At 52.5% G+C, this 100,980-nt stretch overlaps 4 protein-coding genes across 16 annotated transcripts; 3 read left to right on the top strand and 1 right to left on the bottom strand.

The window, feature by feature from the left end:
* Positions 1–4,985: 4,985 nt before the first annotated feature.
* On the top strand, positions 4,986–20,876 carry SH2D3A (SH2 domain containing 3A). Of its 3 annotated transcripts, XM_004059860.4 has the most exons (10): positions 4,986–5,099; positions 8,701–8,837; positions 11,502–11,851; positions 12,821–12,897; positions 17,197–17,681; positions 17,781–17,896; positions 18,087–18,261; positions 18,349–18,460; positions 18,871–19,056; positions 19,759–20,876. In XM_004059860.4, exons 2-10 carry the CDS (start codon positions 8,769–8,771, stop codon positions 19,917–19,919), a joined length of 1,731 nt encoding a protein of 576 aa, XP_004059908.3. In that variant the 5' UTR covers positions 4,986–5,099; positions 8,701–8,768; the 3' UTR covers positions 19,920–20,876. The 3 variants fall into 3 exon arrangements, with proteins under 3 accessions (XP_004059908.3, XP_055227417.1, XP_055227415.1); XM_055371442.2 differs by lacking the exon at positions 11,502–11,851; XM_055371440.2 differs by lacking the exon at positions 11,502–11,851 and having other exon boundaries at positions 18,087–18,460.
* Positions 20,877–20,961: 85 nt separating this feature from the next.
* TRIP10 (thyroid hormone receptor interactor 10) lies at positions 20,962–32,840 on the bottom strand. Of its 5 annotated transcripts, none has more exons than XM_031004610.3 (15): positions 32,728–32,840; positions 31,388–31,503; positions 31,232–31,288; positions 29,401–29,548; positions 29,260–29,322; positions 28,917–29,021; positions 28,696–28,824; positions 27,831–27,977; positions 27,538–27,732; positions 26,336–26,503; positions 25,971–26,080; positions 22,443–22,575; positions 22,079–22,218; positions 21,877–21,998; positions 21,002–21,447 (listed from the first exon to the last, which is right to left on the bottom strand). In XM_031004610.3, exons 1-15 carry the CDS (start codon positions 32,749–32,751, stop codon positions 21,299–21,301), a joined length of 1,806 nt encoding a protein of 601 aa, XP_030860470.1. In that variant the 5' UTR covers positions 32,752–32,840; the 3' UTR covers positions 21,002–21,298. The 5 variants fall into 5 exon arrangements, with proteins under 5 accessions (XP_030860471.2, XP_030860470.1, XP_063558109.1 ...); XM_063702039.1 differs by lacking the exon at positions 32,728–32,840 and adding an exon at positions 31,988–32,052; XM_031004611.3 differs by lacking the exon at positions 26,336–26,503 and having other exon boundaries at positions 20,962–21,476; positions 32,728–32,825.
* A 1,993-nt stretch (positions 32,841–34,833) lies between these two features.
* On the top strand, positions 34,834–42,628 carry GPR108 (G protein-coupled receptor 108). 7 transcript variants are annotated; one of them, XM_004059857.5, is made up of 18 exons: positions 34,834–35,063; positions 35,809–35,928; positions 36,564–36,614; positions 36,814–36,896; positions 38,189–38,313; positions 38,438–38,487; positions 38,579–38,647; positions 38,868–38,972; positions 39,241–39,374; positions 39,480–39,555; positions 39,992–40,065; positions 40,161–40,278; positions 40,386–40,516; positions 40,607–40,650; positions 41,020–41,069; positions 41,260–41,343; positions 41,431–41,555; positions 42,158–42,487. In XM_004059857.5, exons 1-18 carry the CDS (start codon positions 34,944–34,946, stop codon positions 42,228–42,230), a joined length of 1,632 nt encoding a protein of 543 aa, XP_004059905.2. In that variant the 5' UTR covers positions 34,834–34,943; the 3' UTR covers positions 42,231–42,487. The 7 variants fall into 7 exon arrangements, with proteins under 7 accessions (XP_004059905.2, XP_018871080.2, XP_063558113.1 ...); XM_019015535.4 differs by having other exon boundaries at positions 34,904–35,063; positions 41,228–41,343; positions 41,431–41,553; XM_063702043.1 differs by having other exon boundaries at positions 34,904–35,063; positions 42,300–42,468.
* A 9,215-nt stretch (positions 42,629–51,843) lies between these two features.
* C3 (complement C3) lies at positions 51,844–95,561 on the top strand. Its single transcript, XM_019015534.3, has 41 exons — positions 51,844–52,072; positions 53,185–53,377; positions 54,130–54,295; positions 54,378–54,448; positions 58,045–58,139; positions 58,243–58,325; positions 58,409–58,499; positions 59,175–59,277; positions 59,369–59,495; positions 60,142–60,257; positions 60,359–60,508; positions 61,508–61,717; positions 61,859–62,065; positions 62,958–63,116; positions 64,881–65,010; positions 65,273–65,344; positions 65,535–65,732; positions 71,186–71,294; positions 71,553–71,638; positions 75,737–75,879; positions 75,975–76,187; positions 76,863–76,929; positions 77,057–77,143; positions 78,887–79,090; positions 79,821–79,896; positions 80,225–80,384; positions 82,589–82,687; positions 86,504–86,660; positions 87,119–87,282; positions 88,260–88,418; positions 88,572–88,631; positions 88,756–88,846; positions 88,967–89,018; positions 91,171–91,258; positions 91,370–91,459; positions 93,144–93,249; positions 93,911–94,000; positions 94,199–94,282; positions 94,955–95,038; positions 95,123–95,258; positions 95,373–95,561. Exons 1-41 carry the CDS (start codon positions 51,999–52,001, stop codon positions 95,512–95,514), a joined length of 4,992 nt encoding a protein of 1,663 aa, XP_018871079.1. The 5' UTR covers positions 51,844–51,998; the 3' UTR covers positions 95,515–95,561.
* Positions 95,562–100,980: the final 5,419 nt, after the last annotated feature.

Here is a 100,980-nt window from a genome sequence, read left to right as displayed (position 1 = left end):
AGCTTCCTCCATATGCAGACAGCGGCAGTGACACTCTGAAATATACCCAGAATTCACCCACTTCTCACCCCCTCCTCTGTCTGGTCCAGCCCCATCATCACTCAGCTGGTCTTCTGACTCCAGCCCCCGTCCCCCACAGTCTGTCCTCCCTGCAGCCACCACCAGAGGTTGCCTGTGAGCATCTGAGTCAGGGCACACCCTTCTTCTGCCCACAACTCTCTATGGCTCCCACTTTCCTCCAGGGACAAGCCCAAGTCCTCTCCAAAGCCCACAAAACCCTGCTTGAATTGCCCAGTTCCCTCCCTGCCCTCCCCACTCCCTCTCTCCCCCTCTTCACTGTGCTCCAGCCACACGAGCCTCTTCACTCTTCCTCCAACATGCCAGGAACATACAGCCCTGCCCCAGGGCCTTTGCACGGGCTGTGTCCTCCACCTTAAGCAACTTCATGGCTAGCTCCCTCACCCCTACAGTTCTTTGCTCAAATGCTACCTTCTCATGAGGTCTTCCTAAATCCCCTGATTTCAAATCACAGCCTTTCCCGCATTCCATTAGCTCTACCCACCTCCCTAGGTTAAGCCCTGATCTTTGTCCAACAAATCTGATTTTTTATAGTTATTTTTTTCCTTCCTTCCTTTCTCTCCCTCCTTCCCTCCCTTCCTTCCTTCCTTTCTGTCTCTCTTTCTTTCCTTTCTTTCTCTCTTTGTTTCTTTCTTTCTTCTTTTTTTTTTTTTCTGAGACGGAGTCTCACCCTGTCGCCCAGGCTGGAGTGCAGTGGCGCAATCTCAGCTCACTGCAAGCTCCGCTTCCCGGGTTCACGCCATTCTCCTGCCTCAGCCTCCTGAGTAGCTGGGACTACAGGCGCCCGCCACCGCGTCTGGCTAATTTTTTGTATTTTTAGTAGAGACGGGGTTTCATCGTGGTCTCGATCTCCTGATCTCATGATCCGCCCGCCTCAGCCTCCCAAAGTGCTGGGATTACAGGCGTGAGCCACCATGCCCGGCTTCTTTCTTCTTCTTTTTTTTTCTTTTGAGACGGAGTTTCACTCTCGTTGCCCAGGCTAGAGTGCAGTGGTGTGATCAGCTCACCACAACCTCTGCCTCCTGGGTTCAAGCGATTCTCCTGTCTCAGCTTCCCAAGTAGCTGAGATTACGGGCATGCATCACCACGCCCAGCTAATTTTGTATTTTTAGTAGAGTCGGGGTTTCTCCATGTTGGTCAGGCTGGTCTCGAACTCCTGACTTCAGGTGATCTACCTGCCTCAGCGTCCCAAAGTGCTGGGATTACAGGCGTGAGCCACCACGCCAGGCTTTTTGTTTGTTTGTTTCTTTGTTTTGACAGGGTCTCATTCTGTCACCCAGGCTGGAGTGCAGTGGCATGATCTCAGCTCACTGCAAGCTCTGCCTCCCAGGTTTTCCCTGACCTCAGCCTCCCAGGCAGCTGGGATTACTGGCACCTGCCACCATGCCCAGGTAATTTTTGTATTTTCACAGAGACAGGGTTTCAGCATGTTGGCCAGGCTGGTCTCAAACTCCTGACCTCAAGTGATCTGCCCGCCTTGGTCTTCCAAAGTGCTGGGATTACAGGCTTGAGTCACTGTGCCCAGGCTCTTTCTTCTGTCATCCAGGCTGGAGTTCAGTGGCATGATCATAGCTCACTGCAGCCTCAAACTCCTGGGCTCAAGTGATCCTCCCGCCTCAGCCTCCCAAGTAGCTGGAACTACAGGCTTGTGCCACTGTGCCTGGCTAATTTTAAATTTTTTTGCAGAGAGGGGCTCTTACTATGTTGCCCAGGCTGGTCTTGAACGCCTGGCCTCAAGCAATCCTCCCACCTCGGCTTCCCAAAGCACTGGGATTACAGCCGTGGGCCATGGCACCTGCTCATCATTGTTTCTTTATCGTCTGTTCAAGAATTTATGTTTCTTTGGTTCACTACTGACCCCTCTCTTATGCAGCACCTGACACATAAGCATGCCCCTGAAATACCTGTTGAATGAATAAATAATTGAAAGCTCTATTGACTGCACCTGACATTTATCCCAAATCCATCCCTTTATCACCATGTCCATGGTCACCACCCAAATCCAAGCCACCATCATCCCTCTCCTTATAGACTACAATAGTGCCTTTTTTTTTTTTTTTTTTTTGTCTTGCTCTATGGATCAGACTGGAGTGTAGTGGCGCAATCTCGGCTCATTGCAACCTCCATCTCCCAGATTCAAGCGATTCTCCTGCCTCAGCCTCCCGAGTAGCTGGGATTATAGGTGTCACCATGCGCGGCTAAATTTTTGTATTTTCAGTAGAGACAGGGTTTCGCCATGTGGCCCAGGCTGGTCTCAAACTCCTGGCCTCAAGTGATCCACCTGCCTCAGCCTCCCAAAGTGCTGGGATTACAGGCACGAGCCACTGTGCCAGGCTCAATAGTGTCTTTCATTAACTCATTCAACAAACATTTACTGGTTTCCCAGCCGTTACCTTATCATTAGCTGAAATCATCTTCATGAGATTAGGTCTCTCTGCCCCCATCCCTAGCTTCCACCCCAGTAGAGTGTAAGTAGGCCCTCCCCCCTCCACCTAACACGTGGCCCTCATCATGGAGTTTTTTTAAATTATCGTTATTATTATTCTTAGGAGAAAGTTTCACTCTGGTTGTCCAGGCTAGAGTGCAATGGTGCAATCTCTGCCCACAGCAACCTCTGCCTCCCAGGTTCAAGTGATTCTCCTTCCTCAGCCTCCCTATAGCTGGGATTACAGGTGCATGCCACCACACCCAGCTAATCTGCTCACAGCAACCTCCGCCTCCCAGGTTCAAGAGATTCTCCTTCCTCAGCCTCCCCAGTAGCTGGGATTACAGGTGCATTCCACTACACCCAGCTAATTTTGTATTTAGTAGAGACAGGGTTTCACCATGTTGGTCAGGTTGGTCTGGAACTCCTGACCTCAGGTGATCTGCCCACCTCGGCCTCCCAAAGTGCTGGGCCCTCTTTTTAAATTACTATAACCACGAGGAGGCGCTAGACCCCTTCCCTGGGCAGGCCCCTACCCTCTGACTGTACCAACACCAGACCGGTGGGGGATAAGGAAGAAACTTTCTTCCCCTCTTGAGCCTGGAGTCTCTTCCATATTTGCCAGGGCCAGTGGGGGGAGCCCAGTCTGGAAATTTGCAACCTACAGGTTGCTTTGCAACCTACAGGCATCAAAACTTTTCATCCCCAAGCATCGTTGGCCCTCTAGGCCTCAATTTCCTATCTGTAAAATGGTGGGTGAGTAGCTTTCACCGCAAAGCAGCATCGTGGAGAAAGTGGGCATGCGAAGACTGAAAAGGAGGCAGACAGGATAAAGCTCCAGAGCTCCGGGTTTGAATTTCGCCTCTACCACTTACAAGCCAGGTTAACTTGGGCAAATGGTTTAGTTGCCCTGTGCCTCAGTTTCTCCATCTGGAAAATGGAAGTGATGAAAATACTACCTACCACCCTTACAGGGTGGTCTGTTTGAAAATTAAAATAGAGGCCTCATGCCTGTAACCCCAGCACTTTGGGAGGCCGAGGCAGGTGGATCACATGAGGTCAGGAGTTTGAGACCAGTCTGGCCGAAACCCCATCTCTACTAAAAATACAAAAATTAGCCTGTAATCCCAGCTACTCGGGAGTCTACAGCCGGAGAATCGCTTGAACCGGGGAGGTGGAGGTTGCAGTGAGCTGAGACTGCTGCCACTGCACTCCAGTCTGGGCAACGAGAGTGAAACTCCATCTCAAAAAATAAAATAAAATAAAATAAAATAAAGGCAAGTTGACAGAACAGCCCTTGTGTACAGTAAGTGCTCAATAAATGTTAGCTGCTGCTACTGCTTTTAAGACTGTGGTTACTGGGGCCAAGCACAGTGGTTCATGCTTGCTTGTAATCTCAGCGCTCTGGGAGGCCAAGGCAGGAAGTTCGCATGAGCCCAGGAGTTCCAGAGCCTGGGCAGCATAGTAAGACCCCATCTCTACAAAAAATAAAATAAAATCAGCTGGGTGTGGTGGTGTGCACGTTTAGTCTCAGCTGCTTGGAAGGCTGAAGCGGGAGGATAGCTTGAGCCCAGGAGGTTGAGGCTACAGTGAGCTATGATCATCACTGCACTCTGGCCTGGGCAATATAGCAAGACCCTGTCTCTACAAGACAAGACTGATGTTAATATGAGGAACTCATCAATAAACGTGGCCAAAGCGTCCTCTCTCTTGCACTAGGTCCCTGTCACCTTTTCTCTTGTTAGTCTCCAGGCATCACGATGGAAGTCCCCCCCACCCTTCTTCCCACCTGGGAAACCACCTGAATGATTTGCCTTCCACCTCCACCAAAGTCCCGCCCCGCTCCAGCGTACTGTCACTGAAGGAAGCAGTCGCGTTTTCCCGGACGTCTCTCCACAAAACCCGCCACCTAAATGGGGCTTCTTTCCGGAAAATCCGGGAGGGCGGTCTGGAGGAAGCGCACCCCTCCTTACGCCACAGCTGCCGCAGCTACCCCAGCCTGGCGTAAGAGCCCGAGGGAGTTGCCCTGCCCTGACCCGGAGCCTTGGCGGGGAGGGGAGAGAGACACCCCACTCCACCCCGCCCTGGTCCCAAAGGGCCATGGGTGCCTGGAGCCGCCTGGGTGGAAGGGAAGGGCAGGGTTCTAAGGGGCGGGAATGTTGGGATGAAATTTCTTCTATTGCCCTAAGGGGCGGGGCTGAGAAGGAGGTGGTTGCGGGTGGGCGTAGTCATTCGGCGGTGGTCGTGGCTATGTACAAGGGGAGGGGCCATTGGCAGGAAAGGATGCGTGGTGCTCCCCTAGTGGGCAGGGTCTATGGAGAAAGCGGTGCGATGCAAAAGGAGGCGTGGCTAGTAGCAAAAAATGGTTTTAAGGGGGCGGAGCAAGGGCCTGGGAAGTTAGTTTGAGGCGGGGCCCGCAGGGGGCGGGGTCTGCAGGAGGTGTGGTCAGGTAACTGGGCTGGGTTCCCACTAGGTGTGGTCTGGGAAGGCCGGGGCGGTGGCAAGGTGGAGGGCGGGGGTGACAGCAGCCCGGAGCCGCAGAGCCTCAGCTTCCGCCTGGACCCAGCCTCGTGGGAGCCCCGCGGGTCCTGCCCAGGTGAGTGGAGCCCCAGGGCAGATCCAGAACCAGGATTATTGGGATGGGGAGTCCTCTCTTTCCAGGTGGGGCCACCGGCTCGCAGGGAGGATCTGGGGTAGAAGAGGTCGCCTCGCGAATGAGTGGGTCGCTGTGCGTTACGCGTGTCGGTGTGCCCGGGCTCACCTGGGCGTGCCTCTCTAAGTGTATTTCCTGTGCAGCACAGAAAGCCATTGTTTCCATTTTTGCCTGAGTGATCCTTTTAAACGGCGAATCAGATCGGGCCCCTCCTTCACTTAAAACCCTTGGGTCACAGAGATTAAAATTCAAAGTCCACTAGTTTTTGCCTGGTCTCTCCTCCTGATCTCTCCAACCTCGTTGCCCTCCTATCTACTCCTTGCTCATCGTATTCTGGCTACACCAGCCGCCTTGATGATGTAAAATGTAAAAAGCAAGTCCATCTCAGCTCCAGGCCTTTGCCCTTACCGTACCCCTCACCCAGGCGACTCCTCCAAATCTTTGCCTAACTGCCTCCTTCTGTCCTGAGGTCTCAGTTCCAATGTCACTTTATAGGAGAGGCTGTCCTGTCCAGCCTCCTCTATCACATCTCCCTGGCTTATCACTTTCATTGATAACTCTTAGAAATGGTCTGTCTTCTCCATTCATCTTGTGCTCGTTTGCAGTCTGTCTTGCGCAGCCGACTGCAAGCTCTGGAGGGCAGGGCGGTGCCGGGCTTTAATCTCCTTAGTCACTGTATCTCTAGGTCCTAGAACAGAGCCTGGCGCACAGCAAGTGCTCCAGCAATGGTCGTCCAACATCAAAAGCGAGTCCTGCCTACATCTGTGTTTGTGTTGCCTGTGCTGGTGGTTCCCACCCTCCACGTCCTCCCCACACGTGGACACATGTTTATGATCCAACTGGAACATGAATAATCCCCTCTCTCCTCTCTCTATGCTTGGTCTGATTCCTGATTCTGCCCGTTTCTTCTCTTCCGTGCCCGAATAAATGATCCCAAAGGACTCAGACGCAGGAGGATGGCTTAGTTGGCCTTCGGCTGGCCTATGGCCACCCTGTGTCCCCAAACTAACCAGAACCTTGCCATTGACTCAACCTCACTCTCACTAAGGGAGACACAAGACAGGAACTTGGGGTTGGGAAACTGCGACCGAGGCTAGCCCTGGTCCAGGTGACAAACAGGAAGTGCACAGGCATTGCAAAGACACACCTGGCTTCAGGTATGCGGCACTGGCAGCTGGCTCCCTGCCCAGCGCTCCTCCCCTAAAGCCACCTAGGGCTGGTCTGGGAACTTTCTGCTGACTCAGGAGGCAGGAATTTCTCTGCAGACCCTACCAGAAGACTTTGCAGGGCTGCAGGGAGAGCTTGCAGGAGAGTAAGAAGCAGATTATCTTCTTCTGGACCATCCAGAGAAATCTCCCCCACCAGATACCTGAGACACACTGGCCATGAGGCCTGTGAGATTATCAGGAAACTACCAAAATGTCTGAGATCCAAATTCGATCATCATGATAACCACATGTATGGGCTCCGAAATGGAAGGATCTGCAAAGGCAACATTGCTGTTTGCTGACATTGCTATAAAATGTGACCTTTAAAAAATCGTAACCCTGGGGTTACAGTCTTTTTTTTTTTTTTTTTTTTTTTTTTGAGACGGAGTCTTGCTCTGTGGCCCAGGCTGGAGTGCAGTGGTGTGATCTCGGCTCACTGCAGGGTCTGCCTCCTGGATTCAAGCGATTCTCTCTCCTCAGCCTCCTGAGTAGCTGGGACTACAGGCACACGCCACCATGCCTGGCTAATTTTTGTATTTTTAGTAGAGACGGGGTTTCACTGTGTTGACCAGGCTGGTCTCAAACTCCTGACCTCAGATGATCCACCCGCCTCTGCCTCCCAAAGTGCTAGGATTACAAGAGTGAGCCACCGCGCCTGGCCCCCAGCGTTGCATTCTAAAGCAAAGAATAGGGGTTAGATCTGCACCTATCCTGAGAACCTCTGAGTGTGCGCATAGGTTGCCGAGAAGCCATGGATGTTTGTAAGTTAAATTCCCCCTGACTGGGATGTTTTTTCACCCAGAGTCACCTGGCACACTCCCCAGAATTCCTTCCAGACTTTACTCAATGAGACCTTCCCTGGCCACATGATCAAAAATGTTCACCCAGCCTGGGCAACGTGGCAAGACCCAATCTCTACATATATATTTAAAAATTAGCCAGGCACAGCCAGACGCAGTGGCTCATGCTGGTAATCCCAGTGCTTTGGGAGGCTGAGGCGGGTGGATCACCTGAGGTCAGGAGTTCGAGACCAGCCTGGCCAACATGGAGAAACCCCATCTCTATTAAAAATATTTTAAAAATTAGCCAGGCATGGTGGCACACACCTGTAGTCCCAGCTACTGAGGAGGCTGATGCACGAGAATTGCTTGAAACCAGCAGGCGGAAGTTGCAATGAACTGAGATCATGCCACTGCATTCCAGCCTGGGCAACAGAGTGAGACTCGATCTCAAAAAAAAAAAAAAAAAAAAAAATTAGCGAGGTACAGTGGCCCACGCTCATAGTCCCAGCTATTCAGAAGGATGAGGTGGGAGGATCACTTGAGCCCAGGAGGGCAAGGCTGCAATGAGCTGTGATTGCACCAGTCCAGCCTGGGCAATTGAGCAGTCCAGCCTGGGCAATAAAGCAAGACTCTGTCTCAAAAAAAAAAAAAAAAAAGAGTGTTCACCCTAGCACCTGTACTTTCATTATATCCCATCCATGGTTTAGTTTTTATGTCTAGCACTCACTCATGTACGCCATCATCTAGTTCTTTTCTGAGGTGCTGCTCCCCAGTAGAATGTCAGCTCCCAAGGACAGAGATTTCCATCTGTTTTGTTCAATGCTATGTCTCTAGGGCCTAGAACAGAGCCTGGGGCCCCATAAGGTGCTGAATAAATAGGGGTTCAGTGAATTCATTAATTACATTTCTGCAAGATGGGGTGGCATGTTGTCATCTTCAGTCATTTTTTTTTTCTTCAATTGCATTATACTTGGAACAGGCACGATGGTGACATCTGTAATCCCAACTACTTGGGAGGCTGAGGCTAGAGGATTCCTTGAGCCCAGGAATTGAAGGCTAAAGTGTGCTATGATCACACCTGTGAATAGCACTGCACTCCAGCCTGGGCAACACATAAGACCTCTCTCTTTAAATGTAAAAAAAAAAGTCTGCGTGCAGTGGCTTATGCCTGTAATCCCAGCACTTTGGGAGGCTGAGGCGGGTGGATCACCTGAGGTCAGGAGTTCAAGACCAGCCTGGCGAACACAGTGAAACCCTGTCTCTACTACAAATACAAAAAAATAAAAAAAAAATAGCTGGGTGTGGTGGTGCATGCCTGTAATCCCAGCTACTTGGGAGGCTGAGGCAGGAGAATCGCTTGAACCTGGGAGGCAGAGGTTGCAGTGAGCCAAGATCGCACCATTGCACTCCAGCCTGGGTGACAGAATGAGACTCTGTCTCAAAAAAAAAAAAAAAAAAAAAAAAAGATTTGATTGAGCTGTCTCCAAAATTAAGAAGAGGATGAAAGGAGCTGACCCAGACACTCAAGCAGGGCTAATTATTCCCCTTTTACAGATGTGGAAGACTGAGGCCTGTTGAAAGTGCAGAGCTCAGCCCTGGCACCCTCTGTTCCCAAGAGCTCCATGCAGGTGCCACAGGATGGAGAAGACCTTGCTGGCCAACCCTGGTACCACGGCCTCCTGTCCCGCCAGGTACCACCCACAGCAGGGCCTCAGTACCATCTGGTGGGGAGCCTCTCTCACCCTTGCTGAGGATTCCTGGGTCCCTGGATGAGGGACTTAGTGCCAAGGTCTATTGGGACAGGTGGCAGAGGGCTGGGGACTGTCTTGAAGGTTGGCTGGCTGGGGACTGTCACTATATTTAAATTATCACTTTCTTTGGGATGATGAGATTGGTGATGGAGCTTAAGGAGAGTCCTAATGTCCCCAAACTACTCTTGGCTCTGGCCGTCTCTCCCTCTGAACTCCATCTACCTCCTGGTATTTCCCTCTAAATGTGAGGCTCCCAACCCAGGCATGGTGGCTCACACCTGTAATCCCAACACTTTGAAAGGCCGAGGTGGGCGGATCACTTGAAGTCAGGAGTTCAAGACCAGCCTGGCCAACATTGTGAAACCCCATCTCTACTAAAAATACAAAAATTAGCCAGACATGGTGGTATGTGCCTGTAGTCTCAGCTACTTGGGAGGCTGAGGCAGGAGAATCTCTTGAACCCAGGAGGCAGAGGTTGTAGTGAGCCACAATTGTGCCACTGCACTCCAGACTGGGTAACAGAGCGAGACTCTGTCAAAAACATAAATAAATAAACAAACAAATAAATCTGAGGCTCCCACCTCCATCTGAAACTCAGTTGTCACCCCCAAAGATTCTGGGACCCTGGGCATCTCATGAAATCATGAGAGGCAGTAGAACTTAATAGTTAAAATCCCATAATCGAGACCCAGACACCCTAGGTTCAAATCCAAACCCTACAATTTATATTGTATGTGACCTTGGGCAGGACATTTGACCTCTCTGGGCCTCAGTCTCCCGATCTTTAACATAGGGATAGCAGGCCAGGCATGTTGGCTCATGCCTGTAATCCCAGCACTTTGGGAGGCTGAGGCAGGAGGATCACTTGAGGCCAGGAGTTCCAAACCAGTCTGGGCAACATAGCAGAACTCTGTCTCTACAAAAAAAAAAAAAAAAAAAAATGCAAAAATTAGCCAGGCGTGGGTGGCATGTACCTGTTGTCCCAACTACTCAGGAGGCTGAGATGGGAGGATTGCTTAAGCCCAGGAGGTCAAGGCTGTGAGTGAGCCATGATTGCTCCACTGCACTCAGCCTGGGCAATTGAGAGAGATCTTGACTCAAAAAAAAAAAAAAAAAGGCCGGAAGAAAAAAATGGGCCGGGCACGGTGACTCATGCCTGTAATCCTAGCACTTTGGGAGGCCGAGGTGGGTAGATCACCTGAAGTCAGGAGTTCGAGACCAGCCTGACCTATATGATGAAACCCCCTCTCTACTAAAAATACAAAAAAGTAGCCGGGCATGGTGGCATGCACCTGTAATCCCAGCTACTCGGGAGGCTGAGACAGGAGAATCGCTTGAACCCGGGAGGCAGAGGTTGCAGTGAGCCGAGATTGTGCCATTGCACTCCAGCCTGAGCAACAAGAGTGAAACTCCGTCCCAAAGAACAACAAAAAAAGGTATAATAATACCTACCACCCTTGTTACAGGAATTACAAGAGTTAACACCCTTTACATTTAAAGCAGTGCTTGACATATAGTAAGGGCTACACACGTGTGTCTGCTACATCTATTATTTAGTCCCCAGACCCCACGTTCAGCTCTACTTTGCCTCTCTCTGGGGTCCTGGCCCTTCTACCTGCCTCCCCAAGCCTTTTTTTTTGTTTTGTTTTGTTTTTTTTTTTGAGACATGATCTCACTCTGTCACCCATGCTGGAGTGCAATGGCTCCATCTCGGCTCACTGCAACCTCTGCCTCCTGGGTTCAAGCGATTCTCCCACCTCAGCCTCCTGAGTAGCTGGAATGACAGGTGCACACCACCACGCTCAGCTAATTTTTATATTTTTTGGTAGAGACAGGGTTTTGCCATGTTGCCCAGGCTGGTCTCAAACTCCTGATCTCAAGTGATCTGCCTACCTCAGCCTCCCAAAGTGCTGGGATTACAGGTGTGAGCCACTGTGCCCCACCCTTCCTACCCTATTTTGACACCAGCCACCACAGCTGGCATAAGACTGCTTGCAAATGTTTATAAAAGAGGGGGCCCCAATCTGGATGCATCCAGCTAATGGCTTCTCTTGAAGCCACATTTGCATAAGAAGCCCAGTGCATTTACCAAATTAGATGTTGCATTGGTCAGCATCAGCTAGTGGCTGTAACAAACATTCCCAAGATATCACCAGCTAAACACAGTCAACATGTTAATGTCATAGTCCAAGGTGGTTGAGAAGCAGAGATGCAAAGCTCCATAAATCAGTCAGGAGCCAAGTGCATCTTGTAGCTCTGTCATCCCTCTGGGCTTTGGGGGATATCAGCTGACAGACAGGGGACACAACAGGGTTTTATGGGCCAGGTCTGGATATTTCCCATAGCCCTTCTACCCCACATCCCATTGGCCAGTTCTCATCACATGACAACCCTAGCTGCAAGGGAACCTGGGAAATGTAGTCTACGTAGGTGCCAGGAGAAAGGGGGACAGAACTTAGTGTGAAAGTTCCCAGTCTTTGCCTGCCACAGAAGTTTCACTGGGGTAGCTTTTCTTGGGTGGTGGGGGTGATGGTGGGGGGAGCCACCATTAACCACTGCCCTGGACTCATTCCTAATTCCCCTGCCCCCGACCTCCATCCACAGAAGGCTGAAGCTCTTCTTCAGCAAGATGGCGACTTCCTGGTTCGCGCCTCTGGGTCCCGTGGGGGCAACCCCGTGATCTCCTGCCGCTGGCGGGGCTCAGCCCTCCATTTTGAGGTGTTCCGTGTGGCCCTGCGTCCCCGGCCAGGCCGACCCACAGCCCTCTTTCAACTGGAGGATGAGCAATTCCCCAGCATACCGGCTCTGGTTCACAGTTATATGACAGGCAGGCGCCCACTGTCCCAGGCCACAGGGGCTGTGGTCTCCAGGCCTGTGACTTGGCAGGGGCCTCTGCGACGCAGCTTTAGCGAGGACACCCTGATGGATGGCCCAGCTCGGATAGAGCCTCTCAGGTACTCACAGTCTCCCTGCCTCCTTGAGAACACCCAACACTCCCAGGGTTTTCCAACTCAGTGGTTGACTTTTTTTTTTTTTTTGACTGAGTCTCACTCTGTTGCCCAGGCTGGAGTGCAGTGGCATGATCTCAGCTCACTGCAACCTCCACCTCTCAGGTTCAAGCGATTCTCCTGCCTCAGCCTCCAGAGTAGCTGGTATTACAGGAGTGCACCACCACGCCCAGCTAATTTTTTTACTTTTTTATTTTTTATTTTTCTCTGGAGTTGAAGTCTCACCCTGTCGCCCAGGCTGGAGTGCAATGGCACGATCTCAGCTCACTGCAACCTCCGCCTCCCGGGTTCAAGCAATTCTCCTGTCTCAGCTTCCCGAGTAGCTGGGATTACAGGTGTGCACCACCATGCCTGGCTAATTTTTTGTATTTTTAGTAGAGACGGGGTTTCACCATGTTGGCCAGGCTGGTCTCAAACTCCTGACCTCAAGTGATCCACCTGCCTTGGCCTCCCAAAGTGCTGCGATTACAGGCATGAGCCGCCACGCCTGGCTAATTTTTTGTATTTTTAGTAGAGACAGGGTTTCACCATGTTGGCCTGGCTGGTCTTGAACTCTTGACCTCACGTGACCGCCTGCCTCAGCCTCCCATAGTGCTGGGATTACCGGTGTGAGCCACCGCACCCAGCCTTGGTTGACTTTTGAGGCCCGAACATTCTTAGTTGTGGGGGAGGAGGTGGAGATGTCCTGTGCGTCATAGGGTGCTGAGCAGCATTCCTGAGCTCCATCCAACTAGATGCTACTCGTCGTGACAACTAAAGATGTCTCCACACGTTGCTAAGAGTCCCCTGGACGTAGGTCACCTTGGTTGGTTGAGACTCACTGGTACAGAGTAACTGGACACAGGGTTTTGCAGATATTGGTGGGGGACACTGCTTAGGTGGGGACTACAGGTTTCTCCCACTTCTGTCCCCCAGGGCAAGGAAGTGGAGCAACAGTCAGCCTGCAGATTTGGCACATATGGGGCGGTCAAGAGAAGACCCCACTGGGATGCGTAAGTGTCTGCTAGAATGGCCTGTGGCTCAGGGATTGGCTCTGCCACTCACCACCTAAGAGATCTTGGTCAGGTGCAGGAACCTCTTCGAGCCTCAATTTCTTGCTTTAGAAAATGATGACAATCACGATGACTTAAAACATGCAGGGACTTTGTGGGTGCTTAAAATGTGTGTTTACAAGGCTGAGCGCAGTGGCTCACACCTGTAATCCCAGCACTTTGGGAGGCCGAGGCCGGTGGATCACTTGAGGTCAGGAATTCGAGACCAGCCTGACCAACATGGTGAAACCCCATCTCCACTAAAAACACAAAATTAGCCAAGCGTGGTGGCACACACCTGTAATCCCAGCTACTCTGGAGGCTGCGGCAGGAGAATCGCTTGAACCCGGGAGGCGGAGGTTGCAGTGAGCCGAGATGGCGCCACTGCACTCCAGACTCAGTGACAGAACAAAACTCCATCTCAAAAAAAAAAAAAAGTGTTTACAATTATTCCAAGGAGCTGTACCTGTTCTGACCACAGCTTACCTTGCTAACAACTTCTGCTACATACCCTCCTCATGCTGGTCACACAGCCCTCCTTGCAGTTGTTTGAACCCTCAGGCTTTTATTCCCGCCTCGGGGCCTTTGCATTTTACATTTCCACCAGTGACGGGAACATTCGCATTTCCCTAATTTTTTCCTGAGTGGCTCGTCTCCATCCAGGGTAAGTTCCTCAAAGCAGTTGAGTCTGACGGTCTTACCTAAAGGAGGACTCACCTGAATGCCCCCTCATGCCCCTTTTTTCCCATCCTTCTCCCAACCCCATTCAACATGAGCCCTCCCTGCATCCCAGGCCCTGCACAGAGTGCTAGGATACATCAACGAACCAGAAAGAGACAAAGATCCCTGCCCGATGGGAGCCAACAGTCCATGAGAGGACAACAAACCATGAACCACAAAAATAAGGCAATTTTGTTTGCTTCAAGATGAAAATTAAAACACAGGAAGGGAAGGCCAGGCACAGTGGCTCAGGCCTGTAATCCCAGCACTTTGGAAGGCCGAGGCAGGTGGATCACCTAAAGTCAGGAGTTCAAGACCAGCCTGGCCAACATGGTGAAACCCCGTCTCTACTAAAACTACAAAAATTAGCCGGGCGTGGTGGTGCACACCTGTAATCCCAGCTACTCGGGAGACTCGGGAGGCTGAGGCACGAGAATTGCTTGAACCCAGGAGGCAGAGGTTGCCGTGAGCCAAGATTGCACCACTGCACTCCAGCCTGGACAACAGAGTGAGACTGTCTCAAAAAACAAACAAACAAAGAAACAAAAAACAGTAAGGGAAGGGTGAGGTGGCTCAGGTCTGTAATCCTAGCACTTTGGGAGGCCAAGGTGGGCGGATCACTTGAGGTCAGGAGTTCGAGACCAGCCTGGCCAACATGGTGAAAACCCATCTCTACTAAAAAAAAATAAAAAAAAATAAAATAAAATACAAAAATTAGCCAGGCGTAGTGGCATATGCCTGTAATCCCAGCTACTTGGGACAGAGTGAGACTGTCTCAAAAAAACCAAAAAAACAAAAACAAAACAAAACCAAAAAAACAGAGTAAGGGAGATAGAGACTATAAAGATGGAGATGTATATTGCAATTTTATTTTATTTCTATTTATTTATTTATTTTTAAGACAGAGTTTTGCTCTTGTTGCCCAGGATGGAGTGCAATGGTATGATACAAGCTCACTGCAACCTCCACCTCCTGGGTTCAAGCAATTCTCCTGCCTCAGCCTCCCGAGTAGCTGGGATTACAGGCATGTGCACCATGCCCTGCTAATTTTGTATTTTTAGTGGAGATGGGGTTTCCCCATGTTGGTCAGGCGGGTCTCGAACTCCTGACCTCAGGTGATCCACCCACCTTGACCTCCCAAAGTGCTGGGATTACAGGCATGAGCCATTGTACCCAAGCAAGCAATTTTAAATGGTAGTCAGGAAAGGCCCCATTGCAGAAAAAAAAATAAAATAAAATTGAAGGAAATGAGGGAGGGAACAGGTGGATAACTGGGGGATATAGCAGGCAGGAGGAAGAGGCAGTGCAAAGGCTCTTGGGTCAGAACAAGAATTTAAGCTGTTCATTCAACCAAAAAATGAGTGGGTAGCTGGGTGTGGTGTTGCACGCCTGTGGTCCTAGCCACTTGGGAGGTTGAAGCAGGAGGACTCCTTGAACCCAGGAAGTCAAGGCTGCAGTGAGCCGTGATCCCACCATTGCACTCCAGCCTGGGCCACAGTGAGACCTTGTCTCAAATTAAAAAAAAAAAAAAAGAAGAAGAAGAAGAAAAGAAAGGGCTGGGTGCAATGGCTCAATTTCTTCTTAAAAAAAAAAAAAAAAAGATACACGTGCAGAATGTGCAGGTTGAGCCTATTCAAAGTCATGGTAAATACAGTCTCCCAAAAGTCTTAGTACAGTTTTAAGTACTAATAGTCAAGAAATTACAAGCCTGTAATCCCAGCACTTTGGGAGGCCAAAGCGGGCGGATCACGAGGTCAAGAGATCAAGACCATCCTGGCCAACATGGTGAAACCCCGTGTCTACTAAAAATACAAAAATTAGCTGGGTGTGGTGGTGCCTGTGGTCCCAGCTACTCGGGAGGCTGAAGCAGGAGAATCACTTGAACCTGGGAGGCAGAGGTTGCAATAAGCCAAGATGGCGCCACTGCACTCTAGCCTGGTGACAGAGTGAGACTCCATCAAGAAAGAAAAGAAAGGAAGGAAGGAAGGAAGGAAGGGAGGGAGGGAGGGAAGGAGGGACAGACGAGTGTAGCTGAAGCAGAGGGAATGAGGCGAGAGTCAGAGAGAGAGACCCTGGGGCTCAGATTGTGAGGATTTTTCAGCTACTGTGAGCACTTTGGACCTTAACTCAGAGTGAGCCAGGCACTGTTGGATGATTTCAAGTTCCTAGAAAAGAGCCTATTCAAAGGCATGGTAAATACAGTCTCCCAAAAGTCTTAGAACAGTTTTAAGTACTAATAGTCCAGGAGATCAACATGCCACCAACTTACAAAGGACATCATTTGAAAGTTTACGATGAGGGGAGGGAACTTAGAGGAGGGGTCAGTAGGTGCAGCAAACCACCATGGCACACGGATACTCAACCTGAACATTCTGCACGTGTATCTTTTTTTTTTTTAAGAAGAAATAAAAAAAAGAAAAGAAAGTTTAATAAGCTTGGTTTCTTTGACACTTATCTGAGTGTCATACCATATGCAGCTTTGTGAATTTTTTATACTTTGTCTCTCTACAGATATCTATATCAATTATATATATTTTATATAGATATGTCTATGGAGAGATATATATTATCACAAAAAAAGTAAAATATCTATCATATATAAATGTAATTATATATAGTATATAGGGCAACATTATACATTTAATAATGTTAGTTTTATTTAACATATACTTAATTTAAATATATATTATATATTTATAGAATATATATCTATCTCTATAGATATGATATAGAGAGATATATCTATACTTAATTGTAGATAGATAGATATCTTTTTTTTTTTTTTTTTGAGACAGGGTCTTACTCTGTCATCCAAGCTGGAGTGCAGTGGTGCAGTCATACCTCACTGCAGCCTCTGGCTCAAGTGATCCTCCCACCTCTGCCTCCCAAGTAGCTGGGACCACAGGTGCATGCCACCATGCCCAGCTAATTTTCTAACTTTTTGTAGAAACAAGATCTTGTTATGTTGCCCAGGCTGGTCTGGAATCCCTAGCCTCAAGCAATCCTCTCACCTTGGCCTCCCAAAATCCTGAGATTACAGGCGTCGGCCACCACGCTCATCCTTTTTTAAAAAAAATTTTTAATTTCGTTGTGTCACTGCTTACCGTCTTTCAGTCAGAGGGGCAAAAACAAAGAATTCAAATTTAAAATGTAGTATTCAGAATTCATAGGGTCAGGCAAGGTGGCTCATGCCTGTGATCCCAGCACTTTGGGAGGCCGAGGAGGGAGGATTGCTTGAGACTAGGAATTCCAGACCAGCCTGGGCAACACAGTGAGATCCCATCTCTATAAAATAAAATAAAATTTTAAAAAAATAATTTACAGAACTATAGAGATGCTAAAGTTTTCTAACCGTGTGTAAGCATGTAGCATTTCTACTGTCGAGGTGGTTGAAATTCAAAACTGCACCCGGATAGGTTATACCCCATTATTGGAATGAGTGGATGGATCAGGTGGGTGGTAGCCGATGAAGCTCTCACCCCCGCCCATTCAGCAATCTTCTCTGTGTATTCCCATTGACCCCTCTTGTATGACCTCTAGGAGCCTCCACCATGCCCATATCTGCCTTGCCCCGAACGAGCAGTGACCCGGTGTTGCTGAAGGCCCCTGCTCCCCTGGGAACTGTTGCCAACAGTCTCAGGGCCTCCGATGGGCAGCTTCAAGCCAAGGCACCAACGAAGCCCCCCCGGACACCCTCCTTCGAACTGCCTGATGCCTCTGAACGTCCCCCAACGTACTGCGAGCTGGTGCCCCGAGTGCCCAGTGTCCAGGGAACATCCCCGAGCCAAAGCTGCCCAGAGCCAGAGGCCCCATGGTGGGAAGCCGAGGAGGATGAGGAGGAAGAGAATAGATGTTTTACGAGACCACAGGCTGAGATCTCTTTCTGCCCCCATGATGCCCCCTCCTGCCTGCTGGGCCCCCAGAATCGGCCCCTGGAACCCCAAGTCCTGCATACCCTCCGTGGCCTGTTCCTGGAGCACCATCCTGGGAGCACCGCCCTTCACCTGCTATTGGTAGACTGCCAGGTGGGTCACCTCCTGGGATGCTCCTCCCCAGGCCCAGGGCAAGACCCAACCATACCTACATAATCACTCTTCACCTGACTTCCCCATTCCCTTCTGCAGGCCACAGGCCTCCTGGGAGTGACCAGGGATCAGCGGGGCAACATGGGAGTCTCATCTGGCCTGGAGCTGCTCACTCTTCCCCATGGACACCACTTGAGGTTGGAACTGCTGGAGAGGTGAGCCAGCAGCTTGTAATCTTGGTTGGGGGAGGCCAATTCCCCCCACTTCCCAAGGTCTCCAAACAGCTCCCCACTCATGGCTCCCCAGGGAAGAAGGGAGATGGGGCAATGCCACCTCCTGTCCCCCCTCACCCCTGCGTTACAAACCTCCCCACTTCCCCCAGACCCTTGCCCTCCGCCTCTGCAGGCATCAGACACTGGCGCTGGCCGGGGCGCTGGCGGTGCTGGGCTGCTCGGGGCCGCTGGAGGAGCGCGCAGCCGCACTGAGAGGCCTGGTAGAGCTGGCGCTGGCGCTGCGGCCAGGGGCGGCGGGGGACCTGCCCGGGCTGGCTGCGGTCATGGGCGCCCTGCTCATGCCCCAGGTTCGTGGGGAGCAGGGACTGGAGGAAGCTGGAGTGCGGGTGACTGGGAAGACTGGAGAGGAGGCATGCGCAGGTCTCTTCTCCCAGGTGTCCCGGTTGGAGCACACGTGGCGCCAGCTCCGAAGGAGCCACACGGAGGCTGCGCTGGCCTTTGAGCAGGAGCTGAAGCCGCTGATGCGGGCTCTGGATGAGGGCGCTGGTAAGTGAAGGTCTGGGGCTTAGCATCCCCTGGGGGCCCAGACCAAATTTAACATGACTCAATCTAGTCCTATGCCCAGTCCCTGCATCTGTTCTAGGCCCGGTCCCTTCACCATAGGCCCCGCCCTCCACATGAGGGTTGGTCCTGGCCCTTTCCCTAGGCCCCGCCCTCCACACGAGACTTGTTCCTAGGCCACGCCCCCACCAGCCTTGGTCCCAGCCCCTTTCCCTAGGCCACGCCCCTTCGCCATAGGCCCCGCCCTCCATAAGGGGCGTGTGGTCCTGGCCCCTCTCCACAGACCCCGCTGTCGCTCAGTCCTAAGCCCCGCCCCTGCATTTGTCCTAGGTTCCACCTCCGCCCTATGCCCCATCTACAGCCCCAAACCCTGATCAGACCCTCCCCCTCCGCAGGACCCTGCGACCCCGGCGAGGTGGCGCTGCCGCACGTGGCACCCATGGTTCGCCTACTGGAGGGCGAGGAAGTCGCGGGGCCGCTGGACGAGAGCTGTGAGCGGCTGTTGCGCACCCTGCACGGGGCGCGTCACATGGTCCGGGACGCACCCAAATTCCGCAAGGTGGCAGCCCAGCGCCTGCGAGGTGAGCGTTCCCTCTGCGCTGGACTGCAGACTTCAGAGCACCCTGCAGGTTCTAACCGGATCCCCCAAACCCAGCCTGTCCCAGGAGGCGAGCCTCTCGCCACGCCTCCCGGAGCCCCACCCAAACTGGGACGGCTCCACTCCAGGAAGGTTCTCACCCCAAGCAAACGCTGCATCCAGCGGTATTGATAGGAACAGGGCCGTCCACCTCAAAACGGGCTGTCCTGCCCCCAGAGCCACCTCCGTGGGTCCCCACTCCCCCTTCCCACCTAAGACGATCCCGTCCCCCAGGGATCTCGATCCCCAAGAACGCCCTGCTCCCTCCAAAACGACTCCTCCCTCCTATCCTAGGGCAGCCCACCCGGCAAGATCCCCCCACCTTCCCCGACAACCTGGGATCCCGTCCTCGGGGCAGACCCACGTCCAGGCACAGCCCCTAAGGCGGGACCTCCAGGATCTGGCACCTGGAACAGGCCACCCCATTGCACTGCGGTAGAGCCCCTCAGGCACCCCACCCCCATTCCTGCAGAGAGCTGGAAGCCCCCTCCCCTCTGACCCCGCCTAGTCATCCCGCAGGTGGGGCAGGTCCCTCCCGGGCCCCTGTTGGGTCAAAGTCCTCTGGGGAAAGGAAGGTGCCGGGAGGTTGGGAGGGGCGAGGCGGGCGCCTGGGCCCCGCCCCCAGCCCACCTGACCTTGCTTCCAGGATTCCGGCCTAACCCGGAGCTGAGGGAGGCCCTGACCACCGGCTTCGTGCGGAGGCTGCTCTGGGGTAGCCGGGGCGCGGGAGCTCCGCGCGCTGAACGCTTTGAGAAGTTCCAGCGCGTCCTCGGCGTCCTGTCGCAGCGCCTGGAGCCTGACCGCTGAGAGCGCAGACACCCTTCTTCACACCCGGGACCCCCAGGTTTTTGCGAACCCCAGAAGAGACCAAAGGAGTCGTCCCAGGCTCCTCACGCCTCAGGTGGAATCCTGCCCTGTGCCTCACAGAAGAGGTGGGGACCGCAGTCAGGGTCACCTGGGTCATGGTGAACATGTGACCTGCAGATCTGGCATCAGAGGCCAGAGTTCAAATGTGACTCCACCTCTTAAAAGCCGTGATTTCTAGCAGATGACTTCACCTCTGTGTCTGCCTTTAACAAAATCATAGCCGTACAGCAGCTCAGGCCTGTAATCTCAGCACTTTGGGAGGCCGAGGCGGAAGGAAGGCTTGAGGCCAGGAGTTCAAGACCAGCCAGGGCAACATGGTGAGACCTCATCTCTACAAAAACTGAAAAATAAAAAACTTTTAAAAAATGTAAAAGTTGAGGCTGTGTACTTTCTAAGAATTGTGGCCGGGAATGAGACCGCAGGTGGAGAATGCCTGGCACACAGGAGGTCTTCAATAAGTGCTACCCATTCTCAGAAGCTGCAGTGCATTCAGAAGGGATGAAACTTGGTGTCCTGGCCAGGTGCAGTGGCTCACGCCATAATCCCAGCACTTTAGGAGGCCGAGGCACATGGATCACTTGAGGTCAGGAGTTCAAGACCAGCCTGGCCAACATGGCAAAACCCTGTCTCTACAAAAAATACAAAAATTAGCTGGGCATGATGGTGTGTGCCTGTAATCCCAGCTACTTGGGAGGCTGAGGCAGAATTGCTTGAACTCGGGAGATGGAGTCTGCAGTGAGCTGAGATCACGTACGCCACTGCACTCCAGCCTGGGCAACTGCGTGAGACTGTCTCAAAAAGAAAAAAAAAAGAAACTTGGTATCCTTCTCCCTACCTGAGTCACAAGCAGACACCCACTGACAATGACATAGGCCAACTTCCAGAAAGGGGCAGGGTTGACCCAAGGTGTGCCCAAGATCACCTCCCCTTCCTCATTCCCTGTGTGGCCTGTAAGAAACGTGGTGTTAGATACTTCCAGTCCCAGTATTTAAATCCTCTAATAAGACACCGACTCTAGGAACTTTATATAATTTCTTTTTTTTTTTCCATTTTTGTATAAAACAAAATGGCTGGAGCCGAGCGGCAGAACGAAAAGATGTAAAACATGAGTATGTACATCAATGGTGGAACGATGGTAGAAGGCACAGCGGGTCCGTCCGGTGTGACAGGTAGGATTGGGTTGGGGGTGGAGGGGGCAGCAGGTTAACACAGGTCTCAGCCGAAGCCACGGGGTCAGAAATAAAGTGCATAGGTCCTGGGGCCCCCCGTGGCCCAGAAGCAGCAGCCGACAGCCCCCCTCTTCCCGTCTCTGGCAGGGTTCAATTGAGCGTGACTCGGAGGTAGGAGGTGGGCACGTAGCCCTCGCCTCCCTCTTTCCGCCTGACCCGGGTCCAGCCGTCCCCTTTGTCTTCTTCCATAAGACTGAGGTCTTCACCCTCGGCCATAGAGATAGTGCCCTCGCTGGACCCTGTGATGGGGGTGGGGGTGGGCCCAGATCTGCTTTAGGCAAATTTATTATTTTTATTTTTTATTTTTGAGACAGAGCCTCGCTCTCGCCCAGGCTGGAGTGCAGCAGCGCGGATCTTGGCTCCCTGCAACCTCCACCTCCCAGGTTCAAGGGATTCTCCTGCCTCAGCCTCCCGAGTAGCTGGGATCACAGGCATGTGCCACCACACCTGGCTAATTTTTGTATTTTCAGTAGAGATGGGGTTTCACCGTGTTCGCCAGGCTGGTATGGAATTCTTGACCTCAAGTGATCTGCCTGCCTCAGCCTCCCAAAGTGCTGGGATTACAAGCCTGAGCCACCCGCCCAGCCCTGCTTTAGGCGAATTTAAACTGAGCCTAGCCAGAGACACTGCCTCCCATACCCCGCCAAGCCCACTCTGGCCGTTCTCACCTTCAAAGTGGTAGATGGCCACACAGTGACCTATGGGGGATGTGGGTTCCTCCTCGAAATCCTCATCAAACTCCGTGTAAATGGGGGTGTCCTGGCTCTCTTCTGAGGGAGGCTCTTCAGAGCTGTTTGGGGATAATTCGGCAGATAAAGACAGGCCCTCCTGGGACCCTGGGAACAGACCCACTCTGACGTCACCCCTCACCTCTCCTTGGTGTCCTGTGATGCGCTGTTGCTGCTGCTGTCTGGCGGGGCGCTAGCGGGGGGGTCGGGAGGCCGGGCGTGCCGGCTCAGGCTGTCTCCCCGGTTGCTAAGGACTCGACTTTCAGCTTCTGCCAGCCACGCCTGGGAGGAGGGGACAGGAAAATCGTTCCAGGGCAGAGCTCCGGGGTCAGCCCACTTTGGACCCAGAGGTTCCCTGAGATCACCCACGCACAGCCAAGGCTGTGATGGAAAACAGCTGGAGACCCCCCGCTCCGAACACCTCCCCTGTCCCCGACCCCCACCCCACCCAGCAGTGACTCAGCCAGGCCCGCTGGCTCCCGCCCCTCCCCAGGGTCTTTCCTGACCTCATACTTCTGCACTTCCAATTTCAGCCGTTCAATGTTGCTCAGGGTTTCAGCGATCTGGGGCTCCAAGCTGGCGGGGTCCCCCATCTGAGGTGTCTTCTCATAGACATCCTTCATTTTCTTTAGGGCTTCCCTATGACAAGGGAGATAGGATAGACAGGAAAACATAGTTCCGTGTGAGTTTTTTTGTTGCTGTTGTTTTGTTTTGTTTGAGTCAGGGTCTCGCTCTGACTCTTTCCCCAGGCTGGTGTGCAGTGGTGCAATCATGGCTCACTGCAACCTTAACCTCCTGGGCTCAAGTGATACTCCTGCCTCAGCCTCCTGAGTAACTGGGACTATAGACCTGCATCACCACACTCGCCTGATTTTTCAAAAATTTTTAGTAGAGATGGGGTCTGGCTATGTTGCCCAGGCTGAGTTCAAGGGATCCTCCAGGCTCAGCCTCCCAAAGTGCTGGGATTACAGGCATGAGCCACAGCACCGGGCTCCATGTGATTTAACAAGCAAAAAACAGGGGTTTTGCATCAAGGAGCAAATAGCAAGGCAGGACAATGGTTAAGGATGCAAATACTAGTGCCCGACTGCCTGGGTTCGAATCTCAGTTTGAATATTTCCTAGCTGTGTGAGCTTGGCTTAAATCATTGAACCCCCACTGCTGTTTGCTTATTTTGGAAATGGAGATAATGATCCTAATATCTCATGTGGGTCACTGTGAGGATTAATACAATGCCTGATACCTAGTAAGTCCTCACTATTACTCATACACATATTGAGTACCTACTGCATACAGGTCCTATTCCAAGCATCAGAAATATAACACTGGGCTGGCCGTGGTGGCTCACATCTATAATCCCAGCATTATTTTGGGAGGCTGAGGTGGAAGGATCACTTGAGGCCAGGAGTTCAAGACCAGCCTGGGCAATGGTGTGAGACTTTTTCTCTAGTAAAAAATCAAAATAATTTTTAAAAAATAAAAAAAAGAAGGGGGAGCAGGGGAAAAAATAAATAAAGATAAATATAACACTAAACAAGACAGATCTTAAGTCTGCATACAATCTCTCAGGAAACTTGAAAATTCGAATAAATCCATGTACACTGTTTCGAATAGTGCCTAGAATGCAGTAAGTGACTAATAAATACTGTTATCATTATCATCAGTTTCTCATCCCTGTCTCCTCCATGTCTATATATACAGGTAGTCACGACTATAATGGACCTTTGGAAAAGACCAGATCTGAGCTCAACTTCCTTCCAGTTATTTTTTATCTTTTTTTGAGACACAGTCTCACTCTGTCGCCCAGGCTGGAATGCAGTGGCGCAATCTCGGCTCACAGCAACCTGTGCCTCCCGGGATCAAGTGATTCTCGTGCCTCAGCCTCTGGAGTAGCTGGGACTACAGGCACACGCCACCACGCCTGGCTAATTTTTATATTTTTAGTAGAGACAGGATTTCCATATGTTGGCCAAGCTGGTCTCAAACTCCTGGCCTCAAGCCATCTGCCTGCCTCGGCCTCCCAAAGTGCTTGGATTATAGGCGTAAACCACTGCACCCTGCCAACTTCATTCCAGTTCTAATACCTGATCCACTTTACAGATGAAGAAACTGAGGAATTAAAAGGTGAAACAAGCTGCCCAAGTCCTGAGATGAAGCTGGAAATCAAGTCCAGTTTGTCGTGACTCTAGAACATGCACCCTTAATCCTTCCACCATAGAAACTCAGGAACTAGAGAGTTCTGAATGGAACTTTACACCAATAAAAGCCATTCTGTCCAAAAGGTTACATGCAAATGGCAAAATATAATTTGGCTGCCTGTTTGCAAGTGGCAAACATCATTCCTATTATGTAACAGAACTGGGAAGAGGATTTTGTTGCTTGGAAAGAGTGAGTAAAGATTTTTTTTTTAATCTGCCAGATTTTTTTATTGTCAATATTTTAAGTGTTTGAGCTATTAAATAGATAACCATATGCTGCTTTTCTTTTAGCCAATTAATGTGGTGAACTAGATGGATACATTTTTTGATATTGAACTATCTTTGCATTATTGGGATAAAACCCAACCAATAGTGGATTTTTTTTTTTTTTAGTTTTTAAAAAAATTTACTTGGGTTTTTTTCTTCTTCTTCTTTTAAGAGATGGGGTTTTACTACGTTGCCCAGGCTGGCCTTGAACTCCTAGGCTCAAGTGAGTGATCCTTCTACCCAGCCTCCCAAAGTGCTGGGCTTATAGGCATAAGCCACTGCGCTCGGCTAATGTATTATTATTATTATTATTATTATTATTATTATTATTATTATTTGAGGTAGAGACTCGCTGTGTTACCCAGGCTGGAGTGCAGTGGTGCAATCTTGACTCACTGCAACCTCCGCCTCCCAGGTTCAAGTGATTCTCCCGCCTCAGCCTCCCGAGTAGCTGGAATTACAGGCGCGTGCCACAATGCCCATCTAGTTTTTGTATTTTTAGTAGAGACGGGGTTTCACCATGTTGGTCAGGCTGGTCTCGAACTCCTGACCTCACGTGATCTGCCCTCCTTGGCCTCCCAAAGTGATGTATTATTTTTTAAACACTGGATTTGCTTGGCTAGGATTTTGCCTCTATGATCATAAATAAGGTAAAATGAGCCCTTAATTTTATCTTATTGAATTCTTAGCCACTGATTTTGGAATCAGGATTCTTCAGCCTAAAGAGGTTGACAGCTTTCACACTTTTTCTGTTTACTGGAATGACTTGTATAAGACGAGAAGTAACTGTTTCTTTTTTTCTTTTTGAGACAGGGTCTCACTCTGACACCCAGGCTGAAGTGCAAGTGGTGCAGTCACAGCTCACTGTAGTCTCAATTTCCCAGGCTTAAGCCATCCTCCCACCTCAGCCTCCCAAGTGGCTGGGACTACAGAAACAAACCACCACACCCAGCTAATTTTTTTATTTTTGCTAGAAATGGGGTCTCACTCTGTTGCCCAGGCAGGTCTCAAACTCCTAGGCTCAGATGATCCTCCTGCCTCAACCTCCCAAAATGCTGGGATTGCAGGCATGGGCCACTGCACCTGGCCAAGAAGTAACTAAGTGTGGTAGGAATCACCTGTAAAACCGTCGGGGCCTTGGGATTATTGGGGAGATCTTTGAGTACCATTTAAATGTCATTCATTTACAGACCAGGGCAGTGGCTCGTGCCTATAATCCCAGCACTATGGGAGGCTGAGGCAGGCAGATCAACTGAGGCCAGGAGTTCAAGACAGCTTGGCTAATATGGGGAAACCCCGCCTCTACTAAAAATATAAAAATTAGCTGGTGCATGTCTGTGGTCCTAGCTAATTGGCAGGCTGAGGCACAAGAATTGCTTGAACCTGGGATGTGGCGATTGCAGTGAGCTAAGATCACAGCACTGCACGCCAGCCTGGGCGACAGACTAAGACCCTGTCACAAAATAAAATATAATAAAATAAATAAAATAAAATAATAAACAAATAAATGAAGTTCATTTACTATTTTATCATGTTCCTTGCCTGTCCTTCCCTACCCCACCACCTTACCTCTGGTCAACCTCCTTCTGAAGTTCACGACTGCGTTCTTCCAACTGCTGTTGAAGCCGTTTTCGCTGCTGCTCTGGGGGCAAGTGGCTAAAATCCTCGGTCACCACTGTCTGCAAGGTGGGTAGAGGGCTGAATTTGGGATCAAGGAGTCTAGGCTGCCAGACTCTGCACCCTTCTGAGATATTTCACTCCCTTCCCCAGCCATGGTTCTTGGCAGCGAGGCCATGCACAGAGCAAAGCAGGTCTGGGTTGGGCAACCAGGGAAGAGGGGCCCAGCCAGCGGCAGGAAGCGAGCCCAGGGTCCCGCCACCCGCCACTGGGCAGGCTAGGGCCACCACCTCCTCCTGCCCCGAGGCCTCACTTACCCCACGGCTGCCTCGAAGGCTGCGGAAGGATGCTAGCCTCGGTTTGACCGACTTACTGATCTCGCTCAGTATGGCCAAGGGGTCACGGCCGGAGCGGGGGGACGGGGGTCCGTTAGGCAATGCCGAGGGTACGGGGCCCCCCAGGGGGGAGAGGGGTGGGGGGCGAGGCTACCGGCGGGGGCCGGGGAGGGGGATAGGTTGAAGGGGTGGGGGGGCATAGGAGGATGTAGAGAGTGAGGACGAATGGACGGAGGGATGGACGCACGGATGGACGGATGGACGCAAAAAAAGGAAAAAGGAAAAACAAAATGGAGAAAGAAAAAAACGGTAAGAAAACCACAACTCAAGATGCACAACCACACAGAGAAAACGCATGCAGGAGCGACACAAAAAAATCTGGAAGGTGGCGGGGAGGATGTTGAACTGTAAGCCCGAAAGCCAGAACTCTCACTCCCCCGGTATCTCCTAGGTCTCTGGAATGTTATGTCCGGGAGCAAGCATGGGTCCAGGAGGCAGGGAGGCCCATGTCTCTCTGTCCACTTAGCTTTCTGGGCTGACAGTCTAGAAGACGCATGCAGGAATGAAGGTCTCAGACAGGTATGAGGCCACAGAGGACAAAAATAAATAAACAAAAATAAAACCACAAGCTGAGAGGGAGTGGAAGGCAGGAAAATGAGAGGAGTTAGGGGCATCAGAAGTTTAAGCTCAGGGATCACAGGTGTTAAGTCAAGGAGAGGTATGAGAGTGTAAGTGAAGAGGGACCCAAAGTATGAATCAAAGGTATAAACCAAGGGTGCTAAGGTATATTAAAATCCAAAAACCCAAGAAAGCAGGACAGGCAGGACGGCTCCCAGAGTCCCATCAGCAGGATGGAGAGAGAAACTCGGGGAGTCCCCAGGGATGGTGTCACCAGCCCTCAGGCCAGCCCTGAATTCCACCAGCAGGTTTTCTCCCAGCATCCCGAGAAGCAGCAGACAAACGCCAGGGACGGACCTCCCCACCCTGCCCCCGCCTTCGCCTCGGGGGACTCCCAGGCCAATCGGCCCGCCCGCCTTCCTTCCCTCCAGTCCGGGATGGCAGCCAAGAGGAAAATTCCTGCCCGGGACTCGGCGTTCAGGCGGCTGGGGCTGACTCAATAGGGGCCCCACTGTCCCCACTTCACTGTCCTTCTCCCCCACCATCCCAAGGGTCCCGGCCCCCACCTTGTTCTTCTTGCCAAAAGGCCAGCGCTTGGTGCGGCTGCGGCCCGGGCCTCGGAGTTCAGGCCGTCCATCCGAGGGGGTGCCCAGACTGCTGTCAGAGGGTGCCCGGTTCATGGGCTGGCTGAAGTCCTCGAATTCCACATCGCCCGGGCGGGCAAAACCTGACTTGTGCAGCTCTATAAGGACGTGGGAGTCCTGGGGGAGGGGACAGTGGATGGGTAGTCAAGTGCCTAGCCTATGGGGACCTCCCTCTGCCCTTCCCGTAGCCCAGTGGACCCAGACCAGGCACCCACGTTCTTGGGATCCACAGCATTTGCAGCCACCTTCATGCCCTCCAAGCACTTGGCTATGATGGGCACCACCTCCAGCTCGGCCTCCGACAGGAGCCCATACCCGGCACCCAGGCGGGTGGCCCTGCGTTCATCCATGTCTTGGAGCTTCTGTAAGGACAGGGACAAGGGTGGCTCAGGGGTGCTAACAGAGGGACTAGAAGCACAGTGATTCACTCTGCAAATATGATCGCGCTCCACGCTGGCCCCCGCCCCAAGCCAGTCTGGAGGGGAAGACAGAGTCGGGAAGAGAGACTCCAGCCCACTGTGGTTGGGGAAGAGACACAGGGCCTGGGGGATCTCAGAGGGGGACGCCTGCCTAGGGGGTCAGCAAAGGCTTCTCAAAGGAGGAGACAAGGGAACAGGGATTTGAAGAAAAAGCAGAACCAGCCCTGATACTCCCAGGGCCACGGATGGAGTGGAGAGTGGAGCGCTAGATTGAAACAGGAGAGGGGAAATTCGAGACCTTTCAGAGGGGTTGTTAGAGGTGGAGCTTAGAAGAATAAGTAGGAATTTCAAAAGGAAAGAAAGGTCGCTTGAGCACAGGGGTTCCAGGCTGCAGTGAGCTGTGATTACACCACGGCACTCCTGCCCCGGGTGACAGAGCCAGGCCCCATCTCTCTATAGAAGTAAATAAACAAACAAGTAAAAGGCATACCCAGCAGGAAGAACAGCTGACTAAAAGCACAGCTCACTGTTACTATAGGTTTCTGATTCCCTTTCAATCTAGGGACTGGGACATTGCAGCTGGGGTTTTGATGAATGCGTAGGAGTTGGCTAACATTTGGAGGCTTTCGGGAAGGTAGGTCTGAGAACTGGGAGCACTCACATCGAATATCTGGGGCATCTGTGAAAAATAGAAGTGGGCTTGGTCTCGGTTGAAGCGCTGCAGTTGAGCCGCATATTCGTTTTTGCTTTCTTCGGCCATATGACTCCGAAGGTGGGCTTGCTGCTTGGCCTGAAGAATGCAGAGGTGGAAGGTACTGCCAGGTTCCGGTCACGTCCCACTCGGACTCCCCAAGCTTGTCCCAGACCCCGCCCCACACACACCTTCTCCACATCAGCCTTGGTGGCGTTGATATCCTGGTCTAGCCGTTCAGCAGTCTGGGCTGCCTTCTCTGCCTCCCGACAGTCCCGCTCAAATTTACGCTTACTCTGTGTAGGGGACAGAACCGGAGTGAGGGAGCCACCATCCCAAAGACAGCAGGGTGGGAAACCAAGGTTTCAGGGATTATTGGGATGTCATCCAGTAAGTAGGGGACAAGGGCGTACTGGAAGCCTATGGGGGAGGGAAGGTCCAGGTCTGACAAAGAGGGCAGCTCCCTGACTCTGGGATCCGCAACCCTGCCCCCGTGCCTCCGGGCCACAGTCACTGCTACCTCTGCAAACTCACATTCTCCAGCTGTTTGAAGCCATTTTCCAGCTGCTGCTGGGCCCGCCGCCCTTCTTGGAAGTGCTACAGAAAGAAGAGTGATAAGGCTCGCCAGGGTTCCGCAGAAGCCCTTTGTAAAACCTGAATCGGGGGGCTCCTCACCATCTTCCTCTCCTGTTTCATCTCTTGTGAGTACTTGGTCAGCTCAAGACATACACGGACACTGAGGTTCTCAGCCACCAGCTCCCGCTGGCCTGCAAAGTCATTCACCTCCTGGAGAATCTGTACGAAGGACTGTTGCTGGCTGAATCTGGGGTTGGATGAGAATCAGGGAACAGGGAGTCAGGCTCCTCCGCCCGAGCAGGCTGATGCCCCAGGACGCACCTCCAGGTGGAAAAGGGTTAAGCCCCAAGAATGTAATCCTTGAAGCGATGACAAATTCTGGTCCATATTCCTTAACCCCAACCATTGAGTAGAATTTTTTTTTTTTTTTTTTTTGAGACAGGGTCTTGCTGTCACCCAGGCTGCAGTGCAGCGGCATGATCGCGTCTCACTGCAGCCTCAAACTCCTGGGCTCAAGTGATCCTCCCACCTCAGGCTCCCAAATAGCTGGGACCACAGGCACACGCCACCACACCTGGCTAATTTTTTTTTTTTTTCCAGATGAGGTCTCAAACTCCAATCCCCCCGAACTCCGCATCTTCCCGCCTCGCCCTCCCAAAGTGCTGGGAGTACAGGTGTGAGCCACCGCACTGGACCTCGAATGTATATTGGAACACAGAATTTTCCAGTTTTTAAAGATGGTGTACAAAGCTTATATCATCTTTTATGCATTATCTTAGTGGGGCTGGGGACATCATTTTGTAATCAAACACCGTATCTATTTTTTTTGGAGACAGAGTCTCACTCTGTCGCCCAGGCTGGAGTGCAGTGGTGCGATCTTGGCTCACTGCAACCTCCGCCTCCCGGGTTCAAGCGATTCTCATGCCTCAGCCTCCTGAGTAGCTGGGATTACAGGCGCGCACCACAACGCCTGGCTAATTTTTGTATTTTTAGAAGAGACAAGGTTTCACCGTGTTGACCAGGCTGCCCTCGAACTCCTGACCTCAAGTGATCCACCTGCGCACCCTCCCAATGTGCTGGGATTACAGGTGTGAGCCACTGCGCCCAACCCTATTTTTTTTTTTTAATTTTACAGTGAGAGGTGTTAACATTCACACTAAGTGGGATAAAAGTCAAAACTACAATTACCAGCCTGGCCAACATGGTGAAACCCCGTCTCTACTAAAAATATAAAAATTAGCTGGGCATGGTGGCAGGTGACTGTAATCCCAGCTACTAGGGAGGCTGAGGCAGGAGAATCGCTTGAACCTGGGAGGCGGAAGTTGCAGTGAGCTGAGATGGCGCCACTGCACTCCAGCCTGGGGGACAGAGTGAAACTCTGTCAAAAAAAAAAAAACTACAATTAACAAAAAGTTCAGGTCAGAGATTGCTGCCAAACAGGTGACCAAAACAACTTGATTTCCAGGGCTTTTTTGGATTTTGGAATTGGGGACTCAAAGTCAAATGCTCCTTAACGGCGTTTGATATGGACTGCACACTGTTTTAACACATTCACTCAGCTCGTGTTCATGAAAGCCCTACAAAGCTGGAGGAATCGTCATCATTCCATTTCACAGATGAGGAAAACAGAGGCGCAAAACTTTAAGTCATCTGCCCAAAGTTGCTGGTTTTGTAACTGCTGGGGCCTCTGTATTTAACAGTTAAGGAAAATAGTGGCAGAAAACCTGAGTCACAAGCCCAAGTCAATTCCTCTACATAGTAGTGGACTCAGGATTCCAAGCCAGATAATCCCGCATCTTGCATCCATGCTCTCACCTCTAGAAGGGGAAGTGAGAGGAGCGGTGGGGTGTCCCAGCTGAGGGAGGGGAAGTGAGACCCATGCACCGCCTTCCCCCACAAATCTAGCCCTGCAGCCCCTCTCCAACCTTACTTGGACTCAGGATCATCCTTGGCAGGTCTCTTGGGCAGATATTTTTTCACCAGGCTCCTAAGGGGAGACAGAGGTAGGAGGGCTGAGCCCGCAGCCCTCCCACCGCTCCCCGTCGCCCCAGGCGCGTCCTCCGTAGCGTCCACCCCAGGGTCTCACCGCAGTTGTTTGGCGTAAGCCTGTTCCACTTCGGTGCGTTCTTTCACGAACTTTACATATCTGTCCAACAGGTCCAGCCCCCACTGCGTGTGGCGCTCGAGCACCTCGAACTGATCCTGACATGGGACATGGTGGGGGAGGAGGGGAGAGGGGCCGGGGTCACGATTTTGGGACCCCACAGCCCGCCGACCAGACTCCCAGGGAGGGCCAAGGCTCTGCGCTCCTAGAAGGAGTGGCTTCCCGGCGCCGCCCCGGCGTGGCGCGGGGGGAGGCAGGAAACTGGCGGGAACCCCCTCCCCTTCCCGGGAAGGGCCGGAGAACTGCGCCCAGGCCCCAGCCACCCCGGCCGGGAGATGGAGGTCTCCGACATAGGACCGCCAAGAGGGGCGTGGAACGGGACAGGGCCACTCCCCCAGCTCGGGCTCCCCTAATCCCCCCGGATTCCGGAAAATCCGGCCGGCCCGGCGTGAGTCAAGGCCAGAGGGGCAGGGTTCCTGGCAAATTGGGGGCCCCTGAGTGGCCAGGGGGCAGGCACCAGGTTCCCTGAATCTCCCTGCTTCCAGGGATCCCCCGATGGGTGACTCAATTTACCCCACTGACCCCACTACACATCCAAAAGAAATCGCAGAATTGGAGGAGGGGGTGGCAGTCTGGTTACCCCCGCTGCACTAAGAACTCAGGGATTCCACCGCCCCCAGGAAGGGGAGGGGTCAGAGGTCCGGCTAGGATAGGGGGAAATTTCTGGGGCTTCCAGGGCTGAGGTTATAGGCGACCAGGGGGCGGTCCCGCCCTGGGCCTGGGGTGAGCAGGGGGAAGCCAGGGAGGGGGATCAGGCCGAGCTTAGCATCCCCCTTCCCCTCCATGAGCGTCCCCAGCCCCTAGGTGTTGATTAAAGGCGAGGGAAAGGGCGGTCAGGACTTCCAGGTCCCACGTGGGTGGGGATGAGGGTGACCAGAGGGTCCCCTCCCCCCTCCTAGCCGGACAGGCGGACGACGGGCAGGGACCCAGGGGCCGTAAGATAAGCCGCCTGCCCGGCCAGGGCGCCCAAAATAGGTGACCTCTCTCAGCCGCCCCGGCCTGGCCCCAGGATTCCTTCTGCCCGCCTCATTCGCAACCCTGTGCCTCAGTTTCCCCACTCCGGTCCGGCAAAGTCGCCCTTCGCCCCTGAGCGTGCTGAGACTCCCAGATAAACTTCGAGAGAGAGCGGAGGGTGGAGGGCGGGGACCCAGGGGTCGGTGGAAGGGAAAGGCGCGGAGCCCCCTCTAAGATACATTGGGGACAAAAGGGGGGTGCCTGGACCCCAGCAAAGGGGAACTTAGAGGCGGGCCGATTGGACTTACCCACAGCTCAGTGCCCCAATCCATGCTGCTCCCGCCGCCGCCGCCGCAGCCACCACCGCACCCGGTCCCCGCCGCCCGCCGCCCGCCGCCCTCCGCCCTCCCCGGGGAGACTCAGCCGAGGGTGGTGCGCCTGGCCCCTCCCCGCCCCGCCCGGCCCCGCCCACCCCAGACTCTTCCACGCCCCCTGCACGCTCTGCCACGCCCCCACCCGCGCGGAGCCCAAGCCGGCGATTCGGGGGCGGGGCCCAACGGACGCTCCGCCCCCTTTTAAAGCAACGTTGCCACTCGACGCCGCTGGACCGACCCCTTAAAGAACCCCCACCCATTTTTTCCAAATCCCCGGGGTCCCTCTCGTCCTCTCATCTTCCTTCCCCGCTCCAAACGGTTCTTCCTATCTCCTTTTCCCCTTTCCCCGCAATTATTCCTTAAAGGGCCAAGACACTAAAACCCCAAACTCAAGAAGTCCTTCCTCAACCCCATTGCAGGGGCAACCTGAGGTCAGCCCGTTCTTGCGAGCCGGCCCGGCTCCAGGCGTCTAGGTTCGTCCCACTAATGGTCTGGTCCCTCCGGCCACAGGGCGGATGAGAGGGCTTCGATCCAACCCAGGACGCGCCTTCGCCAAGGCCGGGTCCATTAACTCCCGCACCGCATCCTGTCTTCTCTCCCCCAGAGTCTCCGCTGGGAAACTGAGGACAGGCCGTCCTTGGGGCACCAGGCCCAGGCCCTTCCCCAGCTGCCTTCCAGTTCGCGCCTGCATCTGCCCATTTTCCAGTTTAACCTGGTTTCATTCTCAGTACTGCCCCTGAGATTCCGACTCCGCCCCTCCCCCAGACATCTGGGCCATCTGGGCCCTGGAGAAGGGAAGTCTGTCACCTCTCCCATAAAAGTCTGTTCACACCTTGTAAATCCCTTTGAGGTGCTGGGATGAAAGAGGAGAGGAGGCACTGGGGATTCCCACTGCCATTCTCTCCGGGCTTTGGCGCTTTCTCTGCAGCCTCAGACAAGGCTGGGCGTCTTGCAGGGGGGCCCTTGGGTATACGTTCCCCTTACACAGAGCACCCAGACTCCCAGAACAGAGAGATACGGCTCAGCCCAGGAGGAGAGCCTTGGGAGCCCACACTGGGACTGATGTCTCTGCTGAGACCTGGCCCCACCTGCTGGTGGCTTCTGAGCTAGAAAATGTCTGATTGCAGTTGGGCAATTGAACCCAGTGAGTTCAGTGGCTAGTCTCAAATGGGGGCTCAGCCTAGCAAAGTTCTGAGTTCACCTCTGCTCAGAGACTCAAACTGGAATTGGGGTTCAGTCCAGGTCAGCACCACGGTGGGGATAGGGGATAGAGGCCAGACGCTTAACCAGAAGGATTAGCAACCCGGTAAGGGGTCAGGTCCAATCTGGAGTCAGGGCTAGTCCAGATCGGTGGCCTAAACCAGAGATTAAGCCTCAGTGTGTGCTGTGGGGGACGAGGGGGTGTCAGAGTTTCAGGCTGAAGTTAGGACTCAACTTGCAGAGAGGGAGTTCACCTGGGGTCAGAGTTCAGCCCGGAGTCCGGTCTAGCCTGGAATCTGGGGGTGGGGCTCCAATTGCCTCACTCTGGAATAAAAGGCTTAGCCTAAGGCTGGGGTCTCAGCCTGGGGTCATAGGTCATCCTAGGGTCAAACTTTAACCTGAGGCCAGCTTTAGGCCTCTCTGTGGACCAGGAAGATTAGGAAAACAGGTCAGGCCTGAACAGATGCGTGTGTTTACCAAAAGCCTCAGCTCTGGCTGGGAGCCACATCCCTGGGGCAAGAAGAGGAAGTCCGTCCTTGGGGATACTGGGAAATGTAGTTTATTTAATGCTTTGTGGCCCTTGTCTGCTCCCGCTGCATTCTGGGTAATGTAGTCCCGGACCGTTAAGAGTGGGTGGAGAAATTCCGCTTCAAGGGCCGGATATCAGATCCATGACAATTGGTTAGATAAACTGCTCATTAAATCGCATCCGGACAATCTTTATAGCGATTGGTGAGAGTGAGCTGGAGGGCTAAGCGTTATCGGCTCTCCCATTCGGAACCGATGCTGTCCGTCGGGTGACGCAAGCAGGCGGGCCTGCGGAGAGGCAATTGCTGATTGGTTAGCGGACTGGAAACTCCGAAAGGCCGGGCCCCGCCGTGCGGCGATTGGCTCATCGGTGGGCGGGCTTGGGCGCCAGAGGCGGAGTCGGGGAGGAGGTGGCTCCAGAGATGGCAGTGAGCGAGAGGAGGGGGCTCGGCGGCGGGAGCCCCGCGGAGTGGGGGCAGCGGCTACTTCTGGTGCTGCTGTTGGGTGGCTGCTCCGGGCGCATCCACTGGCTGGCGCTGACGGTGAGGCCCGCCGCGCGAGGGTCTGGGGTGGGGGGCGCAACTTTGTCTCGGAGAAGCCCCCTGGCTTGGAGTGGTCTCGTCCGCCCTCCCCCGTCCCCGAGGCGGTGGAGTGGTCCGGCGCCCCCCGTTTCCGGGCCCGGAGTGGTCTCGTCCCGGGATCCCCTTCGGTCCTCCGGATGGAGTTGCCGGGCCCGCCTCGCTGGGGTCGGCCCCCTCCCTTCGGGGGCGGGGCTCCATCTCTTGGGGACTACACCACCCTTCCCCCCATCTGGGTCTTAGTCCTTTAAATTCTTGGAATCACTTTTGGGGCGCTAGAGACCCTGGAGCCGCACAGCGGGGTCCTGGGGGGCTATAGAGTGGGGTCCTCTGGGCACTTAATGGGATTTGGGGGGTTCCGTTGAAATGTTGCTGGGAGCTCAACTGGAATGTAAAAGTTCTTCGGGGAGGTGAAGGCCAGGCACGCCGAGGTGAATAACTGTTCTCCGGGTGGTGCTCACCCCAGTGGGGAGACTTCCAGGTGCCGCAGGATCTCTGTTCCTGGGCTCTCAGAACAGAGGTCGGAGAACGCAGGACCACCCTTCCCCTGCAGGGAGGAAGTCCCTCTCAACTTTCTCTTGTCATCCTCTGGGCCTGTCCTAAATAGAGGGGTACCAGGAGGCCCTTCTGGAGGTCCTCGGGCCAGACCCCTGGGGCTGGGCAGGCGGAAAGAGGTCTGAACTGCCTCTGCCTCCTTGGTCTCCGGCAGGGGGAGAAGCGAGCGGACATCCAGCTGAACAGCTTCGGTTTCTACACCAATGGCTCTCTGGAGGTGGAGTTGAGCCTCCTGCGGCTGGGCCTCCGGGAGGCAGAAGAGAAGTCCCTGCTGGTGAGGGACCTTGAGGAGTTTGCTGGAGGAGAGCACGGTGCAATCCCCCGGTTCTGGGTTCCCAGCTCTGCCGCTACCCATGTGATCTTGTACAAGTCCCGTCATCTCTCTGAGCCTGTTTCGTCATCTGTAACTGGGAGTAATGATGTCTTACACAGGATGTGCTAGGCACTTTTCTTAAGACTTGGGGGACAGGCGGGGCGCGGTGGCTCAGGCTTTGTAGTCCTAGCACTTTGGGAGGCCAAGGTGGGAGGATTGCCTGAGGCCAGGAGTTCAAGACCAGCCTGGGCAACATAGTGAGAACCCCCGTCTCTACAAAAAATTTTTAAAATTAGCCGGGCCTGGTGAGGTGTGCGTGTAGTCCCAGCCAGTCGGGAGGCCGAGGTGAGAGGATCGTTTGAACCTGGGAGTTCGAGGCTGTAGTGAGCTATGATCCTGCCACTGTATTCCAGCTTGAGAAACAGAATGAGGTCCACCCACCACCCCAACTCTAAAAAAGAAAAAGAGCGTGTGGGATCTAGCACATGTTAGGTGTTCAGTAAATGTGAGGTTAGGTTTCTATTGCTACTGAAAGGGATAGCTGGGAGGTCTCTACTGTCCCTCACACCCTCCCCGTTTTTTTTTCCACCCACCAGGTGGGGTTCAGTCTCAGCCGGGTTCGGTCTGGCAGAGTTCGCTCCTATTCAGTGAGTGGAGGGCATGGGGAAGACGGGAGAAGGGGCTGGAGGGAGGGGGTAGGGTCTGTCCTCTGCATCTGTAACCCAAGGGCCCCTGTTCTTTGTCAGAGGCAGGAGCAGGAAGATCCCGTGGGTGGACAGGGAGGGAGACAGGGTGGAGCTGGACCAGGAGAGGAGTAACCAAGACTCCCTTCTGCCCACCCCTCAGACCCGGGATTTCCAGGACTGCCCTCTCCAGAAAAACAGTAGCAGTTTCCTGGTCCTGTTCCTCATCAACACCAAGGATCTGCAGTGAGTTGGGGACCGGGGGCTCGCTCAGATCCTTCGTCTGCGTTTCCCTGGTGTGATGCCCACACGCACCTGGGCTGATCAGGTGGGATGAGAAGCAGAGAGAGAAAGCTACTTACATTTTAGTTTTGCCTTCAAGTCTTCTGATTATTGGAAGGAAGGAGAGAGGGACTCCGCGGGTGTTGGTGTCTCAGGGCAGAAGACCCGGATACAGAGGGTTGTTGTGAGAATGAATAACAATTGTTCGCACATGTTGAGTGCTTCCGGTGTCCCGGAGCTTTAATACATTAACTCATCCATTCCTTATCCTGTGATCATCTCCGCTCTTCAGACAAGAAAACTGAGTCCCAGGAACTGGGATTCTGGGGCCAGGGTCTGACAAAACCATGTTGCTTTTCTGTAGATAAAATATTTTCTTTTTAAATAATATACTTAGGGCCAGGCAGTGGCTTACGCCTGTAATCCCAGTATTTGGGAGGCCGAGGCAAACGGATTGCTTGGGCCCAGGAATTGTAGACCAGCCTGGGCAACATGGCAAAACCTTGTCTTTACTAAAAAACCAAAAAATGTACAGGAATTAGCCAGGCATGGTGGTGCACGCCTGTAGTCCCAGCTACTCTGGAAGCTGAGGTGAGAGGATCTCCTGAGCTGGGGAGGTGGAGATTGCAGTGAACCAAGTTTTCACTGCTGCACTCCAGCCTGGGCGACAGATCAAGAGCCTGTCTCAAAATAATAATAATACTAATAATAATGTAGGGCTGGCCATGGTGGCTCATGCCATTAATTCCAGTGCTTTGGGAGACTGGCTGAGCCAGGAGGATCACTTGAAGCCAGGAGTTCGAGACCAGCCTGGGCAACATAGGGAGACCCCTGTCTCTATAGAAAATTTAAAAATTAGCCAAGCATGATGGTGTGCGCCTGTGGTTCCATCTGCTCCGGTGGCTGAGGTGGGAGGATTGCCTGATCCCAGGAATTTGAGGCTGCAGTGAGCTGTGATTGCACTACAGTGCTCCAGCTTGGGCGACAGAGCAAGACCCTGTCTCTAAAGAAAAGAGAAAAAGAGTAGATTGATGTCATGGGAAATGGCGAATAACTGCTGATGCAGGCAGCACAGGAAGGCAGCAGCCGCCTTGACCGGTGGGAACCAAAGGGTGAAACTCAGTGATAACTGACTCGGCTGGACCCCGCCCCTCAGGGAGGACACGCAGAGGGTCCAAGGGGCCACTGAGTCCTTTGCCGGTGCCTGAGCCAAGTTCAGCCCCCCAGCCTCATGCCCCACCCCACCCTCACCCCAGGGTCCAGGTGCGGAAGTATGGAGAGCAGAAGACGTTGTTTATCTTTCCCGGGCTCCTCCCGGAAGCACCCTCCAAACCAGGGCTCCCGAAGCCACAGGCCACAGTCCCCCGCAAGGTGGATGGCGGTGAGTCAGGCTGGCTGTGCAGACGGGGGTGGATGGGCAGGTCTGCCCTTTGCACTCCCCATCCCGTTTTCCCACTGCCCCTCTATCCATCCATCTCTTAAAATCACTGCCCGGTCTCTTACAGGAGGGACCTCTGCAGCCAGCAAGCCCAAGTCAACACCCGCAGTGATTCAGGTTTCGGGGAGGTGGGGCAGGAGGGAAGATGCACACCCCAGGGCCCTGTGGGGACCCAGAACCAGCTGATGGAGGGGCTCTGTCCCTTCAGGGTCCTAGTGGGAAGGACAAGGACCTGGTGTTGGGCCTGAGCCACCTCAACAACTCCTACAACTTCAGTGTGAGTGTTTGCAGCGCCTGCGGCCCTTCTGTCACCCCAGAGCATGGGACCCCCAAGCTGAGCCCTCCTGCAGCCCTACCGTTGCCCCAGAGCACAGGACCCGCAAGCTGAGCCCTCCTGCAGCCCTACCGTTGCCCCAGACCATGGGACCCCCAAGCTGATTGTCGCCCCAGACCACGGGTCCCCCAGGCTGAGCCCTCCTCTCTCCCCGCCCACCCAGTTCCACGTGGTGATTGGCTCTCAGGCGGAAGAAGGCCAGTACAGCCTGAACTTCCACAACTGCAACAATTCAGTGCCAGGAAAGGAGCATCCATTCGACATCACGGTGAGCGGAGTGGAGGGCAGCAGGGCCAGGGAGCGCCCCCTGCAGGCCACTGTGGGCCCAGAGCGCCTCGCCCCGCTTAGCTTTTCCCAGCCCTCCCGGGTGCGAAGTAGGAGCTGTTATACCCATTTGAGAGACGGGGCCAACTGAGGCTCATGGTGGATGAGTGGCCCAGTAGAAAGTGAGAGAGCTGGAGACCCCCACTCGCTGCTCTCCCAGGCCAGCGGTCGGGCTGTGCCCCTGCCGCCGCCCACCACTGCCCCCTCCGCAGGTGATGATCCGGGAGAAGAACCCCGATGGCTTCCTGTCGGCAGCGGAGATGCCCCTTTTCAAGCTCTACATGGTCATGTCCGCCTGCTTCCTGGCCGCCGGCATCTTCTGGGTGTCCATCCTCTGCAGGAACACGTAATGCCCCTGCCCCTGAGGGTCCCCCACGTCCCTTCACCAGACCCCCATCCCTATGCCCTGCTGATGCCCCGCACCCCCATCTCTCCCTGACCCTCCCACCAGGTACAGCGTCTTCAAGATCCACTGGCTCATGGCGGCCTTGGCCTTCACCAAGAGCATCTCTCTCCTCTTCCACAGCGTGAGAGCCTTGGACCGGGGAGCAGCAGGGGGTGGGCTGAAAGGACCAGCCGGGCCATCCCCCAAATCTCTGCAGACCCTGGGCTTGTGGGAGGGCCATCCGCCAGCTATCCACGTGTCCACCCATTTTACCAGTGTGGCCAGTCGCCCATCCCCTCTGTCCGCCAGTCCTGCGGGGCAGCTCTGTCCACCACTGTCCCTTGGTTCAGCTGTGACTGTCCGTCTCTGATTGTCCAACCATTCACCCCTCCAGCTGTGACTGTCCCTCCATTTTTTCAGCCCCGATTACCAGTTTTGAGTCCCACCCACCGTCCTCATTATTCAACTTTCTGACCACCCATCTGATGGTGACGGTCCGTGTTCCTAATCCCCCACCACCACCACCAGCCTCCCACCCCTCTGTGTGCCTCACTGTCCGTCTGTCCGTCCACCCCCAGATCAACTACTACTTCATCAACAGCCAGGGCCACCCCATCGAAGGCCTTGCCGTCATGTACTACATCGCACACCTGTGAGTGTCCCCCACTCTGCTGGGCAGCTGGGGGGAGGCGGGCAGGGGAGGGTTGGCCCCCCACCTCATCATCACGCCCTCCTCTGCTCCTTCAGGCTGAAGGGCGCCCTCCTCTTCATCACCATCGCCCTGATTGGCTCTGGCTGGGCCTTCATCAAGTACGTCCTGTCGGATAAGGAGAAGAAGGTCTTTGGGATCGTGATCCCCATGCAGGTGTGGATGGAGCAGCCTCTGGAGCAGGGCGGGGAGGGCTGCACAGGGCAGTGGGGGCAAAGGGGAGCGTGCCAGGCAGTGCCCACCCACCCCCGCCGCCTGCGCAGGTCCTGGCCAACGTGGCCTACATCATCATCGAGTCCCGTGAGGAGGGCGCCAGCGACTACGTGCTGTGGAAGGAGATTTTGTTCCTGGTGGACCTCATCTGCTGCGGTGCCATCCTGTTCCCCGTAGTCTGGTGAGGACCCTGCCCCCGGGCTGAGGCTCTGCCCTGTGCACATGGGCAATGTCCGCGCTGACCGTACCCTGTGTCCTCCACTTGTCCCAGGTCCATCCGGCATCTCCAGGATGCGTCTGGCACAGACGGGAAGGGTGAGGCCCTGCGCCTGCGGGCCCTCTGCTCATGGCCCCATTCCTCCTCCGGGCCCTTCTTTCTGCCCCTTGGATGCCCCTCCTGGCCTCTCTGCCCAGCCCCCAGGCCTCTGCCTCCCTGGATGCCCCAGTCTGGCCTCTCTTTCCCCCGAATGCCTTTATCTGGCCTCTCTGCCCTGTTGGGTGGCCCTTCCCTCCTCTCTGATCTCCCCCTTCGGCCTTTCTGCCCCACCTAATGTTCCCTCGAGACTTTCTGCTCCTTGGACACTCCCTCAGATGTTCTGTTTGTCATCTCTCCCAGCCCCCAGCCCCCTCCCCTCCCTCCCACCCTCAGTCTCCCCTGACCGCCCTCTCTGTGCCCACCCTCAGTGGCAGTGAACCTGGCCAAGCTGAAGCTGTTCCGGCATTACTATGTCATGGTAGGAGCCCGCCTCACTCACAGCGGGTTTGGGGGGATTACCGGCCTGCTGCACGCCTACCCCAGCCCCTCAGCTGCTGCCCCATCCCGAGGCCCCCATCCAGGCTCCCCAGCCCGCAGTCCTGCAGTCTAGCCCCATGCCTGCCCGTGCCCCTACAGTCCTGGCCCCACGCCTGCTCGCGCCCCTGCAGGTCATCTGCTACGTCTACTTCACCCGCATCATCGCCATCCTGCTGCAGGTGGCTGTGCCCTTTCAGTGGCAGTGGCTGTACCAGGTGAGCCCGAGGCCCAGGCGGGACGGGAGGGCGGCCACGGTGGGGGTGGGGGTGCGCCTGACGCCCCCACTCTGCCCCGTCCCCCAGCTCTTGGTGGAGGGCTCCACCCTGGCCTTCTTCGTGCTCACGGGCTACAAGTTCCAGCCCACAGGGAACAACCCGTACCTGCAGCTGCCCCAGGAGGACGAGGAGGATGTTCAGATGGAGCAAGTGTGAGCTGGGCACCATGGGCAGGGCCGGCGGCTCTGGGGGTGGAGTAGGGGGTGGGCAGCTCTAAGGGCAGGGTGGGCAGGGGGGAGGGACTGTAGCAGCCCTGGGGGCAGTGTTAGGGCAGAGCCTGCTGTTGAGAAGGGATGGAGGGGAGATGGGGGGCAGCCAGGGCAGCTGTGCAGGTGGGGACCGGACAGCTGTGGAGTACCTAAGGCCAGGCTGAGCTAGGGGTGGGGTTAGGGCCGCTAGGGAGACACCCAGGGCCGCTCTGGGGGCGGGGGTGGGCGGGGCCTAGGTAGTTCGGGTAGAACGGGTGGGGCCTGGGCTGCTATGGCAGTAAGGTGGGCGAGGCCTGAGTGGTTACGGGTAGAGTGGGTGGGGCCAGGGCTGCTGGGGGCGGGGCCTAGGTGGTTGGAGTAGAAGGGTAGGGCCTGCGCTGCTGTGGGAGTGAGGTGGCTGCGGCCTGGGTGAGTCTGGGGTAGAGTGGGCAAGGCCAGGGCTGCTGTGGTTGGGGGGAGTGGGGCGGGGCCTGCGTGGTTCCGGGTAGAGTGGGTGGGGCCTGCTGCCCTGCAACGCTAGACGCCTCCTTGCTGTCTGCCCCCAGAATGACGGACTCTGGGTTCCGGGAAGGCCTCTCCAAAGTCAACAAAACAGCCAGCGGGCGGGAACTGTTATGATCACCTCCACATCTCAGACCAAAGGGTCGTCCTCCCCCAGCATTTCTCACTCCTGCCCTTCTTCCACAGCGTATGTGGGGAGGTGGAGGGGGTCCATGTGGACCAGGCGCCCAGCTCCCCGGGACCCCGGTTCCCGGACAAGCCCATTTGGAAGAAGAGTCCCTTCCTCCCCCCAAATATTGGGCAGCCCTGTCCTTACCCCGGGACCACCCCTCCCTTCCAGCTATGTGTACAATAATGACCAATCTGTTTGGCTACGCCGTTGTCTTGCCTTTTTGGGGGTTGGGGTCTACACGGAGGTTGTGTTTACAATGTAGAAACCTGTTTTCGCTGTGTGTGGCGGGGGCGCGGGCACAGGGTCCGTGTCTTTGTATATTCAATAAATATTCATTCAGTAACCGCTGCATGCAGGGCCCAAAGCCAGGCGCTGGGACGGAGCGGTCACAAAGACCCACCTGGTCCCAGCCCTAAAGGGGCTCCCAGTGCCCAGGGTGGGGGTCAGGCAGAGGGACATGTCACCTGGCAGTACCATCACTGGGCCATCAGCGCCATGACGGGAACTGCACAGGGCTCTGACCCGGCCTTGGGGGTCAGGAAAGGTCAGTAGAAACATGGCGGAAGAGCTCATGCCCAGATGAGGGAACCGGGGGCATGAAAGCTGGGGGCGAGGGGAGAACGGGGATTTGAAGGCCTCCAAGTGGCTCAGGCTACAGAGGAAAAGAAAGAATAGGCTGGGCGTGGTGGCTCACGCCTGTAATCCCAGCACTTTGGGAGGCCAAGGCGGACGGATCGTTTGAGGTCAGGAGTTCGAGACCAGCCTGGTCAACATGGTGAAACCCCATCTCTACTAAAAATACAAAAATTTGCCGGGTGTGGTGGCAGGTGCCTGTAATGGCAGCTACTCAGGAGGCTGAAATGGGAGAATCGCTTGAGCCAGGGAGGCAGAGGTTGCAGTGAGCAGAGATTGCACCATTGCACTCCAGCCTGGGCAACAGAGCAAGACTCCATCTCAAAAACAAATAATAATCATAGAAGCTAACCGGGCACAGTGACAAGTGCCTGTAGTAGTTCCAGCTACTTGGAGGTCAGTGCAGGAGTATCACTCAAGCCCAGGAGTTAAAAGACCAGCCGGGGCAACAAGCGAGACCCCATCTCAAGAAAAGAAAAAATAATACGAGGTAACACAGAGTGATTGCTATGCCACGCTGTCTATTAAGGCTTCTGTGGATTTTAATTTGTTAAAAAGCCTGTGAGGCACAGAGAGGGTAAGAAACCTCCTTGAGGTCACACAGCTCATGAGTGAGTGGGAGACTCCCGGCTCAAAGCCAGACACTGACTATATGCATTGCTGCTCCATAGCTAGACTCCCTGGGACCAAATCTCTCAGCCTGTTGCCATTTGCTGTGTGACCCTGGATCACTGGCTTACTCTCTCTGTTTCCTTGCATGTAACACGGGGCCTCCTAAGTTTGTTGAGTATCACATACAATAGCAGGCACAGCACCCAGCTGCACAGCCTCGACCTGACTTCTAGGGAACCAGCCCTGAATCTTGAGGGGCGACTGAGGAATTGGAGATCTGCTTGTGTGCACACTTAAGGGCAGGTTCCCAAGATGGGTCTCCACCCCCCACCCACCTGCCCTTCAACTAGAGCATCCAGAATGCCTTTTGGAGCTCAGAGAAGCCTTCCTTGCTGGAGACACAAGCATGGGACAGCGGCAGGGAACAGGGCTGGGGTGAAGGCTTCCTGTAAGCAGAAACAAATATAGCTGGGGCCCAGATGAATAAATAGCCCGGTCAGACAAAGAAGGAAGTGGGAGGCATTGCAGACTGGGGAAGTTACATGAACACGGCAGGGAAGGCTGGGATGGCCCGGGAGGCTGGAGGGGGCAGGAGGAGGGCGAGAGAAGCTGGCAGAGGCCTAAGGACAGGCAGGCACATGCAGCTTCATCCAGGGGTCCACAGGAGCCATGGAGGAATTTAAAGCAGGGAGGAGCATGGCCAGAGAGACTGCATGTGCATGCTGCAGTCGGCTGAGTCATGGTCCCCTCAAAGATGGGCACGTCCAGCCTGTGTGGTGGCTCACACCTGTCATCCCAGCACTTCGGGAGGCCGAGGCAGACAGATCACTTGTCAGGAGTTCAAGACCAGCCTGGCCAACATGGCGAAACCCCATCTCTACTAAAAATAAAAAATTAGCTGGGCATGGTGGTGGGCACCTGTAATTCCAGCTACTCGGGAGGCTGAGGCAGGAGAATCACTTGAACCCAGGAGGTGGAGGTTGTAGTAAGCTGAGATCGCACCACTGTACTCCAGCCTTGGTGACAGAACGAGAGACCTGTCTCAAAAAAAAAAAAAAAAAAAAAAAGATGTGCACATCTGAATCCTCAAGACCTGTGGATATAATGTGTTCTGTCACACGGCAAAAGGGACTTTGTGCATGGGATTAAGGCTCTTAAAATGGGGGAGATTATCTTGGATTATCTGGATATGCCCAATATCGTCACAGGGGTCTTTATAAGAGGGAGGTGGGAGGGTCAGAGTTAAGGAGACTCAGTGACAAAGGCAGAGACTGCAGTGATTCCAAGAAAGGGGCCACGAGCCAAGGAATGCAGGCAGCTCCTAGACACTGAAAAAGGCAAGGAAATGGGTTCATCTGTTTCCTCCAGAAGGGAACACAGTCCTGTTGACACCTTGATTTTAGACGTCTGACCTCCAGAACTGTAAGATAATAAACATGTTGTTTTAACTCGCCGAGTTTGCAGTCATCTTTTGCTGCAGCAGTTAAGAACTCATGCAGTTTAAGGGCACGTACTCTATAGGGCCCAGCTGTCTGAGTTCAGATTCCGGCACTTACTAGCTGCAGGATCTCGGGCAAGCGGGCAAAGCCTCTGTTTCTTCATCTGTAAAATGGGGCAATGATAGCACCTACGGCATGTGGCGTAAACAAGGGTTAAAATACGTGAAATAGATAAGTTGCCGCCACCCGCATCTCATAGGCGTTTGTGAGCGTCAGTGCGCACTCCTGTGTTATACATCATGATCGGTCAAATGAATACAAAGGTAGGGTATTTGTTGTTGTTGTTGTTGTCTGAGACAGTCTCGCACTGTCGCCCAGGCTGAAGTGCAATAGTGCAATCTCGGCTCACTGCAACCTCCACCTCCTGGGTTCAAGTGATTCTCCCACCTCAGCCTCCCGAGTAGCTGGGATTACAGGCATGTGCCACCACGCGCGGCTAATTTTGTATCTTTAGTAGAGACGGGGTTTCACCCTGTTGGCCAGGCTGGTCTCAAAATCCTGGCCACAAGTGATCCACCCATCTCGGCCTCCCAAAGTGCTGGGATTATAGGCATGAGCCACCACACCTGACCCAAAGGTGGATTTTAGAAAGGAAGGAGTCCCCAAGCCAGGCATGGTGACATGCACCTTGTAGTCCCAGCTACTCAGGAGGCTGAGGTGGGAGGATTGCTTGAGCCCAGTAGTTTGAGGCCAGAGTGGGCTATGATGGCACCACTGCACTCCAGCCTGGGCGACAGGGCCATACCCTGCTTTTAAAAGAGTAAAATAAGGCTGGGCGCGGTGGCTCACGCCTGTAATCCCAGCACTTTGGAAGGCCCAGATGGGCAGATCATTTGAGGTCAGGAGTTCGAGACCAGCCTGGCCAACATGGTGAAACCCCGTCTCTACTAAAAATACAAAAAATTAGCTGGGCGTGGTGGCTGGTGCCTGTCATCCCAGCTACTCGGGAGGCTGAGGCAGGAGAATTGTTTGAACCCAGGAGGCGGAGTTTGCAGTGAGCCAAGATCGCACCATTGCACTCCAGCCTGGGCGACAGAGCAAGACTCCGTCTCACAAATAAATAAATAAATAAAATTTAAAAAAATAAATTAAATAAATAAAAGTAAAGCGTCCCCAGCTGCTGCAGAGTAAATGGGCTGGTAAGGAGGAGGCTGGGGCAGAGGTGAGGGCAGAGATCACAGGTGTGGAGAGGGAGGATAAGCTGGGAGATTCCAGGCAAGGGCTTGGCCAGCAGGTGAATTCTGGGAATGAGAGGAAGGAAGGAGTCCCAGCTTGGAAGCCTGGTGGGGCCGTCACCCAAGCAAGGCTGGGGTAGAAGACACGGGTATTCGCAAAAATAAAAATACAGTTCATCAGGAGTTTGAGATCAGCCTGGCCAACATGGTGAAACCCTATCTCTACTAAAAATGTAAGAATTAGCCAGGTGCGGTGGCGGACACCTGTAATCTCAGCTACTTGGGAGGCTGAGGCAGGAGAATTGCTGGAACCGGGCAGCGGAGGTTGCAGTGAGCCAAGATCGTGCCATTGCACTCCAGCCCAGGCCGACAACAGCGAGACTCTGTCTCAAAAAACAAAAACAAAAACAAAAAGTACAGTTCAAGTGTACTGAGCGCTCAGTATGCACAGGGCACTGGGTTAAGGATTGTTTCCTGGCTGCCACTTGGGACTTCCACTCCAAGACTAGAAAGGAGGCTGTAGGCTGTGGATCTCCAGTTGATAGATTAGGAACCGAGGCTGGGAGGAGGGGTTGGACCTTCCCAGGGGCCCTGCAGAGCTGGAATCAAAACCCACTGCTCTCCATTTTCCCAGGGCGGGAGTCTATAGGGCCCCAGCTTGTTTCTGCTGAGTGTACCAGAGGGAGAGGAGGGAAAGAGCCATTGTTGCCAGGCAGATAGATTGATTCAGTCAGTCAGGTCAAGGTTAACTTGAATTAATCAGTAATAGGGTGGAAGAAGGGGATGGCCTGGCTGTGGGTTCTGGAGAAAAATTCTAGGAAAGCAGCCACCTCAACCTGGAATTAGATGATGGGATAGGGGTTTCCCAGCTGCTCCCAGGCCTGGCTGCCCCTTTGTTGGGGAAGGTGAGGGATGGGATATAGGGGACAGTGAGTGAACTCAGGCAGGTGTGAGCCGGGGGCATCTGGGTCCCCCACCCAGAAATCATTCCCACTTCCTTCCTCTTATTTTCTTTCTTTTTCCTGTCTTGCTCCGTCATTCAGGCTGGGGGGCAGTGGTGCAGTCATAGCTCAGTGCAGCCTCTAACTCCTCCTGCCTCAGCCTCCCGAGGAGCTGGGCCTGCAGGCACGCCACCATGCCCTGCTAATTTTTTTTTTTTTTCAATTGTAGAGACGAAGTCTCACTGTATTTCTCAGGCTGGTCTCGAACTCCTGGACTCAAACGATGCTCTCACCTCGGCCTCCCGAAAGTGCTGGGATTACAAGCACAAGCCACCGCACCCTGGCCCCTTCTCATTTTCCCCTTGCACCCCAGCTAGGATTGCCAAACAGAATACAGGATGCTCAGTTACATTTGAATTTCAGATAAATAACAACTACTTTTTCAGTATATGTAGCTTCCAGATAACCCACGAATGGTCAGCCCAGGTGGCCGCACTCTCCCTCCTTGATTCCGGGAATGCTGGGCTGGGTGGGCCTCAAAATGGAAAGTACCCCAACACACACCCAGACCTCCTTCTCTCCCTCCCCTGCTGGCTCATCCTTGTGCACCATCCCCCTCCCAAACATCTGGACACCAATGCACATCTCCCAGAAAAAAGTCACGAGGTTCTGAAGAATTCCCGGTCTCATCTCCCTCCCTCCCTCCCAGTAGGCTACCATCTGCTCCAGCCTCCAACCCCCTCACTTCTCGTCCTGCCCCTCCCCTCTGGTCACTTCTTGGAGGTCAGGGTAGAGCCAGACCCTTTCCAGGTTCAAGTGATTCTCCTGCCTCAGCCTCCCGAGTAGCTGGGATTATAGGCACCTGCCACCATGCTCAGCTAATTTTTTGTTGTTGTTGTTTGTTTTGTTTTGTTTTGTTTTGAGACAGAGTCTCGCTCTTGTCGCCCAGGCTAGAGTGCAGTGGCACGATCTTGGCTCACTGCAACCTCCGCCTCCCAGGTTCAAGTAATTCTCCTGCCTCGGCCTCCCCAGTAGCTGGGATTACAGGTGCCCGCCACCAATCCTGGTTAATTTTTGTATTTTTAGTAGAGATGGGGTTTCACCATGTTGGCCAGGCTGGTCTTGAACTCCTGACCTCAGGTGATCCACCCATCTCGGCCTTCCAAGGTGCTGGGATGACAGGTGTGAGCCACCATGCCTAGCCAGCTAATTTTTGTATTTTTTAGTAGAAACAGGGTTTCACCATGTTGGCCAGGCTGGTCTCGAACCCCCGACCTCCAGCGATCCCCCAGCCTCAGCCTCCCAAAGTGCTGGGATAACAGGCGTGAGCCACCACACCTGGCCCCTCTGAGCCTGGTGGCTTCTAGGCATCCTGGTTTCTTTAATTGTCACAACAACCAGAACTATCTTCAGTCGCATTGTTTAGTTGGATTAACCGAGGTTCAGAGAAAAGAGGAACCCAGGCTTGCCGCTAGACAGAGGCCAGACAGGAATTCCTTCTCAAGGTTGTCAAACCACAGTGCCGAATGCTTGAGTCTAGAATGAAACCAGGAAATGGGATGGCTTGAGGAGAAAGTGGGGGATAGAAGATGGAATGGGGCAATTGGGAGATCCAGTTTCTTTCCTTTTTTTTATTTTTATTTTTTTTGGCAACAGGGTCTCTCTCTGTCACCCAGGCTGGAGTGCAGTGGTGCAATCTCAGCTCACTGCAACCTCTGCCTCCCGGGTTCAAGCGATTCTCCTGCCTCAGCCTCCTGAGTAGCTGGGATTACAGGCACCCACCACCACGCCCGGCTAATTTTTGTACTTTCAGTAAAGACAGGGTTTCACCATGTTGGCCAGGCTGGTCTCCAACTCCTGGCCTCAAGTGATCTGCCTGCCTCGGCCTCCCAAAGTGCTGGGATTACAGACGTGAGCCACTGCACCTGGCAAGGGGATGCAGTTTCAAAAGCTGAACCCCAATTCTGGAGAGCAAGCAGGTATTTTCATTCTCTCTCCTCCTCCTCCTCCTCCTCCTCTTCCAAAGAGTGTGTCGCAATCAGTGCAGACAGACGCCAGGTTTGTTCTCATGCTCCACGCCTCCCCCTACCCCTGGCACGGAAAAGAATGTGGTTTACAGGAAATCAGAGAAAACTCCCCATTAACCCCTTCAGTGGGGTTTCAGAAACCGCCTCTCCAGGGATAAGGGGGCCCCACCCGCAGACCCTTCTCCTGCCCTCACCATCCACCTCGTATGCCTGGGCAGCAATGCTGCAGAACATGAGAGGAATGCCAGTTAAAATGACACCGGCTGCCGGGGTGTGGTGGCTCACATCTGTAACCCCAGCACTCTGGGAGGCCGAGGTGGGTGGATCACCTGAGGTCAGGAGTTTGAGACCAGCCTGGCCAACATGGCGAAAACCTTTCTCTACTAAAAATACAAAAAATAAAAAATAAAAATAAAAATAAAAAAAATTAGCCAGGTGTAGTGGCACATGCCTGTGATCCCAGCTCTTTGGGAGGCTGAGGCAGGAGAATCACTTGAACCCAGGAGGCAGAGGTTGCAGTGAGCTGAGATGGCGCCACTGCACTCCACCCTGGGTGACAGCACAAGACTCCATTTAAAACAAAACAAAACAAAAAAAATGACACCAGGGTACCAGTTTTCACCCATAAGGCTGGCAAAAATCTTCAAGTTTATCAACATGCCCTTGTGATGAGGCAGTGGAAGAAACTGACAATTCATTTCATGCAGGACTCATAAGTGTGTAAATAAATACAACTTCTGTGCAGGGGAATTTGGCAATATCTAGCAAGATTACCAATGCATTCAGAGATTGACCCAACATATTTCCTTTCATTGCAACGACAACTCTATGAAGTAGGTGGTAAGGATTTCCTTTTCCATGAACAAACTGAGGCTCAGGGCGGTAATCAGTAGCTTACCCAGAGATCACAGCTAGTTTCAGAGCCAGAAAATAACGCAGGTTCAAGCTTATTCACTGCAGAGAGCCTGGTGTGAAGCCACAGATGTCAGTCTCTCCATCAAGAAGAGGCTGGTGGCTGGACACAGCGGCTCACGCCTGTAATTCCAACACTTTGGGAGGCCGAGGTAGGTGGGTCACTTGAAGTCAGGAGTTCGAGACCAGCCTGGCCAACATGGTGAAACCACTTGTCCACTAAAAATACAAAAATTGCCAGACGTGGTGGTGCTCACCTATAATTTCAGCCATTCCGGAGGCTGAGGCAGGAGAATTGTTTGAACCCGGGAGGTGGAGGGTGCAGTGAGCTGAGATAGCGCCACTGCCCTCCAGCCTGGGTGACAAAGCAAGACTCTAAAAAAAAAAGAAAAAAACCCAAACAAACAAAATATCCCCCAAAAAGTAGCAGGCTGGTTACTTTCTCACAATATAACAAGAGGCCTGTAACCTGTAAGAATGAGGAAGTTCTTTGCGCACTGAGGTGAAATAGCCTCTGAGGTATATTGTTCATGAAAAAACAAAACAAAACGAAACCCAAGATTTAACTGAAGAGACCAGGAAGAATAGTATGTGCTATGTGCTGTCCACAGGGCACGGTAGTTCACACCAGCACTTTGTGAGGCTGCTACGCGAGGATCACTTGAGCCCAGGAGTTCAAGACTGGACTGGGCAACATCGTGGGACCCCCATCTCCACAAAAATAAAAAAATTATCCGGGCATGGTGGCGGCCACCTGTAGTCCCGGCTACTTGGGTGGTTGAGCCAGGATGATCACTTGACCCCAGGAGGTTGAGGCTGCAGTGAGCTGTGATTGCACCACTGCAATTTAGCCTGAGTGACAGAATGAAAAAAAATTTTTTTAAAGGAAAACACAAAAAGAATATGCTGTCAACAGGGATGGGAGGAAGACCACCTTTACTGCTATACACATTTGTACCTTTTAGATGTTGATCAGTATGAATATATTATACACACAGACACACACACACACACAGACACACATACACACACACACACACAATACAATTTAATATCCTAAGAGGATATTGACATAAGACAGGTACAAAAGCTCTAGAAATGAGGACTTTCCTCAGTGATGACTTTTTTCACCACCAAAGTCACTCAGGCATCCTGACAAGGGTAAGTGAGGGGAGCCTCCTTGGAAAATAAACTCACTTGGATAGTGAACTCCTGCACATACCTCAAAGCCCATCTGAAATGTCCCCTCCTACAGGAAGTTTTCCCTGACCCTCCAAGAAGCAGAGTTCTATTTCACTGGGGAAAACATTGCTTCTTCTTCTTTTTTTTCCCTGCCCTGCACATGAGCTAGAAAACATTTCATGAGACTGGGAGTTTCTGTGCTGGGCTCTGTCCCTCCCCCATTCTACTTCCCCTCCCTCAGCATGGAAGCCTCTGGAAGTGGGGCTCCGACTCCCAGCCTACAGAGAGATTCCTAGGAAGGGTTCGACTGATAAACGCATGGCCAAAAGTGAACTGGGGATGAGGTCCAAGACATCTGCGGTGGGGGGTTCTCCAGACCTTAGTGTTCTTCCACTACAAAGTGGGTCCCACAGAGAAAGGTCTGTGTTCACCAGGTGGCCCTGACCCTGGGAGAGTCCAGGGCAGGGTGCAGCTGCATTCATGCTGCTGGGGAACATGCCCTCAGGTTACTCACCCCATGGATATGTTGGCCCCAGGGACTGAAAAGCTTAGGAAATGGTATTGAGAAATCTGGGGCAGTCCCAAAAGGGGAGAGGCCATGGGGAGAAGTGGGGGCTGAGTGGGGGAAAGGCAGGAGCCAGATAAAAAGCCAGCTTCAGCAGGCGCTGCTCACTCCTCCCCATCCTCTCCCTCTGTCCCTCTGTCCCTCTGACCCTGCACTGTCCCAGCACCATGGGACCCACCTCAGGTCCCAGCCTGCTGCTCCTGCTACTAACCCACCTCCCCCTGGCTCTGGGGAGTCCCATGTGAGTGGTTATGACTCTACCCACAAACAGGGCTGCTTCTGGGGTGGAAGCAGACATTTGGGGGTCCAGGTCCCTGTAGAATTCAGGGTGCATTTGGGTGTTTGTGGATTCAGGGGTTAGCAGGTTGGGAATGATTATATATATTTGGGCTGCCTGTGAGTTTGGGTGTTTGTGGTTGGGTGTTTGTGGAATCCAGGTATCACGGAATTGGAGTTTATATACATTTGGGCTGCCTGTGAGTTTGGGTGTTTGTGGTTGGGTGTTTGTGGAATCCAGGTATCATGGAATTGGAGTTTATATACATTTGGGCTGCCTGAGAGTTTGGGTGTTTATGGGTTGGGTGTTTGTGGAATCCAGGTATGGTGGAATTGGAATTTGGGATGTTTCTAGAATTGAGGTCATCTGTTGGTTTAGGGTGCATGTGGTGTTCATTGATGGTGCGGTTGGGGTGATTTGGAGACTCGGAGGTTTGGACTTTACGAGATTTGGGAGTTTGCAGCTCGGGGACTTGCAATTTTCAGTGTGGGTTTAAAGATTGGCTACTTCGGGTTCATGTATAGTTGGGGCATCTGGAATTGATTGTATTTATTAGGACTGGGGTGTTGGAGGTTTAGGCTGGGTTTGGGGTGCTCTAAGATTTGAGGTTTAGAGGTTTTGGCGTATGTGGGTTTGGGTGGGTAGAGTTGAGGGTGTCCGGGAGTTTGAGTGTTTACATATTTGGAGTGTTTAGAGAGGTAGAGGTTTAGGGTTTGGGGCATGTGTGGGTTTAGGCGATTGTGGGTCTGGAAGTCCAGAGACTTGGAGGAGTTGCTGATGCTGGTTTGAAGGTTCAGGGGTTGGTGGGATGCGTGGCCCCTCGTTGCCCAGGCTTTTCAAAGGCCAGGCCCAGCTGGCTGAGAGTGGGAGTCATGGTGGCTGCTGTCCTGCCCATGTGGTTGAGACGGTGGCAGTGCCCAGAGAAGATAATGGCATTGGCAAGTGCGCCGGCAGTCACTGGATCCTCTCCAGGACCAGGGGCTGGGGCACACAGCCTGCCAGGCGCTGACTTCAGTGAGGACTGCCGTCTCACATCCCTGGAATGACAAGCCCACTCCCGTGCCCCACTCCGACAGGTACTCTATCATCACCCCCAACATCTTGCGGCTGGAGAGCGAGGAGACCGTGGTGCTGGAGGCCCACGACGCGCAAGGGGATGTTCCAGTCATTGTTACTGTCCACGACTTCCCAGGCAAAAAACTAGTGCTGTCCAGTGAGAAGACCGTGCTGACCCCTGCCACCAACCACATGGGCAACGTCACCTTCACGGTGAGTGCAGACTGGCGCAGGACCCGGCTGACACCCACAGCCACGCCCACTCCCCCTCCTTCTGAGCCCCTCCCCTTCTGTCTTCTCCCTTTCTAAGCCCTGCCCTTCCCTGAGACTCCACCCCTTCGGAGTCGCCTCTCCTTCTAAGCCCCTCCCTTCTCTGAGACTCCACCCCTTCTGAGTCTCCTCCCCTTATAAGCCCCTCCCTTTTCTGAGACCCCACCCCTTCTGAATCTCCTCCCCTTCTAAGCCCTGACCTTCCCTGAGACCCCACCCCTTCTGAGGCTCCTCCCCTTCTAAGCCCCCCTTATCTGAGACTCCACCCCTTCTTAGTCTCCTCCCCTCTAAGTCCCTCCCACTGAATTCCTTTTCCGAGCCCCTCCCCCTCAAAGTCTCCTCTTCTGAACTCCTCCCCTCTTAGTCTCCATCACTTTCTAAGTTCCCTCACCTGAGTCCCTCCCCCTTTCTGAGCCCCTCCCATGTCAGCCCCTTCCCTTTCTGAGTCCCCTCCCCTTCTGAGCCCCTCCTCCTATAAGCTCTCTCCTCCTTGTGAGCTCTTCTTTTTGAGTTCCCTCCCTGGTCCCCCCTCTCCCCTCGCACCTCCTTCACACGCCCCTCCCTCTCCAAAACGGCCACCTCGGGAGACCAAGAATAATGGGCAGGCAAGGAGGGACCCAGCCCAAGATCCGGAAGCTGGACCGTGGGCATGGGGCCTTGGAACAGACCCCTGACGATGCCCTGCCCACGCCTAGATCCCAGCCAACAGGGAGTTCAAGTCAGAAAAGGGGCGCAACAAGTTCGTGACCGTGCAGGCCACCTTCGGGGCCCAAGTGGTGGAGAAGGTGGTGCTGGTCAGCCTTCAGAGCGGGTACCTCTTCATCCAGACAGACAAGACCATCTACACCCCTGGCTCCACAGGTGAGGCTGGGGGCGGCTGGAGAGGGCGGGGCACCGGCGTGGGCGGGCTAGGGTCTCACGAGGCCTCCTTGTCTCTCCCCAGTTCTCTATCGGATCTTCACCGTCAACCACAAGCTGCTACCCGTGGGCCGGACGGTCATGGTCAACATTGAGGTACCAGCCAGAGGGGGCGCCAGGGGCAGCAGGGGCACAGGCTTAGGAGAGGCAAAGAGATCGAGAGAGACAGAGAAAGACACACCGGAAGGGGTGCAGTGGCAGAGACACAGAGGCAAAGAGATATGCAGACACACACCCACACAACACACACACATACAGCACACAACGCGCACACATACAGCACACAACACACACAGAGAGGCAGAGAGATATGCAGACACATGTGCACACACAATGCACACACACAATGCAACACACACAAACACACAACATACACGACCACACAACACACAACACAATACACACAGCACAACGTGCATGACCACACCACACACAACACAACACACATAACACAATACACAACATACACAACCACACAATACACACAAAACACACACAACACAACACAACATACATAACCACACCACACACAACACACAACCACACAACACAATCACACACCACACACAAACACACACAAAACACAACACACACAACATACACAACCACACAACACACAACCACACAACATACATGACCACACAACACAGTGCACACAAACATAGCACACACAACACACAACCCAACACACAACCACACAATACACCATATGGCACACACACACACACACACACGCACACAGGCTGAGAGACAAGGTGGAGATCCAGGGAGACCCCAGGGAGCAGTGCAGGTGTCCGTGGATTCTGCTTTCAGTTAAACCCCTGATCACTTCACCTCCCTGAGCCTCAGTTACCTTATCTGAATATCGGGATCATGACGGATAATTGTATGTCATCTATTCTACTGACGGCAGCCAGAGGACGCCTGTGAGCACCTGAGTCAGGGCCCATCCCTGCTCTGCCTACAGCCCTCCATGGCTCCCACCTTCCTATGCGTCAAAGCCCAAGTCCTCCCTGCAGTCCACAAGGCCCTGCACACCTTGCCCTGTCCCTTCCCTGCCCTCCCCTCCTCCCTCTCTTCCCCTCGTTCACTCTTCTGGAGCCACACGGGCCTCCTCCCTGTTCCTCCAACACCCAGGTGCAGTCCTGCCTTGGGGCCTTGGCACGGGCTGTGCCCTCTTCTCAAGAAAACCCTCTTCTTCCAAATATCCACACAGCTCGTCCTCTCTCCTCCTTTAAGTCTTTGCTCAAATGTCACCAATGTCTCAATTTTACAATGAGGTCTCTCTGAGTAACCTATAAAGTCGCAAATACCCACCCTGAGCATCCCCCCTCCCCCCTACACACACCCCTCCTTCCTGCCATGTCCTGCAAATGAGATTCATTCATTTGATAATTGCTTCTCCCCTTGCCTCGCCCTCTATTGAACCTAAATCCCTCCAGGAAGGAATTGTTATGTTTGTTGAGGGTTTTGTCACCTGAACTCAGCACAATGCTGGTATATAGTTGGGTTTAATAAAAAACTTACTGGAAGAAGCGAAAAGGATGGGAGGAGAGAAGGGGAAGGAGGGTGTTCTCATAGAATTATCATGAGGATGTGTTGAAATCATACAAGGCTAGGTGCAGTGGCTCACACTTGTAATCCCAGCTCTTTGGGAGGCCAAGGCGGGAGGATCACTTGAGCCCAAGAGTCCAAGACCAGCCTGGGCAACACAGCCAGACCCTGTCTCTACAAAAAAGAAAAGTTAAAAACAAACAAAAAAACAGCTGTGTGTGGTGGTGGCTTGCTTGTGGTTTCAGCTACCCCAGGAGGCTGAGGCAGGAGGATCACTTGAGCCCAGGAATTCCAGGCTGCAGTGAGCCATGATTGCACCACTGCACTCCAGCCTGGGTGGCAGAGTGAGACCCTATCTCAAAAAATAATTGGGGAAAATGCAATGGCTCAAGCCTGTAATTCCAACACTTCGGGAGGCAGAGGTGGGAAGACTGCTCGAGGCCAAGAGTTCAAGACCAGCCTGGGAAAGCTAGGGAGACTGCATCTCTACAAAAAAATGTAAAAATTATCTAGATTTAGGGATTGATGTGGTCTGTGGGGAACAGAGACCACACATCTCTTGTAAAGGCACAACAGTTGCCCAGCTCCAATTAGATGTCTCCTGCTAACCAGAGTACACTATCCACAGAAATTGCCTTGTTTCCAACAGAAGCTAGAAAAACAAATTTTTGGCCAGGTGCAGTGGCTCACTCCTGTAATCCCAGCACTTTGGGAGGCGGAGGCGGGCAGATCACGAGGTCAGGAGATCGAGACCATCCTGGCTAACACGGTGAAACCCCGTCTCTACTAAAAGTACAAAAAAATTAGCTGGGCATGGTGGCGGGCACCTGTAATCCCAGCTACTCGAGAGGCTGAGGCAGGAGAATGGTGTGAACCCGGGAGGCGGAGCCTGCAGTGAGCCGAGATCTCGCCATTACATTCCAGCCTGGGCGACAGAGCAAGACTCCATCTCAAAAAAAAAACAAAAAACAAAAAACAGATTTTTATGTGTTTTAATTCCTAAAGCCAGCTCACGGCCTTCAGATATGCCACTTGCCTGATCCCTGTTACCTCTGTACAATTTCTTTTAAACTTATTTATTCATTCATTCATTCATTATTATTATTTTTGAGACAGGGTCTCATTCTGTTGCCCAGGCTAGAGTGTAGTGGCACAATCACAGCTCACTGCAGCATTGACCTTCTGGGCCCAAGCTGTCCTCCTGTCTCAGCCTCCTGGGTAGCTGGGACCACAGACGTGCGCCACCACATCCAGCTAATTTTAAAAATTTTTCCTAGAGATGGAGTCTCCCTACATTTCCCAGGCTGGTCTTGAACCCTTGACCTTGAGCAATCTTCCCACCTCTGCCTCTCAAAGTGCTGGGATTACAGGCTTGAGCCATTGCACTCGCCCTAATAAATTATTTTTTGAGATGGGGTCTCGCTCTTTCACCCAGGCTGGAGTGCAGTGGTGCAATGATGTCTCATGATGTTTAAATGTTGGCAGCAAATGAAATGACACTACTAGTTATTAGTATTCAGAGAGACACTGAAAAAATGAGCCCCTACTCATATGAACTATGTCCCAAGCCAACACAGTAGGTGCCATTATAATCTCCTGTTTCTAGATTTGCACATTGAGCACAGAGAGGTTAGGTAACTTGCCCAGGGTCACACAGCTTGTAAGTGGCACAGTAGAGATTCAAACCTAAGGTTGACTGACTCCGGTCCTTGTTCTTTTTTTTGAGACAGACTCTAACTCTGTCTCCCAGGCTGGAGTGCAGTGGAGTGATCTTGGCTCACTGCAATCTCCGCCTCCTGGGTTCAAGCGATTCTCCTGCCTCAGCCTCCTGAGTAGCTGGGGTTACAGGTGCCTACCACCATGCCTGGCTACTTTTTGTATTTTTAGTAGAGACAGGGTTTCATCATGTTGGCCAGGCTGGTCTTGAACTCCTGACCTCAGGTGATCCGCCCGCCTCAGCCTCCCAGAGTGCTGGGATGACAGGCGTGAGCCGCTGTGCCCACCTGGGTCCCTGTTCTTAACCACAGTAGACACTGTGCACAGAGAATGTCCAGACACAGGTCAGGGAGAGCTGAGAGGCTAAGCCCAGCCTCCGAAGAGCCACTTTATCCTGTATCCTTCCCTCCTGCCTCCCACAGAACCCAGAAGGCATCCCGGTCAAGCAGGACTCCTTGTCTTCTCAGAACCAGTTTGGCATCTTGCCCTTGTCTTGGGACATTCCGGAACTCGTCAAGTATGTCGGGTTCTTGAGGAGGGGGCTCAGGGCTCCCCTATCCCCGGAGAGGGAGCAGGGGGGCTCCGAGGCCTGAGAGACCACTCATCCGCCCTCCTCATAGCATGGGCCAGTGGAAGATCCGAGCCTACTATGAAAACTCACCGCAGCAGGTCTTCTCCGCTGAGTTTGAGGTGAAGGAGTACGGTAAGAGGAGGAGGGGCGGGGGGGAGGCAGTGCCCAGAACGCCTGGCCCAGCGCCGGCCCCACCAACGCCGTCTCTCCCCCAGTGCTGCCCAGTTTCGAGGTCATAGTGGAGCCTACAGAGAAATTCTACTACATCTATAACGAGAAGGGCCTGGAGGTCACCATCACCGCCAGGTGAGGGACTGGGGATGGGGCCAGGTAAGAGCCAGGTGAGGGACCAGGTGAAGACCAGGTGGGGGACTAGGGGGTGGGACCAGGTGGGAGGCTGCAGGTGGGGTAAGGTGAGGGGCTGGGGGTGGAGTCAGGTGGGGGGCTGGGGGTGGGGCAAGGTGAGGGGCTGGGGGTGGGACCAGGTGGGGGGCTGGGGGTGGAGTCAGGTGGGGGGCTGGGGGTGGGGCAAGGTGAGGGGCTGGGGGTGGAGTCAGGTGGGGGGCTGGAGATGGGACCAGGTGGGGGGCTGGGGGTGGAGTCAGGTGGGGGGCTGGAGATGGGACCAGGTGGGGGGCTGGGGGTGGGGCAAGGTGAGGGGCTGGGGGTGGGACCAGGTGGGGGGCTGGGGGGTGGAGTCAGGTGGGGGCTGGGAGTGGGGAAGGTGGGGGGCTGGGAGTGGGGAAGGTGGGGGGCTGGGGGTGGGGCCAGGTGAGGGGCTGGAGGTGGGACCATGTGGGGGGTGGGAGTGGGGCAAGGTGGGGAGCTGGGGGTGGGGCCAGGTGAGGGGCTGGAGGTGGGGCCAGGTGAGAGGCCAGCAGTGGGTTGGGGGCTCCAGTCTTCAGCACAGGCAGGAGAAGCTGGGGGAGATCCCGTTCTCCAGGAGGGATGGACCTGAAGCCCTCCCTGTCTGTCCCGTAGGTTCCTTTACGGGAAGAAAGTGGAGGGAACTGCCTTTGTCATCTTCGGGATCCAGGATGGCGAACAGAGGATTTCCCTGCCTGAATCCCTCAAGCGCATTCCGGTACCACAGACAGAGGCCGCTTTGATCCCTGCCCCAGTCCCCGCCTCCTCTGAGCCCGCTCCCCTCTCTGAGCCCTCCTCTCCCTTCTCAGATTGAGGATGGCTCGGGGGAGGTTGTGCTGAGCCGGAAGGTACTGCTGGATGGGGTGCAGAACCCCCGAGCGGAAGACCTGGTGGGGAAGTCTTTGTACGTGTCTGTCACCGTCATCTTGCACTCAGGTGAGGCCCAGTCTGAAGGCCAGGCTCAGGACCACCAAGTGGGCCAGTCTGAGAGGGGAGACCAGGTCAGAAGAGAAAGCCTAGTCTAAGGAGGGAGGCTCAGAGTGAAAGTGGGGTCCAGTCTGATGGGATAGGCCCAGTCTGAGAGGGGAGGCCGAGTATGAAGATGGAGTCCAGTCTGATGGGGGAGGCAGGGCCAGTATAAAGGTGGGGTCCGGGCTGATGGGGGCACAGGCCCAGTATGAAGTCTGTGTCCAGTCTGATGGGGGAGGCAGGGCCAGTATAAAGGTGGGGTCCTGGCTGATGGGGGCACAGGCCCAGTATGAAGTCTGTGTCCAGTCTGATGAGGGAGGCAGGGCCAGTATAAAGATGGGTCCAGTCTGATGAGGGAGGCAGGGCCAGTATAAAGGTGGGGTCCGGGCTGATGGGGGTCACAGGCCCAGTATGAAGCCTGTGCCCAGTCTGATGGAGGAGGCAAGGCCAGTATAAAGGTGGAATCCAGTCTGATGGGGGGCACAGGCCCAGTATGAAAGTGGACTCTACTCTGAGGGAGGAGGCCTAGTCTGAAGTTGGGGTCCATTCTGAGGGAGGAGGTCTAATCCTGAGGGGTGGCCCAGGAGCCTACACTCACAGCTGGTCCCCTCAGGCAGTGACATGGTGCAGGCAGAGCGCAGCGGGATCCCCATCGTGACCTCTCCCTACCAGATCCACTTCACCAAGACACCCAAGTACTTCAAACCAGGAATGCCCTTTGACCTCATGGTGAGACCCAGGGCGGGAAGGGGTCCCACTCCTCCCTTCGGGGACACTGGCCACACCCCTGAGCCTGCCTGAACTTCCCCCACCTGCACCCCACATCACAGGTGTTCGTGACGAACCCCGATGGCTCTCCAGCCTACCGAGTCCCCGTGGCAGTCCAGGGCAAGGACACTGTGCAATCTCTAACCCAGGGAGACGGCGTGGCCAAACTCAGCATCAACACACACCCCAGCCAGAAGCCCTTGAGCATCACGGTGCGTCTGGGCCCAGCCTCAGAACCCCATCACTGGGAAGACGGTACAGGGGTTCTGGTGTTTGCACAGTGGGGTCCTGTCATTTGCGTAGAGATATTCTCATCTGCATAGAGGGGTTCTCTCCTGTGCAGTGGGGTCCTGCCATTTGCATAGAGATATTCTCATCTGCATAGAGGGGTTCTGTCCTGCACAGTGGGGTCCTGCTGTCTGCATGGAGGGGTCCACAGTTTGAAGAAACAGGAATCTTCCTCTTGCATGCCCTGCTCCTTCCACTTACACGGAGAGGCGCTCCATCCACGCACAGTCTTTCCACTCCCATGGGGGAAGGAGCCTGAATCTCACAAGGAGGGTTGTGTAGTGTTTGGGACAGGCCCATTGTTGTGAGGTGGTCTCAGTTCTCCTGGCTTCTGTGCACGTGGCTCTGTTGCCCCTCACTGGGAGGGAAGCAAGTCTCACGACAGCTGCGGAGGTTGCAGATGGCCTCCCAGTCCCTCTGCAGCTCCCAGGCTGCGCACCCCACTTACCCCTCCCTGTGCTCGCATGTGCGTGAATTTCCGGTGGCTGCCATGACAAATGGCCACAGCCTAGTGATCTAAAGCAACACACATTTATGGGTCTATAGTTTGAGAGGTCAGAAGTCCTGGCTCTGGGGGAAAGTTCGCTCCCTTGCTTTTTCCAGTGTCGCCAGGGCACCCTAAAGGCCTGGCTCATGGCCCCTTCCTCCACCTTTAAAGGCAGCAGCATAGCATCTTCCAGTGTCTCTCTTTCTCTCTGTCTCTGTCTCTCCTTTCTCCCCTGCCCCTGCTTAATAAAGACGCTTATGATTACATTAGCTCCACCTACATAATCCAGGATAATGATTCCATCTCCAGATCCCTAACTTAATCCCATCTGCAAAGCACCTTTTGTTAAGAAAGGCCACCAATTCCCAGGTCTCAGGGATTCGGGTGTGGGTATCCTCGGGCGGCGACCAGCAGGCATCCCTCTTTCCCCACCCAGGTGCGCACGAAGAAGCAGGAGCTCTCGGAGGCAGAGCAGGCTACCAGGACCATGCAGGCTCTGCCCTACAGCACCGTGGGCAACTCCAACAATTACCTGCATCTCTCAGTGCCACGTACAGAGCTCAGACCCGGGGAGACCCTCAACGTCAACTTCCTGCTGCGAATGGACCGCGCCCACGAGGCCAAGATCCGCTACTACACCTACCTGGTCCGTGGCCACCTGGAAACCTCAGCCCCCGCCTCCTCCTTGTTTCTTCCGCACCCCCGGGACTCCTTCCCCCATCCCGGATCCCTCCCTGCGTTCCCTCCCATTCACCCTCCCCAGCCTGATGCCAGCCTGTCCCCCCAGATCATGAACAAGGGCAGGCTGTTGAAGGCGGGACGCCAGATGCGAGAACCCGGCCAGGACCTGGTGGTGCTGCCCCTGTCCATCACCACCGACTTCATCCCTTCCTTCCGCCTGGTGGCGTACTACACGCTGATCGGCGCCAGCGGCCAGAGGGAGGTGGTGGCCGACTCCGTGTGGGTGGACGTCAAGGACTCCTGCGTGGGCTCGGTAAGTGTGCCCTGGGCTCGCTCGCCCCCTCTCCCTCTCCCTACTCCTCTCTCTCTCTCCCTGTCTCCTCTTTCTCTCTCTCTCCCTTTCTCCGTTTCTCTCTCCTTTCTCTCTCTTCACTTCCTCTCCCTTTCTCTCCTCCCTCTCTGTCTCTCAACTGTCTCTCTTTTTATCTCTCTTTCCCTCTCTCTACATCTCTCTTTCCCTCTCTATTTCTCTTTCCTTCTCTCTCTCCCTCTCTCGATCTCTCTTTCTCTCCATCTCTCTCCTTTTCTCTCTCCCTCTCTCTCCTTTTCTCTCTCCCTGTCTCTTTCCCTTTCCCTCTCTCTCCCCTCTTTCTCTCCCTCTCTCTTTCCCTCTCTCTCCCTCTCTCTCTCCCTTTCTCTCTCTCCCTCTCTCTCCTTCTCTCTCCCTCTTTCTCTCTCTCCCTCTCTCTTTCCCTCTCTCTCTCCCTCTCTTTCCCTCTCTCTCCCTCTCCCTTTCTCTCTCTCTCCGTTTCTCTCTCTTTCTCTCCCTCTCTCTTTCCCTTTCCCTCTCTCCCCCCTCACTCTCCCTCTCTGTGTCTCTCCGTCTCTCTCCCTCTCTCCCTGTCTCTCCCTTTCTCTCTCTCTCTCCCTGTCTCTCCCTTTCTCTCTCTCTCCCGCCCTCTCTCCCTGTCTCTCCCTTTCTCTCTCTCTCTCCCTGTCTCTCCCTTTCTCTCTCTCTCCCGCCCTCTCTCCCTCTCTCTCCCTCCCTCTCTGCCTTTCTCTCTCTCTCCCTCTCTCTCCCCCTCCCCACCCCCACGACTCCCCCCAACCTTTCTGTCTTTCCACTCTAGCCCAGCACCCCCTCCATCCCAGGCACTCCTCTCTCCCAGGGCTGACTTCTTTCGGCGTCTCCACCCTCCCCACAGCTGGTGGTAAAAAGCGGCCAGTCAGAAGACCGGCAGCCTGTACCTGGGCAGCAGATGACCCTGAAGATAGAGGGTGACCACGGGGCCCGGGTGGTACTGGTGGCCGTGGACAAGGGCGTGTTCGTGCTGAATAAGAAGAACAAACTGACGCAGAGTAAGGTAAGGGCCAGTGACCCAAGGCTGCTGAGAAGAGGCGGAGGCACGGAGCTGGGGCTGGGGGAGGTGGGTGGGACTGGAGAGGGCAGTGCAGTGGGGGGCATGCGCTGAAAGCAGAGATCGGAGCAGACCAGACACAGGGATGGTTGAAGCTGAAGATGGGAATGAGGTTGGACATGGGTTCCAATTGGGGATGGTCCTGAGAATTGGACTTTTTTTTCTGTTTGTTTGTTTGTTTTTGAGACAGAGTCTCTCTCTGTCACCAGGCTGGAGTGCAGTGGCGCAATCTCGGCTCACTGCAACCTCTGCCTCCCAGGTTCAAGCGATTCTCCTGCCTCAGCTTCCCTAGTAGCTGGGACTACAGGAGCCCATCACCACGCCCAGCTAATTTTTGTATTTTTAGTGAAGACGGGGGTTTCACCATGTTGGCCAGGATGGTCTCGATCTCTTGACCTTGTGATCCACCGGCCTCGACCTCCCAAAGTGTTGGGATTACAGGCGTGAGCTACTGCGCCCAGCTGAGAATTGGACACTTTCAACTGGGGCCCTGAGAGGCTGGTGGCAGTACACCCAGGGTCATTCAGTGGGGAAGGTTTCCGGAGTAGGGACGAAGATGGAGATGGGGTTGGCTTGGGATCAGGAGTGAGGATGGGAATGCAGATGGGATCAGAGGGGAAATGGAGATAAGATTTGGAATGGAGGCCAGGTGCGGTGGCTCACGTCTGGAATCCCAGAACTTTGGGAGGTCAAGGTGGGAGGATCACTTGAGGCCGGGAGTTGCAGACCAGCTTGGGCAACATGGCAAGACCCCATCTCTACAGAAAAAAATTTTAAAATAGCCGGGCATGATGGCGCATGCCTGTAGTCCCGTCTGCTCAGGAGGCAGAGGTGCGAGGATTGCTTGAGCCCAGGAATTTGAGGCTGCAGTGAGCTATGCCTGCACCACTGCACTCCAGCCTGGGAGACAGTGGAAAATCCCAACTTAAAAAAAAAAAAGAATGGAAAGAAAGGAGAAAATAAAAGAAGAGAGAGAGAAACAGAGAGAAAGAAAAGGAAAGGAGATAAAGAGGAAGGGAGGGAGGGAGTGAAGAATGAAGGAAGGAAGGAAGGAAGGAAGGAGGGAAGGAGGGAAGGAAAGGGGGAGCAAAGGAAGGAGGAAAGGAGGAGTGGAGGGAGGAAGGGAGGGAGAGGAAGGAAGGGAAAGAAAGAAGACAGAAAGAAAAGAAAAAGAAGGCCGGGCATGGTGGCTCACTCCTGTAATCCCAGCACTTTGGGAGGCCAAGACAGGCGAATCATTTCAGGTCAGGAGTTCGAGACCAGCCTGGCCAACATGGTGAAATCCCGTCTCTACTAAAGATACAAAAATTAGCTGGGCATGGTGGCATGCACCTGTAGTCCCAGATACTCGGGAGGCTGAGGCAGGAGAATCGCCTGAACCTGGGAGTTGGAGGTTACAGTGAGCGGAGATCACACCACTGCACTCCAGCCTGGGTGACAGAGCAAGACTCCATCTCGAAAGAAAGAAAGAGAGAGAAAGAGAGAGAGAGAGAGAGAAAGAGAAAGAAAAAGAAAAAGAGAAGGAAGGAGAGAGAGAGAAGGAAGGAAGGAAGGAAAGAGAAAGAGAAAGGAAGGGCAGAAGCAGGAATGGGGGAGATGAGAGTGGGACGGGGTGGGGTCATTTGGGAAGAGATACACAGGTGCATATGTGGGGGATCCCAATTGTCAGCCTGGCCTCCCTGCGTCCTGCCACCCCTATGCCCCCCGCAGATCTGGGACGTGGTGGAGAAGGCAGACATCGGCTGCACCCCGGGCAGTGGGAAGGATTACGCCGGTGTCTTCTCCGACGCAGGGCTGACCTTCACGAGCAGCAGTGGCCAGCAGACCGCCCAGAGGGCAGGTGAGGTCGCCACCAGGGGCCGGTGCAGGGACAGACAGCACCTCCACCTCCCAGATGCTGGGAGCAGAGCTCTGGAATCCGGGGGCCTGGGTTCAAGCCCCGCCTCCACCACCACCTAGTAAATCCCTCCCCTCTGAGCCTCAGTTTGCTCTTCCATCAAATGGGAGCAGGAACACCCCCACCTCACACGATCGTGAGGGGTGAACCGAGGACACCTAGTAGGTGCCTCATCCATCTTCTTCTCGGTACGCCTGCCCTGCAGAACTTCAGTGCCCGCAGCCAGCCGCCCGCCGACGCCGTTCCGTGCAGCTCACGGAGAAGCGAATGGACAAAGGTGGGAGCCTTTCCTACCCACTCCTGCCCCTGAGCCCCACCCTAGGAGACCCCAGCCCGGCCGTGCAGGAGCCAGAGAGGGAGGAGGGGAGGCCCTGGCGGCGGGGAAGTCCTCCCTGGGGTCCGTCCCGCGTCCCTCCTGCTGCCGGCCCCCGGCTGAGGGTGTGGCCTGGGGGAACGTGCTCCCGCAGTCGGCAAGTACCCCAAGGAGCTGCGCAAGTGCTGCGAGGACGGCATGCGGGAGAACCCCATGAGGTTCTCGTGCCAGCGCCGGACCCGTTTCATCTCCCTGGGCGAGGCGTGCAAGAAGGTCTTCCTGGACTGCTGCAACTACATCACAGAGCTGCGGCGGCAGCACGCGCGGGCCAGCCACCTGGGCCTGGCCAGGAGTAGGTCCCACGGGGTGGGGACAGGGGGAGGGGGCCGTCTGATGGGGGAGGAGACTCCTGTCTGAGGAGGGAGGATGCCCTGTCTGGTGGGGGTGGGGCTGGAGGAGGCCGCTGTCTGAGAGGGGAGGAGGCCCCTGTCTGAGAGGGGAGGAGGTCCCTGTCTCAGGGGGGAGGAGGCCCTGTCTGGTGGGGGTGGGGCTGGAGGAGGCCGCTGTCTGAGAGGGGAGGAGGCCCCTGTCTGAGAGGGGAGGAGGCCCCTGTCTGAGGAGGGAGGATGCCCTGTCTGGTGGGGGTGGGGCTGGAGGAGGCCGCTGTCTGAGAGGGGAGGAGGCCCCTGTCTGAGAGGGGAGGAGGTCCCTGTCTCGGGGGGAGGAGGCCCCTGTCTGAGGAGGGAGGAAACCTCTGTCTGAGCGGGGAGGATGCCGCTGTCTGAGAGGGTAGGAGGAGGCCTCTGTCTGTTGGGAGAGGAGGCCCCTGTCTGAGGGGGGAGGAGGCGGCTGTCTGAGAGGGGAGGAGGCCCCTGTCTCAGGGGGGAGGAGGCCCCTGTCTGAGGAGGGAGGAGGCCTCTGTCTGAGGGGGGAGGATGCCGCTGTCTGAGAGGGTAGGAGGAGGCCTCTGTCTGTTGGGAGAGGAGGCCCCTGTCTCAGGGGGGAGGAGGCCCCTGTCTGAGGAGGGAGGAAACCTCTGTCTGAGGAGGGAGGAGGTCCCTGTCTGAGGAGGGAGGAGGCCTTGAGGGGGGAGGAGGTCCCCGTCTGAGGAGGGAGGAGGCCTCTGTCTGAGGAGAGAGGAGGTACCTGTCTGAGGGGGGAGGAGGCCCCTGTCTGAGGGGGGAGGAGGTCCCTGTCTCAGGGGGGAGGAGGCCTCTGTCTGAGGGGGGAGGAGGTCCCTGTCTCAGGGGGGAGGAGGTCCCTGTCTCAGGGGGGAGGAGGCCTCTGTCTGAGGGGGGAGGAGGTCCCTGTCTGAGGAGGGAGGAGGCCTTGAGGGGGGAGGAGGTCCCCGTCTGAGGAGGGAGGAGGCCTCTGTCTGAGGAGAGAGGAGGTACCTGTCTGAGGGGGGAGGAGGCCTCTGTCTGAGGGGGGAGGATGCCCCTGTCTGAGGGGGTAGGAGGAGGCCTCTGTCTGTTGGGAGAGGAGGCCCCTGTTTGAGGGTGATGCCGATGAGGTGATGTCCTGCCAGCGTGAGGTAGAGAAGACCCAGATCTGAAGAGGGGAGGATCAAGTCAAAGAAGCATAGATGCCCATCTGAGATGGAGGAGGCTCCTGTCCGAGGGGAGGGGACACTCCTGTCTGGAAGGGACAGAGGCCTTCAGATGAGGAGCCAGGAGGCCCAGGCCTGAGGGAGGAGAAGGGCCTAGTCTGATGGGGAGAAGGGCCCTTGCCTGAAGGCAGAGCAGTTTCCTGCCTGGGAAGGTCATCCCAGCCCCGCCCATCAGTCTGAATTTGACATCACCAGTGCCCAGGACATTGGAGGTCTGAGGGAAAAGTCTAGAAAGATGATGGGGCTGGTCACACACTAATTACCAATGGGAAAGCTAAGGTGAGTTCCAAGTTTGGCTTCACCAGAGAAAACTAATTTGTGTGGCTTTCCAGAAAGACCTGCCAAACTCGATGAGTGAACAGGCAGCCCTTCTTCATTCATTCATGCATTCAGTTTTTGAATAAGGTGAGACTTTAGATCTCATGTCAAATAAGTCTTAAGTGAAACAAAGAGAAATTTATCTTATAATAAGAGAAAATTGGCCGGGCATGGTGGCTCACACCGGCAATCCCAGCACTTTGGGAGGCCGAGGTGGATGGATCACTTGAGGTCAGGAGTTCAAGACTAGTCTGGCCAACATGGTGAAACCCCGTCTCTACTAAAAATGCAAAAATTAGCCTGGCGAGCTGGCAGGCGCCTGTAATCCCAGCTACTCAGGAGGCTGAGGTGGGAGAATCGCTTGAACCTGGTAGGTTTAGGTTGCAGTCAGCTGAGATTGTGCCACTGCACTCCAGCCTGGGCAACAGAGCAAGACTCCGTCTCAAAAACAAAACAAAACAAAAAAAGAAAGGAAAAAGAAAATTGGCCGGGCACGGTGGCTCACACCTGTAATGCCCACACTTTGGGAGGCCGAGAAAGGTGGATTGCTTGAGTCCAGAAATTTGAGACCAGCCTGGGCAACATGGCAGAACCCCATATCTACAAAAATAAAATAAAATAATTAGGCCGGGCGCGGTGGCTCACGCCTGTAATCCCAGCACTTTGGGAGGCCGAGGCGGGCGGATCACGAGGTCAGGAGATCGAGACCATCCTGGCTAACATGGTGAAACCCCGTCTCTACTAAAAATACAAAAAATTAGCCGGGCGTGGTGGCGGGCGCCTGTAGTCCCAGCTACTCGGGAGGCTGAGGCAGGAGAATGGCGTGAATCCAGGAGGCGGAGCTTGCAGTGAGCTGAGATTGCGCCACTGCACTCCAGCCTGGGCGACAGAGCCAGACTCCGTCTCAAAAAAAAAAAAAAAAAAAAAAAAAAAAAAAAATTAGCCGGGTGTGGTGGTGCACACCTGTAGTCCCAGCTACTCAGGAGGCTGAGGTGGGAGGATCGTTTGAACCCAGGAGATGGAGGCGTCAATGAGCCAAAATCACACCACTGCACTCCAGCCTGGGCAACAGAGCAAGACCCTGTCTCAAAAAGGAAAAAAAAAAAGAGAGAGAGAAAAGAAAAGAAAAAGAAAAAGAAAATGAAAAGAAAAAATTCAAGCAAATTTAGAATGATCTCCTTCACAAAGAGGCGATAGTGTGAGGGCCACTGGGAAAACTAGACAAAAAGTCTGGTCTACTGAAATATGGTTTACATCCACACGGATGGTGGGTTTTATTTTTCCCCAGAATTGTGTAATTCCTTTAGCCCATTGGGGGTCAGAAAAAGAATGGCTAAATGTTACTATCCCAAGACACTCGGATTGATTATTCCAGAGTATGAGTAAATTCAGGTATCTCTTTTAGGAATCCCATCTACTTTGGGCTGAGCTTACTGGCTCACACCTGTGATCCCAGCACTTTGGGAGGCTGAGGCAGCAGGATCGCTTGAGCTCTGGAGTTTGAGAGCAGTCTGGGCAACATAGTGAGACTTTGTACGGACGAAAACTTTTTTTTTTTTTTTGAGATGGAATCTTGCTCTGTCACCCAGGCTGAAGTACAGTGGCACAACCTCGGCTCACTGCAACCTCCACCTCATGGGTTCAAGCGATTCTCCTGCCTCAGCCTCCTGAGTAGCTGAGATTATTATTATTTTTTTTTTTTTGAGATGGATTCTCGCTCTGTCACACAGGCTGCAGTACAGTGGTGCAATCTTGGCTCACTACAACCTCTGCCTCCCGTGTTCAAGTGATTCTCCTGCCTCAGCCTCCCAAGTAGCTGGGATTACAGGCACCTGCCACCACACCCAGCTAATTTTTGTATTTTTAGTAGAAAAGAGGTTTCACCATGTTGGCCAGGCTGGTGTCGAACTCCCAACCTTCGGGGATCTGCCCGCCTCAGCCTCCCAAAGTACTGGGATTACAGGCATGAGCCACTGTGCCTGGCTGAAAAATATTAACATATATATATATTTTAAGGGATTCCAGCTACTTTGTTGTTATGGAGATCCAGAACCCAATTAAAGCCTGTCTATCATGTTTGAGGAAAGTGCAGTTTGAGTCAAAGCCTAGTCCAGTCCAATTTCATTTACTTGCTGGTAGTGTCAAGCTGTTTTTGTTTATTTATATATTTATTTAGAGGTAGGATCTCGCTCTTTCGCCCAGGCTGGAGTGCAGTGGTGCGATCACAGCTCACTGCAGCGTCAACCTCTTGGGCTCAAGGAGTCCTTCTGTCTCATCCTCGGCCTTCTGAGTAGCTAGGACTACAGGTGCATGCCAGCATGCCCAGCTAATTTTTAAATTATTATTTGTAGAGAGAGGGTCTCAGTGTGTTGCCCAGGCTGGTCTCAAACTCCTGGGCTCAAGCCATCCTCCCACCTTGGCCTCTCAGAGCGCTGGGATGATAGCACCACATCCAGCCTATCGAGATTTTTTTTGTGTTTTTTTTGTTTTTGTTTTTTGTTTGTTTGTTTGAGAGGGAGTCTCGCTCTGTCGCCAGGCTGGAGTGCAGTTGCGCAGTCTCGGCTCACTGTAACCTCCGCCTCCTGGATTCAAGAGATTCTCATCCCTCAGCCTCCCGAGTAGCTGGGATTACAGGCGCATGCCATCACACCCAGCTAATTTTTGTATTAGACGGTTTTTAAAGGCTACCGCTTCTTCAGTGTTCTGCACCAGGTCTGGGAATGTTCTCAGCTCACCTAGTCATGTTCAGAATGGACAAATCCCTCAGAGGAAGCAGACACGGTTTCTCGGGACCGTGATCCTTTAGAGGCACGTGCACATGCTTGCTTTCTTTTATTATTATCTTTTTTTGAGATGGAGTCTCACTCCGTCACCGAGGCTGGAGTGCAGTGGCATAATCTTGGCTCACTACAACCTCTGCCTCCCGGGTTCAAGCAATTCTCCTGCCTCAGCCTCCCGAGTATCTGGGACTACAGGTGCCCGCTGCCAAGCCTGGCTAATTTTCATATTTTTAGTAGAGGCGCGGTTTTGCCATGTTGGCCAGGCTGGTCTCGAACTCCTGACCTCAAGTGATCCACCCGCCTCGGCCTCCCAAAGTGCTGGGATTACAGATGTGAGCCACTGTGCCTGGCCAAATGCTTTCATTTCTTTAAAAATCAAAAGGAAAGGAATGACTATAATCCAGTCTGCATTGTATATGTCCTTATACCAGTACATTTGTGGGATATAATTTTTAGTTCTTTTTATGGAGAAGAAGTTCCCAAGGCAGATGTGTCTGGGGCTCGTGAAAATTCATCCTGAAGTCCTCCATGTCCGGGATGTATTTCACTGCTAGGAATCCCTCCTGGGCAGAGGTAGGATCTAAAGGTGTGACTGCTGAGGAAGTAGGTCGGCTCTTTTTTTGTTTGTTTTTTGTTTTTGTTTTCAGATGGAGTCTGTCTCTGTCGCCTGGGCTGGAGTGTAGTCGTGTGATCTCAGCTCACTGCAACCTCCACCTCCTGGGTTCAAGTGATTCTGCTGCCTCAGCCTCCAGAGTAGCTGGGATCACAGGCACGCGCCACCACGCCCAGCTAATTTTTGTGTTTTTAGTAGAGATGGGGTTTCACCATGTTGTCCAGGCTGGTCTCAAAGTCCTGACCTCAAGCGATCCACCCACCTCAGCCTCCCAAAGTGCTGGGATTACAGGGGTGAGCCACCGTGCCCAGCCTTAATTTTTGTATTTTTAGTAGAGATGGGTTTCACCATGTTGGCTAGGCTGGTCTCCAACTCCTGGCCTCAAGTGATCCACCTGCCTTGGCCTCCCTAAGTGCTGGGATTTCAGGCATGAGCCATGGCAACTGGCCTGCTCTGTTCTAAATGCAGATCTAAACCCCCTGCAGGTAACCTGGATGAGGACATCATTGCAGAAGAGAACATCGTTTCCCGAAGCGAGTTCCCAGAGAGCTGGCTGTGGAATGTTGAGGACTTGAAAGAGCCACCGAAAAATGGGTAAGGCCGGGGTACCCCCGATACAACCCACCCCAGAGTCAGACCGTTTAATTTGCATGCACCTGCTATCTCTTGTCTTCTCTGGAATCACAGTGAAACCCCACAGCCCAACCTAGAAAAATCAGGAATCGGGTGACCTACATGGAGGCACCCCCAGACCCTTCCAGCCTGTCCCTCGGGGTCCCTCTGCACCAGTTCTTCCCCTCTACCACCCTGCTAGATGACATCTCCTAATGCCCCAACCTCTTCTCCATCCAGAATCTCTACGAAGCTCATGAATATATTTTTGAAAGACTCCATCACCACGTGGGAGATTCTGGCTGTGAGCATGTCGGACAAGAAAGGTGAGAGAGGATGCTGGCTGGTCCCCGGGAGGCAGGGACCCCAGGGTGTCTGAGTGTCATCTCATTTTATCCAAACTCAATCAACCCTATGTTTCTTGGCACTTTATTCTCTGCCCTGGTTACCACAGAGGTGTTGTTACCAGGAACTGTGGGAATCCTTAGTTCTTGTCTAACTTGGAAGAAAGAATTCAGCCAAGAGTCACATAGCAAGGGTTAAGTAGCAGAGTTTATTGAAGGAAGAAACAGCTCTGGGCTAGTCCCCCTGGAAAAATAGTAGTAGCAATGCTTATTTAAAGAGACAGGGCCAGCCTGGATGGCTCACACCTGTAATCCCAGCACTTTGGGAGGCCGAGGCAGGGGAATCACTTCAGGTCAGGAGTTCAAGACCAGCCTGGTCAACGTGGTGAAACCCCGTCTCCACTGAAAGTACAAAACAATTAGCCAGGCAGGGTGTGGCGGGCGCCTATAATCCCAGCTACTCGGGAGGCTGAGGCAGGAGATTCGGTTGAACCCAGGAGGTGGAGGTTGCGGTGAGCTGAGATTGTGCCACTGCACTCCAGCCTGGGCAACAAGAGCAAAACTCCTTCTCTAAATAAATAAAAAGTGACGGTATGCTCTGAAAGACGACACAGACATGGCTGCTCAACAGAACGAGCCAGCAGCAGATACTGCTGGTAGACTCTTTTTATGAGACTCTCACATGATTTTTCGTGAAGGGGCGTGAGTGGGTGTCACTTGTAAGCATGTTTTGGGAGGTCTCTTTGGGCGAGCAGGCTCTGTGGCTGCAGGTACTAGCATGCACGTGGCATGTCTCATTAGCATCGAAAATCTCCACCCAGGGGTGTGTTTTTTACTATGATCATGAGCAAAAGACAACTCTAGGGTGTTTTCGGAGCAGTGCACATGCTCATCATCGGGGAAAATCCCTAGCAAAGTTATTTCCAGCTAGGACCTGATAAGTCCCCTTCAGGGCCAGAGGACCCCAACCACAAAGCCATGTGTAGCTAAAGTAGCCGTCATCCTTTTTGCTGACTGCCAGTGAGCAGCGCTGTCAGTAGGCAGCCTGTCTGGGACTTCTTTTCCCAGAAAGCTCCCCTGCCTGCTCATTTCCGCCTATCTGCCTACTCTAACAGTGTCAAAAGCTAGACAGGGTGGGGGTACAGTCTCTAAAATTGATGCTTTTCTTTCTTTCTTTTTTTTTTGGGAAGGAGTCTCACTCTGTCATCCAGCCATAATTTATATGGTTTATTATAATTTATAGTACATTTAATTATAATATTTATTTATATATTTATTAATTGTAATATATGTTTATAATTATAGTATATAATTATATATTACATAATATATTTCATATCTACATATTACATATTACATATGCAACATATTATATATCACATATTACATATATATTATATATTATTACATATATATTATATATTACATATTACATATATTATATTACATATTACATATATAATATATTATATATTACATATTGCATATATGATATGTTATATATCATATATTACATATATAATATATTATATATTACATATTACATATATAATATATTATATATTACATATTACATATATAATATATTATATATTACATATTACATATATAATTATAGTATATGTTGCGTATTACATATATAATATATTATATATTGCATATATACATATTACACATGTAATATATTATGTAAACATATAATATGTATTATAATTTATAAGAAATTTAATTATAATATAATTTAATGAATTATAATAAACCATAATTCATTATAATTTAATACATTATAATAAACCATAATTTATTATAATTTAATTTTGTTATAATGTATAATTATAATTTACTACTAATATGTCATTTGTTATTGTTGACATGTTAACATATATAATGTATATTTTATTAGATATATAATATAAATGATGTATCATTTATTATTGATTACATACCTATAATTATACCATATCATAACTTATTACAAAACATTCTATTTAATTTAAATATACCCAAAATAGTATCATTTCAACATTTTGTAAAAAGTTGCAAAACCACAACCCACTAATAATGTGACTATAACCTTTTAATATTTGATAATAATCTACTAGTATATCAAAATTACTGATGATATATTTTACTTCTGTTTGCACTAAGTCTTCAAAATCCAGCATGTATTTTACAATTCAGTGCATCTCATTTAGGATACTAGATTTTCTTTCTTTTTTTTTTTTGAGACAGGATCTTGCTCTGTCACCTAGGATGGAGTGCAGTGGTGTAAACAGGATGCTAAGTTTTCTTTTTTTAGTAGAGACAGGGTGTCGCCATGTTGGCCAGGCTGGTCTCAAACTCCTGGCCGCAAGCAATCTGCCTTCCTCAGCCTCCCAAAGTGCTGGGATTACAGGCGTGAGCCACCGCGCCCAGCGCAGGATGCTAGGTTTTCACTGGAAATACTTTGATCTGTATTTTAGGTTTCATAAAATTTACAGTTGAAAAGGTAGATTCTCAGGCCGGGTGCAAAGGCTCAAGCCTGTAATCCCATTACTTTGAGAGGCTGAGGCCGGCAAATCATTTGAGGTCGGAGTTTGAGACCAGCCTGGGCAACATGGCAAAGCCCCGTCTCTACAAAAAAAAAAAGAAAAGAAAAGAAAAGAGAAAGAAAAGGTAGATCCTCATACTCAAGTAGTTGCAAAAATACTTAAACGTTTTCCACTCAATCAATCATCATTTTTAAAAAATTAAGATTTAATTCACTTACTATATGTCACCCTTTTAAAATGTACAATTCAGGTCGGGCACGGTGGCTTGCACCTGTAATCCCAGCACTTTGGGAGGCCCAGGCAGGCAGATCACCTGAGGTCAGGAGGTCGAGACCAGCCTGGCCAACATGGTGAAACCCTGTCTCTACTAAAAATACAAAAAATTAGCAGGACATGGGGGTGGGTGCCTGTAATCCCAGCTACTCAGGAGGCTGAGGCAGGAGAATTGCTTGAACCCAGGATATAGAGGTTGTAGTGAGCCAAGATCACGCCACTGCACTCCAGCCTGGGTGACAGAGCGAGACCCCATCTCAAAAAATAAATAAATAAAAAATAATAAAATATATAATTCAGTGGTGTTTCATATATTTAAAATGAGCATCAGTTGTTTGTTTTGTTTCATTGGGTTTGGTTTTACAGACAGGATCTCACTCTGTTGCCCAGGCTGGAGCACAGTGGTGCGATCATAGCTCACTGCAGCCTTGAACTCCTGGGCTCAAGCAATCCTCCTGCCTCAGCCTCCCAAAGTGCTGTGATTACAGGCATGAGCCACCACACCTAGCTAGATCATCAGGTTTAAAGTTTAAGTCTGAATTAAATTAAATACATTTAAATACAAGTACATCAAATAAAAGTACAAATCCAGTTTCTCACTCAGGCAAACCCCATTTCAAGTGCTCAGCACTCCCCCATGGCTTGGGGCTACCATTTCAGACAAGCAGATATATTTTGGAGATTTCTCTTCCTCCCTACACGTAGATCTCTGAGTCAAACTACAAACAGAATGTAAATCATTAAATAGTGGTAACTCCGGCCAGGCGCAGTGGCTCACGCCTGTAATCTCAGCACTTGGGAGGCTGAGGCGGGTGGATCGTGAGGTCAAGAGATCGAGACCATCCTGGCCAACATGGTGAAACCCCATCTCTACTAAATATACAAAAATTAGCTGGGCATGGTGGTGCGTGCCTGCAGTCCCAGCTACTCGAGATGCTGAGGCAGGAGAATTGCTTGAACCCAGGAGGCGGAGGTTGCGTTGAGCCGAGATGGCGCCACTGCACTCCAGCCTGGCGACAGAGTCTTGCTCTGTCTCAAATAATAATAATAATAATAATAATAATAATAATAATAATAATAAATAATGGTAACTCCCAGCCACCACCATCATCATCTGTCATTTGTTGCCATTGACAGCGTTTAGTTCACGGGCTTCAGCAAAGACAGGCTGAGTTAGGGAGAGCTCCTGCGGAGTGGACTAAGAGCTGAGACCCAGGAGCCTGGCCTTGTCCACTCCCCGACCTTGACACTCCATGTTCTGTCTCTGCCCGGGCAGGGATCTGTGTGGCAGACCCCTTCGAGGTCACAGTAATGCAGGACTTCTTCATCGACCTGCGGCTACCCTACTCTGTTGTTCGAAACGAGCAGGTGGAAATCCGAGCCGTTCTCTACAATTACCGGCAGAACCAAGAGCTCAAGGTGGGTCCCGGGGTGGCAGAGGCTTCTTGGAGGCTGCAAGGGGGTAGGTAGCCTGTTGCACACACACTTGCCCGGATCCTTTCTCTCCCTGGCAGGTGAGGGTGGAACTACTCCACAATCCAGCCTTCTGCAGCCTGGCCACCACCAAGAGGCGTCACCAACAGACCGTAACCATCCCCCCAAAGTCCTCGTTGTCCGTTCCATATGTCATCGTGCCGCTAAAGACCGGCCTGCAGGAAGTGGAAGTCAAGGCTGCCGTCTACCATCATTTCATCAGTGACGGTGTCAGGAAGTCCCTGAAGGTCGTGGTGAGTGCTTGGGGCATCCACAAACCCTTGTCCTTCAGAGAGGGCTCCTGGTCTTCGTACTATTGACTCAGGTTGGAGATCCAGGCTCTGAGACACTAAGAATCATAGTGTCCAGCTTAGGAAATTTGGAAGTCCCAGAATTTCAGAAGCAGAGCCAGGATTGGGGTAAAGTGAGTGAGATGACCCCAGGCATAGAATTTTAGGGGGTGCCAAAAAGCTCGTCAACCATCACCAATCAATAATTTTTTTACAGTCGATTTAAAATTTTTTATTTATTTATTTATTTATTTTTTGAGACAGAGTCTCACTCTGTTGCCCAGGCTGGAGTGCACTGGCACGATCTGAGCTCACTGCAATATCCGCCTCCTGGGTTCACGCCATTCTCCTGCCTCAGCCTCCCGTGTAGCTGGGACTACAGGTGCCCACCACCACGCCCATCTAATTTTTTTGTATTTTTAGTAGAGACGGGGTTTCACTGTGTTAGCCAGGATGGTCTCGATCTCCTGACCTTGTGATCCACCCACCTCGGCCTCCCAAAGTGCTGGGATCACAGGCATGAGCCACCGCGCCCGGCAGTGCTAGGGTAATCCTAAGGACAGTGCCCTGCTGACCATCTGTGTGTCTGTCTGTTCTTTTATTCATTCAACGACTCCCCCCACCTCTAACACTGCGTAGCCGGAAGGATTCAGAATGAACAAAACTGTGGCTGTTCGCACCCTGGATCCAGAACGCCTGGGCCGTGGTGAGTCGGCTGCAGGGGGAGGGGCTGAGGGGCTGGCAGGGTAAGGGGGGTAAATGGCCTGGGCTTAGTGAGGTAGGATAGGGCGGGAGGGAGCTAGAGCCATCGGTGTCTCTCACTCACCCTGCAGAAGGAGTGCAGAAAGAGGACATCCCACCTGCAGACCTCAGTGACCAAGTCCCAGACACCGAGTCTGAGACCAGAATTCTCCTGCAAGGTGAGACACCCTTGACCCCGACCCCATGGGTCCCAGGAGGGCATGGACGGAGCTAAATTCCATCTCATTCTGGAGGTGTTTAACCCGCACCTTTCTCTTCCCCTTCAGCTAGAACAGCCCATCTGTGATCTGTTTTCCCTCTTTTACATTTTTTTTTTTTTTTTTTTTTTTGAGACAGAGTCTGGCTCTGTCACCCAGGCTGGAGTGCAGTGGCGTGACCTCAGCTCGCTGCAAGCTCCGCCTCCCGGGTTCACGCCATTCTCCTGCCTCAGCCTCCTGAGTAGCTGGGACTACAGGCACCCGCCACCACGCCCGGCTAATTTTTTTGTATTTTTGGTAGAGACGGGGTTTCACCATGTTAGCCAGGATGGTCTCGATCTCCTGACCTTGTGATCCACCCGCCTCAGCCTCCCAAAGTGCTGGGATTACAGGCATGAGCCATTGTGCCCAGCCTAAAAATTTTTTTAACCATACAGATATTATTTGCTATGATCGGTTTTATAGAAGCCTCCAGATAGCATTTAGTTCAGCAAAGAGCTTTCGCTGATACATCAGTTTATTTTAATTTTTTCTAGACCTTCTGTGCTTCTTAGATGGGAAACCAGCTTAAATGAGACTCAATAGCCTGTAATCCCAGCACTTTGGGAGGCCGAGGCAGGCAGACCACCTGAGGTAGGAGTTTGAGACCAGCCTGGCCAACATGGTGAAACCCTGTCTCTACTAAAAGTACAAAAATTAGCTGAGCATGGTGGCACATGCCTGTAATCCCAGCTACTCAGGAGGCTGAAGCAGGAGAATCGATTGAACGTGGGAGGCATAGGCTGCAGTAAGCCGAGATCACGCCACTGCACTCCAGCCTGGGTGGCAGAGCAAGACTTCGTCTCAAACAAAAACAAACAAACAAAAAGACAAGGAACATAGTACAAGAGCAGAAATTCTGGAGGTCATTTCTTGCCCCAGGAGGGAAGACTGGAGAAAGAAAGGGCCTTGCAACCTGTAAGCTATAAGGCTTTGGGGCAAGAGCCTTGGTTTTTTCACCTTTGGTAGGGGAAGAATAATAGTATCTACCTCCAAGGGTTGGTGTGATGTTTTTTTGTTTTTTTTTTTTTTTTGAGGCGGAGTCTCACTCTGTCGCCAGGCTAGAGTGCAGTGGCGTGAACTCGGCTCACTGCAACCCCAGCCTCCCGGGTTCAAGTGATTCTTGTGCCTCAGCCTCCCGAGTAGCTGGGACTACAGGCGCCCGCCACCATGCCCACTAATTTTTGTATTTTTAGTAGAGACGGTGTTTCCGCATATTGGTCAGGCTGGTCTCGACCTCCTGAGCTCAGGTGATCCACCCACCCCAGCCTCCCAAAGTGCTGAGATTACAGGCTTCAGCCACCGCGCCCAGCCTCGTTGACTATTAAATGAGACACTCTGGTATTCTCTTAGAACAGTCTGGGAAGTAACATTAAGCGTGATATAAGTATTCCTGAATATTGTTACTGGAATTATTTTACTGCTGGTGAAATGAGACCCAAGGACCAGGGTGCCCCTGTGAAGCACCTCCCACTCCTAACAGGGCAGACCCCCGAACAGCCACTCAGCCTTGCAGCCTCCCCTCCCCGCAGTCACATCCTCCCAGCCCTCGCCTATCCCTAACCCCTTGGCCCTGGCTGGTTGGGAGGCTGGAACCCTTTTCACGCCACCCCAAGGTGGGTCACCCACCTGGCTTGAGCAACGTCCTCTTCCCACCTGCTGCAGGGACCCCAGTGGCCCAGATGACAGAGGATGCCGTCGACGCGGAACGGCTGAAGCACCTCATTGTGACACCCTCGGGCTGCGGGGAACAGAACATGATCGGCATGACGCCCACGGTCATCGCTGTGCATTACCTGGATGAAACGGAGCAGTGGGAGAAGTTCGGCCTAGAGAAGCGGCAGGCGGCCTTGGAGCTCATCAAGAAGGGTGGGCTCCCTGCCCCTCTTGGAGACCCCAGGGACCCCTTTCCGAGCGCACCCCTCCCCTAAGATCCCACCTCATCTCAAGACCACGCCCTCCCCTGAGGCTCCACCTTCTCTCCTAGCCACTCCCCTCATTTGAGGCCCCACCTCTTCTCCAGGCTACGCCGTCTGAGACCCTGACTCCTCCCAGGCCAGGCTCTTCATGAGACCCCGCCTCTCCTCAAGGCCATGCCCATCCCCTGAGGGCCCCCCCACCTCTTCTCAAGGCCACGCCCTCTGAGGCCCTGCCTCCTCCCAGGCCAGAATCTCGAGACCCTGCCTCTTTTCAAGGCCACGCCCATCCCCTGAGTCCCCACATCTTCTCAAGGCCACACCCTTCTGTGAGGTGCCACCTCCTGTCCCAGCCACTCTCATCTGAGGCCCCACGTCCTCTCCAGGCCATGCCTCTTCCCTGAGACTCCACCCCCTCTCTGAGAGCCCTCCCCTCCCTGAAAGCCCCCCACCCTCAATATCCTTCTCCTCTCTGAATCCCTTGTCCTCTTGAGAACTCTTCCACCTCCTCGTTCTGATCCCCCACCCTCTTTGAGTCCTTCCCTCTTTAAGGTCCCCTCCTCCCAGAACCCCTCCACCACCCTGAGCCCCTGTCCCCTCTCTGCACCCCGCCCCTGCCCTTTCTGGCGTGCCCCCTCTGCTCAGCCCCGGCTCTTTTGGGGGTTCCTCTCTCTTCTCTGCAGGGTACACCCAGCAGCTGGCCTTCAGACAACCCAGCTCTGCCTTTGCGGCCTTCGTGAAACGGGCACCCAGCACCTGGTGAGTCCCAACAGCCAGCTCAGGCCATGCATACTCCCCACCCTCAACCCCCAGCAGGGCCCGGACCCTGGCCAGGGGTGGTCCCTTAGGCCAGCCTTGCCCAAACAGCCCTGGACCTGCAGAGTCCAGGCAAGCGCTGGCTGAGTGGCCGGCGGTCATTAAGCATCCTTAAGCACGGACCGCATACAACAGCTGGGTCCTGGGGCCTGGGAAGGCAAACCAGGCAAACTGGGCCAGGCCCTGGTCCCTCCCCCATGCTCATTGGCTGGTTGACATGGCAGTCTCTGGATCTCAGAGCCGATTGGCTCTTGCTCTGTGCCCACTCCAGGCTGACCGCCTACGTGGTCAAGGTCTTCTCTCTGGCTGTCAACCTCATCGCCATCGACTCCCAAGTCCTCTGCGGGGCTGTTAAATGGCTGATCCTGGAGAAGCAGAAGCCCGACGGGGTCTTCCAGGAGGATGCGCCCGTGATACACCAAGAAATGATTGTAAGAGGCTGGGATTTAGGGCAAAATGGAAGAGAGGGGCTCCTGAGTCTCGCAGGATGAACACGAGAGAGACCCCAACCTCCATGTTCCCACTGCCCAATTCCCTTTGCAAAGATTGGGCTGGGGGGTGGGGGCAGGGAGATAAATGAGCCAGAGGCGTCACTCCAGCATTGCAAAAACCAGAGACCTGCGAAGCCCAGCGCAAAATTAAGAGACACGGCCCCTCGCTCAGAAATTATTAAGAATTTCATTAAACCAAGTGCAGGGGTCCTGCCTGGGAATCCCTTTCTCACATTCAATCCATCAACACCTGCATTCTCCCATGATGTTATAAGAATCACCTCCTTCTCTCCATCCTTATGGCCAGCCCCTGGTCCAAGCAACACTCTCCCCGCCCCTCCTTATTTGGAGACCTTGTAGAAGCCACCTCCTGGTCATCATCCTGGTGGCCTCCCACCTTTCTTGGCTCTCAGACACTCACCACATAGCAGCTGGGGTGATTTTTTCAAATCCAGCTGGATCAGTTCTTAGAAAGTCCCGTGGCTCCCCCTGTGGCACTTAAACACAAAACTCCTTCGAGCACTGGTTCTCGAAGTGTGATCCTCAGACCAGCAGCAGCAACAGCACCCATGACTTACTAAAAATGTGCATTCTGTGGCTGGGCTCGACGGCCCATGCCTGTAATCCCAGCGCTTTGGGAGGCTGAGGCAGGAGGATGGCTTGAGCCCAGGAGGTCGAGGCTGCAGTGAGCCATGATCATGACACTGCACTCCAGGCTGATAACAGAGTGAGACCCTGTCTCAGAAACAAAACATATTCTGAGACCGGACCCCAGACTCACTGAATCAGAAATTCTAGGGGCAGGACCCAGGAATCTGAGGGGTGTGAGTGTGTGTGTGTGTGTGTGTGTGTGTGTGTGTGTGTGTGTGTGTGTGTGTTTGAGATGGAGTTTTGCTCTTGTCACCCAGGCTGGAGTGCAATGGCCCCATCTTGGCTCACTGCAACCTCCACCTCCCAGGTTCAAGCAATTCTCCTACCTCAACCTCCTCAGTAGCTGGAATTACAGGCGCCCGCTCCACCATGCCCGGCTGATTTTTGTATTTTTAGTAGAGACGGGGTTTCACCATGTTGGCCAGGCTGGTCTCGAACTCCTGACCTCAGGTGATCCGCCCACCTTGGCCTCCCAAAGTGCTGGGATTACAGGCATGAGCCACCATGCCCGGCCTAGGAATCTGAGTTTTTAAAAGTGCCCGCATTCCTCCAGGTGATGCTAATGTGTGCTTGAGATGGAGAATCACTGCCTCAGTCTCACCTTTCAGGCTTCCAGACTTCCAGTCTTTCTTTTCTTTCCAGGCTCCATCCATTGATAGGAGCCTTGCTCTATTGTTCTACACGGCCTTTGCACATGCTGTTTCTGCCACCTAGTATGCTAATCCCTGCCGTCTGTGAGAGTTGACTCCCTCAGGGACACTTTTTCTGACCTCCCCAACTGGGTCACACTCCCACAGTTCATTCTCGCTGCTATGTCCTCTTTCCCTTACACAGAACTCATCCACTTATAAGTATATATCTCTTGGCTGGGCGCAGTGGCTCATGCCTGTAATCCCAGCACTGTGGGAGGCCGAGGCAGGTGGATCACCTGAGGTCAGGAGTTCGGGACCAGCCTGACCAACAGGGGAAACCCCATCTCTACTAAACACAAAAAAATTAGCTTGGTGTGGTGGTGCATGCTTGTAATCCCAGCTACTTCGGAGGCTGAGGCAGGAGAATTGCTTGAATCCAGGAGGCGGAGGTTGCAGGGAGTCGAGATTGCACCATTGCACTCCAGCCTGGGCAGCAAGAGCAAAACTGTCTCAAAAAAAAAAAAAAAAAAAAAGTGTATATCTCTTGAGGAGCTGGATGGACCATGTCCATCTTCCCTACTAGACAAAAGCTCTGTGAGGGCTAGAGCCTGTGTCTGGTTTTACAATGGATCAAACCATTGTACCCATTGTACATTGCACATTGTACATTGACATTTGCAGAAGGAACAAATTATTGCATGAATTAATACTAAGAAGTTTGACCTTCCTAGGGTAGCGGGGTAGCACCTAGAAGAGACTCAGCCCTGCCCAGACCCCCTGATTCTGAATCTGCAGGGGGGGATGACTGCCATGTGTGGACACACCGGTGACCCCATCCTTGCTTTCTGCTCTCCATCCCAGGGTGGATTACGGAACAACAACGAGAAAGACATGGCCCTCACGGCCTTTGTTCTCATCTCGCTGCAGGAGGCTAAAGATATTTGCGAGGAGCAGGTCAACGTAAGTGCCCTCCATCTTCCCACCCTACCCTACCTTACCCGATGCAGAGCACAGCCACCTTGGAGAGTGAGAGGTTGCCTTCAGGGAATTTGCAGCTCTCCCAGTGCAATAACAGACATCACTGCAGTCATGTTAATACCTAAGATGTATTCAGCACTTAACTCATCTAATACAGACCCCCCCCCCCCCAATAGTTTCACATGTTAAGTCTCATAATCCTTTTAGCAGCCTGAAAGGTAAGTCACTCTTATTATCCCCAATTTGCAGATGAGAAAACCGAGGCACAAAGAGATCAAAGGTGGGGATTCTTTCTGTCTGCCTTACAATTTTCAGAGGGTTTTCAGCCCATTTCCAAAAGTGCTTTCTACATCAGTGCTACATGATCAGTACCGTTGCGTCCTTGCTGCTTCCTTAAAGAAAACTTGGGATACAGAGCTAAGACTATTTCCTTAGTCCAGAGGATTTTTCAGGTGATTTTCAAAGGGATCCGTGACTCCAAACAGGAAACGGTGAACACTGTTGGCTCATCACTGTCTCTTTTGCCTCTGGTTTTGATTCTGAAGCAGGGAAGCTTGGAGAGATGGGCCGCTGAGAGTCTGGAATGCCTTTGTCTGCTTTATTGTGGTTTTTTGTTTGTTTGTTTGTTTGTTTGTTTGTTTTTTGTGATGGAGTCTCACTCTGTCACCCAGGCTGCAATGCAGTGGCATGATCTCAGCTTACTGCACCCTTCGCCTCCCGAGTTCAAGGGACTTCACTGTTTCAGCCTCCAGAGCATCTGGGATTACAGGCACCCGCCACCACACCCGGCTAATTTTTGTCTTTTTAGTAGACATGAGGTTTCACCATATTGGCCAGGCTGGTCTCGAACTCCTGACCTCAGGTGATCTGCCTGGCGTGGCCTCCCAAAGTGCTGGGATTACAGGCATGAGCCACTGCACCCAGCCTAATTGTTGTATTTTTAGTAGAGATGGGGTTTCACCATGTTGGCCAGGCTGGTTTCGAACTCCTGACCTCAAGTGATCCACCCACCTTAGCCTCCCAAAGTGCTCGGATTACAGGCGTGAGTCACTGCACCTAGCTGATCGTGGGGTTTTGAGTGGGTTGTTTAACGTTTAGCTTTCCAAGTGGGAAGCCCAGGATTCCACCCCCAGCTAATGGCTTCTCCCCCCTTAGGAAAAGAGATGGAGGGGAGGGGCCAGTGAAGAGAAAAACAAACACAGGGCTGTTGCCTCTAACACCCAAGAGGGACCGAGAGAGAGAGAGAGAGAGAGAGAGAGAGAGAGAGAGAGAGAGAGAGGGGTAGGTAGGTAGGTAGGTAGGTAGAGAGAGAGAGAGAGAGAGAGAGAGAGAGAGGGGGGTAGGTAGGTAGGTAGGTAGGTAGAGAGAGAGAGAGAGAGAGAGGAGAGGTGGGGGTGGGGGACTGTGGGGTCAGACAAATCTGACTTAAAATCCTGACTCACGGGCACTTCCACCCTTGAGCCTCACTCAAGATGTGCATCTGTAAAATGGGGATAATAAATAACGATCTCTGTATTTTTAGGCCTCTGAGTTGTCCCAGATATAACACATATGTGACCCAGATTATACAAAAATTGATGGGGAATTTATGTGCAGGCACCAAGGCATTAGAGATGAAGGTGGCCTCAGGGACTCTGCCAGGATGCTTTGCTCCTCTCTCCCGTGATCTTCATTCCGTTCTTGGCCAATAATTCAGTTCAGGCAGAATATGGCTGCCTTCCTTAGAGAAAATATCAGATCAAGGTTAGGGCCGCCATATTCCCAGGGAAGGACTCTGATTGGCTCAGCCTGTGTCAGATGACTACATCTGGACCAATCAGCTAAGGACAGGAAGTAGGTCTCAGTGGGCAGACATGGCTGTTTCCACTGTGGGCACGTGAACGGAAGGGAGAAGAAGTTCTTACAAAAGGAGTGGATGTCAGAGAGGCAAATGGGCAGGAATAAAAGAGATTTGTTTCTGCTACAACATAGCAACATTGTAGCAGAGTATAGCACAGGCTGTGAAACCAGACTCCTGGGGTCAAGAGTGTGCTGTAATCCCAACTACTCAAGATGCTGAGGCAGGAGAATCACTTGAACCAGGGAGGTGGAGGTTGCAGTGAGCCGAGATTGCACCACTGCACTCCAGCCTGGGCAACACAGCAAGACTCCTTTTCAAAAAAAAAAAAAAAGTGTGCTATAACCAGCTTGCAGGAGCCCAGTGTTAAATTTCCAGGAATTTTTCAAGCTGGTCATTAAATACAATTATTATTAAAAACTAAGTATTAGGCCAGGCACAGTGAGCCTGTAATCCCAGCACTTTGGGAGGCCAAGGCCGGCAGATCACCTGAGGTCAGGAGTTCAAAACCAGCCTGGCCAACATGGCAAAACCCCGTCTCTACTAAAAATACAAAAATTAGCCGGGCGTGGTGGAGGGGGGCGCCTGTAATCCCAGCTACGCAGGAGGCTAAGGCACAAGAATGGCTTGAACCCGGGAGGCGGAGGTTGCAGTGAGACGAGATTGCGCCATGCACTCCAGCCTGGGCCAGAGCGAGACTCCGTCTCAAAAAAAAGGCCAGGCGTGGTGGCTCACGCCTGTAATCCCAGCACTTTGGGAGGCCGAGGCGGGCGGATCACGAGGTCAGGAGATCGAGACCACGGTGAAACCCCGTCTCTACTAAAAATACAAAAAATTAGCCGGGCGCGGTGGCGGGCGCCTGTAGTCCCAGCTACTGGGAAGGCTGAGGCAGGAGAATCACTTGAACCCGAGAGGCGGAGCTTGCAGCGAGCCGAGATAGCGCCACTGCACTGCGGCCTGGGCGACAGAGCGAGACTCCGTCTCAAAAAAAAAGAAAACAACAACAACAAAAAACCCAACCAACCAACCAAAGTTATAAAACTTAGAGTTAAATAAATTATATTAAACATAAAGGTTAGAAACACTCAAACTCATCACTTCCTAAACGCCTTACTCCCATAATCTATACTCTTGGGGTTACTTATGTCTGTTGGATCTGTATAGTGAAAATACTATATAATACTGTGGTACTGCAAAGCTCTTCCCAACTCTACATTCAACGACACCATATTGGTAGGTTGAAATCAGTGATGGAAGTATTTACATCATGGAAATGAGAAAACAGTACAAATCATGTCTTGCCCCATCCCCAGAAGGCTGTGTTTGGATCCTAACTCTGCCACTTACTTCCTAGGTGGTCTTTGCAAAATTACTGCATCTCTCAGGGCTCAGTATGCTCATCAGGTTTTATGAGATTAAATGTGTGGGTATCTGAATGACACAAAGTAAGTGTGAGCTATGATGATGAAGAAGATAAAGATGATGACGATGATGATGATGGTGATGATGATGATGACTGGATGACGTGTTCACAGTGGTGTACTGAATCTGGCGCATACTAGTTTATGAGTAACAATTTGGAGAATGTCTCCCCAAGGCTTTGTTCAGTGATGTCACATTGACACCGTGAAATTGGCCCTGGTGGGAGTATTTACACCACAGAAATTGTAAATCATTGTAAACCAAGGATCCCTCAACCCTCCCACTGGAGAGCTGGCTGTTAAACGTTTACCAGCACACCACGGGGTACGTGGATTTCTCCAGATACATAATAGATGTGCAGCAACAAGGCAGCTCATGGTGGCTAAAATATCTGGGAAATTCTCAAAAATGGACAAATCTAAGACAGGTATGTCCCAAGGACAGAAATCCCTGATGCTCAGGAAGTGCTGCTCGAATGATCCTTACTAATGTGACAGCAACGCCCACATGACCAGAGAATCTGATCCTCTTTCTCATAGAGCCTGCCAGGCAGCATCACTAAAGCAGGAGACTTCCTTGAAGCCAACTACATGAACCTACAGAGATCCTACACTGTGGCCATTGCTGGCTATGCTCTGGCCCAGATGGGCAGGCTGAAGGGGCCTCTTCTCAACAAATTTCTGACCACAGCCAAAGGTGAGGGTTGGCCTGGAGGGGTGAAGGGAGATGCATGGCTGAAGTTCAGGGCGGGAGATACTGAGCTGGGATGCATGGCTTTTAGCTGAGCTGGGACGGATGACCCTAAGCCAAGCTGAGATGGATAGTCCTAAGGTATCAAGCTGGGATGCATAACCCTGAGCTGAGCTGGGATGCATGGCTCTAAGTTTTCACAGGTCCTCATTGTAAACCACACGAGAAAGTTTGTTGCGTCATTTATTCAACAAATGCGTATTAAGCATTCATTTCAAAGGGAGAAGTGAGAGTTGATGAAACAAGAGAGGTAAGGCAGAAGCCAAGTAATTGAGAGCCTCAAATGTCAGCCAGGACACCCAAACACCAGGAAGTCTAGCATGCATCTCTTTCTGAGCTTTCTCTGAGCCATCCCCAGGCTGGACAGAGCAGTGAGCGCTGGGGATGGGGTATCTTCTTTGCAGATAAGAACCGCTGGGAGGACCCTGGTAAGCAGCTCTACAATGTGGAGGCCACATCCTATGCCCTCTTGGCCCTACTGCAGCTAAAAGACTTTGACTTTGTGCCTCCCGTCGTGCGTTGGCTCAATGAACAGAGATACTACGGTGGTGGCTATGGCTCTACCCAGGCAAGTGGGCCCACAGCCCCTAGGCACATGCATCCCTGTCTCCTGCGGCTTCCCACTGGCCTCCTAGAGAAGACACTGAGGCCCAGCGAGGCAGTTCTTCATTCCCACGAGCCAGTGTGATTGCAGTGGAGTTGAGAATCAGTTTTTCTTAATTGCAAACCCATCTATAGGTGCTAGAATACAATCTGGATACTCCAAGCTGTGTGTTGAGCCTTCTACTTGCCCCAGGTGTCTAGATCATGTTCTCAGGGCCCAGGTTCAGGTCTAAGCCTCTCTCTCCACCTGGTGGGCTCTAAACCAGGTTCCCAGTTCTATCTCACAATCTTACCCTGTCTTGCTGGTGGGTTCTAGACCATGTTCCCAGTTCTACCAGGCTCCCAATGTCACATTGCCTCACTGGCGGGCTCTATACTATGTTCCCAGTTACCCTGAGGCATTATGCAAACCCTCTTCTAGGCCATGGTTTCAGTAACTTCAGGCTTCAGCAACTTCAGGCTCCAGTTGACCTCCTTTCTTTCTGGTGGTCTGTCACTCACGTTCTCAGTGTTACAGTGTCACTCTTGGGTTGTAGATTATATGCTCAGTATCCTCTGGCTACAGTTTTATTCTGTTCTTCATGAGTGGGTTCTAGACATATTCTCAATGTCTCCAAGCCCTGGTCTAAGACTCTCTCCTCTTGATGGGTCTAGACCGCATCCTCAGGGTCGCTAGACATTCAGTCTTACATTTGGACTTTCTGATGGATTCTAGACATGTTCTCAGCATCTCCAAGTCCTGGTGTAAGTTTCTGTCCCTCGGAGAGTTCTGAACATGTCCTCAGAGTCCAGTGACCTCCAGTTATTACCCCTGCACTCTCTAGTAGGTTCTAGGCCACATTTTGATGTCCCAGCTCTGATTTGAACCTCTTTATCCCCCAGTGGATTCTAGCCACTTTCCCAGGCTCCCAGATCACCATCTTTCTCTCTTGTGGGTTCTAGGCCACCTTCATGGTGTTCCAAGCCTTGGCTCAATACCAAAAGGATGTCCCTGACCACAAGGAACTGAACCTGGATGTGTCCCTCCAACTGCCCAGCCGCAGCTCCAAGATCACCCACCGTATCCACTGGGAATCTGCCAGCCTCCTGCGATCAGAAGAGGTACAGTCACCCAGCCAAGCCCTCCTCACTCTGGCTGTCTCCCCCTACACTAGCCAGGGTTTACTGGGAAGCAAGAGGGAGGGCCAGGTGACCATCACAGGCAGCAAAAGGCTTAATTCCCAACATGCTGTCTTCTCTCTTTTCACTCTGCAGACCAAGGAAAATGAGGGTTTCACAGTCACAGCTGAAGGAAAAGGCCAAGGCACCTTGTCGGTAAGGAACAGAAACCCACACCTGCCTGGCCCATGCCCCTCTGCCCCAGAGGGACCATCTCCTCTTGTCCCCAGCAGTCCTAGTCCTGTGGGCTGACATTGTGTCTCCTCTCCCATCTTACCAGGTGGTGACAATGTACCATGCTAAGGCCAAAGATCAACTCACCTGTAATAAATTCGACCTCAAGGTCACCATAAAACCAGCACCGGAAACAGGTAAAAGGAATCAAGGCCTTATCTGTCACCTTCCTCCTACCCCTCTTCTGATGTCTTCCCCGCTCCTGAATCAACACACAGGTATACCCTCTCCCATCTTTCTCTCTTCTGTGTTTCTAGAAAAGAGGCCTCAGGATGCCAAGAACACTATGATCCTTGAGATCTGTACCAGGTAAGAAGCTAGGTCACCGGGGTTCATCTTGGCCATCCCTCTATCTCTAGCAAGACTTCTTGCAAATAATATCCATGATATTCAGTACTTTCCAAGTACACTGTGTATCTGATACTGTTCTAAGTATCCACCATGAGGTAGACAACACAGACAGTCCTTGCTTTGCATGTTAATGTGAGACCACAGCAATGACCATGTAAGTTGAGACTGTCAAAGCATCTTAGTAATCAATGGAGAAAAGTACACAATCATTCCACGACCTTTAAAGTTTTCTTTTTTTCTTTTTAGAGAGATGGGGTCTTGCTCTGTCAGCCAGGCTGGAGTGCAGTGGCACAATCATAGCTCACTGTAACCTCAAACTCCCTGGCTCAAGCGATCCTCCTGCCTCAGCCACTCAATTAGCTGGGACTACACGCGTGTGCCATGACACCTGGCTGATTTTTATTTTTTATTCTTTCTAGAGGCAGGGCCTCACTGTGTTGCCCAGGCTGGTCTCGAACTCCTAGCCTTGAGCATTTCTCTGCCTTGGGCTGCCAAAGTTTTGGGATTACAGGCATGAGCCACTATGCCCAGCCTAAATGTTTCTATTACAACATTTAAAATTATCATACTGCCAGTTATAAAGATACAGGGAAATGGCTGGGCGTGGTGGCTTGCGCCTGTAATCCCAGCACTTTGGGAGGCTGAGGCGGGCGGATCACGAGGTCAGGAGATCGAGACCATCCTGGCTAACACGGTGAAACACCGTCTCTACTAAAAATACAAAAAAATTAGCCGGGCATGGTGGCGGGTGCCTGTAGTCCCAGCTACTTGGGAGGCTGAGGCAGAAGAATGGCGTGAACCCAGGAGGCGGAGCTTGCAGTGAGCTGAGATCATGCCACTGCACTCCAGCCTGGGCGAAAGAGCAAGACTCTGTCTCAAAAAAAAAAAAAAAAAAAAAAATAGAATAAAATAAAATAAAGATACAGGGAAATGAAATTCATAGTAAGATGAGTATTTGACTACACTGTAATTTAAAACATTAGAGCATTGAGATGCAAGGTGTATTTTTTTTTTCCTTTGTATGACACTTACGGAGAGTACTTTAGTTCAAAAAATGCTTGCCTTCTTCTCTTTGTATAATTTACAACATGGAGTAAACATCTTTTCTACGCCTTAGTACCTTGTCTTGCTCCTTTCTAAGTTTGGATCAGCTTCCAATATTTTATCCTTTGAGCTTTCCATGTCACAAAATTCCTCCAAGAGTTTCTTTAAAGTGACTTTGTATTCTATAATGTCCCTTCCTCTGGGACATCTTCATCCTTTTTGTCCCCATGACCTTCCTTATTTATGCTAATACATTTGCCTTCCCTGAGTTCCTCTATGCTACCTATCTCTCAAATGGCAGCAGGGTCAACATCCCCATAGTCTGCTATTCTTTGATAACTCCATTTATGCTCTCTTTGAAGTTCACTTCTGGCATTATCACTTTTCATTTCTTTGCTGCATTTTTATCTTTGTTGGCCAGTTCCCTCTTTTCGTGATACATTGTTGTAAAATCTCATGGGAGTTAGCCACCTGGAGACAGGGAGGCAACAGAACTACACACTTTGCTGTCTGTGCATAAATTGAAGAGCAGAAGCTCAGTGACCGATCACTGATGGACTTTGAAAGGAGTGACAGTAATTGGCCCTCAATTATGATGCTTATCTTTTATTTATGTCGTGATTTCTAGACTGAAGAGTTAGCAACAAAGTTTATACCATATGCAACTACTCGTGATCAATATACCAAGGTACTGAAAATGAACCATGTCACTGGGCTACTAGTGTTATTTAACTGAATCATGCAAAGTGAGGGCTGCCTGTATTCTTGCCTTTGTTTTCTAGAACTGAAGCATGGAGGGTCAAGTAATGCATCCAATGTTATTTAGAGCTGGAATTTGAATCCATGCAGTTGGGTGCAGAGTCTGAGCTCTTAATCACCTTGACCATTACATTACCTTGCTTTTTATTTCCTTTGGGGAAATGTTTCCTAAAAAATGTAACGCCCCTCTGTGCTGCTATGTGGGAATCAGAAGTCTCAGTGCCTGATCAGACCTCCTTGTCCAGGAACAGACCCTTGGGGCTGACCCCTCCTTGGGACCCAATGCCCTTCTTTCTGCACTATCCAGGTACCGGGGAGACCAGGATGCCACTATGTCTATATTGGACATATCCATGATGACTGGCTTTGCTCCAGACACAGATGACCTGAAGCAGGTATGAAGGGCTCAGGAGCTGGGATAAGTGGAAAGGAGCCTGGGTTCTGGAAGAGGCTGCAGGGAGAGAGGGGTCCAGGAGGGATTTTTCACAGGCTCCACTTTTCCCCAGCTGGCCAATGGTGTTGACAGATACATCTCCAAGTATGAGCTGGACAAAGCCTTCTCCGATAGGAACACCCTCATCATCTACCTGGACAAGGTAAGGCTGCAACATCCTCCCCTGGGAGGCTTCCAGGGGCACCCTGACCTCTATCTGGCTGGTCTTTCTTTTCCTTTCAGCTTTTGTCTCTGGGTCAGACTAACCCTGGGCCAGAGGAGACAGGGTCTGTGCTGCTGAGTTGTAGGGGAAGGAGCTTGTAAAATAAGGGGGTCAACCCAGCATCTTCTATAAACATCTCATCTTCTGACCATTTGCCTCCTCCAGCTTCTTATCAGAGTCTTAAACAACCATTGAAAAAAAGCCCCTTTGGTTTTTTTGGTTTTTTTTTTAAGTGCTTTGTAGAGAGCAAGGTCTTGCCTCGTTCCCTAACCCAATCCTGAGCTTTGTTTCTTTCTTTGATCTATTTCTCCCTTCTGTTGTTTTCTTTCTTTCAGGAGACAGGGTCTTGCTCTGTCACCCAGACTGGAGTGCAGTGTCTTGATACTAGCTCACTGCAAAGTCAAATTCCTGGGCTCAAGGGATCCTCCTGCCTCAGCCACCTGAGGAGCTGGAACTGCAGGTCTGCGACACTGCGCCCAGCTAATTTTTTTTTCATAAATATTATGCTTTTGTACCCAGCTTTTTTTTTTTTTTTTTTTTTTTTTTTACTGCAGCCTTGACCTCCCAGGCTTACATGATCCTCCCGCCTCTGCTTCCTGAGTAGCTGTGATTACAGGTGCATGCCACCATGCCCAGTGAATTAAAAAAAAAAAAAAAGTTTGTAGATATGGGGTCCCACTGTACTGCCTAGGCTGGTCTTAAACTCCTGAGCTCAAGTGATCCTCCCACCTCAGCCTCCTAAAGTGCTGAGATTACAGGCATAAGCCCCTGGTGCCTGGCCCCAGCTGAATTTTTGTTCTTGTTTCTTCATAAATATTCTGTGTAAGTACCCAGCTGATTGTTTTATTTTTTGTAGAGATGGGGGTCTTGATATGTTGCTCAAGTTGGTCTCAAACTACTGGCCTCAAGCGATCTTCCTGCCTCAGCCTCCCAAAGGGCTGGGATTCCAAGCATGAGCCACCACACCTGCCCCCTCTTCTGTTATTTTCTCTCCATCTGGCATTCTCTGACTCTTTCATCTCTACCATGATTTGGGCTTTCTCCTCTCCCTTCTCTTATTTCTTCCCATTCTCCTATCCCCATATCCTCCCTGCTAACTCCTAATACCCAAAGGGCCCCTCAATCCCATTTTAGTCAGCTTAAGTAACAATAGCTACTGAAACAAAACTCCTAAGAATATGGGGTCTTAACACACAGACTTGTATCTCTCACTCATGTAAAGTCCAGTTGGCATGGGGGGTAAGGAAGGGTCCCTCCGCTCCATGTAGTCACTCAGGGATCCAAGCACCTTCCATCCTGTGGCTCTGCAATCCTTAGGATCTTCTGTAGTTCTCTGCAGGATTCATTCATTCTAGATGGAAATAAGATTGTGCATGGGTTGTTTTTATGGGCATAGATAGCAATCTGTTCAGCCACCTGGCCACACCTAATTGAAAGAGGAGCTGAGAAAGGTAGTCTCACTGTGAGTCTAGGAAGAAAAGTAAATGGATTTGCTGAATTGCTCATTCATCTTTGCCACTTCCTCCTTGATCCTTCAGTTTCTCCACCACTGCCTCAGCTCCCAAGACAATGCTGGACTCCCTCCCACATCACCCCACTGACCAAGCTCCTCCTTCCCCCTCAGGTCTCACACTCTGAGGATGACTGTCTAGCTTTCAAAGTTCACCAATACTTTAATGTAGAGCTTATCCAGCCTGGTGCAGTCAAGGTCTACGCCTATTACAACCTGGGTGAGCAGCCAACCTAGGGCCTGGGGTCTGATGGTTCCAGGGGCCTGAGAGTCCCAGGTATATATGAATTGTGGGGATCTGAGAATGAAGGTCTAAGGAGTCCAGGGATTTGAGCATTCGTAGTATGAAGGTCCCACGGGTCTGAGGGTCCCAAGGATCTATGAGTTGAGGTTCTGAGGTTCTGAGGGGATCTGAGAATGATGGTCTAGCAGGCTAGGGATTTCAGGATTAGTAATCTGAAGGTCCCAGGGGTCTGAGAGTCCCAAGGATCTATGAGTTGGTTCTAGGGATCTGAGAGTTGGGGGTCTGATGGGTTCAGGGGTCTCAGGGTCTTAGGAATATGTGAGTTGCAGGAGGTTCTGAAAATAAGGGTCTAAGGATTCTAGATATATGAGGGTTGGAGGCCTGCGTGTCCCAGGAATCTATGAATTTGGGGTCTGAGGGTCCCAGGCTTCTGTGAGTTGAGAGTCTAAGAGACTCAAGGGTCTGAGAATCCCAAAGATCAGAAAGTAGAGGGGGTCTTGGGGTCTGAGGGATCTGAGGGGTTGAAGACCTAGCATCTCCAGGTCTGAAGACTGAGAACTGGGGATCTGGGCCTCCCAGGCATGGTCTTTGGAGGGAGGCCCTTATCCTCTCATCTTCACATCACATCTGCCCTCAGCGGAAAGCTGTACCCGGTTCTACCATCCGGAAAAGGAGGATGGAAAGCTGAACAAGCTCTGCCGTGATGAACTGTGCCGCTGTGCTGAGGGTGAGTTCCCTGGAGCCGGGAACAGGTGGGCCTGAGCAAGCCACACTTACCCAGGTCATCTATCCCATGGTCAGGGACCCCCAGACCCATACCCAGGGGATACCAAGGTGGGTAGGCTCCCAGGGCTGGCCACACCCATGGGCAGTAGGCCCCAGATAAGGAGTGGGACTTAGACCGTGTCTCCACCCCACCCTGCAGAGAATTGCTTCATACAAAAGTCGGATGACAAGGTCACCCTGGAAGAACGGCTGGACAAGGCCTGTGAGCCAGGAGTGGACTATGGTGAGTGGGTGATGGGTGGGGGGTCACGCATGTTTAGCTGTGTGTGTCCAATTGTGTGGTGGGTGGTAGGTGTGGTTGTCATGGTGTGGCTTCAGGCTGTGGGTGTGGGTGACTGTGGTGTGTGTGTGTGAGCATGTATTGTGAGGGGCCATGATTGTGTGGGGAACCATGACTGTGAGTGGCCTAGGTATGCTCATGTGAGAAAAGGTAGATGTGGTTGTATGCATCATTGCGTGGGTGGCTGTCAGGTTGTAGTTGTATGTGGCTGTGGTTGTGTGAGGCTGTGTGGTTGTAGATGGCAGTGAGTGTGAGGTCCTGAAGTTACGTATATGACCGTAGTTTTCCAGGGCTATGGTTGTGTGCATGGCCATGAGGCTACAGTATTTTGTGCATATGAGTCACTCTCATTGCATAGTATGAATAGTATGTTACTAGACATTGTGGGTGGCTGTGACCTCTGTGCATGCCTATGAGCACGACTGTGTGTGGATGGTGACATGGGACCCTCTATGGTTGTGTGTGTAATGAGGGGTGGGCCATAGTGTGACTGGCTGTGATTCTGCAACTTTCTGCTTGGGAGAGAGAGCCACATGCCCGGGTGCACTTGCAAACCAGGGTGCCCCTCATGGTCAACCTAGCCCACCACCCAAACTGTCTGCCTCTCCCCCACAGTGTACAAGACCCGACTGGTCAAGGTTCAGCTGTCCAATGACTTTGACGAGTACATCATGGCCATTGAGCAGACCATCAAGTCAGGTCAGGCTCAGCACGCTGCCTCCCGTGGCTCTTCCCTGGCTTCCTCCCCACGACTCAGCTTCTTCCCTCTCCCCTCCACTCCAGGCTCGGATGAGGTGCAGGTTGGACAGCAGCGCACGTTCATCAGCCCCATCAAGTGCAGAGAAGCCCTGAAGCTGGAGGAGAAGAAACACTACCTCATGTGGGGTCTCTCCTCCGATTTCTGGGGAGAGAAGCCCAAGTGAGTGCTTTCCCTGCGCCCGACTGCCCCGCCCATGCCACGCCCACACCATTGTCACGCCCCTGCGCCACGCCCACGCCACGCCCCTTCCTGACCTGCCATTCTTCCCTCCAGCCTCAGCTACATCATCGGGAAGGACACTTGGGTGGAGCACTGGCCCGAGGAGGAAGAATGCCAAGACGAAGAGAACCAGAAACAATGCCAGGACCTCGGCGCCTTCACCGAGAGCATGGTTGTCTTTGGGTGCCCCAACTGACCACACCCCCATTCCCCCACTCCAGATAAAGCTTCAGTTATATCTCACGTGTCTGGAGTTCTTTGCCAAGAGGGAGAGGCTGAAATCCCCAGCCGCCTCACCTGCAGCTCAGCTCCATCCTACTTGAAACCTCACCTGTTCCCACCGCATTTTCTCCTGGCGTTCACCTGCTAGTGTGCTGACTTCTTTAGCCAAGGAGCATGGACCTGCCTCACCTGCACGTGGCATGCACCTGCGCCTCACCTCCATTTCACCTGCACACTCACCGGCAGCTCACAGCCCCTTCACCTGAGTCTCACCTCTTCACTTACCGGCATCCTCACCTGTTAATCTTACCAATATTTTTTTTCTTTTATTATTATTACTATTTTAAGTTCCGGGGTACATGTGCAGGATGTGCAGGTTTGTTACATAGGTCAAGTGTGCCATGGTGGTTTCCTGCACCTATCAACCCATCACCTAGGTTTTTTGTTTGTGTGTTTGTGTGTTTTGAGGCAGAGTCTTGCTCTGTCGCCCAGGCTGGAGTGCAGTGGCACAATCTCGGCTCACTGCAACCTCCACCTCCCGGGTTCAAGTGATTCTCCTGCCTTAGCCTCCCGAGTAGGTGGGATTACAGGCGCCCGCCACCTTGCCTGGATAATTTTTGTATTTTTGGTAGAGACGGGGTTTCACCATGTTGGCCAGGCTGGTCTTGAACTCCTGATCTCAAGTGATCCGCCCGCCTTGGCCTCCCAAAGTGCTGGGATTACAGGCATGAGCCATCACACCCAGCCCCCTATTACCTAGTTATTACGTCCAGGATGCATTAGGTCTTTTCCCTAATGTTCTCCCTGCTCCCAATGTTACGAATATTTTCATCTGAATCTTTACCTGCTCACTCCTCTGCACCCTCAGCTGAATCCATGTATGGGTTTTTGTTGTTGTTGTTTTGTTTTTGTGGGTTTTTCTTTTTCTTTTTTTTTTTTTTGAGATGGAGTTTCACTCTTGTTGCCCAAGCTGGAGTGCAACGGCGCGATCTCAGCTCACTGTGACCCCTCCTCCTGTGTTCAAGCGATTCTCCTGCCTCAGCCTCCTGAGTAGCTGTGGTTACAGGCACACGGCCACCACACCTGGCTAATTTTTGTATTTTTATTAGAGACGGGGTTTCACCATGTCGGCCAGACCGGTCTCGAACTCCTGACCTCAGGTGATCCACCTGCCTCGGCCTCCCAAAGTGCTGGGATTGCAGGCATGAGCCTCCGTGCCCCGCCAGGGTTTTTTGTTTTTGTTTTTGTTTTTTAGCATCCTCACCTGGCCCCAACACCTACATCTCTATCTTAAGCTTACCTGTATCTTTACCTTAACAGCATTCTTACCTATATTCTCACCTTTTTCCACCTACATCCTCTCCGGTGAGTGTATTTTCTCTGCATCTTCATCTGGGTCCTCACCTGCATCTTTACCTGCATGCTTTTCTAGGTATTCTTGTGTTCTTGCCCACATTCTCACCTGCAGATTTACCTGTCTTCTTACTGTAACTGCCCAATGGGTTCACCTTGCCTGCTGCCTAGACAGAACCGATTTATCAGACGGGGGATGCAGTGGAGAAAGAGTAATTCATGCAGAACCAGCTGTGCAGGAGACCGGAGTTTTATTATTATTCAAATCAGTCTCCTCGAGCATTTGGGGATCAGCGGTTTTAAAGATAGTTTGGTGGGCCAGACGCAGTGGCTCATGCCTGTAATCCCAACACTTTGGGAGGCCGAGGCAGGTGGATCACCTGAGGTCAGCAGTTCGAGACCAGCCTGGCCAACATGATGAAACCCCGTCTCTACTAAAAATACAAAAATTAGCCAGGCGTGGTGATGCACACTTGTAGTCCCAGCTACTTGAGAGGCTGAGACAGGAGAATCGCTTGAACCCGGGAGGCGGAGGTTGCAGTGAGCCCAGATTGCGCCACTGCACTCCAGCCTGGGTGACAGAGCGAGACTTCATCTCAAAATAATAATAATAATAATAATAATAATAGTTTGGCAGGTAGAGGTTTGGGAAGTGAGGAGTGTTGATTGGTGAGGTTGAAGTTGGAATCATAGGGGGTCGAGATGAGGTTTTCTGTCTTCCGTTCCTGGGTGGGATCACAGAACTGGAGGGGTCAGATTACTGGTCTCGATGGTGTCAGCTGATCCATTGAGTTCAGGGTCTGCAAAATATCTGGAGCACTGATCTTAGGTTTTACAATAGTGATGTTGTCCCCAGGAGCAATTTGGGGAGGTTCAGACTCTTGGAGCCAGAGGCTGTATGGCCCCTAAACTGTAATTCCTAATCTTGCAGCTAATGTGTTAGTCCAGCAAAGGCAGACTGGTCCCCAGGCAAAAAGGGGATCTTTTCGGGAAAGGGCTGTTACCAATTTTGTTTCAGAGCCAAACCATGAACTGAATTCCTTCCCAAAGTTAGTTCGGCCTATGCCCAGGAAAGAACAAGGACAGCTTGAAGCTTAGAAGCAAGACGGAGACGCTTAGATCTGATTTCTTTCAGCGTCATAATTTCCTCAGTTATGATTTTGCAAAAGCAGTTTCATTACCTGCACCTCCCCCGGCATCTGTCCTTGTACATTCGCCACCACCATCAACCTGCAGACCTGCTCTGCCGTCTCACCTGCATCCTCCCCTGTCCTCATTTGCATCCTTTCTGCTCTCCCGCAGCCTCACCTCACTCTCCCAGACCCCGTTTCTAGATGGGCCTGAGCCAAGAATCCATGCTTTGGGGTGAGCTGCGTCTGGTGACTGAACCCGAGAGGGGGCAGTAGGGGCTGGCAGGCAGGGCAGTGTTTCCGGCTGGAGCCCCAGGGAGGGGAAGACATGAGTCAGCAGTTAGGGAGGGAGTGTGGGGGCTTTGTGGTCACGGCATCACCAGCACTGCGTGGGGAGCAGCAGCCTTGGCTTTGGAGAGCGGGGGCGCTGTTGCTAAAGGGGACTGGGGCCCCGAGCACCTCCTCTCACTGCACCTCTGGTCCTTTGGGGACTGGGAAGTTGTCTGTATGGAGGGTGGGATGCAGCCCCCAGCTCTGCACCACGTCATCACGAAACACCCACTGAGGCTGAAAGTCACGCCTCCACAGCCTCTTTTCCTAAGACGCCCCACAACTCCAGGGGTATGGGCGAAATAGATGCACAGTCTACCCTACTCCATCCAGCTCCTAAATGACAAAGCCTCCTGTCAAATGCCTTGCAACTCACTGGCTATCCCAGCTGACATCTGCCAAGACCAGCACTCTACTTCACATCCTTCTTCTCATTTCTTTTGTCTTTTCTTATTCATTCCTCCTTTCTTTTCTTTTCTTTCTCTTTTTTTTTTTCTGTCCCCCAGGCTACAGTGCAGTGGCACGATCTCGGCTCACTGCAACCTCCGCCTCCCAGCTTCAAGCAATTCTCCTGCCTCAGCCTCCCAAGTAGCTGAGATTACAGGTGCCCACCACCACGCCCAGTTAATTTTTGTATTTTTAGTAGAGGTGGGGTTTCACCATGTTGGCCAGGCTGGTCTCAAACTCCTGACCTCAGGTGATCCACCCGCCTCGGCCTCCCAAAGTGCTGGGATTACGGGCGTGAGCCACTGCACCTGGCCTTCACTCCCCCTTTCTCCTGTTTGGGATTCATTTGATTCATTTCTTCAACATATGGGGGTGTTTGGTGCTTTTGTTTGTGTTTGCTTTTATTTTGAGCTATAACCTATCACTTGAGGCTGTGAACGGTGCAGATAGGATCTTATGAAACTTACATTCTAAAAGGGGGAGCAGGATAGGACTCATGAAAACAGCATGGGGCCAGGCGTGGTGGCTCACTCCTGTAAGCCCAGCACTTTGGGAGGCCGAGGTGGGCAGATCACTTGAGGTCAGGAGTTTGAGACCAGCCCGGCCAACATGGAGAAACCTCATCTCTACTAAAAATACAAAAAAGTAGCCAGGCGTGGCGGCGGGCACCTCTAATCCCAGCTATTCAGGAGGCTGAGGCAGGAGAATCGCATGAACCCGGGAGGCGGAGGTTGCAGTGAGCTGAGATCGGGCCACTGCACTACAGCCTGGACAACAAAGCGAGACTCCATCCCCCACACCGGCTCCCCAAAAAAGAACACAGTGTGGAATGGATTTTGGATGGTGGGGATGTCCAAAAAGAAAAGTTCACCCACGCAGTGGGTCCAGCGGTTAAGAAGATCACTTAGATTGAGTGGCATGAGGGCTAACGTATGTGATAACAAAGCTAGGCTATATGAAGTCATTTGGTAAAACACTAGTCTAAATGTTGCTAGAAAGGTATTTTAGCCGGGCGCAGTGGCTCACGCCTGTAATCCCAGCACTTTGGGAGGCCGAGGTGGGTGGATTACTTGAGGTCAGGAGTTCGAGACCAGCCTGACCAACATGGAGAAACCCCATCTCTACTAAAAATACAAAATTAGCCAGGCCTGGTGGCGCATGCCTGTAATCCCAGCTACTCGGGAGGGTGAGGCAGGAGAATCACTTGAACCTGGGAGGCTGAGGTTGCAGTGAGCCAAGATCGCACCATTGCACTGTAGCTTGGCCAACAACAGCAAAACTCTGTCTCAAAAAATAAATAAATAAAAAAAAGAAAAGTATTTTATATTTCTTTACTTTTTTGTCTTTTTTCTTTTTTTCCTTTTTGTTGAGAACAGGGTCTCATTATATTGCCCAGGCAGGTCTCAAACTCGTGGGCTCAAGCAATCCTCCCGCCTCTGCCTCCCTAAGTGCTGGGATTACAGGTGTGAGCCACTGCACCTGGCTAGAAAGGTAATTTTCAGATCATGTCAGCAACCACAGTTGACTTTCAGGACAGGAGATGAGCCTAGGTAATGTGAGTGGGCCGCACCTGATCAGTTGAAGGTCTGAGGAGTAAACACCGAAGTTTCCTGAAGAAGGAATTCTGCCTCAAGATTGCAACTTAGAAATTCTGCCTGAGTTTCCAGGCTTTAGGCTTTAAGACGGTAGGGTCACCTCTTACCTGAGCCTCCAGCCTAACTGGCTTGTCCTGTGGACTTCAGACTTGCCAACTCCCATGATTGTGTGAGCTAATTTCTTAAAATAAATGTGTTACACACTCTCTCTCTGACTCTATACTTCTCTCTCTCTCTTTCTCCGTCTGTCTTTTTATCTCTGTGTCCCTGTCTCTCTAGTTTTCCATGTCTGTCTCTTCTCTGACTCTGTATCTTTGTCTGTCTCTACAGATCTCTTTTTTTTTTTTTTTTTTGAGACAGTCTCATGCCATTGCCCAGCCTGGAGTGCAGTGGCACAATCTCAGTTCATTGCAACTTCTGCCTCCCGGGTTCAAGTGATTCTTGTGCCTCAGCCTCCCAAGTAGCTGGGATTACAGGAGTGTGCCACCACACCTAGCTAATTTTTTATTTTTTTTTTTGTATTTTTGATAGAGACAGGGTTTCCCCATATTGGCCAGGCTGGTCTCGAACTCCCGACCTCAGGTG

The sequence above is a fragment of the Gorilla gorilla genome, chromosome 20, assembly GCF_029281585.2.
Source record: "Gorilla gorilla gorilla isolate KB3781 chromosome 20, NHGRI_mGorGor1-v2.1_pri, whole genome shotgun sequence".
NCBI lineage: Eukaryota > Metazoa > Chordata > Mammalia > Primates > Hominidae > Gorilla > Gorilla gorilla.
The sequence above is the reverse complement of the archived record's forward strand: the minus strand, read 5'-3'. Positions and strand labels throughout refer to the sequence as shown.

Bases quoted from the DNA above. Each gene is read 5' to 3' on its own strand.
- GPR108 (XM_055371445.2), top strand. From the start codon at position 34,944: ATGGCAGTGAGCGAGAGGAGGGGGCTCGGCGGCGGGAGCCCCGCGGAG. The intron at 35,064-35,808 runs GTGAGGCCCGCC...GGTCTCCGGCAG, and splicing joins TCCACTGGCTGGCGCTGACG to GGGGAGAAGCGAGCGGACAT. The intron at 40,279-40,385 runs GTGTGGATGGAG...CCGCCTGCGCAG, and splicing joins GGATCGTGATCCCCATGCAG to GTCCTGGCCAACGTGGCCTA.
- TRIP10 (XM_031004611.3), bottom strand. From the start codon at position 32,751: ATGGATTGGGGCACTGAGCTGTGG. The intron at 31,504-32,727 runs GTAAGTCCAATC...GTCCCATGTCAG, and splicing joins ATTGGGGCACTGAGCTGTGG to GATCAGTTCGAGGTGCTCGA. The intron at 22,219-22,442 runs GTCAGGAAAGAC...CCCTCCTCCCAG, and splicing joins TGGAAGTGCAGAAGTATGAG to GCGTGGCTGGCAGAAGCTGA.
- C3 (XM_019015534.3), top strand. From the start codon at position 51,999: ATGGGACCCACCTCAGGTCCCAGCCTGCTGCTCCTGCTACTAACCCAC. The intron at 79,897-80,224 runs GTGAGTCCCAAC...TGCCCACTCCAG, and splicing joins AAACGGGCACCCAGCACCTG to GCTGACCGCCTACGTGGTCA. The intron at 95,259-95,372 runs GTGAGTGCTTTC...TCTTCCCTCCAG, and splicing joins TTCTGGGGAGAGAAGCCCAA to CCTCAGCTACATCATCGGGA.
- SH2D3A (XM_004059860.4), top strand. From the start codon at position 8,769: ATGCAGGTGCCACAGGATGGAGAAGACCTTGCTGGCCAACCCTGGTAC. The intron at 8,838-11,501 runs GTACCACCCACA...CTCCATCCACAG, and splicing joins ACGGCCTCCTGTCCCGCCAG to AAGGCTGAAGCTCTTCTTCA. The intron at 18,461-18,870 runs GTAAGTGAAGGT...CCCCCTCCGCAG, and splicing joins GGCTCTGGATGAGGGCGCTG to GACCCTGCGACCCCGGCGAG.